Here is a 144179-nt window from a genome sequence, read left to right as displayed (position 1 = left end):
GGCTAAGGAAGGCTGAGATTTATGGGAGAGAAGTTATGAGAGTGAGAATAAAGAGCCTTAAGATGTCTTTTCTCCCATTTCAAAATTTCTCTTAGGCTATCTCTCCTTGGAACACTTTCCCTTCATGGGAAGTTGGGAAAAAGTGGGAGGAAATCAACCAGCTTTTAGGAAGTTTCCTTATGGTAAATACTGAAAAACAGAGTAGAAAGGTCCTATTCTCTCTTTCTTCTTCTCATATATGTGAACATATATGTACAGATGACATTTTTTTTAGTAGTGTGAAAATACTTTGAAGACTCTCTGATCATTTATGTGCTTTTATTTCTTTGAGAATGGAAGATTTTTTTTTTTTTTAAATATGGTGAGAAATAAGGCCTCCAGATGAGATGCAAGAAAGCTAGATATTTCCCCAAAGCTCCAGGGTCACACTTGCCTTCCAGATTGTGGGAGTAGGCCTGGAGTTGGGATGAGGAGGAAGTAAGTTGCCCTAGCAGGTGAGGCAACAGAAAAAAGTAGGTTCTGGTGAATCTCAGCTGACTTGTTGCATGGTCATTTATAAGGTAGGGGTTTCTACATGTACAATAAATATAGCAGTATGTACCATACAACAAGAGGTGTTCTTGGAGGATGGAGGGGTGTATAGTGTAGTGTCCGACAAAACAAAAACCCCATGTTCTTGTAGACCTTCATGAGAATCAGAATCAATCGGAAAGGTAGAAGTAAATGAGAGGTGTGTTCCGGACGGGATGGGCATGGTAAGGGTGATGCTCTGTGCAGGTGAGATGGTCAGGGCGTGGAGTCAAGCAGTCACCCTCCCTGAAGTGGTGCTATTGGATGAGATGCAATAGGGAAGAGCGGGTCAAGTGGAGAGCAGGAGGAAGGCAAGAGGAAACTGCAACCACAAAGGTTCAGAGATGCATAGATAGAGTGTTTGCAGAAGGGAAGGGTAGGTCAGTGTTGGAAGAGATAAGATATAGCCCTGGGCGAGTGCAGAGTGGCACAGGAGATAGTGTTCAAGATACAAAAGACTGGCAGATTTTTGGGGGCTATCAAACCTGGCAAAGTAGCTTGAGGGAAAGTTTCTGGAGACACTTAATTGGAGGTTGCCTTTACCCTGTGAACACTAAACTACTCCCCCCCCCCCCAAAAAAAAAGTCCTCCCTACACATAAGCAAAATTGCAGCTGCAGGTGGCTGACTCACTGGCAAATCACTGAGTTTTTGTGGCTGGGACAGCCCAGTGCACAGGCATATGTATACACAGGGCAGGGCACAGACAACCTGCACTGTGTCCCTCACAGCCTCTGAAAGAGACTTACTTGCTTTACAATGATTTCTCACCTGTTCCCGGGACTGAATATCTCTGGTCTCTTTGAAGCCTTTGGATTGACTAGTAACTTCTGAAACCAGATACGAGAAATTAATTATCTATTCAACTTGAGTCATAGCTGAAAACAATTAGCAAGACAGCCACTGCTAAGGGGCAATGTTCTAAATAACCCAAAGACCTTGGCCTCCCTGAATTTATTTCTTATCCTTTGTAGTCTGTCATCCGAGTTCGTTGTGCAGAAGTCTCATCTCTGTCACGGGAATGGCAGTTCCTTCTCCGTCCTTCTCTAGACACGATCTTAGAAATGTGAGAGCAGTGCACAGATCTGGGATTTGTTATTTCTGATAAAATAGTAGTGCTGGTTCATCAGGAATGCTCAGATGGCCTGTAAACTTTCAATTATCCTTTGATTCCAGAAGGCTTCACGTGACCTCTGTGTTGCTCACCAGAAAAGACTGGCCTGTTTTTTTAGAGAGAAAATTGCTTTTGGGATTCTTTGAAATGTTCATTTCTCATTAACTACCCACTAGCTGCTTTCTGTGGGCTTAAAAAAAAAAAATTAGAATGATTTATTTTTATGTACATTGGCGTTTTGCCTGCATGTGTGCCTGTGTGAGACCCCCTTGGAACTGGAGCTACACACAGTTGTAAGCTGCCATGTGCATGCTGGGAATTGAACTTGGGTCCTCTGGAAGAGCAGCCAGTGCTCTTAAGTTCTGAGCTATGTCTCCAGCCCCAACTTGTGGCATTTGATTCCACCCCCCCCTTTTGAAATGGGATCTTCATGTGCAGCCCATAACTTTTGACCTTCCTGTGTCTCGTCTCCATGTGGTCGTGATTCACTCAACATCATGTTCTTGTTCCCTTGATTAATAAGTGGATAAAATCTGGAATGTGTTCCTGTTTCAGAGGACAGCCCTGGTGTCTCGCTGTTTTCACCTCAGCCTCTTCTTTACCTGGCAGTGTGCTCAACATATAGAGGTAGCAAATAGGTGACAGGCAACACAACTGTTCTAGGTGGCTTTCCATTGCTGAGATAAACACCATGATCAAAATCAACATGAGAAGGGAAGGTTCACTTGGCTTATACATGGCAGTCCCCACTGAGGGAAAACTCAAAGCAGGAGCTTGAAACACAAACTATGAAGGAAAAAAGAATGCATATTGGCCTCTTCCTTTGGCTTGCTCAGGTACCTGCCCAAGTAGCCTAGGCCCACCTGCCCAAGGACGGACGACACCTCCCACAGTGGGCAGGGCACTCATCCCACATCAATCAGAATTGATGCTCCACAAACATGCCCACAGACCTACCTAAAGGTGACAATTCCTCAACTGAGATTTCCTCTCCCTGAGTGTGTCAAGTTGATGACCAAATTAGCTACCATCTACCTAATGCTGATTTTGGTAGTTAATGTTAACATATTAGCTCAGCTATAAACCTGTCATGATCTGCACTTATCCTGATAGTTTTTGTGATTCTCAGTGTGTTGTTTGAAAAGCTCCTCCCACTCAAGAAAACAGGTCATCCTGGTGAATTTGTTCTCCCTAGCTGAATCTCTAAGCGGTGGCATGGTTGGTTGCACTTACTTCTAACCCTTGAGTTTGTGAGGCTGAGGCAGGGGATTTGAGGATAGTCTGGTGGAGGGGGGGTACATGAGAGTTGTCTTAAAAACAAAACCAAACAAAAACCAACAATCATCAAACAAGAACAGAACCAAAAACCAAATGACAAAGAAAAACACCCAAAACTGTAGGGGAAAATAAGTTTTCTTTTTCTGGAAAATTGCAATGTATTTATGCTGAAAGAGGTGGGTATGTAGAGGCCTGTGGGTGAGTGTCCTTACATTTGTTTTCGTGTGCAGCAGACGGTCAGTACAGTTTCATAATTCCCAGTTGATGGTGATTTGTGTTGGGTCACTCAGGTTTGTGTCGACGTTAACGAGGCATTTAAGTGTGCCATCAGTGTGAGTAGCAGCTAATTGACTCTTTAGGAATAAGACATCTTAGCCAGGCCTGGTGACTCAGGCCCATCATCACAGCTGCTCTGGAGGCTGGAAAGTTCAAGGACAGAATGGACATCTTAGCAAGCCCAGGTTTTAAAATCTGGGTCACATAACATGTATGAAAGCCCTCCCCCCAAGATTACAAGCTTTGTTGTATTCATAGTTTCGTGCATTTTTTCCCCCAAGCAGATTTTTAGGCCACAATTTCATTAATTATTAAGTTCTAACTGCTTATACTGGTGCTTCCTATTTGGCTCTTACCCAGTGTGAGACATATTTAGTGCCCTGAGGCATAAAAGATTCTCATCAGAACTGACAGGGCTGGGTGGATTGCTAAAGAGTGGAGGAAGAGATTGGTGGGCATAGGAGAGTTGGGGAGGGGGTCAAGATAAAGCTGCAGAATAAGGAAAATCATAGATTGGCTGAACCCTGTTTATGGATGACTGACTATATTTAAAAACTGAAAAACAAGGCTGGAGAGATGGATCAGTGGTTAAGAGTACTGGCTGGTCTTCCAAAGGACCTAGGTTCAATTCCCAGTACCCACATGGCAGCTCACAACTGTCTGTAACTCCAGTTCCAGGGGATCCTACACAGATATACAAACAGGCAAAACATCAATGCACATAAAATGAAAATAAAATAAAATAAAAATAGCTAAGGATTTCACCCAGTGGTACTTTCCTAGCATACATAAGGCACAGAGTTCGATCCTTGCGCTACACACAGAAACAAACATTGGAAAATGCTAGGTGATGGTGGTGGTTCTTGCATTTAATCCCAGCACCCTGGAGGCAGAGGCAGTGGATCTCAGAGGCCATCCTGATCTACAGAGAGACTTCCAGGACAGCTAGAGTTATGCAGGGAAACCCTGTTTCAAAAATCCAAAATAAATAAGTATTAAAAAAAGATAAATACAAAAGAAAAGAAAATGATAATCTAGGCATTCAAATGGTATGAGTAGGTGTTTAGCTGTTTTTCAACAGGAATTGATTTATAATTTTAACAGAGTGCATTGATTTTAAAAGTCTCCTGTAGTAAATGGATCTTATAACAGACATTGATGTCAAATGACGTGGTATTTGGGACCAGTACTTTAGGTAAACATCAAAGGACTTAGTTTTACTTTATTCCAGCCATCCTACAAACAAGTTACATCTTTTTTTTTTTTTTCTAAATAAATAGGATATTAGAGGTCATCATGCTGTCTGAACATAGAATATACATGTTGTAGACTTGACTGTTTTGGAGGACAGATCTTGCCTATTTACTTCAAAAGCCCATTTTTACGAATTTGGTTGACAGGGTCTTTGATATTCTAAAGAATCATATTTTTAGGCTGGGCAGTGGTGGCATAGACCTTTAATCCCGATACTCAGGAAGCAGAGACAACCTGGATCTCTGTAAATTCAAGGCCAGCCTGGTCTACAGAGAAAGTTCCAGGACAGCCAAGGATGAACAGAGAAACCTTTTCTTGAAAACAATAACAACAGCCGGGCTTTGGTGGTGACACCCTTAATCACAGCACTTGGGAGGCAGAAGCAGGTGGGTCTCTGTGAGTTCAAGGCCAGCCTGGTCTACAGAGCGAGTTCCAGGACAGACTCCAAAGCAATACAGAGAAACCCTGTCTTGAAAAACAAAACAAAACAACAACAAAAGGAATCATATGCTTAGAAAACTTTTCTATCCAAGCACTCTACCTATGAGACACTTGTATTCCAGTACAGAAAACATTCACAAAACATTTCTTTAGAATGGTTTTCTTTAGGGAGTTTTTAAACTCTGCTCTGAATTCTGGAAATCTACTGCCTTTTCAAGTCATGTGTCAAGTCAAAATGACATAACTATGCCATGTTGTTTACTTTCTTTCCAGTGTTTGTATTTAACCCTAGAGCCACAGTGTTCCCAGCACTTGAGCTGGGGCTGAGAGGTGACACTGAAGAGGTAACTCTGAGAGGTGACTCTTTGGCTTCCCACTCTCCCACCCAAACCAGATTATAAGGTTTTCTCAAATCCCAGCCTCATGGCCTATCACTTCCTGACTGAACAAGTCTGCCTAATTTCTCCAAGCCTTACTTTCCTTACCAACCAGTAGATTGGAAGTAATGGCCACAGCATAGTTGTTATAATGACTGAAAAGATGTGCCAAAAATTCACAGTAGTTTCTGCCACATGTTCAACATCTTTATCAATGTTACCTGCTGTTATTAGTGTTATAACTTTACTCTTTTGTTTTCTTGTTTTGAGACAGTCTCTCTATGCAGCTCTTGTCCTGGAACTCACTTGATCTGCCTGCTTCTGCCTCCTGAGTGCTGCCGGGGGTTAAGATGTGAGCCACCCCTGCCCAGATTTGTAACTTCTTTCTTCTACTTGCCATTGCATTGACTCAGATAGTTAAAACTTATCTTCCTCCAGAAAGCCCTTGAGGCTGACATTACAAAGCGATGCTTTCTTTTTCTTTGCCTGATTCTCAGGAGCTGACTTCACTTGGTAGTATATGATGTAAATATTGTGCTGCTTTAGCATTCATCAGTGAATAACAACACATATGTGCACATACATTTTACACTATGCACTATGCTGCTCTGAAGAAACTCATGGGCACAAAGTAGAGAGATGATAAAGTGTGTGTGTACATATGCATGACTTATATGACTGGGGATAAGAAAATGTTGGTTGAATGGGGCTATGTATTTCTCACAGTTAACTAAAGTAAAAGAATACAGTTTACCCATTACATACATTTAAAAATTTAGTGTCTTTAGTTGTAGTTTTTATGGCTTAAAATATTACTATCCACTCCCCACCTCCCCCAAATATATAAGTTGTTATTCAGCAGGCATGGTAGCATACACATGCAATCATAGCACATAGGTAATGGAGGCAAGAGGATCAGGAATTCAAGCCTAGTCTCAGCTTGAGCTACTTAGTGAGTTTGAGGCCAGCCTGGCTTATATGATACTTTGTCTCAAAACATATATACACGCATACACATATGCATGTGCATGCACATACACATATACACATGTGCATACAGAAATACATATATAGTTATAGTTACCACTGCTTTCGCCATGACTTTATGTGTACCTATTTTCATAGGCTCTTCTGCATCTTTAGCCAAATTTGTAGTGTTGGCAGATAAGGAACCCCTCTTTAAAGAGCAGCATTTCAGAAGAAAGCTTAGTGGGTGGTGGGAGGGTGGGGATAACATTTCAGAAACATCATCAAAGGTATGTAGGCATGACACAGTGTCCGAGAACTGCTCAAAGTTTGTTGCCATTAGAGCATGACATTCAAAGACAAGCACAACTAGATATGAGACATTAGAGCCCGTGGGAGTCAGCTTGATCAGAATTAAGGCTCCTGGCCAATGTGTTTATTTATATTCCCCTTTTGGGCTCTGCACTTAGGGACACAGCTCTATATAGGCAGTTCAAAATAGGCAGATTATATGTGTTCTGAATGCTCTGGGCTTTATATATGGCATCTAATAGCTCTCTTTTAACTGCTGTTCTTATATGAAAATGAAATGTTAATATTAGCTCACATTGGGAGTTTCAAAGGTAGACATGTTATTTATTGTAATTTCTGAGGTTTAAGAGTCTAAATGCATTGTGAAGGTAGCGACATCCAATGAGAATAATCAATACTTTCCTGAAAAATACATGTTTTGAAACTTTGTGCTACTAAGATTTTATGTAATAGAAGCTGTATGATCTATCTATAGCTTTTTTTGCATAATTCTATCTTTCATAATTTATATGCAAATTTTGATCCATAATGCTTGATATGTATTTGTTAGCATTGTAGTTAAATTTTGGCTTCTTTCCTCTCCCTTGAACTGATGAAGCATTTGTTATTCACTGTTTATGTATTGCCTGACACTGTCAGCATTAAATTTAATTCTAGAAAACCTTACCTACTCCCCAAATCTGGTGTTTACTAATGCTACTATTGTCTAGTTGCTTTTTATTTTGGTGGTTTGCTTCCTTAGAAATAGGCAATAGGACCCGCCGACACATCCTAACCACAAGAGCTTAAAACCTTGGGAAAGAAATAGACATGGAAGTTTGAACATTGGCAGTTACTTGAGCTGTAATTAGCCTGGAGATGGAATGTGAGGGAGAGGTCAGCAAGGAGGGTAGGAAAATAGAGAGAAAGGAGATATCTCAGCCCTTTGCCAGCACTGTGCTGGGCAGAGTGTACCCTTATGGGTATGTGCTTATCAAACAGACGCTTAATTACCATTCTTGGGTTTGCTTATAGAACCTGCTAGTTTGCTGGTTTAAACAGACAGACTCCTTGGCATGCATATCCTCCTCATAAGGAAACTGCATTGCATTTCCAGGTTCGCACCTGCCTCCTGGGAGCTGTTCCTCTCAGGTGAATCGATCATTCAGGCAGATGTCTAAATCATGTGTATGGAGGTACTGAGTCCCAGCTATGTGATTGAGGCGGTGACTCTCCTGTGAAATGTCAAGCGGGCTGGCTGCCAAGACCCCTGTGTCTTGCACAATATTATTTTCTTCAGCTTTTTGTGGAGATACATTAGACGCAGAGAGGACTACCCAATCCACATGAGTAAATCTTGATAAATTCCCTCACCGTAAACAGACCCAGGTCAGCTGACTTGGGTGAAGCAATAGAATGTACCTGACATCAGGAGGGTACCACCTGCTCCTAACCAGTCACTTCTACTTTCCTTACATGTGACCATGACATCAACCTTTATCTTGGTGGGGTTTTGGCTGCCTTCCTTTAGCACTGCTGTTAGTACCTGTGGACTCGAAGATTCCAAGGTGCCATGAGGGCCTGGCCATCCTAAGAAGGTGTTATATGTTCACCCCTTGTCAGTGCTAACATGCAGCACCTGATCTGGGATAGGATGGGCCCTTTAAAACAATTAATGGGTGTAGGGTTGGAGGCCTTGTGGAAACACCAGGTGAAGGTAGAGACTTGAGGGAGGTGTTTATACACCACAGAACAGCAAAGCATACAGAGCCGGAGATGAGGATGGTCTCCACAAATCTCAGAAGGAACATGGGCCTGCCAGAACCTTCCTTTCAGACTTCAAGACTTCAGAACTGTGTGAGACAGTGTTTGTTCATTGCTTTAAGTCCCCCACCCTACCTACTCTCATTCCTGAAGCCCTGGACTCTGGTTCAGAGGGTCTGCAGGACACTCTCTGATCCAGAGACTATGCCTCACTGGGTAGTCAAGGACAGCCTCTGCTTAACTTCCCCTTTGAGCTTGCTCTCTGGCCCCTTGTGTTTTACTTTATTTTATTTATTTATTTTTGTTAAAAGAGCCTACTAGAAGACAGGGTTCAGTACCATCATGTGATTTTGCCTTCTCCCTTCTCTGCATTTCAAGAGCACTTTGAAGGGCCCGCTTGATTTCCCAATTAAGATCCAGATGAACTTTGAACTCCAGTCCTCCTGCCTTTCATCTGGCTCTCTCTGAACAGGTCTTTCCTCAGATCGAGGCTGAAGCCATATTGCGGGTGCAATTTTCCCATTTCTTAGCTCCAGCATAATCTTTGAAAGGAAAACAAAATATCAGCAACAACAACAAGCAACAACAACAAAAAAGATGATGGCAGGCTGGGTTTTAAAATGTCCTCTTTTCCAAAAGATGTGGTGAATAGAGGCTTCATTCTGCTCACCTTGGGTGTATTAAAAAGAACAGTTTCCATTTGACAAAATGAAGTCTTCACTTTAAAAGCAGCTTGACAATGAGATTTTCATTAGCAAGGAACTCTCCTTAGCTTTTGAGTCTACAGGAGGGTTTTTGTTTTTTTCACCTAGAAAAGATTGGGTTCAAACTGCCTTACTACTTAATCTAGTTTTTATTTGGGGCTAAGTTTCTAGAGTGGTCACAAGGAAGGCACTGTCTTGAAATCCCCAGGGCAAGTCTGCAGACATGGCCCAATTCCTGAGCCCTGTGCTGGTGTCCTGGTTTCCAGGCCTAGGGACACAGCTGGCAGGAATTCTGTTACATGTCTGATCATGGACTGTCTTTTAGTCTCCAAGGATGTCCTCAGCCTAGAGCTACGGAGAAGGTACACATTGTCCAGCTTTCCCATCCCTTCTGTGCCAGGAGTAACTACGGGAACATCTCCGGAAAACTTAAAAAGCAAAACATAAAACTTTCAGATGTTTAAGAAATGATAATTTTGTCTTCTGTTTTTTGTGGCATTTCTTAGTCCATTGAGTGTCTTTCAACCTCTAGTTCTTAGCATTTATACCTAGAGAAAATGGAGGGAGTTTTAGCCTACTCCTATCTTCCAGACACAATACATACATATTTATTTATTTATTATAACTGGAATTATTATAAAGCAGCACACCTTTACGAGCAGTTACGAGATCACGACCAGGGCAAACGTTTCTGTTTATGTTCTGGTTAACTATGTTTAAAATGTGTGACTGGGGTTTTGCCTGACAGGTGGCCTTGCTTTCAGCTGTCTCTTGCATTCTGAGATTCTGTGGTGTGTGATAGCCGGGTAGTAAATCTAGGATGGGGCAGGGGACAAGTAAGTCACTGTTCTCTTCATCTGGTCAGTTTTCTCTTGTAAGTACTCACGGGTGATCTCCTGGAAGCTGGGAGGGTTTTCCTCTGCTCAGGAGGATTTCTTGGGCTTCAGCCAGGCACTAGAAAGAGGCGCTATCTTCCTTTGCCTATGGAATGTGCTTAAAGCATTTTTGTAGTTGTTTGCAAAAGCAGCACCAAATAGTTGGGACTCCATGGAGACCAACGGTGTGCTGGCGTTACATCCTGAGATGGGAACACAACTTTCTTGTTATTTCCCACCTTGGGAATGAATGATGTGTTATTTTGTTGTAAATCATCTCAAGCCACCCCAAGAGAAATGCACTTTTTTTGAAAATTGGACATTCAGCAAATTGTTATACATATTTTGAAATATCTAATGTTGGAGGGGGGGTGTTTTTGTTTTGTTGTTTTTAGGTGTTTATTTATAGAAATGTTGAAAGTGCAGGAATCCCATAGAGGAGTCTTAGTATGTATTTGGAGCTCTGACTTCAGTTTACCTATGACAGCGTATCTTCTTCTCATGTCCTGGAGCTGAAAATGGAGCAAATGCAGGTAGGGCATGTTGCAGTTCATTGGTCTCAGGCTTTGGTTGAGTTGCTTAACTGCCCATCTGTTAACATTGTCTCTGTTGCACAGTAAGTAGACACTTCACAATCCTTTTTATTTTCCTAAAGCACAAAAGCAGTTTTTATGTTTGTACCTTGGGTTGTTTTCTGGACAGAACACAGGACCAAGCATTTTAGAGAAACCTTTGTTTATCTGCTTCTCTGCACAGCTTATTTTTCTGCTGCTCAGTCAGAGTGGTTCTTGCAAAGAAAAAGGAAAATGTGTTTACTTCCTCATTAGGATGCTTTTTTTTTTTTTTTTGAGACTGGGCTTCTCTGTGTAGCCCTGGTTGTTTGGAACTTGCTCTGTAGACTAGGCTGGCTTCAAACTCAGATCTGTCCGCCTCTGCCTTCGGAATGCTGGGGTGGTTAAAGGCATATACCACCACACCCAGCTAGGATGCTTTGTTTTTAACATTATCATAGGTTCATATAAACTAGAAATTTATTATTTTAAGAATTGTTTTCATTATTTTGTGTGTTTGCATATGCATGTGTATTTCTTATGAGCCTTACTTGTGTGCGAAGGTCAGAGACAACTTGTGTTTATCAATGACAGTTTACCTTCCAATGACCTTGAGCTAAAAATGCAGCAAATGGAGATACATTTCCTTCGGCCCTGATGGTCCTGGTGACTGCTCTCAGGCTGCTGTTGGAATGGTCACGGGTGCTGTCCCCTCTGTCTGGAATGTTCTTCCTTCCTTGCCTGTTTCATGTGATTCACTCTCATTGCCAGAAACTGTGTCCTGCCTCTCTGCATGGATCAGTTCCGATAGTTCCTAACTATAATTTGATAAATGTTCATGAGGGGCTTGCTGCTGTACCCCTGGTGGCTAGAACAATGTCTGCCATTGAGTAGACATTGGGAATTTGTTTACTGAGTGTCAGTGATGTCTCTTTAGAGGTGAAAACTGGTCTGAGTTCATTTTATCAAATACTGAATTTAGTTTACAGTCTTTGCTATCAGGACTATTAGTCTACTGGCATTAGGAAGTAAATATAAGCTGTATGGTTTCTTAAAAACATAAATAATGGTTTATTTGTAATAAATGTACAGTACCCCAAATTAAGACCTGTCTCTCATTTGTAACTCAAGTTAGGAGATCACCTAATAGCTGTGCACACATTGTCACATGAATTTGCCCCGAAATGCAAGACAATGTCTAACACTGGGATCTTAAGGTTTGATTTCTGTTTTATCTTAGCTTGGTTTTGTTTATTTAAAAGGTAACTGAAGAGCCAAGAGGGAGAATATAGCAGAGGAGAAATGGAAGGGACAGAATGCTCTGGGCTCATTCAGAAAAAAAAGCTGGCAGAATAGGTCATTTGAAAAGGAAGCTTCTGTAAATCGGATGCTGTTTGTAACTTCAGGAAGGCAACTCAAGAGGTTTTTTGCTGTTGTTGTTTGTTGTTGTTTCTGTTTTGTTCTCTCTTTGCCCAGTACCAGGAAATACCTTGGGCCTCATAGGAGCCAGTCAAGCACTTCCCCACAGAGCTCTCTCTCCAGCCCTGTTACTATTTGTTTATGTTTAAACAGGATCTGACTATGTTGCCCAGGGTGGCTAACCTTGTAGTTGTTCTGTCCTGGCCTCTGGAGTAGCTGGGACTACGGACTTGGACCAGCAGGTCTGGCCTGGTCCTTGTTGATTGTAGTAGTGTTTTCTTCTGGAGAGAAACTAAAGAATGCTTAGTTTGAGAAAGGGCTACATTCACATCTGAATGCTTCTCCAGGGGAAGTTTTATATAAGGTTAAGAACTGATTGAAAGCCCCAGTTCCCTGGATGAGTTGAGGAGCAGAACTGTTTATGACCAGTCAATGATCCAGGCTGATGTTAAGTGAAATGCCATGGCTGGGAAAGACAAGAAAGCTACAGGAGGATTACACTTTGTGACCTTGAGAAACTGCATTTCTTTTTACAGATACTAAATTTTATAGAAATCATTGCAAATAAGCAAATAATTACTTTAGCTCCTTCTTTTTCACATTTGGTGTTACCATAAACTAATAACTTATTGGCTGTGGTACTTTCAAAGCTCAGGGCCAGAGCACCTTTTTTTTTTTTTTTTTTTTTTTTTTTTTTTTATAGAAGTAAACTACATTTTGGCAGTTGTACATAATTATTACTTAAGATATGACTATAAGGTCCTCAGAATAGCATGATGTCACACTGTTTTTTTTTGAACCTGGTACGTCCTCATAAAACCTCTTAACCTGTTACTAACCATCTGCCTCCAAATCCGGGGTGGAAAGGTCTTTGGGTGTGTTTGTGTGTGAATACATACATGAATACATACATTTTAAGAAGACAACACTGGACTGCATTTGGGAAACACTGGTTCCTGTTCATGCTCCATTCTTGCTACAAAAAGTGTGGGGCCATGGACTAGTGACCTTGGAACCACCTGGGAGCCTGCGGGAAGAGAGGATGATGAGGTTTCACCTCAGACCTGCAAAATCAGAATTGGCATGCCCAGCTGATGTCAATGGTTTCTAAGTGCTGCTCTGCAAATCCTGCCAAGTAGGCTGGGGAGCAGATCAAGTGTCTTTAGTAACACATGACTCACTGGCCCGTGGAGAAGCCTGATATTATTTTTAGGTATCCTAAATCTTAGGAAATTCTCCCAAGGAAGGAGCTCAGACCTAGCTTTGTGAGTAGCTTTCAAACCAAACAGCTCCTCTTCATGAAGATCCTTCAAACACGAGACTGGGCTCTCTCCTGAATTGTTTTCTCTGGGTATACCTCCATCTCCCAAAGGGTTTGGGTATGACATTGTTGGACATTTCTTTGTGATCTATTCAGACTAAATAACCTTGAAGAACCTTTCCAGCATTACAACTGGGATTCTTTTACTCCAGTTAGTCTTAAGTAATAGTTGGTTGAAAGTGTTAAGAACCCAGGAACTTTGTGTCCCATATATTTATGGAGAGAAATTCTGTACAAATGAATAATTTTATCTGGATTCACAACAACAGATTTTTGTTATATGTAAGAGTGGCCACCCAAAGGTTCACTTCTGAGTTCTAAAAGATCCAGCTTCTTGGTACTTCGAAAGAGAAATGTATATAGATAGTATATAAAAATACTATTTTTTTTTAATCTACAAGTTAAAAAAGAAGTCCTCCATGACTCAGAACACTCACTAATTTGTGTTTCTCAGCAGTCTGTCACATGTATTTGTTTAGACATACACTGAATTAGCCTTAGTGTACTCAACTTTGAAATCTATTTTTGGTGGACTCTGTCTTTGCCTGGCACTCAATTTTATAATTAGTATAACTTGTCTAGACTTCATAAATAGAAGTCACCCTATTTTTGATTTTGTGTATCTGTTTGCTAAGACCTCCCCCTCTCCACAATGTCTTTAACAGAAGCCAGCCTGTGGCTTTGTGTCTTTGGTTGGTTAGTCCGTGTTCCAGTTAACCTTGTATATAAGAAAAGCTGTATGAGGAGCAGGGAGCAGTCTCAAAATCTCTTTTTGGCTTTTTTTTTTTGGACATGACCCATGGCACATCTGACACTGACTGTTGGCTGTGCTTGTTCTGTGCCCATGCTGCTGTCTAGCTCTAAGTCATTATCCTATTTCTGTTCTCCTCAACCCCTCCTTTCTTCCACTCTTCACCTTCTAAGGCTTTCAGAGCTTGTAGCTCTGCCTCTCACTTACGCATTCAACAGTAAAGCTGCGCGGAGTGTGTGTGTGTGTGTGTGTGTGTGTGTGTGTGTGTGTCTGTCTGTGCACACATGTGCACAAGCATGCAGGCAGGCACGTGTAAAAAACCTGAAAAGTCAGACAGTTGCTTCTTTCAGCTTGCTTTTGGATTAATTGAGCTGGATACAATATATTTTCCCAAAGTGATTAAGCCAGATTCTTTAGAAAACCAGTCTGGAATGTAATGTGGGGCTTGCTTAGCTGTTGTTTTTATGCGTGTGTGTTTATTTCGTTTAGGTTCTGTGTTTAATAATTTCATCCATAAAGCAGCTTTTGGGAAATCACGGATGATCTGACTAAAACGGTGTTCTTATTATATTTGCTAATAACATCAACTTCTTGCAGCCCAGCCATTCCCTAAATGTGCCATCGCTGTGTTTTATTTCAGCACTTGCAAGTGAAGCAGCAGCATACCCCCCTCATCTTAGATTATTTCCAGTATCAAGACCTCCGAATGTCTGCAGCTGGCTCCTGATGTGTTCCATCTTCTTCCATCCTTCCTTACTACATTTTTCAAAAAGAGGGCCTTCGGGAAACACACCCTAAAAAGGTGGGTGGAGCCTTAGATGTGAAGGGCAACACTGGAATTGCAGAGTTACTTGCAGGTGGTGTCAATGTGTCTGTTTTCAGCTGCCTGCTGTTTTTCTTTTTTCAAGTTCTGCAGGTGGCCAGGAAGCCCAGGAGACATAAGCCAATCAGTTCCTCTTTATATACAGAGGCTGGGAAGCTTTTTATTTTTGGACAAATTTCATTTATTCTGCGAAAGCCTTAAAGCAAAAAATACCCATCAGGAATTAGCTACTTAAAAACAAAAAACAAAATCAACCCCCATGAGCTCTTGTAAATTTGTCACAGCACAGCCTTTTAAACTGTTTGTTTTGACTCTGTGCGCTCCTGAGCACCATGGTGCATGCTTGTGTGCCAACACATATACTGTGGCATGTGTGAGGAGGCCAGCAGAATAATTGCAGGAGTCAGTTCTCTCCTTCTACCACGTGGGTTCTAAAGACCAAACTGGTTGTCAGCCTTTGTACAAAGTATCTTTCTCCACTAAGCAGTGGTTCTCAACTTCCTAATGCTGTGACCCTTTAACACAGTTTCTCATGTTGGGGCGACCCCAACCATAAAATTATTTCATTGCTACTTCATAACTCTAACATTGCTACTGTTATGAGCCATAAAGTAAAATATCTTATATGCTCACAGGTTGAGAACCTCTGCACTAAGCCTTCTTGCTGGCTCAGTATTACTGTCTTATTTAGAAATGGTCTTGTACAGGACATATTTTGATTAGCAGCCCTGGAAATTTACATATTACTCTGCTGTTGGAATTTAGTCCTTGAGAATTTCTTGAGTTGTTTTGCTTTTTTTTTTTTTTTTTTTTTTGAGACAGGGTTTCTGTATAGACCAGGTTGGCCTCTCATTCACAGAGATCCGCCAGCCTCTGCCTCCCGAGTGCTGGGATTAATTAAAGGTGTGTGTCACCACAGCCCAACTGATAATTTCTTGAGTTCTTGTTAATTAATCCTGAGATAATTTGTGGTGTTTTATAGCCCACCCCCACCCCAAGATGCTGGGTCACTAGAATGAGCAACACTTCACTTAGAGATCCTAGACTTGGATGTTCAGACAAGGTCCTCAGTTTCATCCTGCTTCCAACCTCCTGATAGAGTCTGGCCTGTAATCTCCTGATTTTGCCTTTCTTGTTAGTCGTTCCATTGTGTGGCATCAAGGATATGGGAGGATTTTAAGAGTCCTTAGAATAACAAAAATCATAGATCGAAGTTCCAGCCCTGCTGCGGACATTGTAGATGTCCTTGGATAGGTTTTACCCTTTCTGCGTAGTGTCTGTCTCCATCTATACGAGAGGGATGACAAATACCTGTTTTAGAGGCTGAGTTTGACTAAAGATTTCTACTTCTATAACATTCAGACCAGTTTTGACAGGTAAGTGTCTGGTAAATTTTAGCTATTTGTTGTCATCTGCTGCTGCTCAGTGTGCTGATTGGGTTTTGTCAATTTGATAGGCTGGGGTTGTTTGGGAAGAGGAAACCAGCTGAGAAAATGTCTCCACTTGTGGGAGGGCCGTGTCCCTTGTGAGCTGTGCTGCTTTGGGACAGGTGGGTTCTGAATTGTATGAGAAAGGTATGGGGAGTTAGCCAGGAAGTAACAATTCCTCCATGGTCTCTGCTTCAGTTTCTGCCATCCCTGACTTCCCTTGATGATGGATTGTAGTCTGTGATGCAAAGTAATCCCGAAAGGAGACTCCCTAGTATTTGATCAGTGTTTGCTTTTGACCAGCATTTTATCATAGCAATAGAAATCAGGCCACTGTGTGCTGTGTTTATTCCTATGTATCCATTTGCTGCCCTAGAGCTGGTATGATTTCTGTCTTCACCCTTACCTTGTTTGTTAAACGTGTTCGGTCACAGTATCTGCTTCTATATCTAGAACACAAAAGTTGACTCTTTCCCAACACAGGAAGAGATCTTAGTATAAGATGAACCTGTTCACCGGCTTAGATCATTTGTAGAGTTTTTGATTTTATTTATTATTTCTAGAAACTTTGAAGCAAGGTGTAGTGATCCCAGCAACTGGGGAGTGGGGGCTAAAGGGCCAGCCTGTGTAGCTATGCTGTGAGCTTGAGGGACAGCTAGCTGTGGGATACCTGTTTCAACAAGAACAATTTGAAATGCTGATTATAAATTGGGATTTGCTCGATTTTTATTATTTCTCAGTATCTGTGTAGTTTTATTATGAAAATCATAAGAGGGCAGTTTCCCTAGCAGAAATAAGATTTAATTTTGGATTTTGCCAAAGAATTCCCACTGCTGTTTGGAATGCCTTTTATTTTACATTCAGAAGCATGGGGTTAAGGAAGATTTCCTGTCAGTAGACACTTAAAAATGTCAAAGTTACTGTACAGACATTATCCTTACTGTGGTAACTTCATTTTTGAAGTTACTATTAGCATCATGTCATGTGTTCTGTAAGATATTTACCACTTGTGTTTTCAAGATAGTTTTGGGTAAAGACTTGGTATACCACTAGTTTCACTAATTATAAAAGAAAAAATTAAGATTTAAAACGTTCTTATAACCTGCCAGATGCTTCAGTTACATTTATTACTTGTAACACTTGTGTTACATAGTATCATTACTCCTCATTTTATAGAGGGAAAACAGACACAAAGAAGCTAAGCAAATTCCAGGGTCTTTTGATTACCTCAGGAGTTGCTGAGGCTTAAACCCTAAGAGGTTCAACCACCAAACAGGCAGTCTTAGCACCCAATTATGTTGCTGCCAGAGACTGTAAATGGCACGAAAAAGATGATGAGAAGCAAATGGATGGGCTAAATTATATAGAAGTCTAGAACTTTGGGCTCAGTGATTTTATGGGCACGTGATAGACAGCCAGTGAAAGTTTAGCTGTGGGTTCATGGCTAGATGGGACTGACTGACTAAGCTCGGGGAGCTTTATGGCCGCTCTTACATGTGGGCTGGTTTAAAGGGAGGATTAGAGATCACATTCCTGGTGGCTGATTGAGCTGTAATAAGAGCCAGGGTTTGGGAAACAAGATAAAGATGGCATCATGGGAGCCTGAATGCGGAGGGGAGGCGTGGAAAGTGGAGGAGTATCATGAAACCCAGGCCCCTGTGGAAGCATCCAGAGGGAAGCGGGCCAGACTTTGAACACCTTAGAGGCCAGCGAGAATGGGACCAAAGAAAGACCCGTGATGCCAGCAGTATCATTTCATTCCTTACTGATTTGTTTACTTATTGAATAAGTACTAATGTGCCTTCATTGAGATAGGAATCATGCAGGGGGGAGGTCTTCATCCACATAAAAAGGCTGGGCTGTTTGAAGACCCTGTTATTTGAGGTTTAAACACTTTTGGACAGGTTTCTTTTTTACGATCTGGGCTGCTTTCCTGCAGTTTTGTACATAAGGCCTCATTCTAAGTGTCCTAAGCTTTTGATCTTAGATTTCTATCTCGAAGATTGTTATTCTTGGATCCAAGTTGTAAATCGTAGTAACTGGAAATACTGTTTGAATGGTGATTCATTTGGCACTTTTAAAAAGATCTTTCCATTACACTTATTTCTATTTGTTTTTACTTATTTATTCATTTATGGACTTACATATTTGGTGTGTATGAGAGAGAGTGAGGGGGTGGGGAGGAGAACTGGCCAAAGGACAACTTACAGATATTGGTTCTCTTATTTGACCATGTGGGTCCTAGGGGTTGAACTCAAGTTCAAGAGGGGATTTACATATTTCCTCCCCAAAACATGAGTGGTGTCATGGGATAGTGGTAGTGGGTAGGGGATTGGACTGGCAATTACGCAGGAGCAACCCTGTCTGGTGAGTTTACAAATAAACCGTAGGCATTCCCTGCTATGGGGAACAGATCTTTTCTTCAATCTCTCTTATCCTCAAAGGGTATTTGATTGGTTTCTTCAGAGAAAATTTTATTTGCCACTTTGAAAGACGCCTAAAGGCTGAAGCACAGCAGTTGAAAGGAACTTCTGAAACCTCAAAATCCTGTCAGTGGGGTCCTGTGACTTCCAGCAGGGCTTTGTAAGCACAAATCGCCCAGGCTGCAAAAGTCCCTCTTCTGACTCAGTGGACCAGAGAGGGTGCGAGTATGCGTTTTCTGTTGCCTTCTGGTGATACCTAATTCTGTACCATACCAGAGTACCAGGAAAATGAGATAGTTTTCCCTTACCAGTAACAGATACCAAAATGATTCTGACTTTGTGTAGCTTTATTTCCATTCCACACTGAATGCTGTTCTCCATATCCTGGGGTACATATGCATTATGTTTAACTATATGCACATATCCGGTGTATTATTAATACATTTAGAGCTGCTTTTGTTTGGTGGTTTTTGTGTTATTCAATAGCACCCATAACACACACACACACACACACACTTCCATTTTAATGAATTGAATAAAGTAGGTTATCAGAATGCAATATAAAGTCTTCATATAAAGTTAAACATATTTACTATACTGTCTGGGTGTGATTTCAGTTGCTGTGATAAAATACTGGCCAAAAACAAACATGGGAGGAACGGGTTTATTTGGCTTATAGGCTCAGTCAATTGTGAAGGAAGCCAAGTAAGGAAATCAAGGCAGGAACCATAGTTTCAGAAACTGAAGAGACCATGGAGGAGCACTACTTATTGGCTTGCTCCCCAGGGCTTGCTCAGCCTTGAAAGTATATTTTTCTATAGCCCAGGCCCACTCAGTCAGGAGTGGTACCACCTTCAGTGGGCTGGGCCCTCCCACAATCAATCATCAATCAAGAAAATTCAATACAGACTCACCCAGTGGGCACATTTTCTCAATTGAAGTTTCTTTCTTCCCAAATGTCTTCTAGCTTAATGCAAATTGATGTAAAACTATCTAGCATGCATGTCTTGCTCAGCTTGGTTTCTTACATAACCCAGAACCATAGTGAGCTAGTCATTTTGCAACAATCACCAATCAAGCAAAGGCTCGCTGGAAAGCCCAGAGGCCAATGTAATGAAGGAAATTCTTCAATTGAGGTTCCGTCTTCACAGGTGACCCTAGTTTGTGACAAGTTGACAAAAGCTAGTACTTACACTGCCCATGAAAACATATGTCTATCCAAAGTGCTGTATCTGAGTGTTCCCTGTAGTTTATTTACAGTAAAAAACAAAAGTCTGCAAAGAAATCAAAGGCGTCTTTCCAGGGAAATGATAAATCAATTCCTGCATACCTAGCCCTAGTGGAATATACCTAGCAATACAAACTGTGGGTAGAAGTAGCAACTATGAATGTGCTTTTAAAGCACTGTATTAATTATACGTAAGTTCACTCTGTGTGACCCCTATTCTATGAATTTATAGAAACAACAAAACTATGGTGATGTCATTAGGTTGTCAGGGATCAGGAAGAATGAGCAGGAAGCTGACTGCAGAGAGGAACAAGGGGAATTTGGGCTTGATGAAAACATTTGGTATCCTCACGCTGATGATTGTTACAGGATGTCTGCATTCTCCAAACCTCATCAAATTGTACAACTGAACTGATGAAATTACTGTGTAGAATTTTCATTGTAATGGAGCTGATTTTGAAAATTAAGCACAATCATTACACATTTGTTATCAGATACTTTTTGTAGCTGAAATCTTCTCAATAGAATATTAAAATAGGAAAATGGGCCAGGCTATTGCTAATGATGTCTCATGTTAATAATCCCAGAGTATGAGAGATAGACATAAGAGAATCGGGAATTCAAGTTTAGCTTTTGCTATAATAGTGAATTGGAGGCCAGCCTGGGCTTCAAGAAACCCTATCTCAAAAACAAAAAAACAATTCCACTTTAAAACAAGTGGATCACCAGGCAGTGGAGGCATTTGCCTTTAGTCCCAGCACTCAGGAGGCAAAGGCAGAGGCAGGCAGATCTCTGAGTTTGAGGCCAGCCTGGTCTATAGAGTGAGAAACCCTGGAGAGAAAGAGAGAGAGAGAGAAGAGTTGGGTCCCTGAGGGGATGGATGGATGGATGGATGGATGGGCAGATAGACAGGCAGACAGGCAAACAGATGTGGATCCCCGAGAGAGAACAGGACTACACAGAGGGAACATAGGAAGTCTCCTGAAGAGTTCTTGTGTGTGTTCAGTGGAGCAGAGAATCAAGTGAGAGGGCCTAAGAATAGGAACTTTATTTATATTTTTAGCATCCAATATCCTCTTAGCTCAGTGAATTTCATGCCAGCTGTGCTATTTAAAATAAAATTTCTTCTGAAAGTGATTTCTCTCCTTTTCATGAGTGCCATGAACATGTCTGCTGTGGGTGGGGGTGGGGGGGGAAGTGTGGGGATCTGGTCATCTGCTTTGGCAATGGCAGCTTGCATTCAAGTAGGTGAAGCAGGCTACACAGAATGAAATCTGTCTTAGCAAAACACTGGCTTTCTGCACAGACTGATAGAGTACAGTGCGTGTGGGTGAACACTAGTGCATTATCCAAACAACTGATGGGTGGGAGACAAAGAGACTTAATTATACGTGCTTTTCTGCCAGGAAGAGGAAGGCAGCCGTAGCTTTAGAAATTGGCCAGAATGCATGCAGTTGGGGACACTTTGTTGAGAATACCCCAAATTATTATTTTTTTTTTTTGGAGGGGATAAAAACCATGTTATAATTTCCTATTGGTTTATTTGTAGGTGTTTTTCCTATCTTAATATTTTTAATTGTTAGTAGCTATTGACTTCAGATTTAAAACCATAGTCTCTTTTGCTGCTTAGTAGTGCACATTATTCACATATGTGCTTTATTTCTTTAATTATAGCCTATTGAAAATTTTGAGATCCTTCTTGGAGAAAATTCCATCAGTACCTTAAACTATCTCTTTGTATGATGGATTAAAGTGTTTATAAGTCAGTGTGTTTTAATGAACACTTATTTAATGTGTATCATGACATTATTTTCCATTTGCTTAGTGTTAGAACTTGAATCTAGGGCCGTATACATGCTAAACACACGCTCTGTCACTGAGCTACACCCCAGTCTGTTTTAATTTTAAAGTGTATCATTAAGTTCATAGTGTTAAAAATGTAGTTATTGTACTTTTACTTAATATACAGTTTAAAATTGTGGGCTATGAAATCAGATAGTTGCCAGTTTAAATTCTGATCACTGGGTCCTGTCCCCCCCCCCCCCCCCCAGATAGGGTTTCTCTGTAGCTTTGGAGCCTGTCCTGGAACTCGCTCCGTAAAACCAGGCTGGCCTCGAACTCACAGAGATCTGCCTGCCTCTGTCTCTGCCTCCCAAGTGCTGGGATTAACGGCATATGCCACCAATGCCCGGCTTTCACTGAGTATTTTAAAATTCTTGACGTAATTGTTATTACAAAAGGGCTAAATGCCATGCTATGCATAATAAACTATGCTGTTATTTACATGGTCATGGCCCCCAGAGGATGGAAGGCCTCGGAATGTAAGAAGGCCTTCAAGTACAGTACGAAGGAGTGCACTGCAGAAGGGTTGGTGAGTTGAAGACTGAGTATTTTCCATCTGTCCAAGTGGGGTCCAGTGTTTCCAGGAAATCTTGGGCTAAGCAGAGATGCCTGGTCCTATGAGGTTTAGGATTAGGGCTGGATCTACATTAGAAGTCAGCTCTAGCTTGTAGGTTTCTTCACATGGGTGTGTAACTACAGAGACTAGTCACAAACCGAGCAGCAAGCAGAAAGAGGAAGGAAGGCAGGATTGAGATCTATTGGCCTCATTCCAGATAGTGTTGAACATATGTGAGCAGAGGATGGGCAGAGGCCTTAGTGGAGGAAGGCCCATGGAAGGGCAGAATGGTCACAGTTCAGGATGCAAAACTGAGCCATGGAGAAGGGTGGCTAAGGGAAGGTCACAGCCAAAGTCCAGCCCATAGAGATGTGTGAGGCTAGCAGGTTGTTCTTTTGTGATTTGCACAGAGGTGCAATTCACTGGATCTTAGCAGTGGGTATGAGAGCAGGCCTAGGGTGAACAGTGAACTCATGTATCACCGACTAAACAGGAAGCACAAGAAAGCTTTGCCCACAGAGAGCACGGGGACATGGTTTAGGACCTAAGGAAGGAATGGAGAAATCGAGAAAACAAGTTTGACTACCCAAGGGAAACTGAAGAGAAAATGAATAAATGTATGCAGATATTAGGAAAGTGTGAGCCAATGTAGGAATTGGCAAATGGGAACCAGCTTTGGCAAGTGAATGCTATCTGCAGGGATCTGATCAAACTGTTGAGCAGCTAGCCCTGGGCCCTGCAGGCTCCCTAATCTTGAACCAAGATCAGCATCAGCTTTCAGGGTGGCTGTACAGAGGGACATGAAAAAGGCCAAGAGGAAATGGGGCATAAAGAGACCAGACTGCAGGGGGCTACAAATGCTCAGTGTTGAAAAGCGAACACCAAGGCCGGTTCTGACCTGCTGTTGAACAATACTGATTTGAGACCGCAGGGATTTAGTATTTGGTGAGTTTTCACTATTGTTGAACATGCTTTTTCTTCTTTTGGGCTGTTTAGATTAGTATGCTCACTTGGGCTAGAGGAAAACAAACAAACAAACAAACAAAAAAACCAAACAAACAGAAACAAAAACCAAAAACAAACATTAGGAGACACCCAAAGAAACACATGACCATTATTTATTAATTTATTTTTAAAAATGCTGTTTTATAGGGTCTGCTTTGTTTCTGCAAACCATACTAGTATACTGGAGAGGGGCAGGTGGGAAGAAGGGTTGAGACTAATTGGGTTTTATTTTAGCAGAATTTGTGTCAGAAACTGTAAACTTTCCATTTTGTTACTTGGATTACTTCTGCCGAAGAAATGGGTGGAACTGACAATTAGAGAAACGTTCTGTAATGTTTAACCTGGTGTCAAGAGTTTGGACCTGCTCATCTGTGAAAGGGTGCCTGGGAGAGGCAGTGTACAGGGGCTCTGGTCACATATCAGCTGGGAAAGCTCTCAGCCCTTCAGGTTCCTCATCTTTAAAGTAGGAATTGTAACTTACTGCCTCCTGGAGGCTTTGAGGGTGGCAAGTGGTGACACATATGCCAGAACCCTTTCCCAGGTGCTCGCTTGTCAATGAGTTCATGTCATCATTAGTCCTCGGCCACGTGCCATATGCTAGGCATTTAGAGTGAAAAATTAGTATAGAGCATTGAGTTCCAATAACTGTGACTACATCTACTTAGCAACTCTTGGGTGACAGGCCCTGTGCTGGGAGTAACATAAGAAAGGCAGTGTGTGTTTTCATGGTCACTTGTGGTCATATTGGGGGCACATCTGTTATGGTCTCAACAAGCCCAACATTTTCTTTTTCTACATCATGATTCTATTGTGAGTCCCAGAGTGATGATCATCAGTTGAATGCATTAAGAACCTCGTGTTCAGGGGTGTTGACTTGTTAATGTGGCTCCCATCTCACCCTGGGTGGTGCTAACCCTTTACTGTCATTTACACTTCCAAAACAACGGACAGATGACAACACATCAAGAGGAAGTTATAGAGTACAATTTTCTCTTTTGGGTTCCCCTCTTGCCTTTTATCTTGAGATGACAGGATGACCCAGGGACAGAGCAAACTCTTTTCTGGCTCTCTAAATTGTGGGAGGGGAGACATCCTTTTTTCCTCACCCATCTGGAAGATCATAGCCACACATCTACTTGGTAAGCTTATTTTGACCCTTACAGGAAATGCTAGCCTTATAGGCTGTTTGTGATCTTTTGTTATTGAAGAGAAGGGAAAGTTGTCTTAAAAAGCTGAGAGAGAGAGAGAAAGAGAAAGAAAGAGAGAAAGAGAGAGGAAAGAAAAAGAGAGAGGAAAGAGAGAAGGCGGGTACGTGTGTGTATGTTTGTGTGTGTGTGTGTGTGTGTGTGTCTGTGTGTGTGTGTGTGTGAGAGAGAGAGAGAGAGAGAGAGAGAGAGAGAGAGAGAGAGAGAGAGAAGGGGGAACTTGATCCTATGTACATGTAGACCAGAGGTCAACATTTTTTCAATCCCTTTCCTCCTTATTTTTTGACACCAGGTCTTTCTCTGAACCTGGAGTTCATTTGTTTGGCTAGTCAGGCTGATCAGTGAGCTCCAGGGATCTGCGTATTCCCCACCAACTCTACATAGTTGTCAGGGTTATAGAAAACACGCTCACATAGAACTTTTTTTGGAGATCCGAACTCAGTTCCTCATGCTTGGCATGGCAAACAATTAACAGAGTGAACATTTTTCCCCACCCAAACTGTTGCCATTTCTGAGCTGAATGTGGCACTTAAAATTTATTTATGGACCTGGGGGGGCGGGGAATCAGCTTTTGCTCTGTAGGTGAGTTCTGACTTCCTCACATGTTAAAGCCATGATGGCTCAAAGGGCACCTGTGCTCCAAAATCAGCTACCCTTCATGTTTAATGTGAGATCCTAAAATGTGCTTGCTCATTAGTGGAAGTTGCGTTCTAGACACTTAGGATTTTTTAAAGCCATATATCGTCTATAAAAATCCTGACGGATTTTCCTTTGCATGCTTAAGCAACATAGTTATTCCACTTTATGGGATTACAATGGGAGAATTAGTCTATTTGTGGAAGCTTTTTCCTGTGACTAGTCAGAGGGACCATGCATGCTTATCACCAGGATATCCTGGTTGGCGCTCGCCTAGTTTGCATCTTGAGTATCAAAGCCTTAAGTCAGCCATGAAATTCTAGAAAGTGCCCAGGCTTCCTCAATTTTTTGTTTTAGGTGCTGCATACAACACCTCTTCAAAAACAGGTTTATTTTACTTTTTGAAGGAAAAAAAAAAAGAATTTTTTCTCATACTTCTTTGTTTTCAGTTAAGCCGCGTATTCGTGAGTGAAAAACAAGACAATAACAAGATCCTCACTTAACCCATAATGCCATGCTTTATAAAATTACCCCCAAGAGTATGGTTTAAGGGATAGATAAGCAGATTGAATGTTGAATATTGACATCTTTTCTAGGCCCTTATGTATAACTGTATTTAAATTTTTTTTCCTGATTCTAGTAAGTTATAGCATTATTAGATATTTATACAAAAGTATGCTATTCTGAGTACAAATTTAAATACTTATTTTGAGCATTAAAGTAAGATATTTGGTGACAACATTGGACAGTGTGACAACCTGCTGAGAATGAGGATGTGCTTTCACTTACAGATATTTGTGGACACTTGCTACACGCAAACTGATTGACCTAAGGCCCCCAGCCTCAGGTGGGATTGGGCTGTGGGTCATGTCATTTCCCAGGAATTACACCAACTCAGTTATAAGTATGTGCAGACTAAAATTGACACACTTAACTCACTTGTTTACTTGTTTTCGCCGTCATTTGAAACTAATTTATTATAATGTTACTTGGGAGTGGTGGCTGCCCAGAGCAATAGCTGATAGAGAGAAGTGACAAGCAAGAGCCAGGTAGCCATTTTAGTGTAGGGCTGCTTAGCATACTTCCCACCTTATCATTATCACCAGTGAATTTCAGCCTCGGGAAGCCCTGGGGCAATTGGGATTCTTGTATAACCCTCTGTCATAAAAACAAACAGAACAAATAAGACACTTTTTTTGAGTTTGGTTTAGTGTGTTCCATTTACACAGGCAAAAAGTGGCTTAGGATTTCCAGCTGGGGATAGGAGGATGGATGTCTTAGTTGATAAAGTGCTTGCTAACCAAGGATGAAGACACAAACTCCACCCTTAGCATCCATATAAAAAAGCTGGGCATGGTAGCAGACATTTGCAATCCTGGTGCTGGAGTGCTGGGGAAGCAGGGACTGGAAAGTCCTTGGGGCTGTCTCCAAAAAAAAAAAAAAAAAAAAAAAAAGTGTTGTGCCCAAATTCTGAACCTTCCCAAGTCACCAAGAGACCCGATCAGATGCAAAAGTACTTCCCCTTTTGATTGGGAAGGATTAAAAAAAAAAAAAAAGATATTCTTCAGTGTTTTTGAAGAAAGGCTTTCGGTGTAGAGATAAATTCTCTTTTTAAAGAAGTCTTTTGTTTTAGCTAACAGAAAGTTTCAGGGAAGCCTCTAGCTTTAACACCACAGAACTGTTGGTTATTGGAAACCTACATCATATGTTAATAAATTACTAAGACTAAATAAAAGTATTCAGTGAGCATTTTCAATGTTACAGACCTATGTCATTTTCTCCTCTCTTTATATGTTTATTTACTAATTCATGTATTTGAACAATCGTGGAAAAACCATCTGCATAAGCGTCCCCCTCTCTTTGACTCTGTTTCAGGCAGGCCAGCCATGAGAGGGTACCTGGTGGCCATATTCTTGAGTTCCATCTTCCTCTATTATGTGCTACACTGTATCCTGTGGGGAACTAATGGCTATTGGTAAGTTTCAATTTTATTACTTAACATGGCTTTCAAACTAGTCTTCCTCTTATCTAAAGAACCTTTCAGAGTATTTTATTGTATTGTATTATAATATTGCACCCAATATTGTAACATGTTGGATCTTGTCTAGCTTTTCATGGTACACTGGGATTTTACTGGTCCATTATGCCATAGGTTGTTTCTCTAACAATTTAAAGCTGTTGAGTAGGTCTGGAGAGATGGCTCAATTGGGTCATGTGCTTGCAATCCATGCATGAGGACCTGGATATAGATTTCTTGAACTCATGTGACAACCAGGCATGAAACCCCTGTGCATTTGTAACTCCAGCACTGGGGAAGAGGGATGAATTGGAAACAGGAAGAGTACTGGTGATGGCTGGCCAAATACCAGGTTCAGCTTCAGGGTTAGCCAGGGACTCTGCCTCAAAAGAGTCAAGGGCAGAGTGGTAGAGCAGGACAAAAACAATACACATACACACCTCACACACACACATACCACACTGATGCATACACCTCACTCATATATACATAACATACACTCATACATGTACACATCACACACACACACATACTTACATACATACACACACATACACACATTATATACATACCACACACCCACCCACACATAGACACACACACACAATACACAGACACACAGAGAGAGACAGAAAGAGACAGACAGGGGGCATAGAGAGATAGAGAGGGAGAGAGAGAGGGAGAGAAAGATAGACAGACAGATATTTTTTTTTTTTTTTTTTTTATGCATATAGAGTATTTTTTATTTAATTTTATATAACAAAGTCTAATTAAATGAAAACAAACATTTATACACAATATTTGGGAATTTGGGCGTCGTTCTTTCCAAACTACTTCCTGCTGGTAAGGGGCGCTGTCTTGGGGGATTCGAAGAAGATTCAGATATCCTAGCCAGACAGATATTTTTAATTGAAGAAAAACTCTGTTGGAAAACCCTTTCTTTAAAAATATTTATTTTAATTGTGTGTGTGTGTGTGTGTGTGTGTGTGTAGCTGTAGGGGTCAGAAGAAGGTGTTGAATCCCCAGGAATTGAAGTTACAGGTAGTTATGCTACCCTGCATGTGTGCTGGAAATTAGCCTGAGGTCACATCATGAATTCTTAGCCTTTGAGTCACCTCTCCAGCCTTAATCCATTTCTTATTGATTCCCAAGTAAAGCAGTAGTATTGACTGTTTCAGGACATAACATTCTGCATTTATATAATAGCTCATTTTCTTGAATTAATGAAGTGCTTCTTGAACTCAGCATGAGTCAAGTCTTATGTTGTTACTGCTAACATACATGTACTATATTTGGTTCCCTTTGTTTAAAAATACAATAGACATTTCAAAATAGCTTTGACATATACTTCTAAAACTTAAGGCATGATTTTAATGTATAGAAAATTTTAGTAAGCGTGTTTTTCACACTCCCCATTTCAGTCCTTTGACTAAGAATAAAGTTTTGGTGACCTTTAAATTGTAAATGGATGTCAGTGCACAATTAAATCCAAATAAATCAGATCATAACTTCCCATTGTAGACAGTGGTTTGTCAGTGTTTCAACAGAAACACTGTCTCTACACTTCCGCCTCATCACTGAAGAATTATGGTAGTGCCTCTTCATGAAAGAAAGTCGGCCAAATGCTACTGGGAGAAACCCTAATGCCAGTTGGGTGGTTTAGACCTACAGTTTTAGCCTTTGGGCCTAAATTTTGAGCCAGAGAACTTTGAAGCCTCATTTATTCCACAGGGGTTCCTCCCCTTATCTCTGCCATCTTCTAATAATAAAAGAAAGGAATGCAGAAAGATGGCTATGCTACTATTTGTAATAGACATGATTCTCTAGAAGACTAGAACTCATAGAATGTACATATATTATAAAAGGGGTTTATTAGGATGGCTTCCACGATGGGGGCTGGATGGTCCAAAAAATGGCTGCTGAAACCTAGAAAGGTCAGGTCACAGAGGTGGCTCAGCTTGAAAGGCTTTTGCTTTCAGCACTCCCTATCTTGTGATGAAGACCTGGGTGATTCTTTCACAATTGTGGGTTTTTAGTTCACATTGGAAGACAGAAGTAGTACAGAGTTTCTTATCAGTGAAGGACAGACAGGCTCACAAGCAAAAGAGGCAGGCAAGCTACATTGTATTTTCCTCTGAACTTTTTCTGTCTGGGCTACCTACCAACAGCTGCCATCCACTCTGGGGGTAGAAATGTCCTCAACACCTACCCAAACGCTTGTCTCCCTGTTAATTCCAAATCTTTTAAGATTAGATTATCTACCGTTTTACTTTTGTAAACATCCTGATTGTCACAGAGGAAATGGTAAAGAAGATAATAAAAATACTTTGAATTCACTACCATCTTTTGTCACCAGACTCTGAAGAGCATTCAAACTGAGCTAACATTACCCATCGACAGTACCTATGTGGGTGTGCACCATTAATGGTATTGCTTCCTTTAAAACCGGTTTAAGGGAACTGGGATGCCAAGTCCTTGCATAACTTTTAGGGAGAGACCTGACTGGGCCCTTGAGAGAAAAAGGTAAGATAGTCAGATGGACACACAAATAGAAATCTGGGATTGGGGCATGGTCTAGGCTGTCTGCTAGAGAAGCCTCCTGGAAACTCAGTGTGCTTAGTATATACAGTGAAATGAGAGGCCACATTAATGCACACAGCTGGAAAAGAGGAGAGGGCTTATGATATACAGCTGGACCAACGTGACAGGGTCCTCTGGTTGTGGCAGGAGCAATCTCTGTAAGGGAGTAGTTGTCAGGCCATAAAACACCAGGAGAGAAAGCAGTGCTGGACATGTTTTTCTGCATATACTCAGCACTCAGAGTCAGTCCCCTCATAAGGCTTTGGGGTCCCTCTGAGCCTGAGGCTATGGGATCCTTGACAAGACTGTGTCCATGTCCAGTGTACAATTCCACTCCGGACTTTATTCAGCACTTCCTCTGTTCCCTGTGTTGGGGAGACAGTCTAAGGGGCAGGGGAGATGATTTGATAGGCAAATATTTTCCATACAAGCGCAAAGACCTGAGTTTGATCCCTAGCTCCTAGATAAACAGCCAGGTGTGCTAGTACACACTGGGCCAGTGGGCCTAACCTGATCCACAGTCTCTCAATGAGAGACTCTGAGACAACCATGTAGGTTGGCATCTAAGGAGAAACCATAGGCAAAGTGGTTCTCTGGCCTACACAAACACACACACCACCAACCGGAGATGACTGCAGTCACAGCACTTGCCATGCAAGTAAGAGGACCAGAGTTTGGATCCCCAGAGTACAGGGTGGGTGAGTGCGGGAGCTCACCTGTAGTTCCAGCTTTGTAAGGTAGAAACAAGAGAAACCCTCAGGACAAGCTGGCTCGCAAGACTCCTTATTAATGATGTCTGGGCTTAAGTAAGTGACTGACTCTGTCTCAAAAGAGTGAAAGTGGTCAAGGGAAATTCTCAATATCAACCCTGGGCCTCCCCTCTTACATGCGTACATGTGAATGCATCCACACATATGTGATATGCATACCACATGTGTACATGAAAAAAATGATTATTTGTTTTCATAGCCACCTAAAGTTTGTCTTCATAATATTCTTAATCAGCTGTTTAATTTCAGTCTTTGTGTTGCTTCTCTATCTCTAACCTTAGAAATGAAGTGATAGAGTTCATCTTGCCCATTGAATATAGATAGCACAGTGTTTGTGCGCGCTTGTCTACCATATCTATGTGTCCTCCTTGTGCATAAACCAAGTGGCCCTCGCCATTGCAGTAGTCTCCAAATATTTCATTATATAAGGACTTCTAGCCTCTTAGTTCAATAGCTTGCTAGTTCTAAATATGGAGATTTAACCTTTAAAAAACTGAAAATTAGGGCTGGAGAGCTGACTCATGGGTGACAGTGTTTCTTGCTGTTGCGAAGGACCTGGGTTTGATTCCCAGCATGATCACAGAAGATGTACATGCAGGCAAAGCACTCACCAAATAGTAAAGATAAATTTTTAATCCCAGCACTTGAGAGACAGAGGCAGGTGGATTTCTGTGAGTTCGAGCCAGCCTGATCTTCCGAGCGAGTTCCAGGACAGAAGGATACAGAGAAATTCTGTCTCGAAAAACCAAAAAAGACAAAGGCTCAATCTACTCAATCTATTCTTTCTAGATCCAGTCTCCAGTCTTATTGATAGTAGAAAAGAATTTTTATTCTTTTTCATATAATCCATGATTAAAGAGTGAAGCTGTTTTCTGCCCCTCCCACTCTCCACCCCCATTTACTTTCCTTTTTGTATTTCATAATACACTTAAAAAAATAGTTATATTTTTTGTATGTTGGTGTTTTGCTGCAGGTATGTTTGTATGGGGGGGCATCGGATCCCCTGGAACAGAGTTACAGTTAACAGTTGTTAGCTGCCATGTGGGTGCTGGGAATTGAACTCAGGTCCTCTGGAAGAGCATCCAGTGCTCCTAACCACTGAGCCAGCCCCTGCAATACCCTTTTAAGTCATGGAGACAAGTACTCCATTTAGGAACCCACCTGAGCCAAGAGCGAAGGACAGCGAGATACTGAACTCAGTGGTGTGACTTGTGACACCCCCAGTCAGATGTTTGCACTATTTGTTGTCGCTAGCTAGCTGTTCTCACACATGACTTGGGGATGAAAGCCACATGCACTTGGGCTGTGTGGTTTCGAAGGTCTTTGAGGACTTCTAAAACTAAAGTGTGAGTTCTGGCTTCCACAGTGTGGTAACCCTTCACAGAGGTCCCTGTGAGTCACAGTTCCCCCAGTTCCTTAAGTCTCCATGTCCTTTTCAAATGTCAGGACTGTGTGTGTGTGTGTGTGTGTGTGTGTGTGTGTGTCTGTCTGTCTGTCTGTCTTTGACCTCTGCCTCCAAGACCAGTTGGCACTGGAGTCCTGTGGGGTCCTTGTGTACACACCCCCCTTTGGGCAAGATCCCTGGCTCTGGCTTCTTAATTCCACTATTTCTTTCTTCTAGGGTACCACCTGTGGAAATGAAGAGTAAAAATATCAAGAAGTGTCCAAAAAAGCCAGCTTTCGCCTCTCTCCTAAAGTAAGAATAGAGCAAAAAAAAAAAAAAAAAAAAAAAAAAACTGTAGCTGTACAAGAACTGCACAATGTGGTGTTTGTGGTCGTTTTCCTACTGTCTACTTCTCATGCAAATCTTGGTCGATGGTAGACACTGCATGTATAAGAAAGTATGTAAGGAACTTGAATAGCCTGTATTTGTACACTGAGCCAGAGCTCGGAATATAGTTTCAGGAAAGACACTAAAGCTGGTATTCCCTTATCTCAGGGGAGACTGGAGAGTCCTATTTGGGTTTGATTAGAAGAAAAGAATTGTGCCTTAGTTATTTCCCCCCTCCCTCATATCCTCCTATCCCCTCACCCCCCCCCCCCGCCCCAGAGAGACTTCATCCAGCAACTGATGGGAGCAAAAGTAAAATTTCTTTTATTAAAAACATCCCCCCCACTTTTACAAAACTATGTAGAATACAGATGATTGATGTACATGCAATGTGAATTGTGAGTGATCATCGTGACCGCCAAAAATTGTAGTTTATTCTTGCATATACAATATTTCTTTCCCTGTGCACTGCCACTTTGATAGATGGCCTGGCCATATACTTCTAGCTAGCAAAAGTGGCTGCAAACTTGCTTAGGCATGTTTAATTGTATAATATGCTTTTGTGAGACCCTTCCCCAATTTTACGTTGTTTGCTCAAGACTACTAAGTGAGCTTCTAAGACTACAGTTTAAGGGACAGATGTGTAGGCATGTGTTTGTCTGTCACTTGTACAGTACTCTGCAAGGACACTCCATTGAGCAATGCCACTGTCTCAGATACGGGCAAGAGCCAGGCCGAGTAAGGAAGCTGTCTACTCAGGAGCCTGGGCTGTGTGGAGGACTCCTTTCAGAATCAGGCTTCTGTGTACATTGCAGTGTTGATATCTGTGGGCTGGGACTCCCTCCCCAATAGGGGCTTCATGGCCCATACTTACCATAGCAAGCATTTACAGGAGTAAGCATTGCAGGACTGCACTGTGATAAAATACATTTTAATGTGATTATCATACTTACTAAGGTAAGATTAGCACTTATTGAGGCTTTTAGTATGTCTGAGATATCGTGCTACATAATTATTTCATTTGGTAAGTGAATGTAAGCAATGCATAGATAGAAATTTGACTAGAAACACATACTAGTTACTAGTCACTGTTGCTGTCAAATGGCCCTGACCAGCTCTGAAGGAGAAAGCCCTTTACTGGAGCTTCTCCAAGAGGATAGGGAGGAGCTTGAACTGGTATGGTATCCTGGCACACTTCTCCCTGCCCAATGTAGGTCCTGGGCTTGGGGATCAACACTGATTTAGAAATGACTTTTACAGGGTTGCTGGCTCTTAAGGCTGCTGTCACTACCAATGCCAAAGCTAGGGCATACATTTGGTCAGGGAATGCTAGTCTGTTACCTGTTTCCTCTGCCCCAACACAATGTTAGTTTGTAATGAAACAAGTTAATTTGTTACCACCAGGCTAAAATTGAAGGCATATCACTATCCACTCTGTTGCTAATTGTATTTATTGTGCAGCACTGGGAAATTGCGGCCTTGTTTGGTTTCCACCTGTACTTCTAAACATTAGTACAAAGGAGAAAGATAGTGCCTGTGTGGGGCCTGATCTAAAGCTTGGCAGGACTTGCCCTACAACTTCCAGTCTTTCTGGTGGGAGAAAATATCTTATAATTGTGAACTTTAAGACTATTTCCCTCCCTTTAATAACACAAATAAGCACTGTTCCTACTTTATAATGGTCCTTTCAAGATTGATTTGGAGTTAAAAGTCATCCATGCACTTATTAAACAGGTGCTGACTAACCATATCCTATGCTGGATACCACAACAGCTCTTTCTGTCTTTATCAGACATTCCAAAGAGAAGTGTGGGAGTCGCAGCATACATTTTGAAGCAACACCACAGATGTCCACAATTGTTGTTCTTGAGTAGAGCTTAATTTAATGACAGAGTTGAATTCTCTAGCTAAGTTAAGCCTTCAGTATATCTTTGTTTTTACAGTTGGTATAGTTTATACATATGGTACTTTTAAATTTTGGAATGGCTTAGCACCAATTGCCTACATAACTTCCTGGCTGTCACTTTGCCACTTAGAGTGTGGTTTTACTTACACTGTAACGTAATTTTGGTTCTTGTACCTGAAAAGTGCATAGCTCTATCTAGCATTTATGTATTTATTGTCTTAAATGATTTAAAAAAATATTTGTACAGCGTAAGCCATCCACTGCCGTAAGTTTCAGTTGTGATCATAGTTGTCTAAAATCACAGCAAACATTTGTCAAGATCATGCTTTATTATTTCCTTTCAGGTTTCCTCAGTTTTACCCGTTTCTGTGTGCAACTGACTTTACAAAGATTGCTTCCAAGTACGGTACTACTAATTTTGTTTTGCCCTATGGGATAAAGGGATCAGGTTAGTCACACTGTTCTTATCCTGATTATTAATTTGAGTGATGTTTGATAAGAGTGATGTTTTTGTTTCCTAATGATTCCCCAGGAAATAAAATTTGGGGTCTGGATTAAAAAAAAAAAAAAATTCCAAGTTTTAAACATAAACACTCTCTCTTAGAGGCAGTATAGAGTCAAACGTGGCAGGGTTTTTTGTTTCATTTTGTTGCTGTTGTTGTTGTTGTTGTTTTTTTAATGGTGGTACTGGAGAAAATGGTTTTACCTTTATTCTGTCACAGTGGGAGTTAGCTGGGCTCTTGCGCCTGACTTTATTCCACCCCAGAATTACCAGATTATCAGGATAACCTTACAGGGTAACTTCTTCCCTGTCCCTTCATTTACCTTTGTGTGTGTTCATGGGTAGAGTGTTCTTCAGACTACTCCAGCCCCCCCCCCCTTTTTCTCTTTGATTTTGGGTCTTTCACTGGCCTGGAATTCATCAAGTAGGTTGGAGTGACAAGTCTGTGAGCCCTGGAGGCCTCTATCTCCTCCAGTCACAGGCTCCCCGTGCTCTGATTGCAAGCACAGGGACTGACATCGGGTTGACATGCTTGCAAACAAGCACTTTGCTGACGCCATTTCCCTAACCCGATTCCTCTTATTTATTTCGTCAGCACCGTCTAGATCTTTAATATTTTAATTTTGTCAATAAGTTTTTATTTTCATTAAATTGAGAGGGGGTTAGTCCACCTCATAACAGCACAGCAAGCTTCCCTCTGCTCATGGAGAGCTTTTGGGGCTTATGTTGTTTAAAGGTCCAGATTTTGGGGAGACGTTAAAAACCCAAGTGGTACCAGTTATAATTTTGTGATATTTTACTTTTTCAATGATCCTACATTAAATATATGTATGTATGTATGTATGTATGTGTGTGTGTGTATATATATATATATATATATATATATATATATATACATCTATACACACACACACACACACACGCATGTATAATTTGCAGAAGGGTAGTAGTATATAGCTTAGTTGGTATAGTGCTTGCCTAGTATGGTTGAAATTCTGGGTTCAGTTAGTATTACATAACAAGTATTGTGGCCTGTACATGTAATTCTGGTACTTGAGTAGTAGAGGCAGGGGGATCAGAAGTTTTAAGGCATCTTTAACTACATAGAAAGTTTGAAGCCAACCTGGAATATATGAAATACTATGAATACTATGTATATATGTATATGTATATACATATACACATGTGTATCAAAGTTTGACTAATTAGTTTAAATGCACTGAGTTCTGTTTTATGTTCAGAATCATTTGATAATACTAGTTTTTATTGATATTTATATTTGTGACTTTTTTGTTTGTTTTGTTTTTCTAGACAGGGTTTCTCTGTATTCTTTGAAGCCTGTCCTGGAACTCCCTCTATAGACCATGCTGTCCTTGAACTCACAGAGATTCGCCAGCCTCTGCCTCCTGAGTGCTGGGATTAAAGGCGTGTGCCAGCAGTGCTCAGCACTATCTGTGACTTCTTATACTAATCATGACTCTTGGGAGATGACAAGATCATTTACTATTTTGAGTGTGCTTTTTGAGTGTTGTTGAACAAATTGTATAGTTGTCAGTTTTTCACTGATCTTCTCCAACATGACCATATACTTAGAGTTGGAAGTCATGGAGCTGGGGAACTTGTTGACTCTTCAGAAGGTATGATTGGCAGCCTTCTGCTCATAATGCTGTACTTGTTTTCCAGTGGAATATTTTCGAGTGGTCCTTCCAAAGCTGAAGAACTGTGCTCTCTTTGATGAGTTTGACAAGTGAGTTTATTTCCCTCTCTCTGACTTTCAGCTTTATTTAAGGTGACTCCAAGTATTTGCCTTAAGAAATGCAAAGTGGATGATTCTACTGGATGTGTGTGTGGCTAAAACTCCAATAGTTATTTCTGTTCTTATTCCCCTGGAAATAAACAAGCTATGTAATTAATGTAGAAGTCACTACACTGGCTGGCTCAGTTTTCAGAGTGTTTTGATGATGAACAATAGGAGTTCCCTTGCACCCATGGTATTTTTGACCCATGTTCATCACTCTAATTTGTTTGTGCTAAAGAATGAATTCTCTTGCACTGCTAACCTGCACAGATCCCCCATCCACGACCATTTCCCACACCTTCTGTCCAAATCCCAAGGGTTCCTGATGGCCTTTTTTTTTTTCTTACTTGTTTTAAAGTGTTGACTGTTGGACTTTGGAAGCAATTCTGTTCCTTTCTGTGAGAATTCCATTTGGAGAAAGCAGACAAATTTCTTAGGCATACTTTTCTATCTATAAATTTAGTTTGGTGTGTAGAAAAATTTCCTGCCAAGATAGTACATAGAAACCAGGCTTACTTTTACAAAAGTGGGCTTATTTCAGAAAGTTTGAAGATATACTTTAGAATTTGGACCATGGGGAAGTGCAAGAATGAATGTGGTCTGTGGATATGAAACTATACTTAGGAAGTGAAATGGTAGAATTCCTTCTTGTCCAAAAGTATAGTAGCACTACTTGAGAAGTGGACAGAGAAGTGTCCACCGAGCAGGATGAGAGTGTTAACATTTTATTGATATCTTTCAGGTCTGTGGGAGTCACAGATTATTCAATGTAGAAAATGTATGGTTGTTGGTTCATTGCCTTTGGTTATAATTCAAAACTATGCCACCTACCGATCAGTTTTAACTTTGGTTTCATATCAAGAATTTTGTTTGTTTGTTTCTGTTTTTTTGAGACAGGTTGCTTACTCTGTACACCAGGCTGACCTAGAACTCAGATCTATTTGTCTCTGCCTCCTGATCACTGGGATTAAAGGCGTGTGTCACCACCACCTAGTACATATCAAGAGTTTTGCATGCATACACACACACACACACACACACACACCCTCACATTTTACATAGTTTTCCTTTATAGAGTTTTGATTTGTGAAGATGTTTGGCTTAAAGTGCTTTAGGTCAGTTTTCTTTAATGTTTCGAAAGGTGAAAGTCAGTCTGGACAGACAGATGCTTGCTCTTGCTGGGAAATGGCAGAGCTAAGAAGACAGTGGAGGTAGCTGTAGCGCCAGTGCTTGGATGTCTGTGCAGAGAGTAAGAACAGACCCTTGAGAGGGTTTGCAGACGGGCTCTGAAAACAGTTCTGTAAATGCAAACTGTTATATTTGAGACTTTGAGTGGAATTTTCATTCTGTCTCCTTCTAATGTTACTACTAGACTGTTTGATCCAGCTGCTTGCGTAGGATGTCTTCAGCCGTTTGTCTGCTCCTCTCTCTTACGGGCTGGGTCTGGCTGTCTCCACTGTTTGCTCTTCATTGCTGCAAATCCTCCCACTCTCATCAGGCTATGGCTAATTCACCCACTTGAACCGTCTCCCTTCATTTTATCCTCTTTCTGTCCTCTTTCTCATTTCCAGAGAAGGATGGGATTTTTGTTGCTGTTTCAAGTATAAACACGTTTTAATAACTTCATTAAGAGTGCCTGATGCTTTGGTAGATTCTTCTGCGAAGGTGTGAAGGGGAAAACATGATGTATCGGTATCGGTTGCATTTATAGGTTGGATACTTTTGTCTTTCTCATGTTTTTTTTTTCCCCCAAGCATGAAGTCTGCAGGGCTGCCCCAGCAATTCTTTGGTCATCAGGGCCCAGGCCTCCTTGCATTGGACAGTGCTATTCCTCAGTACATGGCTATTTCCTTAGGGTTCAATATGAAGGCTGGAGTTCAACCCATCGTATCTTCATTCCTGCCAGAAGAGAGGAGGGATGGGAGAAGGGCATGTACCACTCCTTGAGGCTTGCCTTCTTTCTTATGGACTTCTCAAGAAGCCATACATAACTCTTCATTGTAGCTAGTGATGAGCTAAAGCCAAGGGTGCCAACGTGGTAGAGCTATATATCTCTTGCCATCTCTAAATTTAGCAGCCTCATCTGGAAGCTTGCCATCTGCCATGGAGTCATTATTTATGCCATGGGAATTGGCAAGTCTCACAGGCTAGCTTTTCCTTCTCCCTTTAGAGTTGGAATTCCTTTGGAATTTATCATTAAACATTAAACCATTGATGGCATCCCGGGGGTAAACTCACTCAGTGACCATGACTGGCTAGAAAGATGATGGGCCATGTTGCCTGCTGTTTAGGCCCCTGTGTGCCCATCTGGTAAGATGGCTGCCCAGCCTGACACCCTGAGTTAACCCTCCAGTACCCATAGAGTGAGAAGACAGAACTGAGTGCTCCCTCTCATACTAAGTAAACAAAATACAATTTAAAAAAACATATGTCCTGTTTTAAGGGTGGAAGATAGCATGGCGATAGAAGCTTTCTCTGTTGTCTCTTTGGTCCCCAAGTGTCTCTGTGCCATGGAGGAATTCTGAAGTCAGCGGGGTTAAATAGCCCATCCAGGCTTCTCTGTGCTGCTCCTGTCCTTTCTCTCTCTTCCTCTCTTCACCCAAGCCCAGGGAGCATCACTTCCATGCCCAGAGAGCTTCGCCAAAGATGGACATTACAAGGAAATTGTCATATTCTAAGTTTATGACTTCCTTGCTCTAGCCTGGTCCCAGCTCCAGGGATATTGCAATCTTTCGTATGGAGTTTCACCCCTTCCCAGCTAGGAGCAGCAGAAGCCTTGGCATGCAGAACTGCAGCTCCCACTTAAAATGCACAAACTAGCTCCTCACCCTCACCCCCCACCCCAGATGGAGAATGCTCTACTCCTGCAGCCTAGGTAGTCACACAGTAACTACATATAAATAGCTTACTAAGGGAAACACCTGTATTAAGTCAGTTGGCAACCAAATGGGTGATGGGTTGTAAAAGCTGTCTAGCTGCTCACTGAAGTAGAACCCATTTTGTCAGCTCAACAGAACTGGGTTGGACTGGTTACCAAGGAGAGGCAGAGCAGGAGCCCACGAGGAGAGTTGTAATGAACAGAAGCTTGCTAGGGACACTGTAAGCACAGTGAAGGGCTGCATCCTGTCCACACTCGGCCATCCTGTTGAGTGGAGGGTTGTTTACCTTGATGCCGGTGGATGGCAGAGGAAGTGGTGACCGACAGATAGGTCATTTGTGGGAGGAGCCTTGGGCGCCCACTGCCTGTTTTCTATCACCTCTGCACAGATGCTGAGAAGAGATACAAGAACTGAGGCTCCCCAGGCTGGAGCAAAGAGCCTCTGTCCAGAAACAAAACTAAAAGCAAAACCCAACAACATGGAAGGTCAGAAGACATAACCTGTTTCTGTACTGGATATAAACTGAGATGAGAGAGGTCAGATGGCCAAGCCTAGTTCCTAGAGGCACTGAGGGAACATGAGTCCAGAACCTGGCCTCTATCCCTAATTGCACATTACTTTAGGGTTTGGCTGCAAGGACTCCAGATGACTGACTGAACATGTGTGGTTTCAGAGCTGCAGGTTTGTGGTTGGTGTAGGGTACCAGCCTATGGCTTCCGTGAGTGTAAATGTACAACCCCAGGGAGTGCCAGCTTTCCTGAATCTAGACGATGTGCAGTCTCAGCAGCTTATGGTGTGTCTCTGGGTGGGCCGAATAGTGTCGCAATGGGCTTAGGGATCCAAGGTCGACTCTCTGTGGTTCTTTTCTCTTTAGGGACATCTTATGCCACCCACTGTCAATGTCTAAGCTGAGAGGAAGGGGCAGATCAAAAATAATGTTTTACTTATACCATTCACTTTCCAGGGGCAGAATCTTTTCTGAGAACCTCTGACAGACTACCCTACTATCTGATTGATCACTAGGCCAATCAGTGTTAGGGACAATGAGCTCACCATTAGAGGCTTACCAAAACAAGCTTCTGGGTTATTGAGAGCATGGCCAGTAGGATCCGCCATAGATTCTTACACTGAAGACAGAGTGGCATGTTTTAACGTGTTGCGTGTTGCCAAGGTAAAAAAAGGAACATCTAAAAGCTCTCAGTAACGAATACACATCACAGGTGGTTTGCACTTATTACACGTTACAGTTACACAGTTTACATTCTGTGTAGGGCGTGAGGTAGTGACTCTGCCAGGGGTTGTGGCCCTGCACAGGAGTGACTCTTGGTTTTTGCCTGATCTGAGGAGAAACTTGCCTTTCCCCCGGGGGGGGGGGGAGTAAATCTTCACCCTACTTCCTCAGCAGCTGTGCAGGTTTTTCTTTAACAAGTTCAGACACTCTGCAGTTATTTGATTTGTAGATAAGACTCTTGGTGGGGGGGAGAGGAGGGAGACTTTGCATTTCCTTACTGTTTTTCAAGGGAGAGTAACAGAAATCTGCTTCTCCGGACACTTGAGGAAAATAACTTCCACACATGTGACGTGAGAACCAAATTGATTTTGAAAACACCTGTGAATGAATAAGTGGTTTAGTTGGATAGGCTAGACAAATGACACCATTCTGTCTTCTGGGCACTCAAAACTCACTGCAGCCATTTGTATATGAAGAGCATGTTAAGTAAACATGATGAGCTGGGCAGTGGTGGTACACTCCTTCAATCCCAGGACTCCAGAGGCAGAGGCAGGTGGATTTCTGTGAGTTTGAGGCCATCCTGGTCAACAGAGCAAGTTCCAGAACAGCCAAGGCTACACAGAGAAATCTTGTCTCAAAAACCAACCAAACAGAAGATACGATGAGGTTACACAGTCACCAGGGGATTCTGGGAATCATTACGCATATATAAGATGCCAGGGCTGCCGGAGTCCAAAGTCAGGTACATCATGAAGAATGGAAAACATCTCAGTTCTTTTATAGAAATGAGAATCTGTTTGGGAGAAATGAATTCTGGGATGAGTGATTCAGTTTGTACCATTCTGTACCTGCCAGAACTGCAGTGGATCTATGTATGGATGGGATCTCAGTGACAGGGTTTCCCCTGGAAGGCCTGGAGAGCTTGTCCTCCAGTTAAAGCACCTGTTTCCCTGTCCCTGTAAAGCGGACAAAGAAGAAAACAAAGTGGAACTCCCACAAGCACTTGACACTGAAGAGTGAGTTGTAGAGGACCCTGTAGAAGAACCCTGTTTCCCGTGTTCTCTTGGCTGACAGTAAGGTCTCCCACCGTGTGGGGGAGTCAGTGAGATGGCATGGTAGCTGTTTTTAATCCTTAGGCCACAATGCCACATACAACCTAGTCCGATAAGGAGCTACACTCTAGGAAAACGACGATTCAGCCTGTTCTGCCATTGCAGCCTTTAGGGCAAGCACTAGCCCAGTGTGGGACTGAGCCAAGTTTCTTCTTTAAGAAAAGCTAGAGCTTATGAGCCAGGGATCTTTTTGGTGTAAGTCCCCGGGGACAGGCTGGTAGCCTTCACTCCCAACAGCCCTTGCCCTGTGCTTAGTTTGGTATCGGATAGGGACTCTGGGCCAGGAGTCGGGAGATTGCTCCCTGGATTCAGGAGTAAACAGTTCTTCCCTGGTTTTCAGTCTTCAGTGGAGGCGGAGGGGTTAGGCTGATAAGGATATTCTTCCCTTCTCTCCATTCAAGCTGTCTCATGGAAAGAGTTGTTGCTTCTAACCTGTCTGTTCTGAGCCATGCCTGGTGTCCAGGCTTGCTGGGGACTTCCAGTGTGAAGTGGGGGGTGGGGCCAGCCTCTGCTGGATCAGCTTGGGAAAGAATTGACCCTGAGTTTCTGGAGAGGGAATTGCTCCCTGTGGAGGGCATTATGGGATAGATCTCCGAAGGTGAACAGCTGTAATACTCTGAATAGAGGGTTTGACTATTCTTGGTACACTCCCTCCAGCAGTGAGGAGCGGAGAGCTTTGGTGAGCTGGGCTTCCTCCAGTTCCTATTGAGGTCACACTTGTTCATAAACACCTCTGGGGAGAGGTTTGTTCATTGTTCTTTCTTTTTGTGTGTCTCTCTCTTCCCCTCTCCCTCCCTTTCTCCCCCCTCTCTCCCTGTTCTTCCTCCCTCCCTCCCTTCCTTCCTTTCTTCCTTCCTTCCTCCCTTCCTTCCTTCTTTCCTCCCTCCCTCGCCTCCTTAATGCATAAACTACTACTTTACTTTTTCAACATAATATTTGTATTGGTTATTTGGAAATTTCACATACTGCACCCAGATCACATTCACTTCCCAGTCACACATTGTGACATGTATGAATCATGTGGAAGTTTGTAGACAATGCATCCTGACACCCACAAAACTGTTGCTTCTTGTTCTTACCTGGTGAAGTAGACACTAATGCCAGCAGAATAGATACTCATTGAGGACTAAGAGCCTCCAGCTAAAGTGTGTTAAAAGTATTTCAGGGAAAGAGGCTGGTGAGATGGCTGAGTGGGAAAAGGTGTCCGATGCCAGTCGTGGTGGTCTGTGTTTAATCTTCAGCATCCACATGATGGAATGGGAGGACCAATTCCCATAAATTGTCCTCTGACCCTCCCCTCCCCCCGGAGATTGAGAGAGAATAAATGTAATTAAAACAGGCAAGGAATTTTATATCTTTAGGAGTGCTTTTATGAATCAGTGTTAACATAATTCACTGAAATATGTAAGTCTCTAAAAGGGTAAACTTGACTACAGATGTATACATACAGGTTTTAAAACATGTTTCCCCACTCCTGCATTCTCCAGGTTTAAATATTACACAGCATTTGTACAGCTTTGCTACACATGAAGGTTTTAAAAGTCTTGGTGTTTTGGGGTTGACTGCTCTGCTGCTTGCTTGAGGAACACGTTTGCCTTTAGGCAACCTTGTCTCCTAGAGATTTGTCATTTCTTAGGACTAACAGACATGGTCAGAGAAAGAAAACCCCAGGCCAGGGTCACATTAGCCGAGGGCCAATGCTGTGCCACCCGTTTTGACTCTGTCCTGGCAGTCCCCTTGTGCTCTACTGAAAGCGTTTTCGGAAGCACAGCAAACATGGTGTTTGGGTGAAATACCAAGAATCAGTCCATGTTTTGAGAAATTGAAGTGAGCCTAGGCAGGGTGGAGAAAGCCACCTTCCCTCTACCACATTCCACACTGGCCATTTCCACACATACAATGCAAGAGAAAGCCAGATAAGGAAAGGGGGGCACTGGTTTAAAATGCAGATAGCGAAGTCATTACAGAACATCTGGGTACTCTGAAAGCTTAGAACCAAATGCTAGTGTCACTCACCTGTTTGGAGTTTGGACTTTGAATGAAACATTTTTTTTTTCTTCAAAATTTATTCCTTCATTTGTCTATCAGGAGCTATCAGGCTTCTCTCTCTAAACTGGTGATTTTAAGGAACACAGGAGAGAATGTATGAGTACATTAGCTGCAACGGGTTGATGTCAACTGTGATGATATACCTTACCCAATAGTATTATTTTTTCCTGAATCTCTGGACCACCAGCACAGTTGGTTAGTTTTCTATTTGGATGATGGGAGAAATTTCACTTAGTTCCTGAAAGCAGGAACAGGTTCTTGGAATCACTCCAAATCCAAAATGTGATTTCTCAACCTCGTACATGTCTATTTGCCCAACAGTGTGCCGTGTAAAAGATGTGTGGTGGTTGGTAATGGAGGAGTGTTGAAGAATAAGACATTAGGAGAAAAAATCGACTCCTATGATGTAATAATAAGGTAAATACATCTCTTGTTTGCTCACCTAGAATTGCTTGAAAAGAATGGTTTCCCATGCTAGCACAGCTGTGTTTTTAAAATGACCATTTATGCACCTGATTATACAGCATTCTGCCTTTGTTGCTGGGTACAGTAAACTAGATTTCAGACCACTGATTTAGCAAATATTTAATAAGTCCACTTAAAATGCCAGGCACAAATCTAGCCACAGGGGAGATCACAGCATGATAAGAGTATTCTTGTTCTTGTGATGTTTAAAGACTAAAGAAAGGGAAAATGAAGATATTATGCATTTTAATACAAATAGGAGAGATGATAATGAATTATCAAGTGACTACTTGGGAAAGGGTGGCCACTTAGAGGAGAGATTTAAGCTAGACCAAAGGACCTGTGTAGGACTGGCCATATGGAGGCAATGGAGGAACAGTCCAGACAGAGAGGATGTGTTTTGCAAGTCCCTAGGAGGCTTTCATATTGACTTTGTGAGGAGTAGCAGATAGCCCAAGCTCAGAGAATGGTCTAACCAGACACTGAGGGGGTGGGCAAAGAACAGGCAATGCAGGACTTTTAAGATTAGAAGGTAGAATGTTACTTTTCAGTCCATTAGGAGCCTTTGAACCCTTTTAGATAGGAACTTAAAATATGTTTGTCTGGAAAGAATCCTAGCTGCAACAGGCAATGGGACATGAGAGACAAGGCAGGGTATGAAGCATCAAGAGAATTGCTGTATTCACAGTAGATACATGGGCAGAATTGTCATGGAAGGGAAGAAAGGAAGTGGGCCGATTGGAATTGGGTTATGGAAAAGGGGGTATGGGAATTTGCTGCCTTATTAGATAAAGTACTGTAGGTAAAGGATGCAAGGGCACCTCTGGCTGTTTTCAGCTCTGTTGATTGGTTGGGGAGTTATGGTATTATTAGCAAGTTTGGGAGACAAGTTTAGGCTCAGAAGCCTAATGAAGAAAATGAAGAAGAAAATGAAATGGAAATGAAAATGAAAAAAAAATCTGTGTTATTATCTTTGCAGTATCTTTGAGAATTATAGTAGATAAGTGGACAATCACACGAAGAGGTTAAACTTTCCCTAACTGTCATCTTGCTACTGTTATGAATCATAATATATATCTGGTATGTAGGCCATCTGATATACAACCCCTGTGAAAGGGTCATTTGACCCACAGGTTGAGAACCATTGGCCTTGGGAGCAAGACACATGAGAGGGTCTGGCATTGAACTCTGGAGCTCTTGAGACTTAGAGGTTAAACAAGAAAAAAGGTGTGATCTACTAGGGAGGCATGAAGAAAACGAGTCGTGACCCTAGCTGCCAACAAGAGGGCTGTTTTAGAAGAGGGATCATCTAGGTCCTGTTATGATGAAAATAGAAGGGAGCCAGTTGGATTGTCATTCCAGTAGTCACAGTCACCCTTGACCAAAGCTTTAGGCAAGATATGGCAAGAAGTCCAACTGGAATGGAGAGAATGACAGATAAGAGGGAGAAACCAGTAGAGTCAACTATTGAGAAATGTTCTAAGCAGTTGAAAATGAGCTGGGCCTTGGAGGTGGTTACAAAATCTAAGAGAGATATGGTTAAAATAGTTGAAATGAATAGTGAGCCTGGTATGATAAAAAGAAGAGACCATGGGGTCGATTTCAAGGGTGACTCATTTTCTGTAATGGAAAGGAGACCATGTAACCATGGTTACAGTTACTGTCTCTGATACAACATTCAGGGGAAATACCATTTCTATCTCTGCTGTCTGAACTGAAGGGGAGGTAAAGTTGTTATCTGGTTAATAGTCTCTCTCCCTCCCTCTCCCTTTCTGTCTGAACCCCCCCCCTCGTGTGTGTGTGTGTGTGTGTGTGTGTGTGTGTGAGTGTGTGTGTGTGTGAGAGAGAGACAGAGAGAGAGAGAGACAGAGAGAGAGCCAGCTTTAAGGAGCCATTGTACTAGTACCCCATGAATGACTACGCACTGGGAAGACCATGTAGAGTGTCTGGAAGCTGCCTAGGTTACAAGCTGATTTCTGCATAACAAGGTCATCTTACTTTCTGTTTATTACCCATTTTGAAGAAATTTATCCATTTTCCCACTTGCAGATGTTTAATTCTGATAATTTTTATTACCTCGGCAAGTCTTTATAGGGAAACATCATGGGTACATTTTGAAAGCTACTGCAAGTGTCTTATATTACACGGAGTTAGTGGCAAAAGGGTAAAATAGTATTTATCCTTTCAAGGACCATTGTTTTGGAAACAAAACATTCCTTTTTCTCAGAATGCCTTTGTATTGTATGCACACAGTGATTGTCTAACATTGGCCTTGAGCTTTCAGTAATCCAACAGTAGGTCTTTTTACTGTCTTATAGATCAGTAGCAAAAGGAATTTGTCCAGTTGTGCTGAGTGTGATACAGAATTTTTATGTAGTTATTTAATTTCAGAATATTTTAAAAGGATTTACTTTTATTGTATGTGTGTGTTTGCCTGTATATATGCAAGTATACTATGTGTGTGACTGTTGCCCATAGAGACTAGACTTGTACCCTAGACAAGGATTTAGGGATGGTTGTGAGTCAGCATATAGGTGCTGGGAACCAAACTTTGGTCCTCTGGAAGAAGATCAAATACTCTTAACCATTGAGCTATCTTTCCAGCCCCAGAACACAATTTCAGTGGGTCTTCACACTAACTTAAACATGATTCTTCATGCTTATCAGTCACGTGGTCTCCTTACTGTCATAATGCTGTGGTTTCATAGTCTCATTTCTTTTAGTCCTGTGCAGGTCAGACTGAATGATTGCCTGATGCCATAATTAGTTTTTGAATACAGATAGCTGTCTCATAAAAGGGAATCATTTCCCTGGTCATTACTGTAGAATATTAATCAATTGTCTTGGTGCTTCTGAGTATGGGGATAGTAACTGATGCCCATTCAATTCTGAAGCCTCAGAACTTGACAAAAAGGGCTCATACACTACTCATCCTGTATCTATCGTCTTACTACCCACAGAATGAATAACGGTCCTGTTTTAGGACATGAAGAGGATGTTGGGAGAAGGACAACCTTCAGACTTTTTTATCCAGAGTCTATCTTTTCAGACCCCGTTCACAATGATCCAAATACCACAGCCGTTCTCGTTGTCTTTAAGACACAGGACTTAAAGTGGCTCTTGGATGTAATGAGTGGAGCCAGAATAGTAAGTTAGCAAAACTATTTGGTTCAGGTTACTTTGAGTACTTCCCCCTTAAAGTAAAATACATTCACAACATCCCATTTTCTGTGTCCTTTATTTCAGAACACTCATGTGTTTTGGAAGATGCCAGCCTTAAAGTTGATCTATGAACAATACCAAGTCAGAGTATTAGATCCGTACATTATCAGAGAAGCAGCTTATCAACTGCTTCATTTTCCCAAAGTGTTTCCCAAAAATCAGGTATGTATGTATCATCACATAGTTTCAAACTAAAGATCCAGCTAAGGGGACAGAGGGACATTAAAGCTTCCAGAAACCGCTAAAAACCGTGCTTCAGATGTTATTTTCTTAGGATTATTACTGTGTCGAAAAATTAAAGATCAAATAGATAGCGTCTGATATTTTATAGTTTTTTTCTTTTTTTTTTTTTGGTTTGTTTTAAAGAGAGAAGCGTGTGTTTTGGGTTTCTTTTGTCTGTGTATGACCTTCACATACTCTTTTTCCGAAGGTTCAATAATTAATTTCTTACAACAATGTTGTACAGCGACACCAGCATGGCTAGTGGGCTGCCTAGCAGCCCAGGGTACAGAATAGCTTCAGGACAAGGAGGTAGTCATTCAGAGTAAAAAAGAATTGTCTCAAACACTCTGTGTTAGGCAACTCCATGCTACATGAAATACCAGAGGCATACCTTAGGAAGAAGAGACTCTTAGCTCAGTTTCAGAAGTTCCTACATATGCTGGGGTTAGTAAGCAATGTGGGAGCGTTTTAGAGTGCTCACATCTCAAAGGCTGGAAAGAGGAAGAAAAAAACAAAAAAAAAAACAAAAACAAAACCAAAAACCAAAAAACATGTTGGTCACAAGGCCATAGTAAACAGAGTGTCCTTACACTGTTGGACACTCAATTCTCCCAAGGCTTTGCCTTTTCCATAGGAGCTGGACTCATGTTAGGAGATTTTATTTTTTGTTCAAACAACAAAAGCAGGATACTCGCCAATTCACAGCTGCCCTGAGCCAAAACTACAGCTATATTTCACTAGAGACTTTCTAAGACACTAGTCATAGCAGATGCCCTTTTTAGGGTAGTGGGTACTCTTTGGGCTTGAGTATTAGGACATAATGGTGGCTTAACTTATTACTCTTTTTTAATGTTTTGAACTCCATTTCCATCAGACTAGGCATGTCTGGGAAGAATAGTTTATTTGTATTTTCAAATTTCTGATTTCTTCTTAGAAACCCAAACACCCTACAACAGGAATTATTGCCATCACACTGGCATTTCACATATGCAGTGAAGTTCACCTCGCTGGTTTTAAGTACAACTTTAACAACCCAAACAGTTCTTTACACTACTATGGGAATGCCACTATGTCTTTGATGAACAAGGTAATTTTTCTATTTTACAAACCATTACTTTTTAAATTGTATGTAACGTGTTTATCACATTTGTAGATGAATACATGTGTGGGTCTCTCTGGAGGCTGGGGTGGGGGATCAGTGTGGAGTGTCATTTTCTTTTTCTCTCCTTTTTCAAAGATTTATTCCTTTTATGTACTTGTGCTCTGTTTGCATGTTCACCTTTATGCCAGAAGAGGGCATCAGATCCCACTATATATGGTTGTGAGCCACCATGTGGTTGCTGGGAAGAGAACTCAGGATCTCTGGACGAGCAGTCAGTGTTCTTAACTGCTGAGGCATCTTTCCAGCCTCTCACCTTGTTTCTGTAATGGTCTCTCACTGGTATAGGATTTACTAAGCAGTCTGGGCTATCTGGCCAGCCAGTGCCCGCTCAGCCACAGCTGGGATCACAAGTATTTGCCAGCACACCTGGCTTTTTACAGATGTGCTAGGGTAGAACTTGGCTCCCTACCAGGACTTTACCTACTGACTTTTGTCTCCAGTTGCCTGTGTGTCCCTTTTCACACTCTTGAGCTCCCAAAGGCTGAAAACAGGGTTCTGGTCCAGAGGTCATTTTACTATAGCAGCAGCTTTTAACTTGTGGGTCTCAGATTCTTTGGATAGCCTCATGGTGACTATTTCCTCAAAGTCCACCAGGGATGGAGTTTTCTTTATTTTTTATACTATTTAAATACAACCAACTGGTGTGTTTGAGACACACAAACTCACCAACCATCATTATGGTTATAGTAGTTATGGTTACACTTTTAGGGAAGTAGGCAGGGTGGTCTAAAAAACATGAAAGACTTCACAGTGGCAAAGTGGCAGACCTCTTTACCAGGTCATGATCCTCTTGACCAGCCACTGCTGCTGGTGGACTGGATCCCAAGGGCCCACTTTCGAACGAGAAGGGATTTCTGTTGTTGGAGTTCTTAAATTAATGACACATCATAAGCGACACAAAAACATTGTTTAAAACTTTGAAATGAGTGGTTTGCTGCAAATTATCCTGCAGCAGCTGTTATCCTGAAATCAGCTGTTAAATAACCCTTGAATCCCCGGGCTGGGGAAATGACACTCATGTTGAATTTTCTGCTGTCTGTTCTTCTATTGTGAGACAAATGTTTAAGCTTAGAACAAATGTTGAACTTTTCCCTCAGCCCCAGTTTCCCACAGCACATGTAGAACACTGAAAGAAGAGCAGAATATTGAGACAACTTCCTGAAGACACCCATCAGTAGGATAGATTTAAAAAAAAAAAAAACAAAAATTGTGGTGTTGGAGATTGGACCTAGGTGCTGTTCTGGACCGCTAATCTACACACTCAGCTCCAGTTACTAATTTTGCAGGATTGGGAACTGACCTCAGGGCCTTATGAAGGCTGGGCAAGTCATCTACAATTGAGTTAGTATTTCAGGTCTTTTAAAAAATATCTAGGGTCAGGGTCTCTCCTCGTATTCTATGACCCTCCTGTTTCACTTTGTCACATGGCTGACATTATAGTTGATGCGAAATGTCGTTATCAGGCTCAGAACTGTTGTTTTAAAGGTGGAAGGTCAGGAGCTTAAGGTCATTGTTTACTACACAATAAGTTGGCTTTAAGAAATCTGTTGGATAAAGCAACCAACCCACCCACCCACCCTGCAACCACTAGGTTTTATGCTATCTTATATCCAGGTCGGTTTTTAAAAATGGATTCCCAGTGCTCCTCTTCTTACATTACATATTCTGACTTAAATTTTTGGTCTTCCTGTAACTTACTGCTCCAGATGAAGCTCATGTGAGACTTGGGGGAACACTCTTAGGCAAAAAATGGGCAGGCAGGGAACAAAGGTCCATGTGACTTGTTCATAACATCTGCACTTACTGTAGCATCTGAGGAACTGTTAATGTTCAGATAGCAGTGTTTGTCGTCGATAATGTCAGGAGAGTAAGACTGATGACAACCTTATTTCATCTTTTTCAGAATGCATATCACAATGTGACTGCTGAGCAGCTCTTTCTAAAGAGCATTATAGAGAAAAATATGGTAATCAACTTGACTCAAGATTGACCAAACAGATGAAATACGCTAAAAAGTATTAGTTTTATTTTTGTATTGCAAATTTTAGTTTATTTTGAAACGTGTTGAATGAACTCAATTATGTATGTTAAATCTGTTGCTGCCTGGTGATTTATAACCACCAGCTTAATTCTGTGAATATATTTATGAAATATAAAAAATACCCTTTAGTCAACAATCAGGGAAATATGTAAAGTTCTGACTGTTGTTTTTTTTTTTTAAAACAAGCTGATGTTTTGAGGTGTTTTAAAATACCGTTTGTAGTTTCTTCATCTTAGAGATCCAGATGATTTAGCTGATATCACTGGTTCTGATGGCCACATTCCCAGGCAATTATTTATTATTCCTGGCATATGACTGGGGGCCAGGGGCAGGAAACTAGGACCACTTGGTTGTGGAATCCACAGTGTGGTGGTGTACATAGCGGTTCGGTAAGTTACCCATGCAATCGATTAAACCAGTACTAACCTGCCGTGTTAGGGAGTAAATCAGAGCCTTTCTTGTACATGCAGGTAAGCACCCTCGCCTTGATGAGCATCCTGAGATTTGGGGGCTGGGGGTGGGGGGTGGCACGTTCTTCCCACGTAGCCCAGGCTGGCCCCACCCTCCTAAGTTCTGGAATTACAACTGTGTGCCAGTGTACCCTGTAGCATCATTTTTATGTAAGCTCTGGATGGCCTAAAAACCACAGTGCAGTTCAGGCTGGCCTCGAACTCGGAGGAGGGCTACCTCTGCCTCCAGAGTGCTGCGACTACAGGAGCATCAGTGTGTGTGTGTGTGTGGGGGAACTAAACAAGGTCAAGAATGAGAAAACCGAAGTATTTTCCCAGTTTAATGTATTCATTAAATCTTATTTGGAGCAAATTAGAAAAGTAAAACAATGAAAGTGGTAACGCCTTAAGATTGCAGCTGGCTGTTTGTCTGCATGGGGAAAAAATTTTCATTCGACTAAGTTTAGCCTGCACTCAAACATTTACCAGGCCGCTTCAGGTGAGGAAAGTCTGATGACGAAAGCTAAAGCTAGCCTTGTGATGCAGTCTCCCTTCTCATCTGTTAACACACACAACCAAAGGCTCCTGGAGGTATGATGGGAGAACAGAAGAGTTGAGAATGGCCTCAGATACTGTCAGAAATGGGAGGTGCATAAGCCTCATTGGAAATATTGGTGTCCGTGGCAACCAACTTGCCACCTTGAGAGAGTACACATAAAGAGTTAAACACCAGAAAAAGAATGAACGAAATACTGAAAAACAGCGATGTCGCAGGGTGAGTTAGTTGCTGACTTGGCAGAGGTCAGGCAGTGAGGCCAGCTCATATCGGCACAGTGCCCAGCCTCCGCTTGGAGTTACCAAAGGACTCACCATGTTCATGGGGTGTTTCCCTCTTACAATGGACATGAACCTGGGCAGCGCAGCTCCCTGTGGCCGTGCAGTAAGTCAGGCTTGAAAAAGGCTAGAGCTGGCGGCAGGGGAGGAAAGGAGAAAGAAAAACCAGTGGTAGCATTGGAAGGAAATGATGCTGTAGGCACTATAGAATCTTGGTGATAAAAATGTGGCCTTTGTCAATGTTGAGAAATCTGGCAGTTTATGGAGCATGACGTCAGGGTTGTTTTACTGAATCCAAATAATCTGAGCAAGACACATATATATAATTTATTAAAAACACATTAGAATTTCACTATTTTCAACAGCCTAAATTCTAGCAACATATACAAATATCAAGTGACTACAGTACATGCCGAGGTAAGAAAAAATACATTCTGGGAGAATATAACTGACACTCAAGCCATTTTCACTTCCTCTGTATTTCAATACATGTTTTATTTTTACCATCCCCAGTGCCAAAAATGGAAAACAAGAGAAACTACATACAAACTGGACTAAAATAAGAATTGGTGCCACAGTTAACCTAAACACACTCGAACCATCCAACTCACTAGATTTTGCAGTTTAGGGACTTCAAGTTCAAAACCAAAAAGGTAGAATTAACAACTCCTGCACAGAGCTTTGTCAGTTCTCCACAGAGGGTCTGGAAACATCCCAGGGTCCCCACAGTCTGAGTTCTTTCTAGTGGTCTCGTCTGCCTTGGTTTCCTACTTTCTAGGTGACAGTGTGGAACCAAGGCCAAAAAGCTCCTGCTCAATCCCTGACCACAGCTTTGTGATCACACCCTTATTTTAGTGCTTCGTCCCTGGGACAGGGGGGAGGACAAGCACACACATAGAACACACCATAACCGTAATGACTGTATAAATTCTCTAAGTGAACAGCAAATAAACCATTGTTCAATTCAAAGTGCACATAGTGAAACATGAGTTAAATAACTGGACTAAACCTGGCACATTTGACAGGATCTACAAACAGCATTTAATAAGACGCAAACCAGAATTCACAAATTCACAACACCTTTATCTGTGCTGGTTCCAAGGGGCAGGTAACAGCCAAGTCGGTGTAATTTTCTGAAACCTCCAAAGGCCACACTTGCCTCAATGCTGTCTACATTATTTCTATAAGTGTATTACTGGGAAACAAAAAATCAGATAAACCACAGTGACTTAAGTATTGAATATTTCAAGCAAAGAAATAAAAAAGAAAATATAGCAAGGAATTTGGTCAAGAAATGGTTCCTTTCACATTTTACTTGATTGTCTTCCAAAGCTCTGTATCAGACATGTAAGTGACCGAGAACCTAAAACAATCTATAATACAAAACCAAAGTCAAAATAAAAAGCCAGGAAAAAAATCATTTGAATTAGGCTCAGCTCTTCATCAAAGTGAAAATATGTAAAAATGAAAACATATAAAAATAACTAGTTATTTTATGAAAACCATTGGTAGAGCTCAAAGACAGTACAGTGGCAAAATGAATCAAGTCTTACAATATGCATCACACCAGAAAACGTGGCCTCCTTTTGATTTTTAAAAAGTTCTGGGGAAAATTATCTGAGACACGGTTACACAAAATAGCAAGCTTCTTTGGGAAAATGACTTCATCTTCAACATCTCTCTCTTAAAGCTTCCGACAGGAATCCGACTCCTAAGAAAACTCTACTCTGCATACTAAGCATGAATAAGAATAAAACAGCAAATGGTTTACTTTGTTCCCCCCCTGAAAGGGGACAACTGAACCCTGTGCTTTACACATTCTTCAATGTTTCAGTACAAGTTCACTATCTGTGCTTTTTCGCTTTGTTACTTTGAAACAAAATATGCATTGATTTTTCAGTGAGTGAAATTGTGCCTCAACAGTCTGCAAAATTAAAGGCAACTTACAATAAAAACAAAATCACAGGAGGAGGCAACCCGCAGAAACAAACAGTTCTGTTTCTGAAGCAATGTTTTAAAACACAGATGTACTTGTGGAAGGAAGCAAAGTCAACACTGTTTACCCTTATCCAAATTTAGTCAAGTTTGGTGATGTATAACCTGGATGGTACAAGCTGAGAAAAAGACCAGGACTTGATGGTCCAGTAAGTAGACTTTGGGTTTGTGGACAGGAATATGGAGTTTAGTTTTCTTGCCACGACAGATATCAGAAGGTGGTTTCTGCACTACAGGCTAATCCATTACAATGTCTACTTTACCATATCTGAAACGAGTGCAGGGCAGGTCATGCTCAAGCATCGACAAGTAAGATGCTGGGAGAATCACATACAGTTCCAATGCATGGTCAGCCAGGTCTGACACAAAGGACTACTTAGGTCCCACAGAATCACACAGAACTGATGACTGCATGTTTGCTGTTTTATTCTGTGTGTAGTACTAGGATTGAATCTAGGGCCTCACTCATGCATAGGCAAGCACAAAACACTAAGACATCTCTCCACCCCCTTCTTATTTTGAGACAGGATTTTAGGAGTGGCCTAGGTTAATCCTGAACTTACTCTCTAGACCTCAAAGCATTAAACTTGGGATGCTCTTGCCTCAGCCTCAGCCTCAGCCTCAGGTTCTTGGGAAGCCTGAGCCACCAATCAGGTCTGGTTCATATTGGTTTTCTTTTTCTTATAATAATTTATTGAAGAAAACTGAATTAAAGTATGATTAAAATTATAAAATACCCTCAGGACTCAGAAAAATTTTGAATTTGTGCTTGTGTGTAAATAAAACCAAGGAGGTTAATTAAGTTTTAGTCTCCAATTCTTCCCTAAAGCATTTACATATCACTTCAGAGTGAAGCAGAGGGATTCTTTCCTTTGCAGCTTTTGTAAAGATGTCCTGGGTGGGATGACCATAGGTGAGACCTGTGCCACCAGGTGTTAAAAGTCTGTCACCCAGTGTACTGCAAGGCAGGGTGCTCCAGCTATGCACACTCCTAGGGAAATACAGAGCGGTGCAGGGGACTGCAGCTAGGACAATGTTTATGGGTCGCTGTTGTGAAGGAAAAAGATTGCACACAGTGATACAGGGTTGAGAGAGAAGATGATAGTACCTACCTTTCACAAAGGGAGAATTTCAAGCCATTTGATATTTCAAGAACAGTACCATGCATTATTGCCAGCAAGGCTTACAGAACCATCTCAAGTTCATTAGTGTATACCTGCAGCATTGGTAATAAATACTCAGTGATTTTCAGGTTCTTTGAAGTGCATTAGAGGGAGCTTTTTCTGTATTAAAAATAGTGTTTTACAGTAGTAACAAACAGGGTGTTTGAAATGTAATGGGCAAGCAGTAAATGCGCCACACAGTAACCTTTAAAGCAAGATGGCAAGATAAGTAGTTTCTTGTACATCGATCACCACATTCCCCTAACCACTTCAGTGACAGATACATAATACATTCTACTATTAATTACTACCACTATGGATGAAAAAGCCATGTGCTTTAAATGGATGCTTTGTAAAAAGCAGCACCACTGTCAAAGGATTTCTTTAAAAACATCACACTTCTCATCCCCTCCTGCTCCCGATACTTCCTGGGTGCTCTGTGGGACCTGGTACACCAGTTCCTCTGGGGCAGCGGCTGGCTTCCCACCTTTCGGGGTGTCGTACTGAGCCTGGCCTGAGGAGGAGCAGCTGTCAGTCCTGGAGAGAAGTGTGTTGTAAGTTCCCACTAAAGCTGGAGGTTGGTTCCCTGCCGTTTTGAAGGTGGATGTGGAGGGCAGACCGATTGAGGCCGTGGGGTGCCCTGACATGTCCATGACGATCGGGGTTGCGTACTCAGGCCCTGTTATGGGCAGAGGTTCAGCATAGGCATGGTACACTTCCTGCACTGGAGAGTTGTAAGGATCTAGGTCTGCGTAGCCTGCTTCTTTTCCTTCTTCGGGTTTAAAGGTAGACCTCTGATGGAGTGTGCCAACAATTCCTCCCACGAGGGGCTGTGCGTATTCTGTGGGCACCATGAGACACAATGGGACACTTGTCTTATGAAAACAGATTACATACTTTAAGGTGACAGCTATAGGTTGTACCAAAACCAGACATTACATCATGGCACTGTTGTCTTTATCAGTGGAAAACTATAGCATTCCCGCCCACAGGGACCAGTAGAAAAATAAAAAATATGTACCTCACAGTAGTAACCTGACAACAAAAAGCCTCATCCCTACACTTCTGCATCAAGTGTTTGTATATGTTGTTTAGTTTTATAAGCAGTGCCTGAATGGAAGTCGGTGTTTTATTGACGGAATAAGAATTAGTCTTAGGAAATGTGAGCTCCTTTCCCTTTGAACTACCAGGAAATGGTTAGGATGGGCAAGTACTAGGGCAGCAGGATGCCACTGTCCTTCAGCTTTTCCTGATCTTCTATTACCTTGTGTCCTGGTGATCATGCACACATGGAGGCCCGAGGTCAACACTGGGGCTCACCCGTTTATTGGGCTAGCAAACCAACCCCCAGGCTAACAGATATAATGCCCAGGGTCTTAGAAAGGAATGCTTCGGTTTTATGAACAGAATATCTAAGCAGAAATGATTCATTCTCAAGGTTATCTTTTATCTTAAATTTTTTTTTAAATGTGTATGAATCTTTGCCTACATGCATGTCTGTGCATTGTGTGTGTGCCTGGTTTCCTGCAGAGGCCAAAGAAGGCATCTGATCTGTGACCCAGTACTGTGAGCCACTGTGTGGGTGTTGGGGATGGAACTCAGGTCCTCTGCAAGAGCCAAGTGCTCTTAAGTGTTAAGCTGTTTCTCCAGCCCCAGAACACAGGTTATTGTAAGTCCGAAAGTCCTTGGAACAAGTGTAGGTGTTCACAGTCTCACCTGCAGAATCAGCTTGTAGCACTGTGGTGACTTCCCTCGGACTCAGGTGACTGAGCTCACTATTGCTGTAGCGAACCGGCGTCTCCTCGTGCTCCACAGATTTGGCAGGGAGAAACTGCTTCACTCCTTTCCACCAACCTTCATTGTGATTGTAAGCCAGGGGCCGTGCATTACTTACAGAGACCAATTCTATAGAAATCAGGCTCACATTCGAGGTAACTTTGCTCTGACAGAGTGTCCAGCACAAAGCAGCTAACTGTAGAAGTCTCAACCCAACGCACACCCAGAAATAAATCACACCAAGACATGATCAGACAGGGTCACCACAAGGTTTTTAAAAAAGCTTTCCTCAAAACCTTTTTAGCTCTCCTTGGGCTGGACTGTTTAGCCAGAGGCCTGGTATACTCTGGCCATGGTACTGACCTAGTAATGAGACTAGGAAGGGGACTTCAGCAATTTAGATGGCCAAGGTTCTTAAAGAACTGGATTCCACTGGTGATCACCATGGTAGTCTCTCTCTATGTCTCTGTCTCTGTCTCTCTCTAACACACAGACACACACACACACACTCACACAGAGTTATTGGGACCCTGGTCATTGTTTCTTTTTTGGTTTTGTTTTTTTGAGATAGGGTTTCTCTGTGTATGTAGCCTTGACTGTCCTGAAACTCTTTTTGTAGACCAGGCTGGCCTTGAACTCACAGAGATCTGCCTGCTTTTACCTCCCAAGTGCTGGGATTAAAGATGTGTGTGACCACTGCCCGGCTGGTCCTTGTTTCTTACTCAGTGCTCACACAGAGCACATGGAAGCTGGTCTCCTCAAGAGGAGTAATTGCAGGAAAAGACAAACATTCCGAGGAAAATATAACAATGGGTGTTGCAACAAATTTATATTCTTCCTTTAATTATTATGAAACACATGGAGGAAACATGGTGATTTCTTTTTTTCTAATGACTTATTTTTATTTTATGTGCCTTGCGTTTTATATGCATGTATGTCTGAGTTAGGGTGTCAGATCGATCCCCTGTACCTGAAGCTACAGACAGTTAGGAGCCACTGTGAGGGTACTGGGAATTGAACCTGGGTCCCCTGGAAAAGCAGCAAATGCTCTTAACCACTGAGCCATCTCTCCAGCTGTAGGACAGTATGTTAGTTTCTAACTGAGGCATCATCACTAAGGGTTAGAGGACATTTTCCTCCTCATACCTAGCAGAGGAAATATTTCTTTCTGACTGGAAGGAGAAGCTAAGTCCACAAGTTACCTGCCCGATCCCAGTGTGGTAAGTCATAGGTGCCTTCGGGTTTCTTCTTTCTGAAATTAAAAGTTAGGAAACAGTCAGTCCTCTAGTAAAAATCTCCCAAGGCACAGCACAGACAGCCATTATGAACTAGTCAGGAGCATGTGGTCCTTCAGCACAGATACATTTTGAGTCTCTCGTACTCCTAACTGTATGGAGGTTCTCATCCATGCAAGCCCAGCAAACAACAACCTATCACTACCAGTGACAAGTGGTGGCAGGAGGGGATGCTCCTCCAGGCCCGGAAGGCCCTCTAGAGTCTGTGAGAAGAAAAAGGCACAAGTGTGGTGCACAAGTCTATTCCCAGCCTACTCCCCAGACCTCACAATTCACTACTGTCTTTCAAGAATCACTATTTACTCAGAGCTTTTTACTTAACAAAAGCATCCGTGAGAGGGCATTTTCAGACACAAGGGACAATCTCACTGGGGTTGGGGAGATGGTTCCCCCATCAAGGGGCTTGTCATCTAGCCTGGGGGGCCCGGAACCCACAGGGTGGAATGAGAGAAACAGACTCCTACAAGTTGTCCTCGATGTGCACGTGTGCGTCATGGTATATGTACATCTATATATGCAGTATACAAATGTAAGGACCAAGCCAGATCAAATTCCAGCAAACAAAAGGGAGGTGGTTATGAACTTCTGCCCCCCTCTGAGGAGTTGTTAAAAGCTACCTGAAGAGGGAGAACTAGTTTTCTTCCAGGGTGTGGCCCCTAGTAGGTGGATGGCCACACGCCCAAAAGTATACAAACACTGATTAAGTTGGATAGGTATGGATAGATAATGTTGGGTGGGTATGTAATGAGGGGAGGGTGGATCTGGGAGGAGTTGGGGTGAGGGTGAGTATGATCAAATGTAATTATGCAATTCTCAATTAATAAAAATATATTATAAAAACAACAAAAAAAGTATTACTACTCATTCAAAGCTGTTTACAAAGAAAACCTAGCAAATGAAAGTCCACTGATAGAAACATACAAACCTAATCTAATTAAAGTTAGTGATTACAGTCAGGCTACCAAGAAAGCAGAAATTACTCTGCTTTACATATGAGGATACACATAGCTTCAGGGTTTGTTTAAGATCACCAGTGTGTCTTTCCCAAAGAGTTCACACCATTTACTTTGCCTGCTAGGATGTACAGATCCTCTGGCACACCGGTCGATACTTGACACAAGGTGGCAGCCAAGTATTCAGATATTTGTTGAATGGTGAATGAATGAAGTCATCTGCTTTCTCTATCAAACCTGTCCCTCCTGGGGTTATCTCGATGCATGGCATTGCTACTAGTCGAACTCCAAAAGCCAGAAATCTCACCCCACCCCAGAATAATGCCGTCTTCACCCTTCTGCCATGTAAAGCATGTCTGTAGAAGCATGGTGCTGTACTTCTGCCTGACCAAACTGTTTCCTCATCTGATTATAACCACTTAACACCAAATACTTTGTGTTTTAGAGACAGGGTTTCTCTGTGTAGCTTTGGAGGCTGTTCTGGAACTTGCTCGGTAGACCAGGCTGGCCTCAAACTCACAGAGATCTGCCTGCCTCTGCTTTCTGAGTGCTGGGGGCATGCACCACCAATGCTTGGCTTAACACCAAATACTTTCTAATCTACAGAACAAAACGGGAAAGCCCTCCCTGACCCAAGCTCAAAGTGCACCTCCTTAGTTACATCAGTGCACCCCCATGCCAGGCTCATAGGAGAGGGCTCATTGCTTATTCTGCCCCCGTCCTATCTCTGTCTTTACTTAAGCAATTCCCCCAGTTTGGGCTAGTCTTACCTGTGACAAGACTGAATGCCTGGGTCTTTCCAGGTTTCAGATGTTGGAATCCTAACCCCATATGGTGATAGTGTTGGGAAGCGGAGTTCTAGGGAGGGATCAGGTCATGATTCCATTGGAATCTGTACCCCTAGAAGAGGCCTAAGGGAGCTTGTTCACTCCTCTCCACTGTCTGAACCACAAAGGAGTCTCTCAATAGCCCCTCATCTGTCAGCACCTCTTGTTCCAATTCTCAGCCTCCAGAACTACAACAAGGAAACTTGATTTACAAACCAAGTTTTATGGTATGAAAACCTGAACATTAAGACATCTGCTCTCTTCTATCTGGGCAGATCCCATCTCTTTGGGCAAAACATGAACTGTCCTTCTCGAAGAGAGGGTTTCAGGCTGACTCTCATGGTCCTCCGAGCACTTCATTTATGTAACACTCACCAAACATGAGTGTTTGCTATTTTCATCAGCCAACCCCACTCAACATGTTAGAGAAGTCAGTCAATTTTTCCAGTATTACCAAATAGCTGTATGTCAGTATTCATCTTAATTTATAGATACTAATGTAATTCCTATGAGAGCTCCACAGTAACCAACTGTCCTTGGAGCTGAAGGAGAGACCTGGTTTTATTCTAGTGACTACCCTACAGGTGAATGTACTGGACTTCCAGGATTTTATACACCTAGGGTCGGTTTCCCGTCACTTCATGTCTCCCGGGATCAATCATGCAAACAAGCCCAGTACTGACCTGTTTCTCCAATGCCAAGCGCACACTAGAATGAGGATGAGTGTGGTGAGGGCCATGACCAGCACAGGAACAAGAACAGCAGCCAGTGCGACATCTGAAACCATGAAACAAAACAACCCCTGTAAGAGTGCAGCAGAAATTGTGAAGGAAAAGACAAAGACGTCGAACCAGATTAGCATAGCTCAACACTTTCTGTCTCAAAGAATATCTTAAGCATCATTTATAAAACAAGACTGGTCTCAAATGGGTGACACAGTCTGTGGACAGTTTCTTCATCATTCCATCTCTGCATGTGTTTGAATGCACTACAGACTTTAAATTGCCAAAAGTTGAAAGACAAATGAAAAGCATCTCGGGTGTACACAGTAGAGTGTGTGTTGTAAGACATCACAGGTCAAAAACAAGGTAACAAGTTCATGGTCAACCGGCAATCCATTAAGAAAATACAAGCAAGCCTCAGCTTCAAAGAAATACCTGTTAAAATCAAAACAAGGTTCTACTTTTTCCATTAAAAGATTAGGCATTTGTTGGACAGGAAACAGGTTTGTTGACGAGACTATGAATACTGTATTTCCAATTGATGTCTTGAGGCAGTATGCATAGGAACCCATTAAAAGCTGTCATTTTACATCAATAATTTATTCTTGGGAAGACATCAAGATATTCAAAGAAACATCCTTCAAAGATGTCCATTCCTGTTTCTACAGAAGAGTGAAAACTGGAATATGAAGATCCAGTGATGAACTGTGATATCTTCACTATAGATGAGATAATCTAGCAACCAAAAGTGATGCTACAATATCACAACAAAGTCTCTGTAGATATGGCCAGGTAGCAGAGGAGCGAAGCACAGAAGCAATCTGTGCTTAAATAGTCAGAAACACACTTGATGCTGGAGTAGGCAGGGATGTAGACATCACTTCCCATCCTCATCTCGGTTCACTGAAAATGGTCCGCTTAAAGCTACTTGGAACAGTAATTCCTTCCTTCACTCCTCAGTCCTCTGCCGTCAGTGGGCAGGATAAGTCACCGAGGGCTCAGAGTGGCCACTGTGTGTCTAACCCACAGCATCTCCTTTACCCTGTACCCAAGAGGAAGACACATTCCACAGAAGAGAACAGGACAGGGTGACGGCAACATCAGGTACTTAGGAAACAGATGTATGAGTAACCAGGTCCCGGGGATGGGATTGGGTATGGGCAGCACAGGCGGCTTCCTTTACAAATGTCTTAGACAGAGGCTAAAGGTTAAGTCTGCAGGCTCCTCCCAAAAAGGGATTTTCCTTTTTATGGTTTCCACCTTGTAAAGGTGGAGAGGAAATGGTGGGTGAGTGAAAACTCTTTTGGTCAAGTGTTTGAGAATATGGGGAGTATTTAAAATAGCTTTAGGAGAGAACAGGGGAAGAGCTCACTGGAGACATCTCTAAGATTGCCATCACACATCTGACCACGATATGATTTTCTCCGGGAGGAAGAGGAGTAGTAGCAGCAGCAGTAGTAGATAAATTAGAATCATGACTGGGGCCAGGAAGCCTTCAGAGATCAGAAAAATAAAAATATCCTTTTCTTGTTTTTTTTTAATAGCTGGAGGGAACAGTACAGGTTTATATACATGGCTACTCTGATTAAAGCCCAGACATTACGACATCTGACTAGACACAGGAGCTAGTGAAGCTGCGGCCTTGTAAGCACAAGGTCCTGAATTCTTTGTCCAGAACCCATGTTAAATACACAAAAAGCCCCGAGTGTTGGCAACACAGTGGAGGCAGAGATGGGCAGATCTGGGAGGCTCGACAGCCAGCTAACATTGCTCGGCTGGCAAGTTGTAGGCCAGAAAGAGACCCAATCTGACAGAAAAGGTGGATGGTGTCCAAGGAACACATCTGAGTTTGTCTTCTCATCTTCTTATGTAAACACAAACAATTCAGCTTATATTTGAAAAAAGAAAGAAAAAAAAAAACATAGCACATTTGCTTTACTACTGGGAAGCTGGGGGTGGTTCCTGGGATATGCTCAGTTCTACTTGCCTTGAGAACTCCCATTTCTGTTTAGCTTTCCCTACCCCGTGAAGAAGATAAGACATGAAAGAAGCTCATGTATGGAAAGCTGCAGAAAGCTATCTGAATGTATACAAACTGTTAGAAAATGAAAGTAGTTATTAGATTCTAGAAGGGGTGGGTGAAGCGCCTTCTAGTGGTCGGAGAGTAGCGACTGAAACATTGAGACTATACGCCAGGACTGGAAGCTTTCCCCACCCGAGATCATGTACAAGCTGAGAACGCGTGAGAAAAGCCGGTGATACAAACGGGAGTTTGTGCGGTTAAAGGTCTTACAGAGAGAGGGCTACACATCTCGGGGCTTTCCACTCTTGATGTGCTTTTTCCACCAACTGTCTCTCTACTTTTATTTCTAGCCACGAGTCCCTGGTACAACCCTCAGTGAGGGGACATAAGAGCCTGGGGTCAGTCCAGTATCACTGAACCCAGAACCACAGCCTGGCACCAAGCATGCTTTGCCTTCTTTCTCCCTTTTCCAGATGTCTTATGTGTACCCATCCCCGGGGGGGGGGGGGTTATTTCTCACCAGTGGATGCCTTCTTCTCCTCTCCCACAGCTGCTCACCTTGCTTGCCAACTTTCTCTTCACACCCGCCCCCTCCCACTCTGCAGCTGTGCAGATTTACAGCTTGCTGCCCTGCTGTTTCCTTCTCGGGATGTTATAAAACCATCCTGGAGCTCTGCACTTTTATTAATGAGACCGGACCTAGCGTTTCCCTAGTAACTCTTCTCCACTGAAAACGGAGCGGCTTTCGTCTGTTAGCTCTCGCTGTAATTCCATGACACTGGTACTTTATTTTCTGAAATTAACTGCAAATTTTCTTTTCAACAAGTAAAAGGAACTGCAATGGTTTCACCACGTTCATACAGTTCAGAAGTAATTCTAATGCTTGAATGAATAATCAGAAAAAAATCAAAATTACAAATGTATAGAAAGCAGAGGATTTTTTTTTTTTTTTAAAAAAATAATGAATGTTACTTGAAGTATTTGTTTCTACCCAAAAGAATTTTTGGGTAGAATTTTTGGGTATTTTTGTTTTTTCCTCTCCTCTATCAACATCTCCTTTGTGAAGCAACACATTCTGTGGGTAAAAAAGCTTGTTTACTGCTGTGGCTTAATCATTTCTAGAAGTGATACGTATCTGAGCTTGAGACTGTGTCCTTAGTTGACGGGTGTCATACGGGGCGGCCTACAGAGCAGCCCAGGGCAACAGTTAAGCACCAGGCTTATATGTACCAGAGAACAGACTTAGGTACATGGGAGCTTTTCCCTAAGGAGAGAAGTTCATTTTCTTTAGATGAGCTGCAAAAATACAGATGACGTCCGTGAACTGGAGAGCTGGAAACCCCGAGTTGAAAACAAGAAGCCCCACCGGGTAACAGAGTCCACACCTGGTCTGGTCTGCCTACCTTTGGTTACATTGGGAGTTACAGTTGTATTTTTTATATCAGGAGTGGCAGTTGTCTGTGATGTCTGTGCAGGAAGTTCATTCCTACTTCGAGGCTGAAGTGCTTGGTTAAATTTAGGGGCACGACCTTGAAAAGAATTTGAAAATATATATATGTATATATATAAATCATTAGCACCTTGATAAGATAAGTTGATTTTTTATAATGTTTTAGATATACTTATAGGACATTATGTCATAAATCCAGAGCATATCGAACTCTCATACCTTTTCCTAGTTTGGGATGAGCTGTAGTGTTCTTGAGGTTATTGCTGTTCCGAGGTGGTGGAGGTTGAGTAAGCTTTGGAAGACGGCCTTAAAAATGGTTTAGAAATGTTTACATATTTTGCTTTAAAAAATAAACCTTAAAAAGACTGATGTTAAATGGTCAACATTTCCTAAACAAATTCTGTAGAGCAATTTTAAATCTCAAAATCCAGATGGATAATTATACTCCACATTAAGTGCAGGAAAAAAAAAAAAAACCTAAGGATTTTCAGCATTTAAATAATCATTAACAGACACTTAGAAGAATACTGGAGAGCAGAAGGCTACTCCACAGCTATAATCAGGGTATGCCACATTCAGTGCATTGAATACATATGTACAACCAGCCAGCTACATCAGGCACAGTGGGAATTTTGTGGATCATGGCAGTAAATAATAGCCAGGGGATGGTGGTGCTCGCCTGCAATCCCAGCACTTGGGAGGCAGAGGCAGGCAGATCTCTGAGTTTGAGGCCAGCCTAGTCTACAAGGTGAGTTTCAGGGCAGCCAGGACTATTACACAAGAAAACCTTGTCTTAAAAAAAAAAAAGGAGTAAATAACATTAAAATGTTATAAAATATTGAGTGAATTATTACAGTTTTGAATTACTTGGAAATAAAAGCTCCTTATGCTAAGGCTGCTGTTTAAATCTCTGGTGCACATCTCACCACACTAGGCTGATGAGACTCTTTAAGACTGGAGATGGGATAATCCTGCCTTTTCATTTGCGTTTTCAAACCATTCTGATGTGCAGCTTTTTATAAGAAAAAAAAGACGAGAAATTCCTACTAGAGAGAGGACTTTGAAAGGTTTCCAATACAAAGAAATTATATGGACTTGAAGTGACAGAAAAGCCCATTACCCTCATCATTATATCTGCATACATGCACAGAAATGTCTATCCATGTGATTACTAAGTGTCAGTTAAGAAGGGAACTGGAAAGGGAAGCTGAGCAGACCACTGGCATACACACTGACTCTTTACCTTTGAGAGTAAACTGGCATCCGAGGAGTTCCACTTTCATGGCAATTTTCTGTTGCCATTGGACAGGGTTCACTCTAATGAAACGTGCAATAATTGGTGGCAAAAAGTTATTACGAACATCCTTGTGATAATCTTTGTTTCCTTGAAATATCTTTAAAAAATAACAAAAATTGGCATTTTACATCAAAAGAGACCAGAACTGGACTGCTCCATTTAAGCATGTTCAACAACATCTGTAAAGTATGACAATAGAACAGACTTCTCAGAAAATGCCTCAATTGCAATCTGGGAAAAACATGATTAAGATGTTGCACATTTTCCACTGGAGTCTATATGAGGGAAACACTAACTACAAAAACACGTTTATGATGGCTTAAGAACTGAACCGGAGGGCTAACCTGGCAATTTGGGAGAAGTTTCAATTGCAGTGACACAGTTAATTGTATCAATAAGCTATCAGCCCCAGTACCTGTGGAATTAATGATTATTTAAACATATTGATTTTATTTTTAAAGTGAAAAGGAGCTGATCACACAAGGGACTGGTTGACTCTCTTCACTCACATACATTTTTTCTCCTTTTGCTGGACCCGGACTAGCAAATGTAAACAAGCCTCTGTCTCCCCCTGCTGGACCAACTGCATCATGACATTCCCCTCATAACAATCCCAGTTTTCATTACTTGTTGCTTACTTGAAGTGACAATAAAATAACTCTGAAACAGTGTTCCATCTAATAGTGACTGTAACTAAACAGCTAAAAATGCATTACATAAGCAATCTTAAGTAAAAGCATAATTTGAAGTGATCACCTCATTCCCTCATCTCTGCCAGTTCTTATAAAGAATTTTCACATACTTGCTATAAATGGTCTCCAAGGCAGGGCACAGAAAGAGTGACCCATAGAATAAGGGTGGCCAGCAGCAGGGAGCTGACTTGACTGAGTCCTCTGAGAACATGCACACACCGGACAAGCCGGCCCCAAGTATAAGAACTATTTCTTTTTTTGGCCCGTCCACGTGTAACCAGATTATACACTTTGGAAGATGCATTAGGAGCTAGAAGGTTTGCTCTAAGAGTCTAATAACCTCCACTTCTGTAAGCTTCTACGATTTCCTCTGACACTGTTCTGAGATGAGCTAAAGGCAGACACTTGCAGCTTTGTTATCAGAGAACAGGAACTGACTGAAACAACATTCGGGACAAAACTATAGGCAAAGGCTGGGGTGCAGCACAGTTGGTAAAGGGCTTGCTCGTGTGCACAAAGCTCCAAATCCTGCTCCGTCACCACATAAGACTGGCTGGGGTGCAGCATGTCTACAATCCCAGGCTCCCGGTGGTAGAAGCAGAAGAATCAGAGGTTCATGATCACCCTCACTATACAGCTTAAATCCAGGCTAGGCTCTGTAAGACCCCGTCTCAAAATAGCTGATCTACCAACGTTTACTGAGAATCCAGTGCACAGGGAGGTTCGAAGATAGCCTTAGGAAAAATAAGGATAGAAAGAAAACCCTACTGGAGGAGTATGTCATACAGGGTATTACCTCCCACCCATTCTCTCATTCTCCCCATACACAAACACACACAGAGATGGTGTAATATTGGAAAGCAATAGATTATGAAAGTTTAGGAAATATGTTGGTCATGTTTTCTGAAATAAAATCAAATTTAGGGTCTGTCTGTATTTGTGTGCAGACTCAGATGGCATGTGAAAACAAATACATCAATTACCCAAGGAATGAGCAAAAGGACAGGATGAAGTGAGAAGAGAGGCTGCTTTTTGATACAAATCAGTGTAAAAACGTTCTCTTCTGTCTGTAACTGAGTGACAAGAACTGGACCTCAGCCGCAAACAACTGAGGAAACGGCAAAGTGCATGACAGTAGTTCTCAAGACCCTGGACAACAGGGAGCAGCGGGTAAGAACCACAGAGAAGGGGAACAGACAAGGCAAGCCCCGCTTATCAGTGCTGACTGCTGAGTTTCCAGGCCACAGGGCAAGAGGATCCCATAGGGAACCTGCTGATCTTTTGGTGGAGCAGGCAGAGCCAGAGACCATGAGGCCAATGGACACCTAGAATTCTGGGGTAGAGTTTAGTAGAGTGAGGGACTGGAAAGGAACAGAGTGAAGGGCAGCAGGAATGGATGGGCTAGAGAAAGGCTACCAGGCTCTGCAAGGGGGTTTCCCTTAAGTTCTCTGCCATAAGCAAAGACACAGTTGAGAATCAGAAAAAGAACCCCAGGACATTAGAACAATCTTCAAATGCCATAGGCTTCAAAACACTCCACATCTCCAGGACACACTGGAGAAGTGTCATAACACATAGTCTCAATGGTGGTTGGCAAGTTAGAACCCAAAGGTGCTCAGCCCTGCCAGCAATACTTAAAATCAAGATCTGAACAGAAGAAAAAATGTTGCCCCAAAGCTTAATTGCACCCCAGAATAAAGCTCAAACACATAAAGGACTAATAATGACAACTAAAAGTCATCAATGGCATAAGGGCTGGCACTGTGATATGCAGGGTAAAGTTACTGGATAAGCACACCGAAAGAGTTATATCCTTCATGTTTCATGTGACAAAGACAAGAAAGAGAAATGTACAACTCCAGGTGAAAATAAACAAGGGAAAAATACAGGATTGAAGTTAGAAAAATGCACTAGATGGGGCTAAGAGATTAGACACCGAAGAAGAATAAAACAATGGAAAGGCAAAAACAAACACACAGAGGAAATCTCCAAGCTGAACCATGGAGAGGTAAGATTTTAATGAAAGAAGGAAAAGAAAAAAGATGAATGCACCAGTGCCATTGTGGGGTCACCTCAAGAGATGATGAAGTAAGTGGGGGAGAGAAAGTATTTGAAGGAAAACCCTGCAAGTCTCCTTGACACAAAATGCCATCAGTTCCTCTCCCTTGGGGATGGAGATTACTCCACGTAAAGACTCTCTCCAGACACCTGGAGTGGGACAGACACCCGAGCAAAACGCCTCCACCTCCTCTTCCATTTCATCCCCCGCTTGGCCAATGCCAGTTTCCACAATCTCTTGCTAACTAAGACAAACGTGCCGTTAGTATTGCTGAGAAATTCGGCAATGCTGCACATAGGAAAACTGACTGTACTGACACAGAAACTGGCGAGGCGATCTTCAGTGTTCTTTAGCTTTCGGCTCTGACTCCCTTCCCTCTAGCCTATAGCTGAAATCTGAGAAGGAAGTCAAGAGAGCATCATTTGGGGGACTTTGCAAAGACAAGACATTGAATGTAACTATTCAGAAGTTTTTACTCTAGTAGCCAAAATACTTAGATTAAAAATTCAGTAACAAAAGTCAGTCCTTCTCACATAATCACAAAGACCTGACAATTTTCCAAGCCTATTCATAAGTGAAGACAATAACAAACAGTGCCTAGAATACCCAGTGGAGAGCAGTGTAAGACATGATACTTAAGTATGAACTAGAGAGATTCTATGGCTTCCAGCACAGGCCCACTTTACCTTGTCCTGCTCCACACCAGGCTCTCTATACACAGTCCATTTCTGCCCATCGTCACTGTATAGAACTCTATAGGAAGACACATAGTAATTGTGTTCTACCATGGTAGATCCAGTGGTTACAATACCTGGAGAATAAAGAGTTGCTTTCATTAGTGCACAGGACAGACTCCCAAAGGCAGCTGTAACCACCTACGATGCACCTGTAAGAATTCCTGTCTGTGGCGTGTTTGCATCTCTGTGGGCAGTTTTTGTCCTAATAGTAAGGCCCTGGCTTTGCTCCTTTGGAGATGTGGGAATGATTATGGGCACATGCTAGGGAAGAACTATGGTGCCTTCGCAGCTTGTATTAGAAGGCACATTTCAACTACTAAGAATAATTTTTCTGGGAAAGAGCATTAAGCATGATGATTGGTATTTTCAGTAGCAAGGCAAAATTAACCTTTTAACAAAAGCCTCAAAATCAATTTCAATTATCCTGATCACTCTAAGTTCTTCTAAGTTAAATTCATAGTCAGCACATATAGAATGTAAGTTACTTCTAGCCCTTAAAATGTACTCTCTTTAACTATAAATTTCTTAAAAACTGTTAAGAGGCTACTATTTTAGAAGTCTCAAAGATCACTTCACTGAAACTCTACCTGAAAAGGATCATATTAAAATAAAACAGAGCTATTAAAAATTAAATGCAAATTCCTCCTTTGGCAGAATTTATAAAAGCATCCCCAGCAACATCAACACCAGTGAGGCACACCAAAGCTGACGCTTTGTATGTTTCCGTGACCTAGTTTCTGGAACTTTCAGCTGTCACGGGGTTTCCAAATCAGTCCAGTGCCAGAGGTGCGGCAGCCACTCCACTCCTAACCTGTTATCTTCTTCTCCTTATTCAGGTCGATTTGCAGCCACTGATGCTCATCAGTGGCAAAGGCAGCCCAGGGAGGCCCAGGTTTTCTCAGCCGAGCCTTCTCTGGCTTCCAGCTGTTTTCCTGCCCCATGTGGTCAGTCCACTCCAGCACAGATGACGCTGTTATCTGGGGATCGGCAATCACACCCGATTCCATCCCCAGAGTCCCATAACAGCCTGGGGTAGAGAGGAAGATCACTTTGGTTTCTAGAGGTCAATCTGAAATCTCTACAACAGTGCTTACTGGAGACTTGTGACTGCACAACTGAGCAACTGCTTCCTGATCCTCAGGTGCATTGTCCCTCGCTGTCTATGGGGGCCAATTCTGAACATCCCTTGCTGCCTGGCAGATACTAAAATCTGCAAATGCTTGTCTTCTTTTATAGAAAATGGGACAGTACTGGCACATAGTGTGCTATCTGTCAACTTTATGTCACCTCTGGGCTACTTATAACGCCTAAGGAAATACAAATGTGACATACACAGATTTAACACTATATTGTTTAGGGAAAAACAACATGGAAAAAAGTCTACACAGCATAGAAACATTTTTCCTCTAAATCGTTCCAATCTGTAGGTATAAAAGCCATGGATCTGAGGGATTGACCAGACTCATTTACAAGCATTAGCTGTTAGTCTGTGGAGATACACTACATTGTCTCTAGCCAACAGGCTAGAAGGCAGTGTCCTCCTGGACCTCTCCTAGGTTTTACTCATTTGTTGTATTTTTCTTGTAAAGCCTTCCCTGTCTAACTTTAAGCTTTCAGACAAGTGGCATGAATGAGTTCTTTCTTCACACAAGTTCAAATCATGCTCTCAAAGGGATCAAAGTCGTTTATAAAACCCTGTGGCTAGTGAACTTCGGATTTAGTCTATTCTTTATATAATTGGGTCTCTATTTTACTCCCAGTGTTCTTGAAAGCCAATGACAAAGAATAAACAACTCAGCAGTCACTGGGTGCCTGGTGGTGCTCAATACATCAGCTATTATGCAAAGATGATGCCAAGTCCATGGAAGGCTTACCACTTGTCTTAAATGTGAACAGACTTGTAGATAAATAGCCCCTGAAAGAGAGAAAGGGTCTCATGTGATACTCAATCAACATGTAGCTTCCTTATATTCATTATAGTGAAGCATTACTTTCTCCTGTTGTTTAAAGGGCCCAGAAAAGCCCATGATTACAAGTCAGGTGGCATGCATTACAAATTTCTTTTTTTCTAAGTAAAACAACCTGTGAAATTACCGTGAACAATTTTTCTATAAATCTAGCATCTAGGTTCACACGTGATTGCGCAAATGTGCCATGTAACCTTTAATTTTTATTTCTTTTTCATGAAATAAATACGTAAAACTTTTTTTTTCTTTAATTCTGCGAAAGAACATGCATTTCAGAGAATGAGGTGAGATTCAAGTGTAAGCACATAGAGTTGGCTACTAGCAAAGAGACTGCGTTTCCCTTAGAGAACATCAGCACGTCTGAGAGTGAGCTGCAACATCACATCTGGACTTCAAAGGGATGGGCAGAGTGGGTGAGCTGATAAGGATGGAGGGTGAGACAGGAGAAGAACTTGTCCTGTGACAGGACAAAAGAACAGGGAAGACTCCAGGAGACCTGGAGGGTGCTCAGTTACACTTCTTCCTCAACACAGTGCTCAAGTGGTCACAAGAGGATACAAAGTCTTTTTTATTTTGTTTGAGATATGGTCTCTCTCATAAGCCTGTGCTGGTCTTGAATTCACTAAATAGCACAGCTTGCATGTGAGTTCCTGATGCTCTTGCCTCTACTGCAAAAGCCCAGGAACTGCAGTCCTGAACCACCACACCCATCTTGTGTTCCATGAGAATCCTAGAAACATGCAGTTGTCCCTTGATATCTGTAGAAACCAGTTTCAGGACATCCCATACTCCCTGGAGGATATCAAAATCTACAAATGTTCAACTACACATGCCTCCAAACTCTAAAGGTAAAACACCGAAACGATGTGCATAAAATCATGTAGCAAAAAACAAAAGGAAGGCAGCTAGGCTCTTTTGCACGACAATAGGCTAAGAATATTTTCCCTGCAATCAAAAGGCTGTGGATAAAACAAACAAGAATGAGTGGAGCAGGCATGTTTTTGTTTGTTTTTAAGAGACAGGGTTTCATTGTGTAGTCCAAGCTGGCCTCAGACTCATAACTCTCTGCATCTGCCTTCCCTGTTCTAGGAATACGGGCATGTGCCTGCACGCCTGGCTGCTAAGACAATTTTCAAAGAAAAGCGTGCCGTTACTCTATCGTGTCCTGGATATGCACCATGCACTTTCCTCCTAAAAGGAAGCAGGCTGCAGTTAGGGTTAGTACACCTGCAGGACTAAGCACATGGAAGAAGCAAGATTTTAGAAGCAGACTGCTAATACTGTATTTTTATTTAATGTTTCAATTGGCCCTGATTTGGATGCCTTGTCTGTGTTTTACAAAATACCTGAATGCCGTAGAGACCAAGAGAATCCACATTTACTACCCTTGTGATGAGGAACTTCACAATACTGCCTCTGCTTTATGTCAAACTTTATGTTCTAGTAACTATTTCAGTCAGCCTCAGTCCGCTCTGGGTTGCACAAACTACAAGGCCCACGGTTTTTATCTTTTGAATCTTATCTTCAAAGAAAGTATGACCTTGCCCAGAAACTCCTAGGCTCTCATTCCAGACTCTCATTTCAAAGCCGAGAAAAGCGGCAGTGGTCACGAAGGACAACCTTCGCACTGCAGAACAAGGCAAGCAGTGCAGGACCAGTGAGCCTCTGGAAAGGACACCTCCATCCTGGTGGTCAGCCCACAGGCTGGGTGTGCAATGAGCCCCAGGTTTCCCGTTTCTGTGCGCTATCACCCTATTCCGGTAAGAAACCCTCATAAAGCTCATTGGTTCACCACACTGGACTATGGTGCTGTCATTGGGTGTCTCTCTGGTGGCATTTGTTTATGTCTCCCCAAGAACAGTGTCACACACAACTCTACTCCCCAGTATGCTTTCTTAAAAAAAAGAAAAGAAAAAGTGCACTTACACCACGGAAGTGACGTTGTTAGCCAAAGAGCTTTCATAGTACGGGGTACCTTTGCTAATCACAACACTGATCTGGCCACCCAGGACATTTGACACTACTCCTGCGTGGATTCCAGCCATGCACAATGGCGAAGACTTGAAAAAACAAAACAAACAAGCAAACAAAGCAAATGAACTTTTCTTACTATTATTCATAAGCAAGATACTTGTACTTTTTCCAGAAACTAGCTTATCTGGGCAGGTTCTCAGAAATACAAGTTATTGTAACAAAACATTTGTAGCAGAAGAGTTAGGTTTTACTACAGAGGCATCATTTCAAGCACATGAAAAGACAGACACACATAGTATATCGGCATCTTGGGAAATCAGGTGGCATCCTAAGCATTTCTGAGTTTAAAATAACAGTATACACAGCAGTAAAGTAAGTCTGTATTCAACTTACATCTCTGTATCCATGAGGAATTGTTCCAGATATTTCAGCAAAAGGGAGTAGACAGCCAGCTGGGCAGTATTTACTGAGAATGAAAACAAGTGAAAGATTACTGAATGTTCACTTCCTGTGGGAAAATACCCCAAAGAGAAATCCCATACACTTCAATACACGCTGATTCAGTTCAGTGTAGAGTACAACCCCAGCATGGCACGGAGCCGGCCCTAGTTAAGAAGCCCATTTAGACTTTCCTCTGCCCATTCACATGGAACATACTGGCAAAAATATTCTGTCTACAACTCCTTGATTATTTTATTTCGTCATGAGCAGCAGACACCTTTCTACTCTAGGATCTATTCGCCATGTCCCTCAGTGTCCACTATGTTGTTCGATGAGGTCTGTGACTTATGAATGTTAATCAAATAAAATATGGTCCTGTCACTGAACTTCATATTCAAATAGCAGAAAACATTCAGCCAGTATTTAGAGATATTTGGGGTGGGGGAGGGGATTTGTAAATAACTGGGAGAATTGCTTAATAAAATATATACATTCAGCAAATTTGCTATATAGGAGGGAGCATCCTGAGCATCTCAGGTAATCCACACAAGAATTCTACGTAGGAGGTACTTTTGTTATTTTTGTTTCCATTTTACAGACAAGGACAGTGCACCTGAGTCACAGGGCTAGGCTCCTCTTACAGGACTGGACATAGCTTATTCGAGCTAGCAGATGTCACTGATGTAAGTCACTGATGGGAAATACGTGTCAGGATCTAGGAAAAGCATGGCCCTGAGGATGCTTTGGTGTAGTCATGAAATGGTACCGAGTACAACGAAGCTAGGGAGAAGTGCAGGACCCAGATCCTACAGAAGTCTGTGGGCTACGAAGTAGGGATACATTTTTAAAATAAAAATGGAAAGCCAGTAAAGGATGGTGACAGCTTACATGTGCAACCAATGGGTAAACTTTTAGATAGGTTATTCTGGCTTCTAGGAAGGAGAGAGATTACAAGGACTCATGGGTGAGAGCTGAGGGAGCATGAGGGACAGTATGGCGCTCAGGAGGTGTAATGAGAGCTCCACTGTGGGAGGTACAGCAGTGCTGCAGGTCAGAAGGGACCCAGCTGGCCCTCCATCATGCTGTTCAGGACACACTGAACAGCACTGAAGGTAGCATGTTTTCCACAGAAATAACTGTGATATGCACACATATTTACCTATTTGTGTGCATCTGCATGAATGCATGTTCATTTGTGTGTAGAGAATAGAGTCGATGCTAGGCACATTCCCCAATACTTCTTTGCCTTAGTTTTTAGAGAGACAAACTCTCTCTGAACCTAGAATTCAAACTCACCAAGTAGGCTAAGCTGGCTGACGCTGAGCCTCAGGCGTCCTCCTGCCTCTACCTCCCCAGCACTGGGATTATACTGTGAGGCTGTGCTCGGCTTTTTATGTGGGTTCTGGGAGACTTAACTCACATCCTTATAATGGAGTATCAGTGGCTCTCCCTAGCCCCAGATCTATTCTTAAAGATAAAATAAAGGTTCTTTAGGGGAGTGCCAGCACGGCGGAAATTAATGAGAAGGGCACTGAAAAAAATGAACCTGTTCTGCTAAGTAGTGAGGAAAATACACTGTGTCCAGAGACAAGATTGAAGAGAAGACCCAAGGGCTACTCGTTAAAGGCCCTGGAAACTAGGTTAGGGAATCTACACAGCTTTAAAACAATTATAATACAGAGTTTAAAGAAGGAATATCAGACTTGTATTTTAGAAAACTAAATGCCAGAAGTGTAACTAACAGAACAAAGTCAAGCGAGATTAGAAATGGGAAATGAAGGAGTCAATTCTTGTCTAAGTACAAGACAAAGTCATAAGCAGAGATATTGTAGGCAGGTACTGAGTAAGAACACTAAGAACCCTATGATAGTCTATGTCAGTTTGTCTATCTATTTACCTACCTACCTACCATCTACCAACATATCATCTATCTGTCTGTTTATGAATATATCATATATCTAATCATCTATTCATAAATAAAACTCTGTCTATCATCTATTTATGAACATATCATCCATCATCTATTTATGAATATATCATCTGTCTGTCTACCTATCTATATCTATCAAGCCTATCTGGAGAACACTTAGATGGTGGTTGAGAGAGGGAGAGTTGTTCACCTTTGGGGATTTGGCCATTTGGTATGCTGCTCTTACCGCAGTGGATGGTCACTCACCCATGAGCATGAAGGCAAGCCAATCAATTAAAAGAGAGGATATGAAGTTGGAAGGGAGATGGGATAGAAAGTACTTGGGGAGTTCAAGGGAAGTAGTGGTGGATGGGTATTAACGATGCATATTATATAAATGTATGAGACCTTCAAAGGATAAAAATATTAAAATAGAATTGAGAAAGAACAGCTTTTCTACTTTTAGGAGCAGTGCTGCCAGATTTAGGAGATTCCTTGACCTTCAGAGCATCCCTAAGTTACCTAGAGCCATGGCACATCACAGAGGAGGGAGGATCTTGAGTTCTAGGCCAGCTTGGGCCACAAAGTGAGACTGTCTCATATACTTCTACATAAAAAGAAAAATGAAATTAAAGTTATACTTCTGTTTTGGAGATGTAACTACTATAATTAAAGTAAAATTTAAATAGGGCAAGTGGATGACTTTTAAACAAGCATGGTTTGATTGTGGTCTTAAACAATGATAGCTATGTATCACACTTAATATAACATATTAACCTGCACTATAAAAGAAGGAGAATGAAGAGGTGTGCTGTAACACACACACACACACACACACACACACACACACACACACACACACATGCACAAGTTCATACCTGAACTCAGGTTCCCAAAATTTAGTTATATTATCCAAGCAAGTGATTAGATCTAGAAAAAAAGTAAAAAAAAAAAAAAAAAAGCTATTCAATAAGACTTATTAATTGTACTAAAATACTATAAAATAATATAAAATTGTATTCATCTAAATTTCAAAATATTACTACCTATAATTTCATAAATTTTTGTTAAACAGTTTCTCTCATTTGATGTATCCATTTCTGGACCTGTTTTCCTTAATACTGTTTTTTACTATATCACTTCCTGAAGTCAGACATCTTATGTAGTACATAGAGAAGTAGAATTTATATATTCCTTAGTGGTTTCCATAAAATACAACCCTCAAAACACAAAGAAAAATATTTTTGGTTATTAGGACTTAAAATGATCTTACTTTGTTTATAAACAGAAAAAAGCCCAAACAAAACCAATGACAAAAAAGAGGTAAATTAATTCTAGAGTTCTAACTTTTAGTCAAAGTCTCATCTACTGCTTCATGATGGGACCAGCACTATCCACATCTTCTGGGGCCTCCACAGATAATGAGCCTTTTGTTGTAAATCACTAAGCACATTCAAGACCCAGCGCACTAAAGAAAACTTAAATTCAACAATTAATCAGACCAAAAGCTAACACATCTCTAATTAAAAACCCAGTCCTGGGTACATAAAAAGAAGCTTTTACTTAAAAGACACTGAGCATCTTCCCTTCCTTGTCTTAGAACAGAAAACAAAGCCTGGATTATAGCATGTCACAGGGCTGGCCTTGTTTCACTTTCAACCCTCCTTTTACACTAAGGTTTCTCACAACCCCGGCTGTCTTCTACATCCCTAGACACACACACTCCTGCATCCCTAGAACACACACTCCTGCATCCCTAGAACACACTCTCCTGCATCCCTGGACACACACACTCCTGCATCCCTAGACACACACTCTCCTGCATCCCTGGACACACACTCTCCTGCATCCCTGGACACACACACTCCTGCATCCCTGGACACACACTCTCCTGCATCCCTGGACACACACACTCCTGCATCCCTGGACACACACACTCCTGCATCCCTAGACACACACTCTCCTGCATCCCTAGACACACACTCTCCTGCATCCCTGGACACACACTCTCCTGCATCCCTGGACACACACACTCCTGCATCCCTAGACACACACACTCCTGCATCCCTAGACACACACACTCCTGCATCCCTGGACACACACTCTCCTGCATCCCTAGACACACACACTCCTGCATCCCTGGACACAGATTCTCCTGTATCCCTGGACACACACTCTCCTGCATCCCTGGACACACACACTCCTGCATCCCTGGACACACACACTCCTGCATCCCTGGACACACACTCTCCTGCATCCCTGGACACACACTCTCCTGCATCCCTGGACACACACTCATCTACATCCCTGGACACACACTCATCTATATCCCTGGACACAGATTCTCCTGTATCCCTGAACACATATTCATCTACCTCCCTGGAAACACACTCTCCTGTATCCTTGAACACATATTCATCTACCTCCCTGGACACACACTCTCCTGCATCCCTGGACACACACACTCCTGCATCCCTGGACACACACTCTCCTGCATCCCTGGACACACACTCTCCTGCATCCCTGGACACACACTCTCCTGCATCCCTGGACACACACACTCCTGCATCCCTGGACACACACACTCCTGCATCCCTGGACACACACTCTCTTGCATCCATGGGCAGACATTCTCCTGCATCTGTGGGCTCATACTCTTTTTAATCCCAGGGCATACACTATTCTCCAAAGCTTTTCTATTGCTCCCAAAGCCTAGTTGACTATTTGCTAACATCCCAACTTGACTGTCATTTCCTCAAAGGAGCTGCTTAGCCTTTCACATGTGGAATCCCTTTATCCACCCAAAGGACTTCTATTTTGCTTGTTTTAGTGAACACACAATTATACACGTTCCCAGCATAACTTGCATCATGAAAAAACTTGCTAATAGAATTATAAAGTTATAAGCAACATTATGCTCTAACATCTAGTCCTTGGACAAAGAATAGAGCTGTGTTTTTTCACTTTTCTGGAATTACATAAATCAGGATTACAGTGTGAGGTACACAGGAGACTTTGAATAAACATTTATCACTGAATCCCTGGAAGAACAAAAGTTTCTGTTTGTTAGCATGTTTAGCTACATCCAGTAACTTACCAGACCCCAGGGGGAAACCTGGAAGGAGACCAGAAGGGAATAACAGTATTATGAGCATTCTGTGTTGGTTGGTTTTCCCAACTTGAAACAAACCTGCTCATATCTGTAAAGAGGGATCTTAATTGAGAAAATGTCTCTATAGGGTTGGCATGGAGGCAAGTCTGTGGAGGTACTGTCTGGGTTAACCACTGGTAAGTGAGTTCCTGCCCACTATGAGGGACACTGTCCTGACGCAGGTAGTCCCTCTGTCTATAAATAAGACAAGCAAGCAATGATTAGCAAACGAGGAAACAGTTCCTCCATGGTCTCCTCTTCAGTTTCTGTCTTGAGTTCCTGCCCTGGCTTCCCTGGATGATAGACTACAAGCAATAAGATTAAATAAACCCTTTCCTCCCCAGGTTGATTTTGGTGATGGCATTTTATCACAACAGTAAAACCCTAACTGAGATGCCGTTTTAAAATTTATTTATTTTACATCCTTACTACAGTTTCCCCTCCCTCCTCTTCCACCCCCTACCACCCCTCTGCCCCACCCCCAATCCATTCCTCTGTTTCTGTTCAGAAAGGGCAGGCCCCCATGGGTATCCACAAAGTACAGCATATCAAGTTCCGGTAAAACTAAGCAGCACCTCTTGTATTAAGGCTGGGACAGGCAATCCAGTATAAGGAATAGGATCTCAAGAGACAGTCAAAACATTAGGGATGCCTTTCTACCATATTGTTATTGTATATATGCTACATTAATAGTCTCAGAAGCAATCCCAGAATAATCCATCATTTCATTTTACTACTCTAAAGATTTTTTTTAACTCCTCAATTGAAATAAGTCTTAAAATACCCTGAATGTAGTGTTCAACAAAAAGGGAAACAGTATTTTGAGAACAACTTGTAGAAATCAATATGTACGAATCACTGCAATTTCCATGACTTAATCTGCATTTTAGGAGTTATCCATGGGGGTTCACTTCTGCTTAGCTAATTCACTAGGAAGGGCAAGCCAATAGAAGGGTTTGTTTACAACCTTTGCACAGCATCAGTGAGAATCAATTTTCTGCTCTCTTGATCGAACAAAAGAAGGTCCAACCTCGATCAGAAAGTCAGCTTCTAAAATTAACAGCCCACCATGAACAGTACCTGTGTGTTCCAGTGTGGCATTCTAACCACAAGGTGACTGGCGACAGCCTCTATTACCTTCAGACCACACGGACAAAGGTGCTGGAGCAGAAAGTCCTTGTGGGGCTTAAGCTGCACACCAGGCCATGCTAATGTGCAAATAATTACCTGGATCTCAAATCCCACTGAGGCTCCAAAGAGAATAAGAACCCAAAGTAGACAACTCTGACAGCCAAGAAGACTGAAGGCAGGAAAGGAAAACCATCAGTACAAACCCTGACACTTACAACTCCATGAAGGCAAATAAAAACCACCAAATTCAGGATTTAAGAAGTTACATGCCTTCCCTAAAAGCTTTTCCTAAGGAAATTGCCTTCCAGAGAACTGTTATTATAAAGCTCTCAATGAAGAACAGCACATCCCGGGCAAGGTGGATGTAGTTAAAGAGAACCCATCTGCCCCAAAGGCTCTGACAAACAATGAATAGGAAGTTGTCGTGATGAATGGGGAAAAAATTAAACCCACAAGAGTCTAGAGTTAGACCTTCAAATTTACAGCCAAGTAAATTCCAACTGTGGTGTCTGGATTATACAATGGAGTAGTTCGCTTATGGAATAGTCTGTTTAGTAAAAATGTTGGGACAACATGACATCCATGTCCAATGACACAGCCATTCACAAAAGAACTAGCTACCTATATCACATACACAAATATTAACTCACAGTGGAAAAAATTTAGGCACTAATGCTGCAGACCTTTAAAAAATATAGGAATACTGACTTTGGATTAAGCACTGCTTTCTTAAATATGATGAAAAGCACAGAAATCAAACTCAGATAAACTGAAATGATAATTGAAATGTCCATGCCTCAAAGTAGAGTGTCAAGGAGAAAGATGGCTATGGGGGTTGAGTGAGAATGTCTCCCACATGTGAACACTTGGTCCCCAGGTGATGACAATGGGGAAGATTTCAGTGGTGCAGCTTCAGTGTGGAAGTATGTCACTATGGATGGATTTGAGATAAAAAAGCCTCACCTACTTCCAGTTTAATTTCTCTGCTTCATGCTTGAATTTTAAGATGTGAACTCAGCTTTCTGCTCCTGTCCCATCATTATGGACCCTAATGCTCTGGAACCATATGCTCAAATAAATTCCTTCTCTTTAAGTTGCATTTGTCATGGTGTTTTTCTTTTTAATTTCTTTTATCATAGTAGCATAAAGGTAATTAATACAGTGACACACAAAATTATTCTGACAAGTCATATGTCTCATGTATCTAGAATCAATATCAAAAAGTATTAAGATATAACATTAAAAAGGCAAATGTGTATCTAGCCAATAGAATATACTTTGGCTATAAAACCAAAGTAGTACTTGTTACAAAATGGACGAACCTGGCAAATATGTAGTTAAAGCCATCAGTCACAAACATCCCAAACTATGGCATCCTTAATGAAGTGTCTAGAATGAGAATACCTAGAGATAAGAAGTAGTGACGAAGAGTGAAAGGAGTTAAAACTGATAAGTGGAGACTGACTCAGAGTAATTGTGGGCTATGGTTTAGGGTGATGAAAATGTTCTCAAACCGTGGCGAGGAATACAGTATTCTGAAAAACTGAATTACCATACTGTATAGGAATTAAATCTTGATAAATTGGTTATAAAACTTAAAAATCATAAGAAACAACCATTGACTTGAAATTCATACCACATATGCATGGCTGGATAAAATAAAGCATAGTAAAGAACCATGGTGGACAATTCATCCAGTTATTCCCTCAGCAAATATCAGATATATAAACATGACAAGGTAGTATTCTCGGCAATAGTGAGAAGACAATCAGACAAAAAATGTCTGCATATAGAAAGTATACCTACCTCCCCAAGTGGGAAAGAGTAAGAGAAAATATTAGTATAAAGTATGTATAGTAAAGCAGACGGTGATAAGTACTTTAGTTAAATAAAAGTAGAAGTTAGGAAAAGGTCAAGACTTGAACTTTTAAGAGTGATGTCCACTATGTCACTGCAAAGGAGACATGTGATTAAAACCCTAAGTGGGTGAAGCAGTGAGGCTTAGGATATGTGGATCTGAAAGTAGGTTTGAAAACTAAAAAGGCCCCACATGGGTGCATGGTCAGCACTTATTAAGCCACAGTGAAATGAAGTCAGATAAATAATAGGCAGTTGACTCCTATAGGGTCCTGGAGGCAAGGACATTTGACAGCATAAGATGGGAATTTCATTTTAATACAATCACACTGACCTGGGGTTGGAGCAATGGCTCAGTGGTTAAGAGCACTAGCTGCTCTTCCAAGAACCTGGGTTCAATTCTCAGCACCCACATAGCAGCTGTCTATAACTACATACCACATATGCATGGCTGGATAAAATAAAGCATAGTAAAGAACCATGGTGCTGCTGGCATGTGATCAGATTTTCATCTATATTCCAAGAATTGGCAAATGATTAGAAATTTGAGAAATAATGGTAAGATCTTTGGACTCAACAATGTGAAAGACCAATTCAAATGAAAAGTATTTAAGATTACAATAATAAATACTGATGTGGAATCTACTTGCTTATTCTGTAATGTCAGAACATCAGTGTTCTATTAGAAGGGCAGACAGCGTGTAATTAACTATATTCTTAGCTGAGAGCTTCTACATGGGACTTTTCTATAATATATACAAAAGTATATACACATGCTATTGCACAGCATGTTATTTTTATTTCCATGCTCTGAGCAATAGCATCTCTCCGGGCCCTGAGACGGAATCTACAGAGGTGGTTCTTCACTAGATATAACCCCTAGCTAGGGGAAGGGTAATCTTAAATCCCATAAAAAGCTCTGTCCTTCCTCTAACTCTGAAAAGCAAGTCTCAGATCTCTATTGGTACTAAGCATCCTATTTGTCTACGACAACTCAAAATTTAACAATACTGTTGTCTTGATACAGTTTGAAAAATACATTTTAAGTACAATTAACAGAGAATTTTGTAACTGGTCTTTCAAAATTTATTTGCACATATTTCAAAATCTTGGATTGATCTATCATACATAATACTGTAAAAATAACTATTTTATATGTCAGCAAATCATTTAATATCACAGTACACTAGCTTCTGTCATAGATGTATTTTGAGATAGTATAATCTGGACTTTTGTTTAGATTTTCCCTAAGTCATACTGTTGTGAGTTCTTGATTGATTTGCAAAAAATTCCCTGTAGTACCAGTAACCACTATATAAAACAGTTTATACTCTATTAGTTGTGGTATGTAATAACTTATACAACTGTAATAATTTCTTTCTATAGGAAAGGAATCTAAAGATAACAAAACATCAAGTATTGCTCCTAGGTGACCATAATTATTTACCAGAAGCTAGAAAACAAACAAACAAAGAAACAAAGAAAAGACAATAGCTACAAACTTAGAAACTCTAGTCTTTCATATTCTCTAGAATCCATTAAAAGGGCCAACTCCTCCAGCATGTGGGCGTCCCTTGGTACAGCAACACTGTTTCAATAACCTTACTTCCCCGTAAGTAAACATCTTTGTTCCTATGCAAGAGGGTGTGAGATAGGGCTGATCTCGTTGATCTATATTCAAAGGTGGAGATTAAATATTAGGCTCCTCTTTGACAAATTTGACGCCTGTGGAAGCACAGTCCACGGTAGGAGACTGGGCATTATTTCTGTGATGAAAAGTAAGGTTTCTTATCAGCAACGTAAAGGACGGCTAAGTTGCCTAAGCAATTAATTGTAGTTAGGCTAAATGCCATATAAGTTTAACCACATCAAATAAAACCCCCTCTATATTTAACTTCCTATATACAAAAGACATGCCAAAAGCTAGTATGCTTCTTTTGTGACCTACACAGTGTCTAGGACACTAAACAATGCAACAGCATTTAGCAACAGTGTAATTAGTAACTGTTTAGCTTAACTCGACACAATACCTAGGTGGTTCTTTTTCCCAGAATTTCCAAGGCATCAAAATCCCCAGCTACACACAGGATGGTATCCTTCAGGTTGTTTCTATGTCTGCTTGGCACAAACTTCATTCCCCATGATGAACTGCCTTTTCTCCTCAATCATTTCAACAGATTAATTCTGTTTTAAATTCTCTCTCTGCAAAACTGGTAAAACATCTCATCAATATGCTTATTGTTTAAATAATACCAAAAATATAGTTGTTTTTCAGTATGCTATTTATATAATACACAAATGACTGTGTGTGTTTGCTTTCATTTGCTTGTAAATAAGGGCACATTTGAGGATAGGAATACAAATGGAAACTTCACCAAGAGTCAGTCAATAGATTCAAAGTTTTCAAATGTGTGTCAGATACAGCAACAACAAAAACTAAAAACACAGCCTGGAAATTACAAATAGAAATGGGGCTAAGAGCCGAACCTGACACAAAACAGATTCTGTATTGTCACTACACTCAAGGCAGCAAGCGATCTGAAAAATTCACACCCTAAATTCAAAACCAAAAACACTACATAGAAGAAAAAAATTAACCAGCAACAGAAACTCACACTCTATTAGAAAAAAAAAAAATCTATTCTGCCCTATGTGTCACAGGTTTACATATTCTGATGTGAGATGGAAGAAATGGGAAATGTGCACAAAAATATGTAGTTAAAGTACCAATCAGAAAAATTTTATGGCACTGGTGTTGGTTCTAAAAATACTTCAGCATACTGCAACAGTGCCCCTCAAACGGGTGTTTTCAGGCCCAGCTGTTCAGAATTCTTAGGTACACTGTCATCAAATTCTAGGGTGGGGGCAACAAACGAACACGTGTTTGGGAGTTCACACTAGAAAGATAATGCATATCCTTACCCGACCATTCAGTGTCACAAGCAATTTACTGTTCACTACTTTCCTCCAGAAAAATAAAGGCAAATTTAGGCTATCCACTCCAAATTTCTGGCAAGAGTGAAAATAATGTAGTATTACCTTTAAAGTTTTGATTCAATGTTTTCTAAAACGTGCCTGCGTTATCATTTTCCAATCCTGGCTGTCTGTATCCACCCACACACCACCAGTTTTGGAACACAATACTATTTTGAAGGATTTGAAACTTCCAATGGCTATGTAATGTAAGCAAAAGATGTCTAAAATCCACTGTTGAGAACCCTTCTAGAAACTGGCCAGAATTGAAGAGATTCAAAAGCAGAAATTTAGATCACACATTTATAAAATTCATTTTATTTTTCAAGTCCAATTAAATGCTGTTTGTAATTGGATTTTTACAGTAGCTTCTCCTGCATGTACGTATATAATCACATGCATGCCTGTTGCTCTCAGCTCTCAGAAGAGTGTTGTATCACCTGGGACTGGAGTTTGAGATGCTTATGAAACATTGTGTTGGGGATCAACCTGGGGCTCTCTGAAACAGTAACAAGTATTCTTAATTGCTGAGCCATCTCTACAGCACTAAATGGTGTTTTTAAACTGAAATTTATTTATGAAGATAGTAGCATTTATTATCAAGCTTGATTGAAAGACCTGAGTTACTGAGCCATTAATTCTGAGAGGCATTGGTTTTGACACACACTCTCTCTTAAAGCAGTGGTTAACTCAGGAGTTTTTCTCTATAAGACTACCTTCATTAGTGTTTGCGCATATGTTCAGCATACCTCAAGGGCTCACACAAATCTCTAAGTTTTCAGAAATCCCCATTTCCAGCTGAGATTTGAAGTGATTATGACAGTTTACAGTAGCAATACTGTGGTTTGAGTGAGATGTCCCCATAGTCTTGGGCATTTGAATACCTGGGGAGGTTTAAGAGCTGAGGCCTTGGGCGAGCTATGTGTCGCTGGAGGCTGGCTCCTAGGGTTTAAAGATGCCATTTTGCCTGTGCTCTCTCTGCTTCATGCCTGCAGCAACTTGGAATTGTGAGCTAAAATAGACCCATTTCTTCCTTTGGGAGGTGGGGAATGTAAGCTCTAGCTGCCCTATCTCTGTTCTGCCCTCACGAACTCTTTTCTTTGTCCTTCTGAAAACATACACCCAAATAAACCCTTTCTTCTGTAGGTTGCTGTGGCCATGGCGTTTTACCACAGGAGTGGAAAGCCACTAATATTACTCTCTCAGGCTGTGCTGTTCCCCCATATCTACGCTGTTCACCTTCCACTGCAAGGGGACAATGGGAACCTGTTTTCACAGTAAAAGGAGAAAAAGGCTAGAAATTATGGTTCACTAATAATTAAAAACGACAGGGGAGGGGATAACATCCCATGGTATTTTAAAAACAAGACACAAAGCTGGAAGTGGATGCTAGGAAAAGGTTCCAGTATGACCTGGGCACTGAAAATTCCAGGTGCCATTCAAGAGAACTTCGCCACGAGCAAAGCCTCTCATTACAATTTAAATCACAAGAAAAATGAATCCCAATTCTTTGAAATGTGTCCTTGTAGAAGGTGAGTCTGACTGTAACATCTTTACATTACTCTAATATTTGTATCATATGACCTCCTAATTTAATCATCTTTTGTCTGGTCTCTTCTAACAGCCTCCTCATTGGTCTTCCTACAACTATCTTACTTCTATTTCATCTACCTTTCAGAGAGCAACCAAGGGTAACTGACATAAACAAAACACAAACCTAGTCAGGTCACTCCACCTATCTAGAGCAGAAAATGAAAGGGACCAGAACTTTGCATGGGCTCTGATACCAAATAATAAAACTACTCTATCTTATACAAAACTGTAACTCTATACACACAATATATAACAAACACAATATATAACAAAGAACACTGTCAAGTCTTTGTGGGAGACTATAAGAAACAAAGTAGCTGCTGACTCAAGACTGTTCATACATTTTAATCCCCATTACTCTAAATTTCAACTAGACCCCTAAGCTAGGAACATGTAGCAACAATCCTTCCAGATATTTAAGGAATTCATAGTGGCAGCTAAATTTCCTGGATGGAAACAGAGATCTCAACCAAAGCTAAACTGCCTCTGAATAAAGGAGTTACTAGAAAAAAATTGTGACTGAGAGGCCACCCAAGAAGAAATAAGAAATTCAACCAGTGTTTCCTAGAATGTGTCTTATCCAACTAAATTCAGTCAAATTAAACAAATGTTTGATGAATGATGAATGGGACAGGGCATAGCAAAAAACCATGACTTCAGAAGTCAGTTGGGAATTAGGGTTATTCAAAACTGTCATTTTGGGATGTCTTAGTATTAAAAAGTTCCTAAGGAGCCTATCTCTAATTTGGAATAGATTTGTAAATCTACAATGTGCTTACTCCGTGAGATCATTGAGAACATCTGAGACTCTGACTTGATATCAATGTGTTCTTTAATGAACTTTAATGTAAGGACATCAAACCACCAAGAGAGACACAGCAACAACCCATGATTTGAATACCTAAAGCAAAATACCACCTTTTGTAATAAAAATGCAGACATTTATTTTCAGGAACCCTGCACTTAATAAGCAGTGAGGAGAAAACTGGAATATATGAATCAAAATGGGAATTTAAACCCAAGGAACTTCACGTGAGTAAGAAATACAGTCAACTGTCTATTTCTTACCTTCTCGCCTGTCAACCTGAGGTGTCCACAGCATGTGTTGAAAGAAATGACAAAACTCTTTCAACTCTGTGTCCTCCACATCACCCATCAGATGGAGGGAAATACAAATGTGTATTCACAGTTTGGGGTAGGGAGAACACCATGTGTGCCTCCTGTACCATGTCTATGGACACCCCCAAAGACAGAAATCACAGAGGTGAAGAGACATGACAGAGATCATCTGGCAACACATGGCAGAAAGCAGGCTTATTTTTGTTTTTATTTTTGGTTTTGGAAAGAGGGTTGGGCTGGCTTCAAAATCTGTGAGCCTCCTGTCTTGCTTCAGTTTCCAGAGTGCTGGGTTGGAGTGTGTATGCCCACACCCAACCAGTTTTAACGGAAGCCTCCCTAGTGTTATTTGCTGTGCAATGAGAACAGACCACAAAATATAAAACAAAACTCACTCTAAGAGTTTTATTAGTATAGGGTGGAAAAGGACGAGGGGATGTGCATAGGCCTGTCTGGAAGAAACGTGGCGATTGTCTACTTTTAAAGGTTGCTCAACCCCATTTATATAGGAGCTTATCTAGCCAAACCACACATGTGCATACGTTACATAAGGACCTGGGATGACTAGGCACTTTACCTGAATGCTGCTGGCACATGTGCAACCAACCTTGGAAATGCCAACACCTAGAGTGATTTAAGCATTTGCCTGAATGAGGCTGGCCATATGTGTAGCCATGAAACTCCAGAAATGTTGGAAATGATAACACCTAGTGCCCTTCCCACACCATAACTGTCTTAATTTTCCTACTATGTCAAAACATTATCTGTTCATTTGACTTGACACTTCTAATTCTTTTCCCCACAGCATTTCATTCAAATGAGTTAAACCTTTCTCATTGTCTCTGAGCTTGTTAGCTTCACATCTTGTCAGTGGTTTACAAACCAAGAGAGAGTAGACTCCCTTCCAAGTAGGCACAGTTCTTTCTTCTGTGTGCAAGTTCTAAATGAAGCTTTGTGGGAAGCGGTGTTCATCTCAAAGTTACCCCAAATAAGATGGAGAGTTTGCTTTGCCCTCAGTTGTTCCCAGAGCTCAGCAGTCTCATACTTAGGATGGTTTTGATAGTTTTATACTCAAACAGCTTGAAGCAAAAGCTAATTTTTACATTCAAATGGTCAATTTAGAACAGTTACTATTGAACATAAGAATAACCATCTAAATGCAAATGACTGTTCCATAATCCTCCCAAGAACACCACTTCTGAGATGTCCTCTTCACAGTGCCTCTAATAATAGTGAGGAAATACAAGCCACAGCAGTAAAAGGACATGACAGACTTCATATAGACATTGCATTTCCTGTTAGAGACAACTAAGGTTTGGATCCTATTCTATTTAATACCTTTGTTTTTGACCCCACGCCTCCTTTAGATTCTAAACACTAACAATGACAGAAAAACTTTATTATATTCTATTTCAGCACTTCTCATGGAATTCTTGGTAATATGAGAGCCAAGTCTTTGTAAACAACAATATGGCCTTTAATATAGAATTGAAACATTGTAACTTGTAGATAATAAACCTTTAAGTTGATACACTTTGCCTCAATGTTTCACAGATTTCTTTTAAATTATGACAGTTTGTGTTCTGATATCACAACAATGAAACATTAGTATTTCCTCTACCAAGGAACAGAAACTACACGGACAGAAGTTAATGCAGTCAATTTTTAGAATGCAGATCCTGATCTGTTTGGTCTCTGGTGTATAATTTCCTCCATGCTATTAGGACAGAAATGTGAGTGCTCCAGAATAAAATGAAAATTACCTTGTTTCTCTATAAGCGAATATGAAGCCAAAAACCCCCGTCCTGAAGCATGGATTCCACTCATGAACAGCACTGTGATTTCACTGCCTTTGGATTCAATGGACTGATTGATTTGTAAACCCAGACCACAGAATTTGCCTAGGAGTGAAAAAACACATGTATATGTGACTCTTACAAAGTCAATGTTTATAATGTGCACAGTAATTATAGCATAATACGCCGGCTACTAAATTGATGAAAAGGAATTAGTAAAACTTAGGTTAGAAAAGTCATATTATTATGAGGGAAAACTACATGACAAGTGATAAACATTTAAATTATTCAAAAGAAAAACCGATTTCCACTGAACTTAAGAGATTCAATTTCTGTAAAACACACATATATCCACCTCAAAACAATGGAGAAATAGTTTTAGAAGCAGGCGTTCTAGACAGGGTGATAACACAAATAAGTGAATAGTCAGCAATGTTCTCACAAGGTTCCTCCAGCACCTCCAGATTCCTCACCACAGCACATTCCTCACAATTCCCTCAAACTGGACCCACTCAATAGGCAGGTACATGGGGACCTTTTGATAAGGCCTGAAATTTCTAGATCTGAATTTTAGCATAGTCTGTGCAGCTGCACATGTACGTGAACTCAAAGTAGACATTTTTAAAAGAGGCTAATTTAAAAATACCTAACAGGGTTCATACAAGAAACATAAAAACAATGTTTTATTGAGTCAAATTATCAGACATAAACAAATGAATTAATTTTATACAAAGAAAAAACAGATCACAAAATTAGATGCTGTTTAGAAGTAAGAGACCATTAGAGACCATTAGAGAACTGTCTTAACTGAAAACTCATGCAGATAACCTGATCACTTAAACTGATTACAAGTTAGTGCCAAAGTCAGTCCAGAACCTTTTTTTTTTTTTTTTTGGTCACAGAATGACTATTGTATCCTCCCCAAATTCTTAGGTTGAAAACCTCAGTCCTACTGTGACAGCATTTGAAGATAGGCCTTTGGTAAGAAAAAAGCCCTGGGAGTTGAGTTCTCATGACAAAATCATACCGTTAGAAGAGGACCATATTGAGGGGACAGGAGAAGACCACAACAGAAACCAGGAAGAGGCCTTGCCACACACCAAATCTGTTGTCACTGGACCTCAGACTTGGAGCTTCTCGAAAGTTGAGAAATGGCTATCCAATGTTTACGCCTACAGCACACTTTTTACAGTAATATGAAGATACACACTATCCCCCCCCTCCATTGCTCTCTCAACCCTTCTGTTTTTTCTCCCACGGATTACTCTCTAGGAAGGGAGCTGATAATGCTCTGAAGTAGGACTCCGAGGGCAGAGTGTCCAGTGCTTCCTGCCTCCCACATCGCCAACCTTTGACTTTTCCCATCACCAGCATCACCCTTGACTAAATTAGCAAACATTCTGGCTCTGGCTCATCTTCAGTACACGCTGCCTAACGGTGTAACAATGCTACCTTTGTGTGCCTTAACTGCGTTATTTCTAAACCATGTGGAAAACTGCATCCAGGAAGTCATAGTGTGCTTAAAGGGACCCTTTTATCATTATATAGAACTTTTAGGAAAAGAGTTTAAAAATGAGCAATGGTTACACCAGAGTACCATGTCTTTGGAACAGCAAGTCACCCTCCAGGGTCCCCTCCACACCATTTACTACCATGACATTGCCATCATCTTTCCACTGCCCCGACTTTTCCACTCATTTATTCCACATTCCCGGTTCATGTTGTGAGTTTGTGTCCAACTGTGCAGAGTGTAGAAGCCTAACAGTTACCACTCTTCCAACATCTCCAGTCTTCTACACTGAGCAGGTGAGCGGTAACAAGCTCTGACAATGTTAAAACAAAATGCTGTGTTTGGAGAGGAAAGTTCGATGCGACTCAGAGACACCAGCGTTGCAGTTAACGTGGTTACTGCATTTAAGCACCTGGATTTATGAGCTAGGCCTAGTGACACATACCTTGTAATCCCAGAACTTAAGAGGCTGAGGTAGGAGTACTGCCATTCTTTCAAGACCAGCCTGAGCTACAAATGAGTTCCAGGACAGCCTGGGTTATAACTGTACTAAATATATGACAGTAACAACAACACCACCAACTTGAATTGTGTTCTCAACTCAATGTACTGAGGGGCACCTTGGAATAACTGATTCTCTTAGGGACCTGCTCCTTAGGACGGAAGTGAGAGCACAGAAGGATGACCCAGAGAGGGAGCACACAACTGTCTACTTACACTGGAGGGAGGCAGTGTCGGCTTAGGGAACATTACTCTCAGTTTATAAGCAAACAGATTTAGGGACAATCTTTCAGAACCTAGAATAGGAACACCTCACACTCTAAAGCAAAATTTAGAATTCTCAAAGGAAATGCTTTGAATATTTATCACTGAGACCTTGATATCTGGGCACACTACCAGCAGGGCAAGGGACTCCATGATAAAGTGCAATGGGCACAGTGCTACCATTGCAAAGGCTTAACACAGTGAACCCTCAAAGCAAATGCACAGTGGGGTCCTCTCAGGTTGAGCAGGCCACTGTGCGATCACTTGTCGGGAGATATGCAGATCACTCTCTCATTAAACAGCACCCATCAGCACAGCGGTTTGAAGAATTCATCCTTCCAGGCTCAAGGCTTTGTGTTCAGAGGTCAGAGCGTAGGACATTCATACAAGTTAGCCCCCTTTTGGTGGCTTAGTGTACTTTTTGAATGACTAACAGGAACTAGAAGGATCTCTCTCATACTGTGCTTGAAAAGCTGATTTTAAAGAAGAGATTTAGCTTTAGTTTTAGCAGCTTGAACGAAGACCCACCTTCAGAGGAGAATGTCATAAGTATAGATATTTGCCCCAGCACACTGTGGGGAGTAGGCTTTGCCCCTCCCCTTTGAAGCTTCCACTCTAACAGTGGTTTAAGAGGTGTTTTCTGAGCCTGACAAGATGTCCCAGCAGGTAAAGGCAGGTGTTGTCAAGTCTGATGACCTGAGTTAGGTCCTACACATTTACATGGCTGAAAAAGAAATCAACTCAGTCCTCCTCTGACCTCTGTGCACATGCTTATACACACACACACACACACACACACACACACACACACACACACACACCCCTACCTATGTGCGCACACACAAATAAATGTAATTATTTTATGAAAGCCAGTTTGGTGGCACATGCCTGTAATCCCAGCACTTGGGAGGCTGAGGCCGGAAAATCATTCCAAGCTTGAGACTAACCTGGATTACATTATGAGACCCTACCTCTAAAGACCAAACAAGAAAGAGCTATCTTCTGGAAAACCAACAAACTTCTGGCTAGAAGTGAACTTCACATTCTGTTTGAATTTCTTGATAAAATTTCCTACAAAGGTGTTGCTTGAAGGTCCTGGTTCTTCTAAAGCTCACAGTTTCTATAAGGATAGTGAGAAGTCTCCATGACAACCAAGTTAGTCTAAAAAGCAGAGGCGTGTCATGTGTAAAACCAGACCTGTTGCTGAGCAACAGGGAAGCATGCATAGCACACCAAGAAAGCTCTCTCTAAGCTTTTCTAGAAAAATAAACTTTTGTGGGAGATACCAAAACTCTGAATAATCCTTAAGACAACAGATAAATCAAACAAGGCATACCTCAAATGCATAACATCACCACACAGAAGGTCTGGGAGAGAGGAGGAAGGGCATTTCTTTCTTCATCTTTTCTTGTCTTTCTTCCTTCCTTTCTTTCTCCCTCCCTCTCTCCCTCCTTCTCCTCCCCACCCCCTCTTAAACACAGTGGGCAGACAGCATTCCCTCAGGGGAAGACTCCAGACAAATAATTGTAAGTAGCAGTGTCTCACAGGTATGGCCACCCTGCAGCTCACACTCCAGGATCTTATTTAAGACATTATGAGAGTTTTGCTTTTGTAACTCCACTGTACAGCTCTTGAATATGAACTTTGTTTAGGACAATGTCATTTGAAAGTGTCAAAAAGCTAAACACTCCCAACAAAGCAAAGCTTCAGCAATTCTGAACTTTTTGGTTTGAGCACTGAACAAAAGGACAAGGAGAGCTAGAGAGAAGTAAGTTACAATACACACAGAAAAGGATGGAATGAACCACCCAATAAGTATTAGATAAAGATTAGAAACAGGTATGAAATCAATATCCTTAATAAATACAGTTAGAGAAACAAAAAACAATGTAATGTATACATACAAGTATTTTCAGATACATCCACATACAGATCTATGCATAACCATACATCAATCACAAAGTCTGTGCTTAGAGGGCATGGAAGCCACCATTTCAGACCTAAAAAGGATACTGATTTCTAATTATATTCTACATCGACAGAACAAAAGATTTCTTAAAACAATAATGAACTGTAAGATCTAGGCAAGATAAATCTAAGATATTCTATGCCTTACATTAAGGATTAAAAAAAATAAAAAATTATAAGTCAAGGCTTAATTTTTTTTCTCATTTTAATATAGCCTGCGGAGATAGAAATCGGATCTGGAAAGCCACTTCAAGCTCTATCATTAAGCACACCACATGCCCATCAATGTTTCTATTCAGAGTTCTACTATAGTGAGTTATTTCAAAAAGTTCACATTTTAGCAACTCAGAAATCAAATCATTCTGCTAGTAACATATACAAGGAAACAAGAAATAACTGCAGCTGCAAAATACATCTTATCTGTTGAACACATCCTAAGGAGTTTATGATTGAAGATATCATCCCTCTAGAAACTCTACTTCTATTTGTTTCACTTAACTGATGGTACCAGACCACAACTTTTTAGGGAAAATGAAATTAACATTTATAAAACCCAAAACCGAATTTCCAGGATCGAAATGGGTGCTAGTTACAGGGAAATGTATTTGGACCCGCCTCTGTGTTTGAAGGGGCGGCCAGGAAGACTGGAAAGGATAAAGGACTCCGAACCTATATCACTGGAACCCTGAAGAGCCTATGCACTCCTTTCTCCTGGAATCCTCTGCAGAGATACATTGACCAGAATGTTATTTTGAAATGGTCATTACTCTCTGTGTCGGGTCAGGAAACACATCCCTACCACTAACGTAGACTGTGTGGCAATGGAGGGCCAGTGCACCAGTGCATGTCGTTGCTGAGGTTCAGCAGGAGCCATCATTACTTGGCCCTCTGACCTTCCTGCAGCTTTGTACTTTGTGCAAAGGGTGGAGCTGGGGAGGAAAAAAGCAAACAGAATGGGGAATACGAGAAAGCTGAGACCACTAGACACCCATCTCATGTCAGCGGGGTCGAATATGATTCCATCCCACTCCTTTACAGGTTTGTAGGATGACTGAAACCTGGGCAGGCCCATAGCTCCTGGGAAGGACTCTCACAAGGAGCTTCTGGAGTGCTGGCTAGACAGAACAATTTTAAACCCATGCCTCCAGTGTCTCCCATGCCATTGTTCCTCCCTAGCCACACGGTCACAAGTCATTTTCCAAAAACAGGATCCACTTGCCTTATTAAAAAAAAAGTTACCATCAAAACTTCCAAAAATACACACAAATATTAGAATGTTAGCTCCTATTTGACCCCTTTGTTTGGCCTATCCCTTCCCCAGCGCCTTTTTTCAAAGAAATACTTTTAAACCATTTTCACCTCTAAAAGATTCTTTATTATCAGTGAATGACCAAACTTCTCTAATAAGCTTTGAACTACCTTTCTGGATACCTCATTAAGACCCAGGACTCAGATGACTCAGGCTGACCTGACCTGATCTGACCTCTCTCCTATGATGTTGTGTCCATGCTTTGAGAAAATATTCTATGCAAGCTGTCAAGGGTGTGAAGCAATCAAACGGTCCCACCCAGATGCAATGTCTATGAACCAGGACCATTAATTTCAGCATATAATATATGAATAAAGGTGCAATACGTATCACTCACACATCTGTCACAGCCAACAGCTGCCTAACTGAACATACAGCCTACTCAATAGGAGGAAAATCATACCTAGTCCTAGAAAGCTAGCCAGCTTGCAGAGGTGAGATCATGGATCTTAGAAAAGAATGCACCATTGACACTTTGCTAGACCAGTGTGATTTCTGACTACATTTTAAATCTTAGCCTTACACCCACAGGTAAGTGTAGCTATCTCTCATCAAAGAAGCCTCTGTTTATGGAAAATGGATATCATCACAAAACCCACAACTGGACAACACATGGACATCAAGGGATGGTGGGGAGCCCTGCCCCAATTGTTCCATCTACCTGACAGCTCCTGCATCTATGGCTCAGGGAACACTTGGAAGATGGGACATATATGTTCTAAGAACCAGTTCCAGGAGGAATGTGGTGAAACAGTCTCTCCTAGAAACAGCTGCACAAACAAGACCAGAGCAATAGAAATATCAATGGGTATTTTAATGTAGAAGGGGAGATTTTGTGGGGGTCCTACCTCAGACAAAGAATTCCAGGCTACACTGACAACTGGAAGAAGGAAAATTAAGCTCTCCCAGGGATGCACCCCCTTATTGGTTATCCAATGCAGAATGGTCAGCCCTGAAACCATATATGTGCAAACAAAAAGCCTCAAACTCAACAGGTTTCTCTCTCTCTCTCTCTCTCTCTCTCTCTCTCTCTCTCACACACACACACACACACACACAGAGACGGGGGTGGGGGAGGGAAGCTGTACCCTAGAGTGGGGGGGCACATGAAAGGGGCTGGAGGGAGGAAAGAGAAAGAAGTGATGGAATTCTATTTCAATTAACATATTAAAAACAAATAAAAAAATTTAAAAACTAAACAAAATTCAAAATTTAACTGAAAAAAAATCTTTTTAAAATTAGTTATCTTCAATCGGAATAACCAGGACCCAAACATTACTTTCAGCCCCCTCCTCCTTTTTTTCCTTCTTTTTTTTTTTATGCTATTGTATGTGGAGGCCGTTTGTTTCTACAGAACCTCCCCATTAACTTAGCCCTCAGAGGGTATGTAGAATTATTTTCCCATCTCTTCTTGCCTATAAAGTGTAGGCTGGCACTCCCTTTTCACTGCTGTTTCACTGTGCTCACGGAGTACTTGTGTCTACTCTGAGTCCTCAGAAGGTACTCTCCACAGTCTTCCAGTGGTACTACAGCCCTACTGTTCCCACGTTCACAACCTTATCCAACATCATATGAGGATGGTATGCAGGGACTACTCGAGTGGCAGGTTAATCAAGACTTTTCGGAGTGACAACAGAGGGTACCAACCAGTAGCCAGCAAGTAGCTTGGGATGAAGAGGTCAGGGGAATGACCACAAGCTGGTGTAGTCAAAAAAACAAGAGACCAGCCTCCTATTATAATTCTGAAAGCTGTATGTATTGATTCCAGTACATGCTTCCAAACAAACTCAAGAGAAACCAAGAGAGAGCTTTACTTCGTGTCAGTTCACTAAATCCTTCATAAAGTCTTCAGCTTTCTTAAGAGAATGGTACTGAACTCTAAGCCAAACTTCTAAATCTTGGCGGCAAAGTTGATTTTCCTGGAGAGCTTTTATAACTCCGAGGCTTCTGTCTCACACAATTTCAATCTGTTGGTCTCGGATGGAAAGCAGGTCTAAGGTCTGTTTTTAAGTCCCCCAGGTGACTCTGCTGCACAGTTCTGATTGAGAACTACTGGTCTTACACTGGAAATACAATCACTGTTACATTCTCTGCAACTACAATGCATTACACACTATTACAGGCACTTTGTATATGTGAGAAAACAGGTTAGATGCTTGCAACAGATTATAGCTGGTTAGGCTTTAGTCCAAAGCATTTTCAATTCTAAATCCACGATCTGCATGCTACACTTCCTCCTGAGTATGCATGAATTATATCTGTACCCTCTGACTATAAATAAAACGATCAAAGGAAAACATAAAACATAAGATAATTAACTTCTACTTTCTTAGAAGCAGCACAGTGGTATCCTGAATGAATGTAACCAAGTGTATCTTGCATGAGGGTAACAATACACCTCTTGCAAGAAGGTAACCATGTGCATTTTGCATGGAGGTAGCCAAGTGCATGGTACATGAAGGCAACCATATGCATCTTGTATGAAGGTTGCCATGTGCATCTTGCAAAGAAGTGGTATATGCATCTTACAGAAAGGTAGCCACCTGGCATCTTGCAAAAAGGTAACCATGTGCACCTTGCAGGAAGGTAACCATGTTCATCTTATAAGAAGGTAACCATGTCCATTTTGTACTAAGGTAGCATATGCTAATAAGCAGATGAGACTCTCCCCTTCCCAAAAGAAGATTAGATTTGAGATTTCTACATTTCCTATAATTTCTCACATCATTTTATGTACCAGTTATTCAATATTAAATATAAAAAAAAGTTTCAGTTTTAAAACTTAAGAGAACGATACATAACATGCATCAATGTCCTACCTATTTCTGTTCTGCTGACTCCAATTCCATTATAGATTTTCAGGTAATTAAGGTGACAAGAATCAGAATCTTCAATGTCAAAGTCACCAAATTTGATGCGAATTCTTTCTCCCATCTTTACTCGGATCTCCCATTCACACACAGTGCTGTTTGGATAGGTGTGTGGGTAGTTGATGGATGTGAGGGTTCCACTCTCAGGGCCTAGTACAGTGTATCCACATCCATCACCTTAAAACAAACAAACAGACAGACAAATTATTCTCCCACCTTAAGCTCACATGTAATCAGGACTTCTGCAGACTTCTAGCAATGTATGAGATCACATATTTTATAAATCCAGTACTTCCTTTACAAAGTATACAGCAGAAGACTCAGTTCTGAGCACATCTACTCACTACACGGAGCAAGAAGTCAAGTTAGGTCAAAATCTACAATGTAACAAAATTAAACTTAATATAATTTATAAGTTCAAAGGAATTTCCATTTGGACTACAATTATATAGTAATTAAATATGTACCATGATAAATCCTACCACTAAGAGAATATCAACATGTATTTATAGCAAACATTCAAGGTAAATATAAATGACTTATAAACACCACAAGCTGCTAAAGTCTCTGTGAGCTGCAGCAGGATTTTTAGAAAATATTAATGCACACTAAGATGTCCCAGACTACTGGCCATCTTATAGACAAGGCATTAAAGCAAGATTTGATGACATTTAATTCTACATTCCACTGAAATTGGACTGCTTAACTTCTCTTCCCAAATCTTATATCTCTTAGAATAAAAAAGAAAAAAAAAAAAAACAAAAAACAAAAGGTTAATGGCTTACTGAAGAGTAAGAAAGAAATGACTTTAATATCTTAGTAACAGGACTGCTCTGTTTGAGAAGTTTCTTCAGCAACTGAGCATTAAAGTGTTAGCAATAGCATATTGTTTGGAAACATGATGTGTTTGCATCTTAACTTTCTCAGAGATGATTTTCAATCAAGTGTCCAGGTCATTAACTAAATGTACACTTAAAAGATTTAGCTATGCTCCAAGGTAATGTTCAGCATTCAGTAAAAGTGGGATTCAGTGAGCCTCTTTTTAACAGGATGATGAATGCATCCTTTCAATAATGGGGTTTTCTCCTTTAAAAGAGCTATTCATTATCACATTTTGGAATAGTATAGAACTTATAGAAGAAAACATTAAAATTTATACTTCTGGGTTTCAAGTTAATTATTATGGAAAAGAATAGCTGTAAATTCTATCATGTTGATTTATTATCTAACAATGTACTGTTGATCTCATTCACCAGAACAGATTAAAGACTCTAGCAGCCTAGTAGCATGTAGCAATTAGTAGACACCAAGTAAGTGTTATTAACTGGATGCAATAAAGAAACTTCAATTTATCAAAAAGCAATTTAACTTCCAGAAAGGAACAACTCCTTCCCAAAATCCTTTAACAATACTTGGAATAACACATGTCTTCTGCTGGCAAAGTTTTATTATCTAATCCACAGTAGTACAGCACATTGGTCTACTTTTGAGTTTGATACTATAAATTCTGCTTCCTGTACAAACACTTCCTATATAAAGTCTGGCTTTCAGTCAATACTAAACTTTACTTTTGACCCCTGCTTTCATTCATGCATGCATAAGAACTAGGCATAGGGGAGAATGAAGCAAATGTGGGCATGAAACACACCCATTGAATTATTACAATAAAACAGGCTTTTACACAAACAGAAAAAACAACAACAAAACCCCTAAAATTTCCTCCTGAAGCTACCATAAGATACCTTGAATCTTTTCTGGATATCATCTAAAGTAAAATCATAAGGCTACAAAAACCTTCACTGTGAAAATAAGCAACCAAAATGTAAGTAACTTTTGCCCTTAGAAAGGCAAAACAACTACCTTAAAACAATTCTAACATTTGAAACTAGCCTGAATCCTGGAAGTGTTTCAATATTTTAAAAGCAATCCCCTGATAATGAAATACTTCAAAATATACTGTTATTTTTTTTATATGCAAAAGCAAAAGTGGTGACTGGACGTGCTGATGGAATTCCGAGAGTGAGCTCTGACAACTCCTGCACAACTGTAATGCAGCAGCATCTCAGTTCATGTATTCCCTGCAGGCTGTCACTCAGCCTGGGATTGTTAAAGTGAATGTTACAAGACAGTACAAGCAGAGTGTTCAGAGTAATTTTTAGAAGTCTTCATGCGCCTTTTAAAGCTTCAATAAAATCACAACTTGTTTCTTGTCCTTCCCACCATTAAAAATGGGTTAAGGTTAACAAAATAAATAATAATTGGTGAAAATAGGGCTCTCACATGCACAGTGATCACGAAAGCAATTAACATAGAGCTGTCTGTTTTTGTTCTTTTTTTTTTTCTTTTTCAGAATCTTGTGTCGGGGGAGGGAGGGCATAGCCAACGAGTCTACAGGAGTGTGCCAAGAATGCTCTAAAATATGTGCTGGAGTTCAGCACTCCCTCCTCTCTAAGCAGATGATGTGCACCAGAAACCCAAGTTAAAAGGATGTCTCTCCAGTCTGCTGCAGTGAGCATTCTTGAACGTTTTACATTTCAAAGACTGATAAATTTAACCCAACTAGACAGAATTTGCCATCACCTATGTGTTTGGGACAGCTTGGCTGGAAAGGGGAGCTAGGCAGAGAACAAATACTTACCAGGCCAGCAGCTACAAGTTTGCCTGTTGCTTTAAATGAAGAAATGCATTTACATCGTGACTCCTGGCACCCTGGCATGCAGATTCCTGACCTGCTAAACTATCTTTGACCTACTAAAGCAGCAGTTCTCAACTTGTGGGTCTCAACTCCTTTGTGATCAAACAATCCTTTCAGAGCGGGGGGGTGGGGGGGTCTAAGACCATCAGAAATATTGGATATTTACTTTACAATTCATAACAGTAGCAAAATTGCTGTTGCAAAGGTAGCAACGAAAATAATTTTGTGGTGTGGGGGAGGGGGTCATCAAACCATGAGGAACTGTATTAAAGGGTCACAGCATTAGGAAGGTTGAGAACTACTGGACTAAAACACTTCTCACCATTGAAAGGTCCCCAAGTTAAATTCAAGTCAAGGAAAAACCATGCCCTTTGCTTTCACTTCAAAAGTAGCAGTCAATTTCCTGGTTATTTTTATGTTTTTTTTTTTAAACTAAGATCAAGCTATGAAAATACCCAAAATATGTAAAAATATTTAAAAGCAAAACCAAAACCTAAGATGTTATCAAGAGGCCATCTAACTTGCTTCAACATGAGGCTCCCTAATGGCCCTTCCTCCCACATAACTCTGCTAGTTTTTAGTTGTCTCTAGTGGAGGAAGAGGACTCAAGTATCTCAGGATGGATAGTACAAAGAATGAGCAGTCCTAAATGCAAGCCATGCTGAGGTTCAAGAGTTCAACTTAGGGTTGAGGCTAGAAAGTATCAGCATCAGGATTCAGTTTAGTTCTAGGCTGCGGTCATTTGGCCAAAGGGCAAAGCTGCTCAGCTCACTCAGGGTGCAACTAGAGTGGAGAGTAGCGTCTCCCACTTCTACTGTCTGAAGCAAGTCAGTTTTAAGTCACAGGGAAGAAGTCTTTTAACTAACCTTCAGATCTCAAATGATGCTCACTGGAGGCTCCTAGCTACCAGTCTCAGAAGACAACAAGGCGGATGCTACAACAGGATCAGGGTTGCTGTCCCTAGCTTTTCTGACTAACAATGTATACTGACAGAATTGACAAAGTGAAGTGTAACTTCTACAGAAAACCAAAACCAAACAACACCCCCAAATCCTTCCGTCATTGTAGTCTACACACTCTACAACAGGGGAACTTTGCAAGGTCTACTACCATCACCACCACCTTCTTCTAAGGCGGGTCTCCACTAAACTACAACTGACCAGAAAGGCTGACACCCACTGTGTACTTTCCATTTTAAATGTATTTTGGTTGGGGGGGAAGGACAATGGAATTTGATCTGAGTGCTTCATCACTGGGCTGCAGACAGATGTACCCAGGGATTACTTAGAGTTTGTGCACTCACTTCCTCTGAAGAGAGCAAGGCCAGATGTGTTAAGGCAGATAGGAAATTTTGATATCGTTCCAGGAAAATAATGGAAAGATTTTTCTCTTACTTTTATTTCTTGTGAGGACCTGCACAGAAAATATTGAACATATTCAAATGTTCATGAAATAATGCAACTAGGAATATAAGCTTATTTCAGACTGTTCGAATCAAATTCCAAACCAAGTATGTGTTTTAGACAAGTGTGTGCCTGGATGCTAGGAAGGCTGGGCCTCCTGCTCCCTTGTGTTTTAATGATAGTTACTAATAAATAACACAGTTGCTAAATTTTAATAATAGGAGACCTGTGACTTCTAGAAATGTATCCTTTAGCAACAGCAAATACAAATGAGGACACCTGTAAAAATACATTGCAAATATAGAGCAATGGAACTTTCATTATAGCTCATATTTTCCCAGAGCGTTTTCAAGGATTTTGGTTTTATCAGTGAAATGACAAGTCTGACTATGCTTCCTGTATGTGTCAACATGCATCTGTGAAATAATAGGAAAAACATGCAGTGAGTAGAAGAAAGTTCGTAAAGAAAAGTTACAACTGTTAACATTATATCCAGTTTCATTTGGCAACAGTGAAGGTTTTACTGTCCTACTCACACTGTGAATTTTCACATAGTGTGCACTGGACCAGCCCCGAGACTACCAGGTCTCCTAAACTGTATAACTACAAACAGACATCACTGCCTAGTACTTTAAGTACTTCAAGCTCTTCATCCCTGGTAACATCCCCTGTTCTGAAGTCTACTCTGTGTGAAATGAATGTTGGCGTTGCAGTTTTCTTTTGGTGGGAGTTCATATCACACAGTTACATTTGTAAACGGATTTCTCTTCTAAAGCAGCTTCGGTGGTGCACAGGCTCTCTTTACAAAGCGGTGCTTACAGATGACAAAGCTCAGTGGAGGCATCATCTCCCAGGCCTCAGCGTACACCTCTTCTTGGTCCTGCACAGTCTATAGTGACTGGATGTTAATGGCTAAACCACGTGTCTACCCCTTCTGGCGCTCCCACCCTTCACACACGCCCTCTGGTAATCACTGTTCTTTATTGTTCAGGGTTGCGTCTTCCAGATTGCCAGCAAGTGGAAGTGTCCCCCACATCCGTGCTTCTTTCAGGTAAGAAATGAAGGTTGCGCCTTGTTTTTTATTGCCTGATGGTTCCTTTCTCTCACTTATTTCTTAGTACTGACTATAAGGCAGGTATGCATGTAGAGCCAAGGGACAGCCTTTAGAAAAATGAACAATCCCCTCATTCTCTCTTGAACTGAACTCATCTCTCCATGTGGTCCTTATTATTATGTTTTTGGGAATTTCACGAGTACTGCATTTACCTGTCCCTGTCCCTTCTCCAGCTCCTCTCATGCCCCCTAGTCTCTCAAATTAGTCTCTCTTCTTGAGTTATCGTTACATATTGTGTATGTATGCATGTATCACATATATAAGCAAATAGTCTCCTGAGATCACTTACTGTTGTTCATTTACATCTGTATTTAGTGAAACCACACCCATGAAATCTCCAAAATCCGGTCAGCTAAACTAGACTTGAACAATGACACCATCAGTTGCCATGCCATGCCACTGTAGATGGTGACATCTTCCAGACCCCTGCCTAGATGAAGAGCTGAGGTAATTAAAGGAGAGGAAGAGTGTTTTCCAGGCATAAGCCCCCTAAGGCGTTATGCAGCCCGAGATAACTTACAAATCTGAATTAAAAAGGAACATGAACTACGCAAACCCTCACTACACATAGACTTTAATAAACTATTCAGAATTCTACGGCAAGCTGAGATGCCCATTCTTGGTAACTCACTGTGACCTTGAGGTTAGCTACTGTAGCTAAGCTATGGTTTTTGCTGTCTGTAAAATGGGGACAGTAAGAGTCCCAACTTCATGTGTTGTCAATTAGGTATTTTATGAGCCACCTGGTAGCAAGGGCAGAGCCCACACTCACACTCTTAATACACACCTGAAGTGGCTATTCCCACAATAGCACAACAACACTACTAAAAATACATCCAACCTGAGTTTGTCTTTTGCTTGTTCACTCACTACATTTGGCTATAATCTAGCTAATTAACAGGAAGGACAATGGCCCCTTTTGAAAATTGGTAGCAACTTCAGAGGCCCAGATGACTTCTGGTCTTAGGAGGATAATAAATTCCTGACTGAGCTGCTCCTTACTAAGAATTTCTACTCCAAATGAGCAGCCCGTTCACTTGGAAAGTTCCAGAATTTCCCGTCTTTCTCTGAATCCTCATAACCTGTTATCTACTTAAAAGATCATCAATTTCTGCTCAGCCGTTCCACAGCATGCCACATTCAATATACCTCAAGCCTTCAGTGGACAGCTTTTGCATGCCACAGTGGGCTCTGTCTATACAATTTACAGCAGGGCCTTAGCAAATCTCTTGACTATATTGTAATATGCTTAGTTACGCATATTTATGACATCTTACCATTGCAATCTGCAGGACAATGCACTCTACTCCCATGCACAGCCACAGTGGGAATAAAACACAAAGCTCTTAACACACCTGCTTAACGCAGAAGAAAACCCCAGATAAGAACTTCTGAAATCACCCACAACTCTATATCACACAGATTCCAAGGCAACTATGTGGGTTCAATCAGGCCTCACTGAGCTGTGTGTGGTGGCATTTGCCACCATGCTTAGAAGGTTGGCTGCAGAGGACTGAGTAGAGCTTAAAGTCGGCCTGAACTAACTAAATAGCTTGCACGAGGCCAGCCAGGAATACACAGTAAGAGCCTGCCTCACAAACACACCAACACAACTTCCGTACACCTGAAGCTCTTACTTTAAAAGTAGCACGCTCTAAAAATTCTACACTTTTCCCACCCAGTGCCTTAGCCTCCTGGAGAGTGTCCGGAAGTTCTGAACAGTTATATGACCTCATGCCTCCTGGCCAACTGGCTGTTATATGACCTCATGCCTCCTGGCCAACTGACTGTTCCTTGGGTACTGACTCACCCAGTGCCTCCTCACTCTTCCCTCCAATTTCTGTGTTTTGCTTAAGAAGGAAAACCCCAGAATTTCTCCAGGTTAGCACTTGTCTTGGGGACTTCCAGCAACTGTGAGAGTGGAAAGCGAAGCCTGAACCTGGTGTTTGGGGTACAATTGCATGCTTTCCCCTTGGTTTGGTGATGTGCAGCCCTACTCATAGCACAGCATCCTCCGGTACCTATGACCCAAAGATTCCCAACTAAAACACATCCACCACCCTTGCCATGCCTCACATCCAGCAGCAATCTCCTCCGATACAGCGTGAAGGAACACAGGCCAGCAAGGAAGGACATGGACAGCTGAGACATATCACAAGTTGGGATCGCTGGAGGAGGGAAGAGCAACCCTGAATGTTGAGTGGCCATTTATGGGCTGGCCATCTGATTTTACTTCAGTACCTGAGTCTTCTGTTCGCAGAATTTGACTCCTTTCGTTGAGCCTGAGTGGAACTGCTATGGACAGTAAATGAGATGGGGACCAGCAGAAGTGGGCCTCGTACATTTGAAATGGGGTGATTCTAACTGTTGAGTGGGAGAGCTGAATTAATGTCACTCACTGAATGAGTGAGGCTCAGAATCTGTGCAGCTCATAAACTTTGACACAACTGGGGAGACATGGCTGGGATTCTTGATCTACTTTTTCCCATGAGGTGGGAAGGGGAAGGACTGTTATCCGAACCAAACTTTAAGTCAGAATCTGAGAGAGATGACACAGGAGTTGTTCGATTTTCTGGCAGTGATTTGGACTATCACTATTCTTGAAATCAGCCAATTCAAGAGAGGATTTCACTAAACTCGACATGTCTATATCAGAGTTCCAGCTTAAAAGAGAACTCCCACAGTCAAGAAACTATAGCCAAGAGAAGTTTGTTCCAGTGTTCCCGGGAAGCCTGGGAAACACAGACTCCTAGGCCCTGGCCAAGTACGCAGTGAAATTTAAGCGAGGGTTCCATTCCCCGGAGGATGAGTATATACCCAAGCTTCTGGGCTCATGGCTATGTATGAGGATTAGCCAAAAAGCAAAACACATGAGGGACTGGCACCAAATAATTTGTAGGTGCAATAGATACACAGCAGAAATGCATATGTTCTGAATAGCAGATGCTGCAGTAAATATTAGGAACAGGAAAACAACACTCTGCTGACAGGAATACATGAAATCCAGCATGGAAAGTCAAAACTACAGATAGATGATGCTTTCAGAGCTCTTTCTAGGGATGCTGCTTGGTGATTTTCAAGTAAGACTCAGGATTATCAAGAGAAGGAAAGGGCAAGAGGGCATTCTGAGTACAGGAAACTGAATATATAAAGAGATCAGTACAAACAGACAGACAGACAGACAGACAGATAGACACACACACAAAGTCAGGAAATCACCCATTAGTGCATATAAAGTAGCCCAGTCTTATACCTCAACTATAAAGTGTTGACAACTACTGGTATGGTGTTAGGACAAAGATGAATGTAAGGATCAGTGGTTAAAAAATAAGTGTGACACCCACAGAAGTTTGGACAGTATCCTGTGATACAGAAGCCAATGACAGATGCTATGGAAAGCAATATTGTGCTCTATGGGATCACAGCTGACTTGCAGCAACCAGTCAACAGATTTCTGTCGAGTGACTAGAAACAAAGGGCACAGGGTTCAAGGAGGAATGAAGCCAGGAACCAGCAGCTGCCACTTGCTACTCATTGTGATAGAGAAGGCTTCTGACTCCCTTCTGTTGATACTATGATCACGCTTCTCAAACATCTGCCAATCCTGCAAAACTCAGCCACGTACAACTATCGGCAAGGCGTCGGCTCCTCAGGCACTGTACAATATCTCCTTTATTCTACACCACTGTGCACCCTACTCCCATTAAACAGAGTTACTTATTTGACCTGTGTGTAGACAGGTGATGTTTTATCTCCTCTGAATGCCACAGCGTGGTACCAACACATGACCACTCTCCTGAGAGCTCATCATGGCTACCCTTCACTCTTGACACTTCTTGATGAAGACCCAGCAGAGTACTGAGAACTTCCCTCACATCCCAAGCAATTCAACCAAAACCCAAAGCTACAGGTGTACTTCACTAACAAAAGCCTTTCAGAGAATCCTGGGCTGCACTTCTTAGGAAGCCATCTTTCAACTACACTGTCTTCATAAAGCAATCTTTAAATGACACACTTTTCAGAGTGTGGGCTGATTTCATAAGTGAAGTTTAGTAACTTTTATAAGTCACCATTATCTTGTCTGCTTTAATGACTATTATACTGGCTTTCATTAAAACTAGTTTATTTGAAAACTTTTATTCCCCCATCTTATTGAATTATGTTGATTTAGTTCAAATAACGACATGGAAATTATCATGATCTATTTTACCAAACTAATGTTTTGAAGTGAAATACTTCCTTAAAGATTCTGTCCTAGATGACAGAGTTAATGAAGTGGAAAAGGAAATATTGAAAAAGCAAACCTGAGTGATGCAACAGTTTCATAGAAAAATGAATGCCTTGCTATTATATTTTATGTTCTATAATCTACTGTATTTTACAAATACACTTCCCTGTGTTAAAATTACACAACGATGTGAATACGGGCTAGGAAGGAAAATGAGAAACCAAGGAGGAAACCAAGGAGGGAAGTTCTCATCTAAGATTTTTACTTCACACAATTATCACCGTCCTCTGTAAAATATACACAAAGTGCCTCAGCTGTGAAACTGTGACAAAGTTGTCCAGAAGCAAACCAGGAGCGCCCAAGAAAAGCCACTAACTTGTCTCACTTCCCACTTCAGCAATCACATTTAGGCAGCGGGACTCTGTTACTCTACCTACTCATTCTCATCTTGCCCAGCCTTCCACATCCTTCCAAATAACCACATCTATTTGCATACATTACATTTGGGCTCACTGTTTCAAGTCTTATTCTTATATTGCTCTTTAAGAGCACAACTACCTGTCAAACTCGAATTAAATGCATGCAAATAGATGGATCCTACTTCTTCAACTTGAGAATGATTAGGAAGGGTGTCACTGGTTTAGTGGTTGGTTGACAGGTTTTGGGGGGAAGGTCTCATAATGTAGTGTAGCTAACTAGGAAGTTCTGATTCCCCTGTTTCAGCCAAGAGCTAGGGTTTCAAGCATGCCTGTGTTGCCCTTATGTTTTATGAAACTAAGACAAGACAGAAACTTCAAAGTCTACTGAATATTGGCAATTATAAAGGTTTCTTTGCTGAGAGAAGTAAGTTCTTCATTTATGGCAATTTGCAAATACTACGGTTCCTTAGCATCACACAAGCCAATAAAGGAACTGCTTCCAGAGTACAAACTTGTTCATGCATTAACTACTGATATTACTGTCTAACTGAAATGATTCAGAGAATCAACCTGATTTGTTTCATAGGCTATTAAATTACAAACCAAAATCAATACCCTTGCCAACATATCATATGAATGGCTGCAAACAAATCAGTCTTAATGGATTTTAAAAATTAATTTCCTGATATTCCATCATGTTCAAGTCACATTCCAGCCCACAAGGTAGACAAATCTTCTGTAATATAAAGGAGGAAGCTGGGCTACTGAAATGAGGTGACCCAAATTCCTACTCATAATGTAAACTGGAGATAGAGATTCAATCACAGTAGACTATCATCTTCTCCTTATGTAAATTTATTATGGCAGCAAATATGCAATCAGGCTAAGTAAGCTCCACTACTTTCAGTTTTGTTAAAAAAGATGTGTATTTTTAAAAAGGCTTTGAAAATGAACTCAGAATAAACATCTAACACTTAATATAAAGATTTGAAGATGAACTTACCATAAATTTTAGAATTCACATATATAAGCTACATCTAAAATGCCTACATTATAAATATATGTAAATAAACCAAATCTATTTATAAATTTAAAGAATATTAGTTATGATACATCATTGTGAATGATCAAGTTTTCAAAACCTTCGTGTGAATTTTATTCTAAACCAAACAGAAAGAAATATCATTCTCAGCAGAAAAATCTGCTGAGAAACAGCAATGCGTGGCACTAACTGGAACAAAGGTAACAGATAAAATTATTTCAAAACAATGTCAGAAAGAAAAAAAGGCACTTATGCACTTGAATTGACATAGAATACATTTCTACCTAGCTAGGCTGAGGTAGGGGGAAAAGATCAATGCAGCAAAAGCCATTTTTTCCGGTTTATTTTTTTTTTATTATAACTACATGCAAATAGCCGACAATCTGAAAAAGTAAAAAGAAATAACTCACAATTCTACCAGAAAGAACAGCTGACAGCATTTTATTATTTCTTTCCAATCTTCTTCCCAAGGCTTCTTAGAGGGAATAAATTCCACCTTGGAACATGTAGGCATTCTCATATTAAAAAGTTGATAGGTGCTTCGGGGGTTGACCGTTTGTGTAAGGGAATGTCATCTGACCTGGAGCCAATGTGCTACACTGGTTAAGACTGGCTTCAAAGAAATTTCACTGCAAGCATCATCAGGACCCTTTGCATAAGAGATTTTCAAAAATTAGGGAATTTACATCTCATATGATTTATGAATATTCAGATGCTTACCAAACTGGTCTTTATTTTACTAATTTAGTAACTAGGGATTAATAATTGCTTCCCCTTTGTAAAACTGCATATTATCATTTCATTTTCTTAATCTATGAAAGGAATGTATAGCCTCATATGAACAAGACAGAAAAGATAAAGGGATTAAATAACAAAATAAAATCTACCCAATTTTGAAGAAAAAAAAAGTCATGTCTTTTAATCATCCCTAGAATCATTTCTGTTTGTGTTGATCTCTATTGGTATTTACATAAGAAAGATGGAAGACAAATATATTGTTAAAATGTTGATTAAAATGATTCAAAGTCATTAAAAATAAGATAGTGTTGCATGTTATATTATAGTCTGGCCATGAAATATTCCAAAAGACAATGGTCTCCTATATAGCTGACTCTACTATTCAAAGATTTGTTTTAAATATGATGTACACATTTAGCCATCTAGAAATGTGCAAAGCACAGGAGTGTGCTGCTTAAATAGTCATATTCCTTTCTATATTAAGATAGACTCTATTCACTGTGCTTGGTTTGCTTTTGTTGGAAGAGGGATAACCATCTCACCTCGCTATGGGTTAAATGCATTGTTTACACAAACCATTTAGTCCTGGGCTTCCCACATACTAAGCTTCTATAAGCCATACAGATCTGTTTCCCCACCACTAAGAAGAAAACTCATGCATAGATGTGAAGACTTCAGAGGCTTCCAGACTCTAATATAGTAAGTGCTGACTGAAACCTGCCTGCCACTCATCTAAATACTTAGAAATGCAACTACAAAAGAGTACAGTTTACCAAGCATGTATTTCCCTTTGACATTACCCTCTCAGTATTTCCCTTTGACATCACGCTCTCCTGTGGCCGTCAAAGTTGCAGTTTCTCTTCAAAACAATCCCATGACCTTGGGCATGCACTTTACTGACAAAAATGTCCACTCAGCGGAAAGCTGGACTTACAGATGAAAATGTACTTTAAAAAACAAACAACAACAACAAAACCCTCTTCCTAGCAGTAACAACACAATCCTTATCTTTCTTCATTGCATGCAATGAGGAAAGCAACGGAAAATGTGTTCAACTAATGCCAAACAAAATGTGGTTTGCTGCCTGAAAAAGCAAGACTAAAAAGTTCAGTCCTGTATTCTCTTTCCATTGTGATGATTTATCAACCAACAGTTTTGCCCCCTTCTGGAAAAGGTTTTCCGAGGACTGTAGATGGGAAAAAAGCTTTGTCACTTTCTGGAAAAGTTTGTCCTTTTGGTAGTGGACCCCTCTTGGTCACTTCTGTGTTTGATCAAGTCAATCTACAATTCACGGTCCTGGTCCTCAATTAACCGGCAGGTGCTCTAAAGAACGAATTACAATTGCAAGCCTCTAAAGATCACTGCAATCTGCTTCGTTCGCTTTATAACCTGGGGGCTCTCCCTAAGAACAGTAATCACTACCTGTCTTTAATAAATTCAAGATGCTTTTTAATTTGCTCCCTACTCCATCAGTCCAGAAGGAGACAGCAAAGAGGCCTCTCTGGCGGGGTCTTATGTCCCTCTTTTGAGAGAAATGAATGGCCTCGAGGAAAAGTAACGAGGCGCAAACTTGAGACACCGGGCGGCAGAGCCCCCTTTGGCACATCGAGTGTGGTGTCGCTGCATCTCCGGGTGCGTCCGCAGGTTCCAACAGCCAGGAGCCTCGGGAGGCCAGCCCGCGCTGGCCACTACTCACCTTGTTGGGCTCCAGCGTCCTGGAGCAGCAGGAGCAGCAGCAGAAGCCAAGGCCTGGAGGAGGAGTTGCGGCCAGGAGGGAGGGGACAGCAGCCTGAGCTGTGTAGCGCGGCCCGGCCGGTTGAGGCGGGCGCGGCCTGGCCTCGGGGACCCTGCGGACCGTACGCGGCTCTCAGCGGAGCCCGGCTCGCCATCGCGGCGGCCGGCAATCCGCCCGCATAGTGCGCGCGCCGCGGAGCCCCGCGCGCCCGGGGCCCGCAGCACCCGGCGAGGACCCGGCGGCAGCGCAGCGCGCCTCGACCCCCTCCGCCCTGCTTCCCGCGCCCGCTGCCGGCTGCTCGCGTCGCTTCACTGTGCTTCCCGTCCCAAGACCCCCAGCCGGAGCGCGGCGGACCGAGGCTAGGACCGTGGCCGAGCTGGGACGTGCTCCCGCCGCGCTCGTAGCTGGACCGGCTCGCGGGCAGGCCAGCCCCACTCGCTCGCCCACCCTCTCGAGAGCGCCGGCCACGCCTCCCCGGCCCGTCGAGACCAATGAGCGGCCAGCTCTGGTCCAGCTCCTTCCCTACCGCCCAATCAGCAAGCTCTCTGGTCGGTCGACCTGTTAGCTCCTCGCCTGGAGCGCCACCGCCCCTCATCCGCCTTGACCAATCGCCTTAGAGCTCTGAGAGCGTCCCACCCGCCTCCCTCGATCCGGGTCCGCCCCCAAGCCGCGGTCGGTCGGGAGTGGTCTCCGCCCCGTTGGAGAGCTTGCAGTTTTTGGGACCACTGCCCAAAGTGAACCCGCCGAGACTCTCTGGTCACTGACTTCCGGGACTTCCCCATCCCGCGCTCTCCCGTTTCCCAGAGCCAACTTGCTCATGGCTCCTCCCCCGTCGCACATCAGGCCACTGGAAGGGGTGGGATGCTGGATGCTGGAAGAGTTCAGCTGGGAGCCAGCAGTCTTTAAGGGACTGTTTCAAACGGCCGAGTGTGTTTCCCTTCATTAAAACTGCAGTCAGTTGCAGCAACATCTCCGCGTGCAATTATAGACACGATGTTCACTTTTTAAAAGAAAAAAATATTTTCTACGACCTTTAATGTAGAGGTCTTGGGGAGGGGGGCAAAAATAAGACCCATGCTGCTAAGACAATTTAAGTCTAACATCTAAACGTTGATATAGTTACACTACCAAGTTTTTGAGTGCCTGCTGTGGATCTGCAAAAACTATCCTCAAAGAAGTCCCCGTAGTTACAGCCACCTTACAGAAAAATTGCAGATTCTGGAATGGGGAAGAAATGTTAACACATTTTGAAAGTCAGAACGACAGAAGTACAAATTAGAATAATAGGCAATCAGATGGAGGCTGTGGGCAAGTATGTGCTTCGATTCCCTGTCCCAGTGCTCGACTGACAAGCCCTACTTTCTGGGCAGCTGGGAGTGTTCAAGGCTAAACAACTTGCTCTAAGCATACTGATCCATTAAAATGCACTCTTGCTTGAATCACAGTATTTTCAAGTTATGGTGGGTTTATCAAATGTGACTTCATCGCAAACCGAGAAGCATCTATACTGGGATACAAAGCCAGGGAAATAGCCCTTGCTGCCAATCCTGATGACCTGAGTTCAATCCCGGGGACTCACATGGCCGGAGGAGAGAACTGACTGCTACAAGTTGTCTACCATCCTCCAGATGTGGATCGTGGAACATTCCCTCTGCCCCCCCCAATAACTGAAAAAATAAATACATGTTTTTGTTTTTTAAGAAAAAAGTGATATGCATACTCAACCAATAGTGAGGCTATGTAACAAGCATGTTGTGTAAATGTAAAGTTCAAAAACTTAGAAATCGAGTCTGGAATTCACGAATACACATGTTAGTCATAAACATGTAAACGAATGGCATTTTTAAAAGAAGATCTGAGAGTTGAAAAGGACTCCAGAGGCCATCTTTTTCAAGTTTTTGCATATTTCTCACACATTTATTGGGTATCGAAGAAACCCCAGACCCAGTATGGGCACTGGCCAGGCAAAATTGAATGAGAGAAGCTTACATTCCAGTGGACAAGGCAAATGTTTAAACAAATCCATTGTCAACAGTGCCAACTTGAAGGTGTGGACTGGTAGACCCAACATCATGACCCACCCTGGAAAACAGCCAGTGCTAAGCCAAGGCTTTTAGTGATATACAGTGCCCCTCACTTGATGGACAACCCCTTCCATATGGCCATTTAATGGTAACCATGAACCACAGAGTGGACACAGCAAAGAATTTGAAGCTTCTGACTAGTATTCCTTCAACTACACGAGCTGCGACAGAAGCAGAGTGAACTACCACAAGTACAGAAACCTGTCTAGAAAAGATAACCTGTCTCCTGCCTCTAGAGAATGCAGCCCGAGAAGATTCCCTGTTTCTTATTAATAAACACCCCTAAAGCAAGAAAGGGGAGTGTGCACATTTCCTCTGTGTTTAGTATTTTTTTAAAAAAGAGTTCTCAAAGTAGAGGATAACATGGTGAAAGGTTCTAGAGGACAGGACAGGGAAAGAAAGAGGAGAAACCAGTGTCTGGAAAATAACACTATCTGTCTGTTTTTGTTTGTTTGTTTTGTATTCATTTATGCTTTAGCTTCCTGAGTTTTGTTTTGGAGGTTTGGCAGGATAACAGCTGTAGAGCATCCCTCTGCTGCCCAAACATGGGAAGTCATTGGTGGAACAGTCATGTGAGAGATTACTGCTCCACTTCTTGTCTGTTATACAAGCAGCTTCCAAAGGCTACTATGAGATAATGAGATTTTTTTTCTTAGGAGCCCCCCCATAAAGTCATATGTCAGGCATTCATTTCTAGAACAATAACTGCCTGGTCTATATGCCCTCTCCCACCCTCCCCATACTTTAATCAAACTTATCATTTCCTTTGCCTCTGAGACTCAGCTGCCTTGCAGGATGACATCTGCTGAGGCAATGGGAATAAAGTTTCTCTATAGATTGGCACCCGCTGAGGTTGTAGGACGCTTTTGCTCATGAGACTCCCTATATTGGACCAGGACTGAATTGGTGATTCTGAAAATCAGGACCCCAAAGTGAACAGGTTTGTAGAATGCTGCCATTCTAAGAGTCATAGCTAGAAGCTAAGGTGTGTCCCCTAGACAACTATGGCCCTTCAGCTTTTCCTATAGAATCTCAAAAAGGTGCAGAACAAGAGCACAAACCCAAACTGAGTAGAGACTTCATTACACATGAGTTCCTGGACATGAGCTGGAAGCTGCTGCCATCACAGTTGTCTCCTCTGGCTGGTAAATGAAAACGCTTTGAATATGGCTCTGGGGAAGATTGGGATTTGAGGAAAACACCACACAGGACAGTTGGATAGGAAATACTGGGAACTACAGTATCATTTTAATGCCTATTTACTCCATGGGAAGACATTTAAAAGTAGAAACAGGTTGCCAATGCGAATTTTAATGCACAAGATCTTCTCCCTAATGTCTTTTTTCTTCCTGTTTTGTTCTCATTCTTGCTTTTCTTTCATCTTCTCCTAGTCAATACAAAGAAACAGGAATTAACATACAGAGAAAAAGAAATATGAAGAGTCACACCCCACAATTCCATCTAGTAAATGAGCTCAGGAAACGAGAAGGGAGGGAAAGCCCCTGGGGCTGGCGGCCTATGCTCCTGTCACTGCAGACATCTGGGTTTTAATGACATGATATGGTAAGAACCATTTGGCACCATCATTGCTGTTAAATGTCTTTCAAGCATTAATAAAACATAAGAGACTTGCTTAAAATGGCATTTCTACTGGAAACCTTACGGTGAGGGTATGTAATGAATCACTGGTGAGCTTTATCAGTGGCTGTGTTTTTGGCAGGATAGCTGAAAGGGGGTGGTGGAGAAGGAGAATTTGCCTTTGTGATCTTCCCCTGAGGTCAGAGAGAAAGAAGCTGATTGCTGTTTGAGGGAAATATTTCAAACTTCAAAGACTGGAGGCCTAAGATCTGGTTGCCGTTCTCACAGGAGTGTTTTCTTTGTCCTGTGGACTGTCGGGACAAATGTTTATAGCCATGTTTGTTGCTGAGTGTTTGAATTCTGCTAATGATCCCTTCTGTTCACAGAAGTGGTTTGGATGAATCCTTTCCTTTTTTTTTTTTTTTTTTTTTTTTTTTTTTTTTTGTCTTTTCGGATAATGTTCTCAGATTTTCTTAACATTTATCAACTATTGCAAAAGAATGCTTGTTATCAAAAATTGAAGGCAGAAGTGTTCATTATATTTATGATAGAAGGTGCTTAGTTCCTACAAGCAGGCTATGAATTATAGCTTTTTTTCTTGTAGGATTAACATCAACAACGTCAGTGACTACTTTGGTTCCTTTCTACTATGTTTCCACTTACTGCAACTATCTCTCTCCCTTTCCATTGTCCTTCTTCACCATATTCTTACTCCTTTTGCTTTTCTAGGAATATAAGCAATTTGGGATTGAGAGTGTAGCTCAGTTGTAGAGTATTTGCCTAGTATACAGAAGATCCCGGGATTAGTTTTTTGCACCAAAGGTAAAATAAGTAAATAAAATTAACTGGTTAATTCTGTCTGGTTCAGAACAAGAAGCTTTGACTCTGTTGTTTATCTCTGATGGAGTCTTCAAAAGAATTTAGTGAGAGCATGAGAAAATTGCCTAGAAATGAGAGAATTAATTATACATGAATGGTTAACATATCACTTAAATACAAATACTGAAAACAGCCGAGTGCCTGAGATAATGTGCTTTAGAAGTGTAGCAGCCGCATGCTGCAATGGTTTTTATGCTGTGTTTTCCTGTAGAGATGTTTGCTGGGAATGGTTAAGAGTTAAAGTATAGAACTGAGCTGGGAATGGTTAAGAGTTAAAGTATAGAACTGAGATGCTATTTAGCATCTCATAACATCATGCAAACATCCCTGGATACGGGGCATGCACTGAACTCCTATTGAAAGTGAACTTTACTCATCTGCAAGGCTCAGACCACATATAAATTTAAAGATGAATAATTCTCTATTTTCATTGTCTGCCTCCCTCATCTTCTTCCCTGCTCTATCCCCCTCATCCTTTCTTCTCCCTTGTGTGTTCATCTGTGTATTTATGTGTGTGGATGTGGTGGTGTATGCCATGGTATGCAAATAGAATTCAAAGGCTTACATTGGGTGTCAGTCCTCCCTTTCCACCTCAAGTGGTTTGATATACAAAGTTTCTTGTTTGCTATTTTGTACTCCCATTTAGCTAACCAATAGCCTCTGGAGATTCTGCCTCCACCCCCTGCCTGAATCTCCATAGGAACATTGGAGTTATAAATGTGTGCTGCTTTATCCAGCTTTAAATGTGTTCTGGAGATCTAAACTCAGAACTTCCAATTTGTGTGTGGTATATGCTCCACCCACTGGGCCATCTCCCCAGTCCTGCTTTCTTTTATCTCTTGAATAAATTTCTAAGCCCTCCATTTCCAAATTGCTGCACATCGTGGGAAAGGGAGAAAATAAAGCCGATGAATACAGAATCGGTTTCTGGGAAATGTTTATTCTGAACAGAAATTTAGCTCTAGGGGGTGCTTGAACTCTCAAACTAACTAACTTCATATCAGCCATGTTTGCATGGATGGGCTAAAGGAATAGCCACCGTTTTGTCCCATCGGAGAAGCAAACAGGGCCTTGGAGCAATGAAGGTGACATTATCCAGAAAAGGACAGAATCAGAGGAGATAACAAAGCATCAGGGAGCTGTAGCTGCCAACAGTGGACAAATAGAATCACCCAGTTGTATGAATGCCAGGCTGCCTTTAAAAGTAGAAATGAGGAGTGATGGTCCATGCCTGCATTCTCATCCTCATGGAAGGAGGGCAGGTTCAAGGCCAGCATACATAGTAAGACTGTAATAGCTGACTAATTCACACAATAAATAAATAGATGTTCTAATAGTAGATCTAGTAAATAATTTCAAGGCCTTTGTTGTGTATGATACACTGAAATCCTTTCTTTGCTTTCTTTCCCAGTGTTAAATTTGCTAGTCATAGCCTTGATTTGGATGAAAATTATGGCACTGGAGACAGAATACACTCAAGACAGTATCCAGTTCATTGATTGTACACAGAAAATGTATCCTCAAGACATAAAGTAAAGAGAGACCAGGAGGCTATGAGAACCATAAATTTGAGAAACTTCTATCTCCATGCCACATCCCACCCTTTTGATGAGAATCTGGATTTCCAACTCTTATTAGGTTAATGTATTTGAAAAGGTAGCCATAACTAGCTAGAGAATTTGGAATCTTCTAGGCAACTAATACATATTATACTAGGATAAGTAAGTAATATCATCAATTTTAAATATTCTATGAACCAAGAGAACAGAAGTAGAAACTGCAAGTTTTATATGCACACATCATTTCCTTCAACTATATGTTTTCAGTCCTTCAATTAAAATTTAATTTAAATTCTTTAAGTTTAAAGTAAGTCAGTGAAATAGGATCTTAATAATATCTATCAGTGAAATAGGTTTAAAAGGAAGACCCTAAGATCTTTTAAAACAAATAAGCGCACTATCCCTTTCATTCTGCATTCACAGGCAAGCTAATGTTAGCCTGCCTAATATAGTAACATGTAAATGAGATGAAGATGAATGAAATGAAGATACATTTTCATTTAAGTGGGTTCTTTTTTGTTTTTGACATTTTATTAACCATGGTTTGTGAAATGACAGATTGTGGATGAAAAGGAAATGATATATTATTCAGATTAACCTAATTTTCCAGGACCTTCTGCATTGATAGTCAGATTTTAATACCATTGAAAGAATTGCATTTGACTGACACACACTGTCATTTGGTTCATAGCTAACATACACCACAAAAGGGAAGAGGCGAATCACTTCTTTTGAAGGATTGAGTGTTGACTACGATAACTTCTAGGAGAGAAACAAAAGAGAGTATCATTTCCCTGCACTAGTTATTTTCTTTCCTATCTGCAGAATAGGACATGTCTAATCTGTGTAGAATTTTGAATAAATGAAATTATTTTCTTACCATTTATATAGTACTATTTACTGCTGCTACTTCTAAATCAATATTTTACATACATTTGTGAATCTGAAGATTCATTTTGGGTGTGTATAATAGTATTTGATGCACATGGCTTGTATTACTAATTTGAAAGGGAGTAGCGTGGCCTTTGTAAAAGTCACAGTTATGTAGTGACAAAGCATCATGCATTTCCTGCATATTTAGAGTTCATGCATAAAGTACACAGATATAAACAGCACCCATCTAAATATTTAGATACCTTGACATTAATGACTTCTTTCTTCCAAAATATATTATCAAACATAGATAATACAGGGTTTAATCTTTTTGTTATTTTCCTTTACTCTCCTATTCAAAAGTAATATTCAGAAAGTACTTCAAATACAACATAAATCACTCATGAATATATTTTCTATAGCTACTGTTAGTTACATATGCATGCCATTAATTAAATCACCTACAAAATAGTATTCCTCACCAGAGAGTCAAACTGAATTAGATTCAGATTTTAATAATATCTGCATCACTGTCTGATTAAATTGAAATTCTCTCCGAATGAAGGAACTCTTGTGACCACTCAGAATGGTTATAGAAGTCATCCATTTAGAGAAATTAATGTTATACATGCCCAGAATGAAAACTGTAATGCAATTCTTCACCCACAGAAAACAAAAGAAACAATTAAGCTGTGTGTAATGATATGTAAAAATATTATAGTCAAATCTTATCTGTAATAATGTTAACTTCCATGTCTATATGTTCTGTGTATGAAGCATTCAAATTCTTCACTCAGCAAGATGTTCTTCTTAATTCTGAAATTACGTCTGGAAATTGGCATTCATTTTTTTTTTTTTTTTGTCTTTTTTAAAAAAACAATCTTACATACCAACTCCAGTTCCGTTTTTCCCATCCTCCTGCTCCCTCAACCTTCTACCCACTCCACCACCCCCATCCACTCCTCAGAGAGGGTGAGGCCTCCCATGGGGTTCATCAAAGTCTATCACATCACTTGGTGCAGGACCGAGGCCCTACCCCCTGTATCTAGGCTGGGAGAGTCAGATTGTGCACTAGGGATAATACTGGTTCCACTGCTAGTGGTCCCAAAAACTGCCCAAGCCACCCAACCATCATCCACATTCAGAGGGCCTAGTTCTGTCTTATGCAGGTTCTTCAGCTATGAGTCCATGGCTCCCACTTGCTCAGGTCACCTGTTTCTGTGGGTTCCTCCATCATGGTCTTGACCCCTTTGTTCACATTATCTCTCTTCCCTCTTTACAACTGGATTCCAGGAGTTCTGCCCAGTGCTTAGCTGTGGATCACTGCATTACTGGATGAAGGTTCTGTGGACAATTAAGGTAGTCATCATTCTGATTACCGGGGAAGGGCAGTTAAGGTATACTCTCCACTATTGCTTAGAGTCTTAGCTGGGGTCATCCCTTGTGGATTCCTGGAGATTTCCCTGGTGCCAGGTTTCTTGCTAACCTCTATCAAGTTATCTCTTTCCTTGGTCTCCTTCTCTGTCCTTCCCCCAACTTGACCTTTATGATCCATCATGTTCTTCTCCCCTGTCCTTTTTTCCTCTACCCACTCCCCTACCATCCTCCTTTCATGCTCCCAATTTACTGAGGAGATCTTGTCTATTTTCCCTTTCCTGGTAGGGTGTGTCTCTGTATACCTTTCTAAGGATCCTCCTTGTTTCTGGACTTCTCTGGAGTTGTTGATTGTAGGCTGGTTATCCTCTGTTCTATGTCTAATTAGCCACTTGTGAGTGAGGACATAATGTGTTTGTCTTTCTGTGTCTAGGTTGCCTCACTCATGATGGTATTTTTCTAGGTCCATCCATTTGCCTGCAAATTTCAAGATGTCATTGTTTTTTTTTTTTTTTTTTTTTTTTTTTTTTTTTTTTAAACTGATGAGTAGTACTGCACTGTGTAAATGCACCACATTTTCTTTATCCATCCTTAGGCTGTTTCCAGGTTTTAGCTATGTAATTGACATTCTTATTTCACTCTTTTAGATGAAATAAGCCCTATCTTTATTTTCACAAATCACACAATAAGAGAATTAACTAATACTCATGGAAGATAGAGTGGCTGACTATCCTCTAAATATCCCTTCTCAAATATTACCTCTATTTTCTGGGTGTGGTGGTATATGACTATAATCATAGTCCCTCTAGATAGAGATGGGAGATGGTAAGTTCAAGAATAAACAGGAAAATGAAATAAGTTCAACCCAGAGAGTCTTTAAAAAAAAAAGAAAAAATGAAAAACAAAAATAGCTCAGAGGCTGGGCTAACATTCATATGGTTTAGGGGTTCAAACAGGTATGCTGCCAAAGAATGAAGAAAAGTTACCTCTGTGAATTTGATAAAGGTATTACAGGACAAGAAATTGTTATTTAGAAGAAAACAACATGAATTTTTTGGTGGCCATCCCGAGAGAGCGAAAAAGTTTAGAATATGACAGTCTGAAAATGTTAACTTATTTCCTGTCATGTTTTCATTGTGACTGAAAAAAGGCTTTGTAAAATAATGGCACTTGAGTTTGTGAACTATGTCATACACAATCCACCAAATGCACTTTAATTAGACACTTCACTTGTTTCCAAGTAGGAGCAAGCTTTAGAGAAAACCTTACTCACTTAATGATGCAAGCAAAATCCTCAATGTAGCATGAAGGAAGTGTGATCAAGTGGGGGAAACCACAAATATTCACAGAAGACTTCCCTAGTGTTCCAACCTAGCTGAGTCCCAGTCTGGTCACTGACTGATGTGGCCATACCTGTAGATAATTATGTCTACCTCACTGAAAGCTAGGAGACTCAGTAATACATCCATAAAATGCTTAAATTGTGTAACACTTGTCCCTTCCTCCATTGGCTGGGGTTGCTGCTGAGCGTGGGAGCAACCTCAGCATTTTGGGTTGTTGCACAACTATTTGATGTAGTTGGCTGTTTTGAAAGCTGTGTTAGAAATGCCCATTACTTTTTTTTGTTTTTTTACAATTTCTAAGTTTTCATTAAAAAATATAGGTCTGAAATATTTTGAAAAGTATACAAACTCAGTTTCTGCAGTTGTATGGGGCTGAATTTAGTGTTTAGAGATAATGCTTTGGCAGGCCTTATCTTGCACATTAGATTTAATGGAAATCTAAAAGGTTTGAGGAAGTAGAGATGTTAATTTCCACTTAAGTAAGGTGAATTGATCACACATGTTTATTGTGTCTATGAAAATGATTTTAAAATGACATTGAAAGAATTAAAAATGTATGCACTCACGAGGATGGGTTTTTTATAAGGCACATGAGGCAGAAGGGCTGGAATTTGAGACATAGAGCTACAAATGAAGCTGTGGCCAGTAACTGAATCCCTGTAGGTTTGAACACTTTGCCCTTTCTGTACCCTGGTGTCACAGTGGGTATCTAAAGTAGTAAAGGATGGACTATTCTGACATGTCACTAAGATTCTGGGACACTCTGTCCCATCAAATTATGCATGGGCTTAACTTAACCTGCTGTGGACTGTAGTGTGCCAGGCTTGACTCAGTGAATATCACCAGCCTATATCTCTGAAGTTCAAAGGCAAAGGTTACATCTCAACAGCCACTTTGCTGATGCACAAGAGCATGACTGACTTGGGACTGTTATTCTAAGGGACAGCAGAGCCAGGATAGCAACATAAAAGCTATTTTATCCCACATACATGATTAAATCTTAATTTATCATACTGTTTGCTGTTGGAGAACATGGGATGTTTTTGACTTTGATTTCAGTGTCTCATGTCAGTAGACAAAACCGCAGTAGACTTACAGCGAAGGTTTTCAATATCACCAATAGATGCATAGGAGAATAGTGATTCTTTTTCACTTAGACAAAAATTCTGTTCTTATTTAGACTTCAGCTATGACCTTCTACCCCCAGGTTTTGCTTTTAGCTTTTTATTCCCCTAGACTCCATTTTCCTTTTAGATGTAGATATTCTCTGAGGAGACATGGAGTGGTAACTCCATGTTGAAGCATCTTATAATGTTTATTTATTCTTTCCTAATTTCAAAATGATCATGCCATTTTCCCTGGTTAGATGTACAAGATTCAAGATTATATATCTGGGGTCCACATCCAAGTTCTGGTTGTGAACCCCAGATATATAATATATGTAATCTGTAATATATATATATATAGTATTGCAACTGCCAAATATTAAATTAGAGACACATTTAAAATGTTTAGTGTACTGTAGCAGAGTCACTCTTCAGAAAAAGTATGATTTTTTGATATCATTTAATTCTATGCAATTCTGTGTACCAAAGATCAAGTATCTATCAGGATACATAGATCAAAGATGCATTGTATACACCTGTGTCATGTTCTTAAGCTCTAAGAAGTCATCATTCACTGTTCAGTTTAATAGACAATGGATCAGTAAAAGCACACATGCATATTTAATACAGATGCATTCTTTCCCCAATTTAAAGCCTCTTCTACAATTTTATATCGATTAATAAGGAATCTGTTCATCACAATTGCTTATCCATCTAATTGTCATTTTTATTTATCTCCTAACTGACTTCTAATTTCATTTGGGATGGCAAAGTACTCTGCTAAGTATACACACCTATGAGAAGTATTTTACAAATTAAGGTGTCAGGTGACCCAATTCTGATCAGAAAAACATAAGAACCCATCAAGGAAGGTTCCAGAAAACTTCCAAAAGGAGGAAAGGCTTATGCAGTAATGCCACTTGCACTCTTCCTTTCTTCCTGATGTCCTAGAGGTACAAGAGATTGTTTGGAATGTAAAGACAGAAGATAGTAGACCAAGTTTGCAGAGTAGAAAAACAGAAAGGGTTAGACATCCTAATGGCATCTAGACCTACCCTATAGTTACTTCCCCTAAATACATTTATTTGAAAGGAGGAAAAAGAAACCCCAGGTAGGACTACTTATCAAGTTTCTGTTCCTTGCAAACAAATACACTTTTACTTGGACAGTTGTAGCTAAATACAAGGTAGGTGGGTGCACACTGAGCATGTCTGCTAAGACGAAAGTTAACTGTAAAGACTGCTATACATCAGAACTACTGTCCCTTTTATGCAAAGTACAGATTAGAATAAAACTGCTCTTCTCTCATCCCCAAGTGAATGAAATAGGTATCAGCTCATTTCTAACATACACTCTTCACATGGGTTTTAAGGAATGAGTATAATGAAGAAACAGTGTCTCATTTAAGATGCTAATAATGGTAAGGCAGATAACTGCATAAATATGTATGATACAAAATAGACCCAGGGGCACACCCTGGCTTAGGGGTAGATATAGTGGATGGTGACAGTGCGTGTTGTCAGAGGGATCTGGAAGGCTTTATAGAAGAGAACAGGTAAAATTTCAGTCAAATGAAGTTGACAAAATCAAATGGTATGGAGAAAGCATGAAGAGAACAGGTAAAATTTCAGTCAAATGAAGTTGACAAAATCAAATGGTATGGAGAAAGCATGAAGGCAGAAGTAGGTGAGGTATGATCTCAAGACCTAAGGGTTGCTATATGAAATATGCTAATTTCCTTCAGCAGTTGGTTTAGGTTAAAATACTATTTCATATAATTTTGAGGTGGAGATGTCACTCCATGGTGTTCAAGTCCTTTGTTTTGATGCCAAGCACTATTATAAACAATGTCTATGCAATTTTGACTTTATATTTAAATTTTAATTCAACTACCTTTGAAACTTTCATTTGCTAAAAGTTTGTCTCCCCACTCAGTTCTTTGAGAAAGAACTAGAAGCATTAAGACATTGCAGTTTGAGAAAATTAGCACACATGAGAATTCTTTGCACCTACAGTCTGTGAAGGAGTATGGAACATACTGTGACATCTTTATCCTTCGTGATGGTTTGAAAGTTGCCTGTTTTGATGATATCAAGAGTATAACAATTGTAGTCTCCTTGACTATCCTTGTCTTCTGAATCATGCACCAATGCTTTTAATTGTATTCCTTGCCAAGCAGAAGAATTTCACACAAAGGAAGAAACGGAGCCTTAGAACTGATAAGAGCTTGTAAATTGTGAGTTGTTCCACAGCTTAAGTGAGTCCCTAATGAATCCTTGTTCACCACTTTCCCTCTTGCGCTTTGAAAGTGTGGTCTGTGACATACATTGTGAGTGACTGGGTGATGGGGTGGAAAGATTGCCCCTTTGCAAAGTTGGCAAGCAGTTAATATCACGGATTTCTTTCTTTAAACAAACTCAGAAGCATATCTGAGTGAATGAGCAGGGTCTAAGGGTTTCAGAAAAGAATCTTAATTAATAAAAAGTATATCTACAAAAATTAGGCCAATATGGTGTAGATAGAAACTGAAACAATGCTACTTTTGAGACTGCTGTGTGTGTGTGTGTGTGTGTGTGTGTGTGTGTGTGTGTGTGTGTGCTGTGTGCTGTGGAGACTATGGGCTGTGGTGAGGACGCACTGTTTGAGTCCATAAAGAATGTATTCACATCATAGTTTATAGGATGATACTTTTGTTTCTGGATGATGCAGTGCCTCTGTGGTCATACGGGCAATTCTTAAGATCGTCTTTTGTCTTGTTTATTGTGGCTGAAGAGAACTTCCTTGTGGAATTCTCAGTCTTCTGTCATTCCTCCAACTCTTGTTTTTTTTTTTTTTTGTAGAACCTCGGTCACAGAATTCACCAGTGTCTGTTAGTCTGTTATCTGGGTGTGGCTGGCTAAGTCCTTGACTCCGACTTCTGAAAACTCCACACATATATCCAATCTCTTTTTGGAGACTAGGTTAAATTTTCTCTGTGTTAATTATTGTTATTCTAGAGTCCAAGGCTTTTCCCTACCTATGACTTTGGTTAAAGAAAATAACATTTTTTTTGTCCTTATATTGGGATATAAAATATATTTTTGGTCAGGAACAAATTTAGGCAAATATCATGCAGCTACCATACCATGGAGCCACAAAATGCAGATATGATTCTCTAAAAAGGAGCTTTCTCTAGTGACACTGTAATACCGTGTGCAGATTGGGGCTGTCCTGGGCCTTTTGGTGTCCTGTCACCCATTCCTCTCTTTCTCCCAATGGGTATTGAGTCAGTTCCCAGCTTTAGTAGATGAGAATATAATTTTGGAGTATTCCTGTTTTGTAAGTGAATAGTCATAGTCCCTCTGCCCTGAGGACGCACCCATACTTGTGGCACAACCCTAGGTCTCTGTGTGTTTCACTAACTTCCAGCAGCTAAAATGATAGCTGTTGGCCAGGATCTAAGCTCCCAACCCTTCACTGGGACACCTGCTATGCAAGAACCTACTCTGTTCTCATCATTAAATGCTTGGCATTTCCCTACCTGATTCAGAGGCAGGAAGGTATTCTATTCTGTTTGCAGCACCTCAGAACTGGGGGGGGGGGCGGTGAAGGGGCTACTTGGAAAGCAGCTTTGAAAGGAGAGCTCTCTCTTCACAATCAAAGCATTGTGGAGAGAGTGTGATTCCACTCCTCTGACTGGAATGTGGAGAGGATGCCTGGCTGTGGGAACCAGATTAGAAAGACTAGAAGAGCATTTCAAAGAGAGAGCTGAAAGAAAGGTAGAAAACATTCAGTCGTTTGCTTATAACAACCACATGCCAAATATTACCTGTCATTGGCTCAAAATAAAACTGTATATAAATTTTAATCTAAAATATAAAAATCCTAAAGACATTGGAAAAGGATTTGGCTGTGTATTCGTTTCTTTTCCTCTCTTTATTTTCTTTTCTCTTGTCATGCACAGAATGTATTTTGAAAAGCATAAAGGGAACACAGAAAATCTACGGGTGTGATGAGTTGTACAAAGGGCATCTGATCCGGAGTAAGGCAGGTCTGGGTTCAAATCCCCCTTCTGCCTTCTCAATAACCTCAGCTTACACAAAGCCAAAAAATAATGCTTTCCCTACGTAGACGTTACCAACAACTAGGACACTGATATAGGCAAAATGTCTACTAGCTTGCTCCTCCACAGCAGGTGCTTGGTAAATTTGCACTTTAGAGTCTGGAACACTTTGATATGGTGTGAAGAAATGAAATGCAAGAGCAAAGAATCTGGCCAAAGAGAATGGGGTGGGGGGAGGTCAGAGTGACCGAGGTCTGGGGAGTGTGTGGAGAACTGGCAGAAGAGCACACAGGATAATGAGGAAAGAAAGCAGCTGCAACGTCCAGAGTCAGTGGTCAGCAGCTGGCTTCATACAGCAGGTCAAGGTCAGAGACAGCCCTGGCATACACATGAACCTTTTCTCCTTTGGAGATTGATAGGACATCTGTGATGATGATTTCTAGACATTCGATGGAAAGAAGAAAGCCACATGGTTAGGATGATCCACCTCATGGGATGTGCAGTCACCATCCTTGCTGGGTTTGCAGCCTCCAGGCTCATGGAGCAGGCCATTTCGACCTCTCACATGCATGTTTGTGAAAACTTCAGTGCATAATTGTGCTTGCTGGGAACTGCCTCTTGTTTTCGAATCCATCAAGAGTGCATAGGGCATGTACCACACTGAGTGATAAGAACTTCTGATGCAGTACTAGCTCCATCAGCATTTCTGAGTACACAACTGAGCTAGGGATCAGCCCATTGCTGTTTTGTTTTTGTTTTAAATAATTTGTTTAGAATTAGAGAGACTGGGAAAATAAGCTAGTATGTCAATCCTACAGCTTTATTTATATGTTTATTTAAGTTTTTTTACAGGTTCTCTCGTAACTCAGATTGGCCTCAAAAGTCCTATGTAGCTAAAGATGACAAAGTAGCTGAAGATGCTTTTAAACTTCTGATGTCTTACTTCTGCCTTCAGAGTGCTAGGATTACAGGTGTGCATTACTACCCCAGTTTATGTGGTACTGGGGGTAAATCCATGGCATCCTATATGGTAGGCAAGCACTCTACTGACAAACATACATCCCCAACCAAGGCCTCTTTTGATTCTTACACTTTTCTCTCACTCATGAGGGATAAAATCTGTTCTGCATCTCAATACACAAATCTGAGGAAGAAGCATGTGGCCCAGCCTGGAAGACATTCCACGATCTTGAAAGGAAACATCTTCCAACACTGCAATTGGAAGAGAAAAGAGATAGAAAGAATAGACATTGTTCTGCCATTATTGAGCTTCTTGTTCATAGTCATTACACTGAACAAACTATGTCTTGTCCTATTCTGTGGACTCAAACATATTTCAATGGATCTCTTTGTACTTTGTACTAAAAGAAAAGATGCCATAGAAAACACATACAAAAAACTGTTTAACTCTTTAAAACTATGTCCATGTAACTAAACAACACATTTGTGAACCTCATCTATAACGGTTGTAACATTTTCACGGTAGTAGTCATAGGAATGCCTTTGATTCCTTTAGGGTTAAGGGTATTAAGCATCACTATCATTTAAAAAGAAATAGGCATGGGGAATTCAGGATGTATATTGTGAGGACTTTGTTGTGTAGTGTATATGCTTTTTGGAATCACAAATGTTTAGAAAAGCTGAGGAATAGAAGAATGTCTTTGGGAAGGCCACAGTGCAGCAGCCTTAGCCTACCACAGAGGAGGGAGCTGGCTGCTTTTAGAAACGGACCTTAAGAGCCCTTGATAGACTTTCTACTCTAGAGGTAACCCTTCTGTTTTGGCTTTTGCCATGGATAATTATAATGCTTCCCTAACTTGATACTGTATGAAATATGAGTGCTAACCCACATGGCTCTATCCTCTACAAAGGCACACGTCAGGACAAATCTAAGGTTTCCTGCTGCATTATCTACCCTGCACCATCCTGATATGCATCCTAGTTCCAGACCACCCAGCTACAAAAAGGCACACCATGCTGCATTCTTTCCAGAGCACTCTTATCTGGATACCACAGTCCAGTCAGAGCCCCACTCACTTTTGGATGCTCTATAGCATTGAGTGTTTCAGAAGAATTAGGATGTTGAGAAGGGTAATCTATGAACAACTGGTGGCTAGGTCCAATGTTTTCTCTCTCTAGGCTTCTCTTTGCCTTTGTGAGACTGATTCTGCCAAAGGTCCACACAGGAAGCCAACATCTTCTGTAGTCCTAAACCTCCAACTTAAGGAGAAACCTGAAGACCTGTTCACACTGACACTCCATTTGTGTTGATGAATAAATGCACTACGATTTTATGAGACAAGGCTTAGCAAAATGGTTGGAAATAGAACCATAGCTTGTGATACTTGTTTTTATTCATAGTTGATAAAAACTAGCTAATTTAATTCATATTTTGTAGATGAAGGACTTAGGACATAGAGCTAGGACCTCGAGCATTTGGTCTAAAGCTGCACTGGTGAAAACGACAAAAGAATGAAAGAAATATTTTACTACTGATATATGTGGCCAATATTGTTAGATGCTCACAACAGAGCGAAGTGAGATGATTCTGCAAAGGAAGCTTTTGGTTCAGGACAAAGGTAACTGTCCTTTCACACTCAGGCAACTCAGATCCCTAAGACCACACCAGAATGTTTTAATTAAGTCGTGTCAGAATCCACGAGCAGCACTTTTAGGCTAAGGACATAACATTAACAGCCCAGGGACCACTCTGTGTTAGCTGAGACAGAAGCTTCTCATATCTCAATTGTTAAAAAAAAAAAAAAAAAAAAAAAAAAGCATCAATTGTAGCAAGTATAGCCTGGCACATCTCATACCAATACCAGGTAGAATCAGGTAAGTAGTGAAAGCTTTGAAAATGTTACAAGATGATAATCAGAGCTACTTTTGTCACTAGGGAGGGAACATTGGGCACACACGTCTACAAAGCATTTGGGACACACCATTTGTTAAATGTCTTGTCTGTTAGCAATTAGAATATTACTCCAACAAAAGCGCTTTAAAACATCCACATTTCCAAAAGTAGTTTTTAATTCAAAACCAAAAAAATTTATTCACACGGTTTCTAACTATAAATACAACTTAGTGTGGGCTCTCATGGCTCATGTCAGCATATACTGATGAGCAATACTAACAATGAAATGTGAAAGAAAAATACCTGAGATGAAATATTTAAATTCCTTATAATGCAGGTGGAAAAAAATGTTAAAAAACAGGTTTCAAATGGACATGTATCTGACCCCTTCATGCTTGTAACTGCTCTTTGTCTTTGGGAAGATGTCTCAAAAATATGAAAGTTAATAATTTAAATACCTGGTTGAAATCCACAGCAGGATGACTGAAGAAAGTAGAAAAATTTAATGTGATCAGAGAGGTGACTCCTGGATAACCCCAACAAAATTTCTTGTGAGTCATCTATGCTCACATTTCTTTCAACTGCATCTCTCCCAAGGGAGATGAAGCAATTGCATAGACATAATGTCTTACCCTTTCCGTACAATGCAACCCGCATTCCTCAATCCATCCATCATCATCCATGGTATCTGTGTGCAGTGCTGTCACGCAGAGCTGGTTGCCAGCAATGATTAAAAAGAAATCCATAATGTTCTGCATTTAGGGGACAAAGTAAAACCAATTTTCACCATGTTTACTATGAAGACATCAAACCATTAAGGTGAAAATCCCTGAGGAGCTCCTCAATGAGACTCTCTCCATGAATACAGTCTCCAGAGACCCGAGGGGTAAATGAAGTGATTATCTGTCACTCACAATCTCATCTCCTTCTTGGAATAGGACTCCATGAGGCTGGGATGTCACTGAGCAACAGCTTCTCTCTCCAGTCGCTACTTTGCATACCTCTCGCTAGTTGATTAGGAAGGCCTTCTCCTCTGACTTTCCCAAGAGCCTGCTTTTATTCTCAAAGCAAACAAAAAATGAAAATCCCAAACACTCTATGATTTCATTACCAGAGACATTTCATGTGACATACATCCTATCTAGCACATGAAGATCCTTTCGGGTTCTTAGAAAAATGAGAATGATTTAAATCTAATCGCCCCTTTTCTTCCTCCCCTCCCCATCTTTCTTCCTGCCTCCTCTTTGCTCCCCTTTCATCTTTTCTCTTCCATCCTCCTCTTCCTTATCTGCCTTCCTATGTCTCCCTTCAAAATGAAAAATCGAGTATTAACCAGCTTTCTGATACTACCGGTACAACAAGGCTATGGAAGCGCTTGTAGTATTCCCACCTCTATGGTGCTCTAAGCGTATTACACATATTGACTCATTTAATTGTCTCAACAATTTTAGCAGGCAGTGATAATTGTCAATTCTCTTCAAACAAACAAAACTGAGGCATGAAGAAGTTATATAATTTGTCAGTGGCCACTTGAGAAATGTGAATGTATGTGTGTGAGTACATGTGTGAATCAGTCTTACACACCGTTCTGTAGAGGAAGGGACTGAGGAAGACAGATTAACATACATAAACAGAGCCCCTAATTTATTCCAGCACTCAGGCTATGGGTTACTTAGTTAAACCAACAATACACATCAGGCATGATTACTCTTGCTTTAGTATATAAGATTAAAATAACCTTGCCCAGGTAGACTGATAACCAGCTGGTTATGTAAATCATTCAAGCTAATGCACATTACATTACCACCTGCTACTGGAAATTATCTAAATAGCCTTCACCTGAAATCACGTCTTTGGCATTTAGTTCTTATTCATTCTGACTCCACAACTGCCTGAACACGCTAAAGACTTCAGCTCAGCCAGTCAAGACTACAAATTCCTCTTTTAACCTGCTCATAATAATCCATCTCTTCCCCCAAAGACTTCCAGGATATAAACAAAACAAAACAAGCAAACTCATCAAAGTCTGAGTTCTACTTCTGATTCTGATTTGTATTGCACATTTTTTTCTTTATCACATTTAATCCAAAATGGTTGGCAATGAGAAGTTTAAAGAAGAACCATACGAATTATAAGATTTATGCATTGAATTACATGAAACTGTTTTCATATAGTAATAGCGCAAATGGTGCCATTTACACTTAAATTATCTTATTCCCACTTTATTTCCCATAATTTATTTAAAAGCAATTACGAACATAGGGAACTTTAAATCGAAGTGTTCAACTGCCCTCAAGAAATAACTGTCAGTATGTTTTATATAATTTTATTTTTCATGTATATGATAAGTGTGGATCTCACAGCCCCAGGACATAGTATCTGCCCCACTGCAGTATCTTAAAGATAAATTTAAAAAATACACGGTGCTCCATGAAACAGAAAATACAAAGTGTCAAAATTTATGAACTACATTAAAACAGAGCCTAAAGGGAAATTTATAGCACTAAATAAACTAAATGCTTAGTGTAGAAAATAAGAATATTCTCAATAAATAATCTTACTTCCCATCTTAAGTAACCAGAAAAACATTAGCAAGATAACCCCAAAGCAAGCAAAGTGTAAAATATCAAAGGTAATAACACAGACCAGTGAACCTGACAGCAGAAAAACCATAGAGAAAATCAGTGAAAAGAAGGATGTTTCTTTGAAAATATCAATAAAATTGATTAACCTCTAGCAAGACTAACAACAAGAGAATATGAAAATTACATATATTAGGAACGACAGGATCTGCTAACCTAGAAGACATCAAAATTATAGTAGAGGAATGCCATCAAATTTTTTTATACATAAATTACACAGCACAGTTGAAATGAACCAATTTTTCCAAAGCACAAACTGTTACAATTCTTCCCATATGAAACATGTCACTTGAGTAGCTCTATAACTATTATTGAAATTCAGTTTATAATTTCAGTCCTTTCCCCAAGTGGTTTCAATGGTGAATTATTCCAAATATTTGAGGGAGAATAAATGTCAATTATCTACAAACTCTTCAGAAGAAAGAACCACTGTTTGTGGTCAGTGTTAATGAGTCCAGAATCCGCAAAAGATATGAGAAGAAACAAACTACAGTGTCTCTCAATGGCACATACACAAAAACACTCAACATTTAGTCCATTGAAATTAGCAATATATAAAAAGAGGTCATGAACGAAAAAGTGGGGTTACAAGCTATACACTTCATTCAAGTTTTGAAAATCACTGAATGTAATCTATTATATCAACACACTAGAGATGAAACACACACACACACACACACACACAAAATCCAATCAAGTGGTACATGAAAGCAGTTGAAAATTCAACATTCAGTTTTACAGAAATGAAGCAAACTTAAAAGGTGTAGTAGTATCCTTATTCTTATAAAACACATGTATAAGATGGTCATAGTTAACTAGAACTTGATGAAAAACTAATGGTTCAAGGTAACTCTGCTAGATAGCACACAGAGATGCTCTCAAAGCCTAATAGGAATGTTTACTTACCAGCTGGAAGCCGTGTGGGGAACTTTCCCAAATCATGCAGTCATGAGACTTACTGTTTTTGGCCTTTTATAAACAAACAACACAGCCTGGTTGACAGACTCCAATTAGCAAGAACAGTTAGCACTAAGCAGAGCTATAGAAGCCAAAACAGCAAGGTTAGTATGTTTAGGGACTTTCCTAGAAGGATAGACTATGATGGATTAGATCTTTGTTCTCATTTTGCAGATGTTGGGGGGGTCTATGGACTGGATTTTTAGGTCAGATTGATGCCTTGGTGCCTTTAGCATGGTGTCAGCTGGGCTAAGATCTGGGAGCCTGTTATCTTCCCCACTAATTCTATGGGCATGAGTCAAATTGTGGATCCATCACGGGGCTGGAAGTTATATTGCTCTTCAGTACTAGCAACAGAATTTGCTTTCTGTTTTACGTAGTTAAGTAGGCAATAGAACAAGCAGGGTCCCATAGTGGGAGCTAGTAGCAAAAGGACTAATGGTCCAGCAATGGTTATTAGTAGAGTAGCTATCCAGGGAGACCAGGAGAGCAAGAGTTGTACCAGTTATCAGGTTCTTGACGTCTCTTTTCTCTTTCTTTAAGGTTATTTCTGACTATGGCTAAACTTTCTCTATTGCCTCTAACTGGCTGGCATAGAGGCAAAAAATTTCTTTCAGAGCCATGCAGAGAGCTCCTTGTTTCACAAAGAGGTCCAGACCTCTGCATTTCTGAAGAAAACCTCTGCTAATGAGTCTACCTGGGCTCTCAGTAAACAGAATGAGGCCTTCTTGCTGCTGCATTCAGGAGTGTGTGTGTGTGGGGGGGGAGTGGTTTCTTCTTCTTTAGGACCCTCTCCCCTCCACACAAACAGAGTGGCTCTGGCTATGGGAGCTCTAGGCAGAATTTCCCTGCGACAGACACAATCCCACCACTATTCTCTCTCCAAGGGCTTGGTGGAGTTTGACAATGGAAATCTTTATAGTTTAGATATGAAGTTTTGTTCAAAAGGGCTCATCTGAAAGTCTGTCTGGGAAGAAGGGGTACATTGAGAGTGACAGAGGGATAAGAGAGGTTATGGTAGTGACATCGTCGAAATATGTCATACACATGTATGAAACTGTCAAAGAATAAAACAAGATGGGCTCATTGTTTGAAGGCTGGGTAGCTAGCACTTTGTGGGGTGATTGCATTATGAAGGTACTAGCATTATCAATAGACTAACCCATTGATAAATTCATAGTAGGTCACTGGAGGATGCCTATGAATGATTTACCTAGTCCCCATAACATTCTTTCCACTCTATTGCATACTTCCTTGTTTCATGTCCATCATGAGTTGAGCTTCTCTCCATTATATAGTGCCCCTTGCCAACCATGATGTTCTCTCTTCATGTGGAGCCCAAAACACAAAAAGTGATCATGGGCTGAAAACTCCGAGTTCCTGAGTCAAATCAAGTCCTTCCTCTCTTAAGGCATCTTAGCTATTTTGTCACTCTGATGAAAGCTGGCCAGCATAGATGTTTAGTCACAACTCCTGCATCCACCATTATACAAACAGTTCTAACTGATGTAGGAATTTTCCTGGAATAATCTCTCTTCTGATATCAGTGGGAGCAAAAGAGAGATGTCACTGAAAAGTACAGTTTATTCTGTTGTCTTTCTGTCTATCTCTATCTCTATCTGTCTGTCATCTATGTCCATCAATCCATCCATCCATCATTACATCCATTCATCCATCCATCTATTATCTATCTTCACTGCAGAGATAGTTCCTGAAAGGCTTAAATCCAGGATCAGTTTGTATTCTCATTTTATATTCTAAAACAACAATGAGATGGGACAAACAAGAGAGATTTCTCTGAAGCCTACATAGCAGTCAGCAGCTTGTTAAGGGTAATAGATCATTGGTCCAGCTATTCCTCTAGGTCACTATATTCCAGGTAGCAAGTGAAGTCATGTTTGGCAAATAGGCAGCGCAAGTAGTGCTTTAAGTTAATTACTAAAATGAAATTAGTAAATTTGTATCTAGTAATTGACCCTTTCTAACTTATTATACTTCATAACCAATGCAATAATGCAAGCAAGAGTAGTAAACAGAAATTGGAAATGAAGCCCTATTGTTTTTTATTATAGAATCCTAAGAAAGTTACAGCAAAAAGCAAAACATAGCAAAAATTCCTAGGAGATGTGAGTGAGTTTGGCATGGATAGGTACTATAAAAATAGCATGCAAATATCAATTGTATTTCATGAATGGATAAATAACTGGAGTCCAACAGTGAAAAGTGATACTGTGTATAACTCTCTTGAATAAGAACACATAAGCATTGAAGCAGTAGGTCAGAATCTCTGATATGGTCGGATTGCTTGGATCCTTTTGAAATTCATACACTGAACTATTCACCTCTCTAAGTGGTGGTATTGGGTAGCCCTTTTTTTTTTTTTTTTTTTTTTTTTTTTTTGCTGAAGACAAAACCTACATAACCAATTGAACATGGAAAAGCCAAGTCTGGTACCAACCTAAAACCTTTACTCTGACTAGTGTTCATGGTACTGTAATATACTGTGCATGTGAGCTAAACCCCAACTCAGATACAAACCCTTTGCTCTACAATGGCAACCTGCCTGCAAGATATGCTGGTGCAATGCTTGTTCAAAGCTGTGATAATAACCACTTACTGTCTGATTGGATTTAAGGTCTACTCCATGGGATGGAATCCATGCCTGACACTGCTCAGGTGTCCACGAACATGAGATTAGACAGCCCACGGACCTATGGGAAAACCAAATTCTATTGTTCTGCTAAAGGAACCCAGCAATAAAATGACTCCCAATAACATTCTGCTATAGCCACAGATCAATGTCCTGCTCAGCCATCATCAGAGATGCTTCTTCCTGTGATAGATGGGAACAAACACAATGACCCACAATTGGAAAATGTACAAGACTGAAAGGACTTTAACCTGTTCTAAACAGAGTGTCATCAAACCCCTCCCCTCAGGGCTCAGGAGCTGTGAGAAAGTGGGGGCAGGAAGATTCTAAGAGCCAGTGGGGATGGGAGTCACCAAGGAAACAGTGCCTTCCGGACACAGCAGGACTGATGCACACATGAACTCACAGGGAATGAGACAGCATGCACAGAGCCTGCACGGGTTCAAGCCAGATTGGGAGCCAGTGCTGTGACGGGAACTGAATGGGAGTCCCTATCTTTAATTTAGATGCTATTTCCAGTTGATGACTACTTGCAAAGGAAAAAGTTAGTTTTTTCCTGTGGAATCTCAGTGGGTAAATAAACCACATTTAAGGGAGGCCTTATGCCCAGCAGCAGTAGATGACCAATGGAAATCAAACTCATGGATAGTTTTGGAGATGCTTCGTTTAGGGATTCACCCTACTTGTCTTCTGCTTATCTATTATGGTTTCTGATTTTGTGTTTTTACTGTGTGTGTGTGTGTGTGTGTGTGTGTGTGTGTGTGTGTGTGTGTGTGTCTGTGTGTGTATGTTTCTTGTGCTTTTTATTCTCTCTCTTTTTTTTGTCTGTTTGCTTTGTTTTATTCTGCTCTATTTTCTTATTGGCCTGTTAGTTTTCTGAAGAGAGGGAGGAAGAGGACTTGGATGGGTGGGTTGATGGGGAGCATCTGGGTTGGGGGGAGATGAGCGAGGAGAAACTGACCAGAATATACTGTATGAAAAAATATTTTCAATTATGTTAAAAATGTATTTAATTTGAATCTAAATATTGACTATGTGTGGAGAAGGGCAGGGGTATTCTGTTACATTTTGGTTCTATCACAAAAAATTCATTAAAAACTGTTTGTAAAAGAAAGAAATCTATAGAGAATTAAGATTTACTTTCTTTAATGGCCATGTAAGCTGTTTATCAAATCTCTAGACAGGAAGTGGCATTAATATCAGGTTCAAGGAAACATAGTTAATGTCATTTAAATTTATGCTACATGCACTTCTATTTACGAATTAACAGATGTATCCTGTCATTCCATTATCGCTTTAATTGAGAGTTTCAGGATGAAGAGCAAAAGGCGTTGGGTTAATTTGTGAAAGGCATTTGTTTCCCAGGCACTTCCTCGGTCGTTTGCCTCACTGTCTTTTTCTTACTAAATAGGGAGAATATTTTTAAAACCACGTTAAGAATCAATGATAAAAACAGATTCTGAAATATAATCATATTTTTCTCTATGTAAGAAAAAAGACCAAACCAATACCAGTAAACCCCAGCAAGTCTTTTTTTTTACCCCCTTGCAACATACATTTTCTGCTCACAAAATAAATAACTGTACCTACACTCCATCTTGCTTTTTATTATAGTTTGAGTCATACTGTGAACTGTGCAAAGAAAGAAACAAGGTTGTGTACCTGGTCCACATACTGGAGCACACTGCCATAGATGTCTTCCTGTCACTTCTTGTGTGAAATGTGATTCTTCTAATTTCCTTGGAGCTAGCCAGATACAGCATCAATGGCGTTAACTCATTTCGGTGTCCTCTTTCAGATACTGCAGAGGAACACCAAAACAAACAAACAAGCAAACAAACAAGTGCATTCCTTTTCAGTGTAGTTCCATACAAGTTGTTTTTATATTAGAGTTATTTTTAAATAAATATATGTAAGTGAATCGGGTGGCACACACCTTTAATCCCAACATTTGGGAGGCTCTGTGAGTTCGAAGTCAGCCTGATCTACAGAGTGAGTTCCAGGACAGCCAAGGCTACACAGAGAAACTGTCTCAAAAAATATATGCAAGTGAATTTATAACTTATCAACTCTGTGTGAAGGTAGTGGGATACCCCATAATCATGTTGCTATTACTAACCAACCAGGTAGTACAGTACAGAGCTGGTGGTGCAAGAAATTTTCTGAAAGAAAAAAAAAAATCTCTGTCTGGATGTGAATGAGGTGACTGATTTAAAGAAAGGGCTACAAGAAAGTAAGATGAGTAACATGTATGTCCCAGGGGGTAAAAGTTTCAGAAGGGTTGGTTTTATGTGGGTTTGGGGGTGGGGAGGGGCTGAAAACATTAGTCCTTTGCTGACTCAGAGTCAGAGCCCCAGATTAAAATGAAGAGTTTCCATGACAAGGTCCCCTTGTTTAGAAACTTTTATTTATTGAGGAGTGAGGTTCCATCCAAGCTGTGCTGGCTGCTTGGGGCTGAGTCAGATGCAGCGATGACCCAGACAGGCTTTCATGGGAGGTGGCTGTACTTGAGTTAGGTTTGTAGAAATGAGACAAATGACTCAGACTAATAATGAGTGGTGAGTCAAGGGAGACGTAAAGGAGGGTGTTTGCTACATGAGATGCACACAGGGGACTGATTCCTGCTCCTTTAGCCTTTCTGAATTTATTAAAGTTGATAAGAATAGTTACTAGTTGCTTCCAATATGTGTCATTTCTCCAGGAGGAAAATCAGCATCATTGAAATGAATTCTTCCAGCTTCCAGTAAGGTGAACTAAATCAGTTGACACAGAGACTGGAGCTGAAAGAATCCTGGGGCTTGTATAGATCCATCTTACCGTAATAACTGAGAGGAGAAAAACTGGTGTCCCAAATACCAATATAACCAGCCTATTTGTGTTCACAGAGGAAAAGCGAAGGGAATTTCAAACTCTTCTGGAAAAGCCCAGAGTGCATGTTACCCAACGATTTTTTTTTCTGAATCTTTTTACTGAGAACTATACGAGAACTATAAAACCCCATTGAGTGTGTGTGTGTGTGTGTGTGTGTGTGTGTGTGTGTGTGTGCGCGCGCGCGTGCGTGCATGTGTTGGGGGATATTATACATGCTATGGGACACACATGGAGTCAGAAGTTCTCCTTCCATGCTTACGCTGAACCCAGATAGGCAGGTTGTGTTGCTGGACAGCAACCAGCTCTATACTAGAAATATTTTAGCAAAATGGTCCTGCATAGAGCCATCATTTTGTTCTTATAGTCCCCAAATGACAAAAAAAAGAGCAGAAAGAAATGGCCTGCCATGGGAAATCCAGGAGTAGCAGGTATGCTTTCAGTATTGACATTTAAATACGTTAGCATTACCCACCATTTATGGAGTGTTTGCTGTGTCAGACACTCTATGAAGTGTGGTTTTACATGCCTCGTGCCATGTCTTCTAGTCTAATCTTCTAATCTAATAATCCAGGCATAAGAGAGTATGTGAAGTCATTGCTATGCCCATTTCACAGGTGAGGAAACTGAGACTGTAGTGTTTAACTTCTTATGCCTATACAGCAGTGATTTGCATCTATGTTTGCCTAGCTCCAGAAAAATAAGCATTTATGCAATGAAACTCGATGCAAAATAAATACACCACCTAGTTTTTGAGAGCAAATAAGTCTTTCAGTAGATTTACTTAGAGTTAACAAAGTTTGATTCTAGATGCTGTTGAATGCCTTCTAAATGTCATTATCCATTGGAATTATATTCAATGCAGAGCATTCTTATAAATAAGAAATTCATGGTGACTATTTCTTGGTTCCCCATTTCTTCTTTCCTTTCTCACACTCACATCATCATTTTCATAAGTGACATATTCTTGTTTTCAGGAGTCATTTAGGCTGTTCTTTTCTGAAGCCTGAATCCTTCTCACAAGTTTCCTTCTAGTGCTTGAATATATCCCACAGAGGAAAACCCCGCCTGCTCATGCTGTTGGTTCTAATTTTGAACTGTTCTGATAATAAGAAAAGTGTGTCTTATCATAAAGCTAGGACTATCTTTCTGTGCATTTCACTCACTTGTCCTAGTTAGTTCTGATATCTGATGGAATAAGACCAATTTTAAAGTGCATTTTGTCGGGCAGAGTAAGTACATTGCACACAGAATAAGGCCCTTGTAAAACAGATGCAATAAAAAGAAATCTTATGATTTGGGGCTTGGAAACATGATACGAGGGGAGGAAAGTAAAGGAGAAAAACCGACGGTGTCATATAGATTATTTTGAGATAAATGCAAAGCTACTCTTCCATGTAAGTTCAGCAAATAAGTGGCTAAAAATAGAAGCCCACAAAAATCCCTCAGTTATCCCAGTAAGTCTATCATTTTCAAATAGCTGATTGTTGCAAGTGATATCTCCATGTGCTGGATTAAATAACTTCCTCATAGGCTTCTGCTCATCCATATTGAATCCCTGCTAGCATTAACTTACTTACAAAACTTTCCCCCCCACAGACATTACACATAGGACAGAACAAAATCAGTCTAAAATTTAATATTACACACAATTAATTGATAAAAGCATGTTTTACAAAAAAGTTAATTCTCATACTGTTATTATTCCTTCTAAGGTATATAATTATCCACACATATTAACCTCAACTACTTAATCTCATTTTAAAAATTTAGTGCTAATAATGGCCCCCATTACAATAATGATGCCCAATCCCAAGTTAAGTACATATTAAGCATACAATAAATACTTATTGAATGACATTGAATTGAACTAAATCAGGAAATAAGCATATTTTATAGAGGTCAGTTGATCTTATTAAATAAAACTATGTTAAAACGGTCTTAACTTGTTGTGGGTACCTCACAAGGAAACACACAGAAGACAGACACAAAATTGAAACAGCTTTGTAAGTGACACCCCTTCAACATCCAGCTAGCCATCATGGCAACTGCAGTGACTTTTGGAACCGGAAATGGATTTTAAAGACAAAGCTGCTAAAAGTCAAATAAGTAGCAGTTCAGGACATATACCTTGATGGAAGTCTTTGCATTAGAAAATTAATGGAGTAATTGGGTGAAGCTTTATGAATACTGGGAGCAGTGAAATAACATTAAATTAATTACATTAGTTACAAAAGGTTGGCAAATAATATATGGGCTGTCATATTATTTTGCACAATTAAGTTAGGATAAGTGCATAGAAAATGTTCTGAAAGAACCCACAGTATCAGAGAGGGTAACTTTCAGAGGCTGGAATCATTTTTTTTTTCAATTAATGCACATTATGTTTTTATTATATGGTTCTTTGGTAATTAGTATTTTTAGTTCCTATTGTAAAAATATTTCAAAGTGGTAATAATTATATGAAAATTAATTAAAAATTAAAAGTGATGAGTCCTTTTTCCTCGTACTCCTATCAAATTCTGAAGAACAAACTGAAATGAATAAAAGTGTGTAAGTTCACCATAATCAATAGTGAACAAGATGATATAATACAGAAGATATTTGTTTATTTATTTACTTATTTTTAACACAATTTTTAATTAACTCTTTGGGAATTTCACATTATGCACCCCAATACTGCTCACTTCTCAGCCCCTCCATATCTACCTGTCACTCCTTCAACATGTATGACATTATGGCCCAATGTGGCAGCACAGGCCAACCAGGTTGTCATTGCTTCAGTTGGGGCATGGTCCTCAGACACCAATAAGGCCACAGGTTGTAGCCTAGACCCGGAACATCTGTTTGGCCTTTGATGGTACTGTGGGCCACGGACATCAACACAGAACCCTGCTGTGGTAGGATCATGGACCCAGACATGGTCCTTGGTAGCAGCTCAGGCTTGGATGTCACCCTGGCCCCAGGTGTCAGCACAGGCCATTCAGACTGGCAAGGCCCCCATAACAGTGGGGACCTCAGATGCCAATGTGGCCCCAGGGGATAGCCCAGACCTCTGTCATTGGCATTGCCTTTGATGGTATCAAGAGACTCTAACATCAACACAGACCCAAGCTGTGGTAGGACCGCAGACCCAGACATGGCCCTTGGCAGCAGCACTGGCCCAGATGACACCATAGCCCTAGGTGGCAGTGTAGCTCACTCAGACTGGATGGTCCCTGGGGGCACAGCTCTTGGGATTAAAAAAAGATATATATATATATATATATATATATATATATATATATATATATATCTGGCCAACTTCCTAATGCTTAAATTGAAGTCAAATGTCTTGTTTTTTTGTTAAATATTGCCAAGTGTTTATTATATTTCCAAGTCTGGTATTCTTTGTAATACCCCAAAGTTTAGAAATCAGAAAAGCCCCGGGTTAGCCTCAAAAAAGACATTCATTGAAACTGCAGAGATATTTGAGACCCTTCCAAGTCAGAGGTTACACTACAGAATTATGTAGATACTCTTCAGATGGACTCCATCATGCTAGCCAGGATTCCCCTACCCCCAAATAGAAACAGTAACTTGCAGGATCTTTTCTCTCTATAAGCTTAAAGTATGGAACTTAGATACATGATACTGTATGTGCTAGGTAGCCCTCACCAGCTGAGAAACCCTAGAAGGGATGCATTCAATTGCATCTTACTAAACTCATGCTGCTTGGTTTCCAAAATAATTACTTAGTACTCAGATAATTTCTAAGATGAAACCTATATATCTAACAGAAAATTAGGGAGTAGTATGATTTGGATAGCAACACATATTCAGACTCATTAAGATTGAGTCAATTGGTCTCATCCACTAAGCTGTATTCTCCCTGAGATGATGGACGAGCAAACTCTTCATATTGGTTACGATGGACTGTGCTGGTTTTTATCCACCCTAATACGTGTGTAGAGAAGCTTGCTGTTGCCAAGCCACTGGACCTGCCTGAGTTTATGGTTATAAATGGCCCATGGTTGGCCTCTTTGTTTGGACTTTTAAAATCCTCCTGTAAAATGTCCACTTTTTCTAAGTCCCAATGGATGCTTTTGGCATACACTTATTTTATCGTTCTGCTCGAAACACTGATTCCAGGGCCAGGCAATCAGAAATGTTCAGCAAACCACTTCTTGGTTTGCACTGTAGTATTTCTGATGGATAGTTTTACATGGATTATTTCTCCTTATGGTGGGGGGAGTACATTTTCTTAAATTGAGCTGCATGCCAGAAACATCATGGTTTTGAGTGTGAAAAGAAATAAGGAAAGCAACCATTAATTCACATTTTTAGCATGATGTAATGTGAAAAGGAATTTTAAGAGCAACCACGATCTTTATATTTTTTATTTACTAGGTTTTTGTTCCAAAAATATATCCTGACTGCCTATCAGGTCATTTCTGCTAGTTATCGACTGCAGAGAAAAGGGAAGAGACAAAGTCAGGAATGCTAACACTCTGTTTTCTCATCCATCTTTGCGTGACTCTACTCTACTACAGTTTCCACATGATGAGCTGAAACCTCTAAAACAAACCCCTTTTAATTGTGCCTATTTTTATTGTGCCTAATTTTGTGGTTATTGCTACCACAGAACCATGCAAAAAACTAACATACTGTTCACGTAAAGCTTTCAGAGGGCTTTCAAGTTAGGATGCACATTGTAGAGCTTATCTGTCTGGCTCTCAACCACTAAATTAGATGCTCACTTTAAATATTTGACAGACAAAACTGTTTACTGGTTATTGCTGACTGATGATAGCTCCTTGTGACAGGTATTCATATCCAAAGTCTTTGGTCCTTGGTTATATTCTACTTATCTTTAAAAATTTGTGTCTAGCTTTTCAATGGGATCTCACAAGCTTGGTCCAGGCTTCATCACTTCCCATTCATCTCTTTGGATACTTTTTCCTGACATCTATACCTTAACCTGCCACTGTCAGATAATTTACCTAAAACAGTACTTTTGTTGTTGTTGTTTCTTATTGCCCTCAGTGATGTAATCTGAAAACTGAATGTAAACTCCTTGAACCTGGAGAGTGATCATATTTCTATGAGTTTAAACACTATTTAATAACATATTTTTGGCAAAAGAAGTACATGTGAATGGTTAAGATAATTTTAGTTTCAGTAATGTCAACAGTTAGAGGCAAACCCACACCTCATACTCAAGGAAATCCAGTACATCTTTTATCTCTACCATTTTAGAAACTACCACAAAACTATTAGTAGCAAATACCATTATTTATTTCATTATTTTTATCATTAACACTGTCCTACCAAGTTCATAAGCAAAGTGTTTGCTTATGTTCACTTTTGAATCTTTAAAACCATGTGCTCTTTAAATTTTTTTTTCAGAAAATTGTTTTTAAAAGTTTTATATATTTATGGTATACAACATGATCCTTGGTGTAAGTGAAATGATTAGTCACAACATATTAACATGTTAATGCTTTCCACACCCCCCCCCCCGTAGTATATGTGTCTGTGGTGAAGCCATATTCTGTTTAGTGTCTTTTCTTTACTTTCCTCACTATGCAAATACATCCCAGAGTCTTTTTGATTCACTGTTTTGAGGTGATACCAGCCTTACCTATATCATGTATCTTTTGATCCTTTCACTTCTTACTTCACAACTGCTACCTTGATATTTTGTACCATGTACTAAAGTGCAGCTGAAGAAAAACCAATACTTACCTCAACAGCTGCTCCCAAAATTTCACTTTCCTAAGGCATCTGTACATGTTGAAGAAACCACCTCATGGATGTGAGTGAGAGCTCTTGAGCAGGGTATGAAAGAGGGAGCAGAATACAGAGAAAGCAACCACATCATGCACAATAAGAAAATGACAAGAGTTCAAGAAACCAACTCACTGCCTCCCTATTTTTTTTTAACCTCGAGAAAAGGGCAATGAGAGGGAAGTCTTAAAGGAATGGTAACCTGTACAGAAACCTCAGGGAATATGAAAGTCTGAAACTTGAACAACACTAATGGATAAAAGACTTTTTAAATGTGTGGATCTTACAATTTTTATGATTCTTGGAATATTGCTGTGACTATTTTCTTCAACAATACTATCCACCACTATCCAAGAAAAATCTACTGAGGGAGTGAATAAGTGATGGTAAATTTGTGAATGTCACATTGCTATGATGTCTGATCTTTCTGGTGTGAAATGATGATAATGCAGTATGGCTGCAGTATGGCTCACAGGTTGAAACAGTTGAGAAATGAGCTTGAGGCTGATGGAACCAGGAAAGCTTCCAATCCCTCACCCCACACTGACACAGATAGGAGCTATATCTATTTCCATTGTCTTTCCTTTAAGGTATTAATTAGTGAAGATTTGTGGTTCAGCTGCCCTTATATTCCCTACTTTGTCAATAGTGTGTAAAACCTATCACGTAGAATCAATAAAAACAATTTGAGAATATAAGCATTTTGACTGATACAGAAAGACAACTATGATTGTTGTACATCTGGATAAGTTTCAGTTTAGTTTGGTGTACTTATCCCAATGTCTATAACAAAATATATATT

The 144179-nt window shown here is 40.8% G+C and overlaps 2 protein-coding genes across 2 annotated transcripts; one reads left to right on the top strand and one right to left on the bottom strand.

The window, feature by feature from the left end:
- The first annotated feature begins 26971 nt into the window (after positions 1–26971).
- Positions 26972–50959, top strand: St3gal6 (ST3 beta-galactoside alpha-2,3-sialyltransferase 6). Its single transcript, XM_051191710.1, has 9 exons — positions 26972–27071; positions 32085–32159; positions 34485–34588; positions 36326–36389; positions 44033–44128; positions 47137–47323; positions 47423–47560; positions 48555–48707; positions 50686–50959. Exons 1-9 carry the CDS (start codon positions 26983–26985, stop codon positions 50770–50772), a joined length of 993 nt encoding a protein of 330 aa, XP_051047667.1. The 5' UTR covers positions 26972–26982; the 3' UTR covers positions 50773–50959.
- Positions 50960–55630: 4671 nt separating this feature from the next.
- Positions 55631–111409, bottom strand: Dcbld2 (discoidin, CUB and LCCL domain containing 2). Its single transcript, XM_051191709.1, has 16 exons — positions 110761–111409; positions 97375–97602; positions 88971–89108; positions 76265–76316; positions 73430–73502; positions 72989–73122; positions 70970–71010; positions 69907–70122; positions 69045–69169; positions 65554–65704; positions 64530–64616; positions 64264–64389; positions 60799–60892; positions 58243–58292; positions 56981–57118; positions 55631–56105 (listed from the first exon to the last, which is right to left on the bottom strand). The coding sequence occupies exons 1-16, from the start codon at positions 111392–111394 to the stop codon at positions 55636–55638; spliced, it is 2757 nt and encodes a 918-aa protein (XP_051047666.1). The 5' UTR covers positions 111395–111409; the 3' UTR covers positions 55631–55635.
- Between the last annotated feature and the right edge of the window lie 32770 nt (positions 111410–144179).

This window comes from Phodopus roborovskii, unplaced genomic scaffold (assembly GCF_943737965.1).
Source record: "Phodopus roborovskii unplaced genomic scaffold, PHOROB, whole genome shotgun sequence".
NCBI lineage: Eukaryota > Metazoa > Chordata > Mammalia > Rodentia > Cricetidae > Phodopus > Phodopus roborovskii.
This window is presented reverse-complemented; position numbering and strand designations above follow the sequence as displayed.

Excerpts from the sequence above, each read along its gene's own strand:
- Dcbld2 (XM_051191709.1), bottom strand. The coding sequence starts at position 111,394 with ATGAGGGGCGGTGGCGCTCCAGGCGAGGAGCTAACAGGTCGACCGACC. Across the intron at positions 89,109-97,374 it reads AGTCAGCAGAACAGAAATAG|GCAAATTCTGTGGTCTGGGT; the intron begins GTAGGACATTGA and ends TTTCACTCCTAG. Across the intron at positions 56,106-56,980 it reads GCTACAAGCTGATTCTGCAG|AATACGCACAGCCCCTCGTG; the intron begins GTGAGACTGTGA and ends TGGTGCCCACAG.
- St3gal6 (XM_051191710.1), top strand. The coding sequence starts at position 26,983 with ATGAGAGGGTACCTGGTGGCCATATTCTTGAGTTCCATCTTCCTCTAT. Across the intron at positions 47,561-48,554 it reads AAGTGTTTCCCAAAAATCAG|AAACCCAAACACCCTACAAC; the intron begins GTATGTATGTAT and ends ATTTCTTCTTAG. Across the intron at positions 48,708-50,685 it reads CTATGTCTTTGATGAACAAG|AATGCATATCACAATGTGAC; the intron begins GTAATTTTTCTA and ends CATCTTTTTCAG.